At 43.7% G+C, this 129,828-nt stretch overlaps 2 protein-coding genes and 1 long non-coding RNA gene across 4 annotated transcripts; 2 read left to right on the top strand and 1 right to left on the bottom strand.

Moving 5' to 3' along the window:
* Positions 1–9,077: 9,077 nt before the first annotated feature.
* Positions 9,078–10,034, bottom strand: LOC128095039 (olfactory receptor 226-like). Its single transcript, XM_052713701.1, has one exon. It carries the CDS (start codon positions 10,032–10,034, stop codon positions 9,078–9,080), a length of 957 nt encoding a protein of 318 aa, XP_052569661.1.
* Positions 10,035–21,130: 11,096 nt separating this feature from the next.
* Positions 21,131–32,403, top strand: LOC128094954 (uncharacterized). Its single transcript, XR_008213118.1, has 3 exons — positions 21,131–21,498; positions 28,212–28,301; positions 30,154–32,403. It is a non-coding gene; the product is annotated as an uncharacterized LOC128094954 (long non-coding RNA).
* A 6,958-nt stretch (positions 32,404–39,361) lies between these two features.
* Positions 39,362–104,522, top strand: Scart1 (scavenger receptor family member expressed on T cells 1). Of its 2 annotated transcripts, XM_052713577.1 has the most exons (14): positions 39,362–39,489; positions 40,002–40,328; positions 40,817–41,125; positions 96,433–96,747; positions 99,732–100,037; positions 100,179–100,496; positions 100,591–100,905; positions 100,982–101,296; positions 102,023–102,088; positions 102,166–102,480; positions 102,742–102,765; positions 103,358–103,495; positions 104,003–104,193; positions 104,323–104,522. In XM_052713577.1, the coding sequence occupies exons 1-13, from the start codon at positions 39,426–39,428 to the stop codon at positions 104,182–104,184; spliced, it is 2,994 nt and encodes a 997-aa protein (XP_052569537.1). In that variant the 5' UTR covers positions 39,362–39,425; the 3' UTR covers positions 104,185–104,193; positions 104,323–104,522. The 2 variants fall into 2 exon arrangements, with proteins under 2 accessions (XP_052569537.1, XP_052569536.1); XM_052713576.1 differs by having other exon boundaries at positions 104,003–104,522.
* The last annotated feature ends 25,306 nt before the right edge of the window (positions 104,523–129,828 follow it).

The following is a 129,828-nucleotide window of genomic DNA, read 5'->3' as shown; positions in this document are numbered from 1 at the left end:
TGAAGCCCATGTTTTGAAACCTGGGTATTTGTTGATTTTTTTTTTCCAGCATAATTTGCTGGAAAAAGAAGTTCCTTTCTGTACCGAATGCCCTTGAACCTCTGTCCCAGCCTTTTGGTCTTGTTGGTGTGGTCTGTTTGTGCAGCCTCTGCACGGCCTTGGCTCATTTGTCTCCTTTACACCTCACTGCCTTGGCCATCACCTTCCCCAAAAGTCTGAGAACAATCCTAAAAGTTGTCTGACTTTGTTGATGCTTTTGAGGTTGTTTTCAACATTCCAGGTCCTCTGCTAAGGGTTTCTGAGAGAAGTCTGATGAGATTTTGTGCTGTGGATATCACTCTATATAAATAAAGCACTGATTGGCCAATGACCAGGCAGGAAGTATAGGCGGGATAAGGAGAGAGGAGAATTGAGGAAGGAGGAAGGAAGGAGAGACCGCTGGAGCCACCGCCAAGACAAGGAAGATGTAAAGTACCGGTAAGCCACAAGCCACATGGCAAAGTATAGATTAATAGAAATGGGCTGAATATAAGAGTGAGAGCTAGACTATGATAGGCCTGAGCTAATGGCCAAGCAGTTTAAATAATGTAAGAGTCTGTGTGTTTATTTTATAAGTGGGCTCCAGGACTGGCGGGACTTGATGGTGGGAGCTGGAGAAAAATTCTCCAGCTACAATTTTGATTGGTGTTGTGATTATGCCAGAGACTAATGTGGCATCGTGATAATATGAGGCTTTTGATCATGAGTAGGCTTACTGCTCTACTCCTGTAGGTCTTCTGTAACTTTCTCTGCAAAGTTAAAGAATCACGTGAAATTAAATTTAATAAAGCAATTAAAAATAAAATCATAAATTAATTATTATATGAAATAGGTTTCATTATAGTTTTTGAATGTCTTTGTGAGATTTATACTTAGCTATTCTATGATTTTGGTTCTACCAACAATGTTTAAAAATTTCCTGTTGCTTGTTGGTGATATGTAGACACATTTGAATCATGAGCATCTGCCTTGTAGCCTGCAAACTTGCTGAGCAATCTGTCATCTCTACCAGCTTTAGATTTTATTTTAGATTCTGTTAGAGCCTCTGCATGGCTGATCATGTCAGCCATGACAAGGGATCGTGCCTCTTTCTTTCCTACCAGAATGCCTTTTCTTGCCTTTCTGGACTGTCAGGAGCCTTCGGTTTAGTGTTGGAGTGGTGGGGTACACAACACTGCTTTGCTCTTGACATTGGGTGAAAGTGTTTGGACTTGACTCTCAAGTGTGGAGTCAGTCGGGCTTCCTGTAGGAAGAGCACCTCTCAAGGTCTTATTTTGCAGAGAGCTGTTTGTTTGTTTGTTTTTGTTTTTTTTTCAGGGGCACAGATGTTACATTTTCTCTGTTTTTATGCATCGAATGAGACATCAAAGTATTTGTCTTTTAAAATTTGTTGCTTTGATGAATTATGCTGATTATTTCTGAGATTTAAACGATGTGTCTGTGTGTGGGTATGTGTGAACACAGATGTCTCTGGAAGTCAGAAGAGGACGCTGACTCTGGAATTCCTGGAGCTGTGAGCCACCCATTGTGGGTGAGGGGAGCTAAACTGTGGTCCTTTGCAAGAGCAATAAGTGCTCTTAACCAATGAGCCATCTCTCTAGCCCCCAAGCCATGGTTGATTGATTTATTGACTTCTTTCTCTCTTTTTTTCTTTCTTTCTTTCTTTCTTTCTTTCTTTCTTTCTTTCTTTCTTTCTTTCTTTCTGTCTGTCTGTCTTTCTTTCTGTCTGTCTTTCTTTCTGTCTTTCTTTCTGTCTGTCTTTCTGTCTGTCTTTCTTTCTTTCTTTCTTTTTCTTTCTTTCTTTCTTTCTTTTTGACAGGAAGTCACTATTTAGCTCAGGCTGGCCTGGAACTCACCAGGTAGAACTTGAACTCACAGAGATCTGCCTGCCTCTGCCTCCTAAGTGCTGGGCTCAAAGGGCCACAGCACAATGTACTGATTGATTTTCAAATGTTAGTCTAACCTGACATCCTAGTACAAACTTTACTTGATCATGTGTATTATGCTTTCTACCCATGGAGTTTACAGACTAAAATTTACCTAGAAATCTTGCACCTATAGTCACGAGAAATATGGCTTATAGTTTACTTTGCAATTCTTTTTCTTTTGAATCAAATCAATGCTTCCTCAGGATGACTGGGGAAGTATTTTCTTCAATTATCTCAAGAGGTTTGTGTGTTATTATTTCTTGGGTGCTTTGTAGGATTAACTAACAAAGCTACCTTTCCAGAAGTATTTTCTTAGGGGGAAATTTATTTGCTTACAAATTTAAGATATTTAGATTTCATATTTTTGTCTTCAAGCAGTTTGGTACTTAATCTAAGTTGTCAGTTTATTGGCATAAAGTCATCTATGATATTTCCTTAAAATCTCTCTAAAGTCCATGGGTCTGTGGTGATGTCACTCTTAACCTCATCCCCAGTCATTCATGTGTGATCTCATTTTAATTTTTCCTCATCAGCTTGGCTAGAGATTTATTGGTGTCTCTAACATTATCAATGAACATGTTGTTGGTCTTAACTAATTTGGTATATTGTCATTTCTGTTTTATATTTAATTGCTTTCTGCTCTGACTGTTAGTACTTAATTTTTCTTGTCTTCTGCTTATTAGTTTATTTCTTACAGTGGAGGCTGAGCTTACTGATTTAAGCCCTTTTTGCTTTCTATAGGTCTGTGGTGTTATGAATCTTCCTTTAGGTACTGCTTTTGTAGTATCTCATTAATTAAATTTTTTTTAAAGATTTATTGATTTTTACTTTATCTGTATGAGTGCTTTGCCTGTCTGTTTGTATGTCTGCACTGTATGCATGCATTGCTCATGGAGGCCAGAAGAGGGTGTCAGATTCCCCTGGAATTAGAGTTACAGATGGTTGTGAGCTGCAATGTGTGTGCTAGGAATTGAACCTGGGTCCTCTGGAAGAGCAGCCAGTGCTCCTAACTGCTGAGCCTTCTCTCCAGCCCCACATCTCATATCATTTACTTATTGTTTGTTTGTTTGAACTTTTACTGATTCTTTGTGGTTTTCATATCATGCATTCCAATCCCACTTATCTCCCCATTTCCTCGCATCTGCCCTCTGTCTTGCAACGCCCCCCCCCCAAATCAAAACCAAATGTAAAAGAAAACCCAAAACCAAAGAAAACAAAGAAATAAACAAGACAAACAGAAAAAGAAGAATCTCATCGTGGAAGCTGTGGCGTGGCCTGGTGAGTCCTGGGGCTCCTCTTGGACATCCTGTCGTTGACCTGTGTCATGGAGATCCTGCTGTTTGAGATCTGTAGGTTCATCCCCTTCACATACTCCAATTTTCTTTACTGTAATCTCAAATCATGTTCTAATTTTTCTTTTTAATTTTTGTTTGCTTAAAAATGTGTTGTTTCTGAATATTTGGAAAATTTCTAGAAAGATTTCTTTTTCATTGTTTTTTGTTTGTTTATTTTGATTATGTGGTAGTCAGAAAACACACGATGGACTACTTCTAATTATTTTAGATTTGGGATTTATTTCACAGCCTAGAATGTGGGTTTGTTTTGGTAAATGCCCCATGGACACCACAAAAGAATATGTAATTACATTAGGATGGAAGATGGACAACACAGGATCCAACACTTGTGGACCTAGACCCTGCCAGCCAGAGACCCTAGCCTAGACATCGACCCTGCGTGTGGCAAAAGTCCAGTCATGTGACTCCATGTTTAATTGTGTACCTCAGTGTTCTAACTTGTGATCCTAAGTTGTCCTGCATCCTGGCTCACTGCTTTTGGGGTTTACTTGGGTCAGGGTTGGGCTTTGCCAGGTTTTAGGATGGAGAAGGAACTGATTCGATGTCTCCAGGCATCAGACCGGTCCCTCCATTCTCTGAGAAGCTTCCAGGACAGCCAGCTACCCCTGTTATTCACCTCCTGTAGCCGGAAGTTTCTCCGGTCCTGCCAGGCCCTGCGGTTGGGAGGAATCTCTCCCACCTGTGTCCCTCAGCTGCTTGGTCCCAAGTAAACACACAGAGGCTTATATTATTTACAAACTGTATGGCCTAATGGCTCAGGCTTCTCGCTAGCTAGCTCTTACAACTTAACTTGGCCCATTTCTATTAATCTGTGCAGTGCCACATGGCTTTGTGGCTGACCTGTACTTTCACATCTTGCTTCTCCTGGCAGCAGCTCACAGTGTCTGCCCCACTCTCCTTTCCTTCTCCTCTCTCCAGTTCGAATGTAACACCTAACCTTATTCTGCCTCACCATTGGCCAAACAGCTTTATTTATCAACCAATCCGAGCAACACATATTCACAGCATACAGAAAGACATTCCACAGCAACCTCCATTCTTGGAGAAAATTCTGGGATAGACAGCTATCATTCACCAGTCTCGGTTCTCCTTCTATACCATGGGCTCCCACCATCCATTTCCCCATCCTCACAGGGCTCTGCTTTCTATTGGGCATATCCATCCTGGACAGCAGGTGAACAGCATGTGTGTTGCCAGAGAAGCTCATGGGCTCTGACAGTTTGGGAGACCTGATACTCACTGGAGTCAGGCTGATTTATGGGATACATCTTTTTGTTGTTGTTGTTTTTGGTTTTTGGTTTTTTTGAGACAGGGTTTCTCTGTGTAGTTTTGGTGCCTGTCCTGGATCTCGCTCTGTAGACCAGGCTGGCCTTGAACTCACAGAGATCTGCCTGGCTCTGCCTCCCGAGTGCTGAGATTAAAGGCGTGTGCCACCACTGCCCAGCTATGGGATACATCTTGTCATGCCACTTGGAAACAAGTTGGTGGGAAGGGATCCAAGTGAAGGATACTCAGATGTAGGTAACTGGGGACAACAGAAACAGATGGGCCAAACTGATACCCAGTGAGTGATTTATGCCATATGGGGAACCCAAGGGGAGGGATGGGGTAACTGGTGTGGATAAGAATTGTAGGGTTCATCCTATGCACAATTGGAGGCCTAATAGTTCATGGTGGGTTATGTTGTAGGGGTGAGCAGGCAGTTGAGGAGCAGGACTTTCAACTCAGTGGTGGTTTGGGGCAGAGAAGAGGGCCTCTCACTGGGGTCCAGGCTACAGAGTGTCATCAATTGAAGAAGAGCAGAGTCTGTGCACACCAGAAAAGGTTCCAGTGTGGTGGATGGTGATCATCATTTGGGGTTCTGTAGCTGATGAATTGTAGGACGGGACAGAGTCAGAGAAAGCCCAGGGTCTGGCTCCAGGGTGGGTCTGGGTCAGGAATGAGGTTGTTTTCGGGAGCCCTTAGCTTCTTCCCAGGGACTACCTTGACCCTGTCCTTACATCTTCAGCTGCTTCCTGAATCACCAGGGAATGAGCTAGTGTCACCCTGAGCAGGGCTCCCTACCATCCTTTGCTGAATTGATTCTTGGCGTGTCATTTATAGAACTGAATTTTCTTTTCTTTTTTTTTTTTTTTGGTGAGACAAGGTCTTATTGAGTAGCCTCACCTAGTCTGGAACTCGCTTTGTAGACCAGGCTGGCTTTGAACTCATAGAGATCCACCTGCCTCTGCCTCCTGAGGGTTGGGATTAAAGGCATTCATTACTATGCCTGGTTCATAGATTTTAATTTTTACTCCCTCTCAACAGTCAACCAGTGCCAGATGGTGCTGCCTCTGCATCTTTCTCTTTGACTGTCTCTGATTTTGTCTTCCTTTGGTCCTCTCTCCAGATCTTATCTCTTGCTTCCTTCCCTCCTCTCCCCTTCACTCCCCTCCCCTCCCCTCTCCTCTCCTCCCTTCTCCTCCCCTCCCCTCTCCTCTCCTCACAGGTGTTTTTCTAGAAAGAAAACTTGACCATGTCCCTGCTCTGTTCAGCATGACTTGGTGACTCTATATTCAGTGAGAGACTAGGTCAGCTCTGGAGAATTCAAAGACTTTGGTCAGCTTGAGCCCAAAGTCTTTTGGCTCTGGGATTGGCACTGTCCCCTCTATGGGCCTGTGGGCCTCTATGTTCAGTTGTACTGCTGTACAAACACCTGTCCATCCCCAAGAACACATGTCCCAACCAGGGTCGTGGCACCCAAAAGAGCCTGCTGGAGGCAGGCACCAGGCTCTGGCTTTCAGAGTTGGAGCCAGGCTGTGGGCTGACTGATTCTCTGCTCTCCATGGGGTTGGGCAGCACCTAGACAGGATTGACACTTCACATACTTTACTAATGAAATGATGCATCAGCAAGCCAGTCTCCACTCTGCACGTTTGGAAGACTAGTTTACAGGTATTTGGAAGAGGGTGTGCTTGTGAATTGTGATCTAGAGGTGTTCATTGATCAGTCTGTAGGGCAAGCTGTCTGTGCCTGGACATGTGGAGGCAGGGCCCTTGACCTCCCTATTGCAAGTACAGAGATGAGTCTTTCACCAGCCAGGTGCTGACCAGCAGAAGACTTTGGGACAGTGTCTGCCTAGAGCTCCTAATTTGCTTGGCTTTGCTCCCCCCTTCCTTTTCTCTTGCTCAAATTTCCTATCAAAAGCCCTTCGGGTGCCTGCCCTGAAAAACTTTCTCCCAGAGTCCAGAGAAGGTGCTACAAGTGGCGGAAATCTACTCTGGTGGATATCAAATGAATCTACTTATCTGAGGGCATATCAATAAATATACACACACCATGCTCTTTCAGTCCGTCACTTCGTTGTTCTAAGGGAGCTTCAACTCTGCCTCTGATCTCTCTGCTGTTCTCTTTTTTTCTACTGCTTCTCTAAGTCTACAGCCTCTCTTGCCTGACTCCTTACATTTCTCACAGGAGACTCCTTGCAATCCTGAGAGAAGTTTCAAAACCCTCAAGGTCATAGCACATTCCTAGAATAGAGGATAAGGAGCACAGCCATTACCATGGTAACACAAGGTTCCAAGGTCTCGGGACCAGAAGGAGGGGGTGCGGTGCCCAGTGCGACAAACTCTGAGACATAGCTTTTTATCAGCAGACTTGGCAAGTGAAGAATTGGCAGGTTTTTTTTGCATTTTTTTTGTGTGTGTTAGTAGACTTGGTGAGATACCTGTGACTCTGACCTTGTGTATAACTGTAAAGTTTTAAACTTATGATCTATTTACAAAGGCCTTTAGTCTAGTTTGAACTTGCTCTGAGGTAAAAACGAGCTAAATGTGTGCAGTTTGTGTTAGACTGGGGAAAGATAATTATTTTCTGTGTTAGTCTGAGCAAAAGCTTCAAAGCAGGCTTTAAGTGTCTACAGTCTCGTGGGACAATGGACCTGGCTATGAAGCACATACTAATATATTTTCTATATACCAAAATTATACAGCTAAATGAAAAGCCATCTTCCTGACCACCCACAGATATATGTGCCCATAAGACTGAGATGTAATTGTGAGATTACATATATACGTTTTATGAAAATGCATGGTAAATGGGGGAGGTCATAGCTGTACTTGCATAAGAAGTTTGCAACAAGAAACAGCCAAGTCATTCAAAAGACAATAACTCCAACACGTCTCGAGTGATGGCTTAGTCCTCTACCAGAAGCCTTGGTTCTGATAGGTTGACCTCTTGAACACTAGTTGTCACCTGCTGTATACTCCCATGGCCTTTTGCTACAAGCTCTCAATAATCTCCCTTATAGACAAACAGCACCCCAGACCCTCAGACCATGTGTCACCTTCAGAGCAGTTGAGACCATCTCCCAGGACTTGGAAGACTGTCTTCATATGCCCACACTCCATGTACATGTGACTCTGTGAGTCCCCTGATCCAGAAGCTGGCTGTCATTTAGCATACCTGTTTTACAGAGCTGAGCACAGTATCTTGGTGCCAACTGAAGCTTTGATATGTCTTGTGTGCATCATGATGGTCTTGAGAATGACACACAGGGCTTTCGAGTGTCTGTAGTTCAGGGGACCTTCTAGGTTTCTGTGGCTTTGCCAGCACTGCCTGTAATCATTGTCAGAAAAAAAAACACTGAATGCCACACAACTTCTGACCCACATACAGCTGGTCTCAGGGCTGGAGTTAGGGTGACATGAGTCCTCAGAACCTCCAATCCCTGTAGAAACATGGTGGCATTAAAAGATACATATTGCCTGAAGTCCTTTGCACATTTGGTGGGAATTAGGAGCCATGTGACAGATGAAGTCTGGAGACCCCACTGTCCTTAGCCCTCAAGAGGAGAAGACCAAAGTCTCCTCCAACAGAGATTGAGGTTTTGGGATCCCTGGTCAGCCCCTTGAGCCAAGTCTGTAACCAGCATGGTCATTAGTGGCTGGGCCCTGGCTGGGGTCAGGGTCTTCTGAAGACACTTGCCCTGTAGCAGGCAGCCTAGCTCTTTCAGGGCAATAGGTGCTGTGGTCTGTTGGGTGGTGGGCTTCAGGAATGGTCTGAAGGTCAGGACACTGAGTTTGAATCTCTGTTGGGAAGGTCATTCCCCAGCTCCTGCTTTTTGTCAGTGTCCAGAGGTGTGTGTCCCGGGTCCCCTTTCTGCCCTGGCTTCATTTTGACTCCATAGGCTCCAGGCAGAGCTGGAGGCCGGCTGGTGCTCGTCAGGTGGCTGGCAGGCTGCTTCTGCTTAGCAGGATGCTCAGTCTCTCCAGGTGTACCTGCTTTATCCTCTTTCCCCAGCCGTTTGTTCTCCTCTCCTATTACCCTCTGCATCCATGAGGCCCCTTCCGCTGGAGGACAGACCTCCCAGCAGAAGCCACGGGAACTCGGTTATGTGGTCGGGGGGGGGGGGGGGAGGTCAAGGCTGCTGCTGGTTGTTGCAACCCCTGTATGGTATGCAGAGCCAGAAGATCTGTGTGTGCTGGCATCTTCATCTGGAATCCAGTGTGCCATGGTCTGTTCTGCTCTCCTCAGGTGAGAGAGGCTGCAGCTACAGGTTGACCCTGGTTGGTTGGAAAGAATTCTCACATGAACGCAGACTTTGCATCCTGAAAGGGTCCTGGCCTGGGACCTGAGAGCCGTGTTGTGGCAGCTGGCTGTGCTGTTCTAAGCGGGATTCAGGGACTGGTGGGAGGGCGTGCCAACCGGCCTGCTCATCCGCCTCGGTTCTGGTGAACTGGTTAGCAGGTTCGGGTCTGGGGAGGTGTGGTTCCTCCTAGGAGGAGGCTCTCAGAGCCTGGGCTGTTCTCTGCAGCACCTTGTGCAGCGCCTGCTTGACCTCCTGGTTCCGCAGGCAGTAGATGATGGGGTTGATGAGGGGTGTGAGCACTGTGTAGATGACCGACACAAGCTTGTTGTAGTCAAAGGAGTAAATGGCACGTGGCCGGGCATAGATGAAGAGGGATGCCGAGTAGAAGATGACCACCACCGCCAGGTGCGAGGCGCAGGTGGAGAAGGCCTTCTGCCTGCCACCGGCGGATGGCATGCGGAGCACCGTGCTGAGGATGGCTGTGTAGGAGAAGACAGTTAACACCAGCGGCCCCAACAGGATGATCAGTGCCAGGAGGAAGTCGACGAGTTCCGCAACTGACATGTCAGAGCAGGCGAGGTTCAGTAGAGGGGACACATCGCAGAAGAAGTGGTTCATGATGTTGGGGCCACAGTAACCCAGGCGAGAAATAAAGAAGACCTTCCCCAGGGAAATGGTGAAGCCCGAGAACCAGGAGCCACCAGCCAGTAGGCTGCAGAGACCAGGGCTCATGATGACCGGGTAGCGAAGTGGGTTGCAGACGGCCACATAGCGGTCATAGGCCATGACACCCAAGAGCGCGCACTCGGTGCAGGCCAGCGCCAAGAAGAAGTACAGTTGTGCCATGCAGCCTGTGAAGGAGATGCGCTGGAACTTGGGTGATACCAAGCTGAACAGCATCTTGGGCACTGTGACAGAGATGTACCATACCTCTAGGAAGGACAGGTTGCTGAGGAAGAGGTACATAGGTTTGTGCAGTGAGGGACTGGTGCGGATCACTGTGATGATGACCAGGTTTTCTGTGATGGTCAGCATGTAAGCCAGCAGGAACAGCCCTAGAAGGCTTAGGTGGAGCCCCAGGGAGCCTGGAAATCCTACCAGGATGAACTCAGTCACATCTGAGCTGTTGCTTCTGGAAGACATGGTGGCCACGACTCCACCTGAGGGAGCAGAGGGAGAAGAATTAGGTATGGGAGAGGCCAGCAGCCCTTTGAGCTGAGTTCCCTTGGAGACAGAAGAGACCTCATCCTCATATGCCGGTTCCCCCCCCGCCCCCACTACTGCCCAGAGCTTGGCCCACACTGGTTGTAGCATCTTGACTTGCTTCTTGGGACTGACAGTTCAGCTCAGCACATATCAGACAAATACCATCCACCCTGGAGGACATATCTTGGCATTGTGAGGCTATCTCTGAGGCCTGGCTATAGGAAGTAGCAAATAACAACCGGAATGGTGGCCTGGGACACTCTCCAACTCCAGGCTGGTATTTCCAGGCTCAGGCCACATGCCCCAAATTAGGGACAGGCTGTGGCTGGGGTCACTTTAGGCTCAGGAATGAGTGAACAGGGGCCATCAGTATCAGGAGAAGGGGCTCGGGACGTCTTAGGGCAAGTGGCCAGGCTTGAGGGAAGTCTGGGGTCACCAGAGGGGATATGTGGTCAGTAGGAAGAGCAAGGCCTTGCAAGAGTGATGGTGGCCCAGCAGGATTTGCCCCATGGATTCAGCTCGCCTTGCAGCACTGCCGGCACTCAGAGACCCCGCTGAGGGTGGAATTGCTAGAAAGACCCGTCACACAGAAGGTAGAAGTCAGCTTCCTTTTCTGCCCGGCTGAGGAGAAGGATAGTCCCTCTTTGCTGGCTCAGGGGCTTCCCAGGCTAGCCCAGGCCTTCTGAAATGTGGCTACATTCAATCAAGGCCTTTGCACTTATGGAAAAATACACGTATTGGGGGTTGGGGAGATGGTTTATTGAGTAAAGTGCTTGTTGAACGAGCATGAGAATCTGAGTTTGGATCCCCAGAACTCATGTAAAACTGGATACAGTAGCATGTACCTGCAATCCCAGCGTTCTTGTGGAGAGATGGGAGGCAGAGATAGGAGACTCCCTGGAAGCTCACAGATTGGCTACCCTGGTATGTGCAGTTGTGAAAAGGAACTCTGTCTCAAACAAGGTGGAAGGAGAAGACTGGCATCTGAGGCTGTCCTCTGATGTTTATCTATGCGCCACAGCATGTATGTGCCTGCACTCACACACATGGACACGCACACACAGGGATTAAGATACAAATACATAGATAAACCTATTCACTTGGAGTGGCTGGAAAAATTTCTGCTTGTTTCCATAGCTAGTGTCGTGGCTGTCCTTGCTGTATCCTCACATGACTGCACAGGAAAGTGTGGCTCGTTTGCTGACCACACTGGTTTATTTCTCAGAGAACACATTAGACCAGTGTAGCTGGGGATCAACCTCCAGACTTTTCTCCATTTTCATTCTCTCTCTAGAGTGCTGTTAATAAAGACAGCCAGTGACGAGCACAGAACCCAGCCTCTCCCCACTCTGCAGTCCCCAGGTGTCCTGAGAAGGTGTTCTCAGACTAGGGCCCAAGCTAAGCCTCGGGACTGAGCCTAGGGTAGAGAGGATGCTGCTGTAGGGGCCTCTGGTGCTAGTCAATAAAAAGATCCTCCCAGGGCATCTTCTCTGTTCTACAACCCATGAAGTGGCTTTTGGAGTAATAATGCATGAAGGGCTCCCGAGACGGTGGCTTTTCAGCCTTGCCTAGGGCTTCCTAAATACCCTCTCTACTGCACCAAGAATTTTGTGCCTCCAACATATCTCAGCATGTTGCTCAGTGCCTGAGCAAGGAGGATAATTGATGTTTAGTTTTTCTCCTGGAGATCACAGATGTAGCAGAATTCTAGGACAGAAGCTGGGCTCACATCCCCTTTTCTTGGACAGGACACCTCCTCCCCACAAGCCCCAGATTTTTCTGTCAATCAGGGTTATGGTGGGACTCCCACTGGGCTACCTGGACATCCATAGCAGACACCATCCCTGCCACATCTGCTCACAGAACGGGTGGAAGGCATGCTTTAAGAATAGGGAACCATGTAGCTTTCCTGCCCTGCTGGCTCCATACAGCAGGGAAGGTCAGGACGCTACTGACCTGGCTGAACAGGACAAGTTCACTGCCAGCATGGGTACAAAAGGTCAGTCTAAGTAAGGTTAGGCATGGTTGTCTGGGAAGATCTTAGACGGTCAGATGTGGTGGTCTGAGTTGGTACAGAGACCATTCTCTTGCACAGCTGGACCACTGATGCTGCTATCTCTAAGTGGCCTGTCTGGGAGCTGAGCTAGGAAAAGCCAGCCATTTCCCTGATGCAACATCTTTAACCCACAACAATTGCTTTCTGCTTAGATCTGTTGCCTATCAGCTGTGGGCATGGGACAAATACCTCCCTCTTCCAGCTGTTTCTTTCTCTGAAAGAAGCAGCAGCTGTCATTTTATGTGACGGGAAGCACTGCTGGATTCACGGCAGCAAGCCTAAGTTTCTGCCACGTGGACAGGTGGAAACGAACTGGAAGCTGCTGGGACCCAGGGATGCTGAGCCCAGAGCAGTTGAGACACCATGGACAGGTACCCAGGAAGTTTGCATGTAACATACATGTTCCCCCAAACCTAAGACCTAATCACAAACCCTATAGTTAAACTTAGGTTCACATACAGGACATCTAGTCTTACCTTCATGCCACATGTACACATACCAAGCACAGGACCTCACAAGGGTAGCAGACTCCTGCCGCATAAACAGACATGCCCCCAGGCAAATCTCTGGCACACACAGATAGCCCGGGACAAACACCAAGCTCTCAGACTCAATACCACCACTACCACTTCCCACAGAAACCAGTGGACAAACACAGCTTTGAAACTGTGATGATCTTAAAAACACAGATATGTTGCCCCTTCACATGGACTTCTGCTCAGGAGGAGCATGGTCACCAGAAGTCAGCCCCAGGCTTACTGCTCAGCTAAGCTACAGCTCAGACTCCTACTGACATGTATGATACACACACACACACACACACACACACACACACACACACACACACACGCATACAGGTATACAGCCAGGGTGAGGCATACACAAATGCATGAGCCATCTGTACCAGCTCATGCAGATGCACACACAGACACATACAGGTGCACATGCAGGTGTATACACAGACAGATGCACAGAGGCACACAGACACATGAAGACACAAATACAGGTGTACACTCAGGCACATATATAAACACAGGTAGATACACACAACCATATGCAGGCACACACAGATTCTCATGTGCATACACGGGTGTACACACTCATGAACACACACACTTGTACACCGGCCTCCCAGCTCTCACCTGCATGGGTGGGGTTAGGTGGCAGATCTGGGGGTTTGAGTCTGTTCTGACTGCCAGCTCACCTAGAAGGTGCCAAGGGCTTCATGGCTTTGTTCAGGATTTCCTGAAGAGCCAGTGTTGCTTCTGGGACCTTACCCTTGAAGATGCAGAGGGGCTCAGTGTGAGAGATGGTGGCTCATGGTTCTGGAAGGAGATGGAGACTAAGACTGGTAGAGATGACTGGGTGTCTGAGTGTAGGCTCCCGGGACCCCCTGAATCTCAGATGAAACCAGCCCCAGCACTGCACTCCAGGAGAGGGAGCGGGGGTTTTGTCCTTGGATGGCGCTCAGCTTCTCCGTGTCTGTCTAGGTCTGTCGCAACAAGATCAGAACACAGAAGATACAAACCCAGAGTTTGGCTGCACATGTGACCCCACTCAATAAAAGAGACCCCTCACATCAGAGACAAGTATCAAAGGCCAGAGACGAAACAGGAGCTCCTGTCACTCCACACGGGTGGGAATTGAGACCCTGTGATCTCAGGTCCCACCCCACCCTACACCCTCAGCATGGGGAAGGCAGCTGAGAGCTGGGAAGCTGCAGCCACTGCCCCATCATGCCTCAGCCAAGCGTGCTTCTAGGGAAGAGACAGGGCATGTGTGTGGGAAGCCCTTCTGGCTCCTGGCAGAGCAACTAACAGGAGAGGTCCTGCCTAGCTGGCACTTTGCAGAGGGCTGGAGCTAGGAGGAAGAAGCAGAGGCCACTCCCTATGCCTGTCCCTGGGTGGTTTCTGGTAGGTTGCTCTCACCTTATCCTCATGTGTTCCCCTGAGACCATGCTTGTCAGCCAGACTGGCTGTACCAGGAGAAGATGGACACTTACTCCAGCCAAAGACCTCAGGGGGCAGGGCCGGCATGGGAGGCATGACATGAGCAGACAGACCATTTAATACCCAGTATGGAGCCTAAAGGGCAAATCACCTGGGGGTCCCTGGGCCCCTTGCCCCTCTGCTCCACTTCAGGATCAGGGTCATGGGTATGGGCCCCTCTCAAAGCCATTATGTCCCATCCCCACTTTTCTGATCCCTCGGCAGTCTGTTTTGAGGATTATAGCACTGGATGAGCTATTAAAGGAGACACAGGACCCTCTGCCTTAGCACCGGGGCCCTGGGAGGACCACATTCGTGGCTCTGCCCTTGCTGGGGGCTGAGGTGCACTATCTCTGTCCCTAGACCATGACAAGCATAGCAGGTATCTTTTCAAGTGTGCCCCATGGGTAGGTCTGGCTTGAAGCTCCATGGTGATATTGTATATAAGCTAAGAGGCCAGAGGGCTGTGGGTAGTGAGGGGAAGGCGTCTGGGTCTGACAAGGAGGCTTCCGACCCAGCATGTACAGGCAGAAGAGAGGCCATTCCAGTTGCAGAAGGCAGTGGACCAGCTTCCTGTAGCTAGGGTTCCTGCCACTTATCTCATGGTCCTGGGTCTGATTGCTGATGCAGTCCAAACCCTGGGGACTGCCTAGGGCCGGCATCCTTGGTTCCATAATGCCTGCTTCAAAATCATTTTACAAATGTTAGTTGCTCATTTGTTCCTCAGACATGTCTGTGGGGCTCCAGATCCCAGATCCAGCACATTCTTGGTTTCTTCAGGGGTTTCGGGTATGAGGATGAGGTGTCCTAGGTTTTGATAAAGGGCAGCTTTACGGTGGGGGAGGGGTGGTACAAGTAGGGGCTGTTTGGTGCTGGGCCTGAATGTGTAGAGACTGGGTTACTGCCTAATTCTCAGCCCATTCTCCCCATTCGAACCCCCTTCCGCTGAGAACTCAAGACTGGGAGTACAGCCTCCAGCGCCCTATTGCCCCTTTCCCACCATTGTCCCAATCTCCAGGACTACACCAACATGCTCTCTCACTCTTAGCCAATCCCATTTCTCAGAAGGAAGCCACAAGGTGGGGAGCAACTTCCTGATTCCAGTGACCTTATCTTTGCCAACAGGCCCCCTGAAACTTGGCACGGTGTCCTGGTCCTTCCCAGTTCTCTCTAGAGCCCAAACCCTTCCTCTGCTCTCCTTGTCCACCATTCTCTCTTGGTTTCTAAGATCAGCACTGAAACAGCTCCACCCTTCTATCCGAGGAGCAGAAATGCTGAAGCCCCAGCTCCAAGACCTGCCTTCTCTCCGTCTTTGTCTCTTTCTAGAATCTACACTTGAACGTTCTTCTTCATGCCCACGTTAGGGGAATACCCAGGAAGGCAAGAAGAGGCCCACCCCAATCTGTTCTCTGCTCACTACCCTCTCTACTCCTGGGAAGACCCCAGTGAACATACCAAGAATCAAACATGCTTCCACATCTAGCTCCTTAGGCAGAGGCTATTCCTGCACATGCAAATTCTCATAATTCCACATCTTTGTAAGTTTGTAAGATTGAGACTTCCAGCCCATCACCTTTCCACATTTATTTACACTTCCTTTAGTGTCTCTCAGCTTTCTGAATAAAGATGTCTCACATATTTGGGGCCAATTCTCACATACTGGCTATTTTTGTGGACCTGTTGGAACTCATTTTCTGTGTGGCTCATGCAAAGACACATGGCTGGCTCTCTGGTCTTCTGCAGGCTGAACTCTGTGGTGCCATCTAGCTTTCATGCATATTCTCCTGACATTTCTACTTCAGTGACATTATCTGTTTGTGACTCACTGCCTAACCCTCTGGTATGCGTTTTGCTCATCTTTCTGGGCAGGTTTTCAGCTCTTGGTGCAGAGTTGGTCAGATCTGGAAGAGCAAGAAGCATGTTCGTGTGGGTGGGTGTGAGGATGAGTGAGGAGCTTCCTTCCCTCTGCCCTCTGGTTTGCAAGCACCTGGTTGTGTTTGCTTATGATCATAAATGGTCATTGAATTTTATTTATTTATTTTTGCACCTCTTAAGATGGTAACACGATTTTCCTGTGTTGGTTTTTCCAATGTTGCAAATTACCAGTGACTGGTTACTAGGGTCAGCTCTGCCCAAATGCTGGTCAGAGGAAGCAGTTAGGGTGTTGCTGCTTTGTGGTTCGGGGTCTGGAGTTTCCTTGGGGTGGCCTTTTCTTTCTTTAAAACAGTTTTAAGCAGTTTTGGTTGATGTTTGATAACCACACACAGTTAGAGTACACAGTTTAGTGTACTCTAGAACACACCCACGGACTCCTCACTGCCGTCCACATAGTGAGTATCTCAGGGCTGCACACTTGCCTCCTTTCTCCCCCAGGAGACCACTGGTGCTTCCTGGTACTAAAGCCTAATTTGCATTTCCTAGAACTGCAAAAAGTGCAGTGTGAGTGAAATCAGGCATTCTGAGCCTTTGATTATCCATGTCGAACACACCTGCAGCACACTGGAAAAATTAGTGACAATTTTCCATCATAATCTGTGGGTGATTAATTCTCATGCTAGTGGGTAGACATGGAGATGTCTCAGTTATTGGCAGTTATGAGCAATTAGGTCATGAACACTCATGTACAGTTTTTTTTCATATTCCCAGTGTTTTAATTTCAAAGCTCAACGTTTCAATTTATTTTATGTAAACACCTAAAAGTAAAATAATGTGGCAGGTGGTAGGTGTATGTTTAGCTTATGAAGCTCCCAGGCTGTCTTCCCTCAAGGCACTCAAAGTGAATGATGATGAAGGTGAAATATATTAATCTGGGGAATGTAGATAGTGTAATGTCTGGAGGGAAAGCCATAGCTTTGGGGTGTTCATTTGAATAGAAGGCAAGCTTAAGAACCAGAGAAGTCTTAAGAAACTAGAAAGAGCAGAACAGATCAAATTTAAATCATAGGAAGAAAGAAATAATAAACAAATGTTAGCAAAATATGGATTACCAATAAGCCTGGAGGTCAACTGGATAAAATGTTAATAAAACAAAATCTGTTTTATTCAGACTAGTTAAGATAGAGAACAAGTCCACAAACTATCAGCAGCAGTTGAGAGATTAAGAGGGGTTTCATGTGAATTTCACTAATGATTAAAAGTAATACAAGGAATTTACAAATAGTTTTATTACAATAAATTCATTAATGAGGCTTAAATTTACACTTTCAGGAGCACTGATATAATCACAAATACATTATTTGAACATTCCAGTATTTATCAAAGAAATTAAATTTATAATAAACCTTACTACTCTGGCAGTTGCTCAGAAAAACCAAAAAGAGAACTTCCATGTGACTCAGCTGTACCACTCCTGAGTACTCACACAAGGGCCTCCGAGTCAACGTTCCACAGAAATTCTTGCACATCAGTTTTATGCAGCAGTGTTCACAATAGCCAAGCTATGGGTCAGCCTAGGGACAAAGATATGAAACATACACAAAATAGAGTTTTATCCAGCTATAAAGAAGAGCAAAATTCTATTCTTCATAGGGAAATGGTTGTAGCTGGAGACCATCACATTACATGAAATAAGTCAGAGTCAGCCAAACATATTTCCTTTCCCTTGTGGATTCTAGACTGCACATGACAAATTATTCATGAATATATGACATTAAAGCAGAAGTGAGACTGGGGAATGACGATGACTAGCAAGCAGGGGATGGAGAAAATGGAGAGAGTGAGGGTGAATATGGCCAAAGTACGTGTTTTACCTATATGAAAGTATCTTCATTAAACCAGGTACTATGTGCAATGAGTATGTCAATAAGCTATTTAAAATACTTCCCACATGTGTCTCACATGAAAACATCAAACATGGAAATGGAGGGAGGTTACTTGGATAGAAGAGTCTAAATAGGGAGGGGATGAGAGGGTAGAGGAGAGCGAGGTGCGGTAGGGGGAGGAGTATCGGAACTAAGGATGCTGGGATGGAGGGATGGCTCAACTTTTAAAAACAGTTGCTGTTGCTTTTCCAGAGGACCTGAGTTTGGTTCCCAACACTCACGTTTGAGTGGGACACTCTCTATGGATAGATAATGCTTTTCCCAGAAGCCATGCATTAGTAAATGAAAATCCCTGTACCACCAAGGAGGTTCCAGAGACCCCCAAAACACTACAAGTGATTGTCATTACTCTTAGTTGTCCACTAGAACTTGATGATAAGGTCCTATATCTGGAGATACCACTTGCTCATAAAACATAGGCAAATCAAGCTGTAGCAGAGCCAGAAGCTTCCTCCCCAGTGGCTAGCTTCCATATTACCAGAAGGTGCTAGTCAGGCTCCCGGGGGAGAAAAGTCATCAGTAGTTTTACCTAGCTGAGAACCATGTGAACTACAATAATGACCTGCCAGACAAAGTACTCTCTGTGGTAGAATAGTAGCATGATTGTTTTGGGGCTAACCAACCATTTTCTGATTGGATCTGAGGTCTACTCCAGAGACAAGAGTCTGTGGCTAGGGAGACCATAGGCCCTTGGAGGAGCCTACTACTATTATTTTGCTATATGATCACATTGTCTAACTGCCTTCTAAACACTCGTGTGTATGCCCGCAGGTTAGTGCTGCATCCAGTCTTCATCAGAGAAGCTTCTTACTGTAGAAGGTTATGGTTAATTCACAGACCCATAACTATCCAAAGCGCCAAAAATAAGCAATGGTACAGTGTTGGGGGGCAGGAAGAGGACTGCTGGATTACCCTCTCTAGTGCTCTGGGAGTATCACGGAAGAGGGGGTAGAAACAATGAAGGAGCAGGGGGATAAGGAGGCATGCAGCAAAAAGATGTCTTCTGGATAGCACACAACCATTGCATTCGTGAAGTCACTGCAGATGTAGTTATCTACAGACCTGTACAAGATTTAGTCCCTCAACATGTCATCACAGATGGTGGAGAGCCTGTGGGGCCCATTCCTCCACAGGGGACTATTGACAATTAATGATTGTTGGTGTGTATGCGTGCGTGCGTGCATGTGTGTGTGATTTCCTTCAATGTGGGCACTGATAGTTTGCCCTTGCTCCAGTAGATAACCTCCCACTCATGAAACTCTAACTAAACTCTGTGGTCACACACAAAAAGAAGACGGGAAAGTGTAAGGGAGATTTGCTGAGAAGGGCTTCGGAGGGAGAGGGAAGGGAAGAGAGGGGATATAGGAGTGTGTGTGTGTGTGTGTGTGTGTGTGTGTGTGTGTGTGTGTGTGTGTGAAAATGACTAGAATTCATTATATAAATGTATAAAACTGTCAAACAATAAAAATTAAAAAAAACTTTGCACAAAGAAAAATTCAAGTTCAAAGAATTTTTACTAGTGAAATGTATCAAACATCCAAGGACACATGATGTGAAATGAGAGAGAGAGAGAGAGAGAGAGAGAGAGAGAGAGAGAGAGAGAGAGAGAGAGAGAGAGAGGTGTTTTGGATCTTTCATGATCAGCACAATCCTGATATCAAAATCTGTCAAGAAAATAGATTTACAGAACAATATCCCCTATGAACAGAGAATTTCTTTGTTTTTATTTAAAATTTTTTCATTCATTTTACATACCAACCACAGACCCCCCTCTCACCCCTCCTCCCGCTCCCCCCTCGCCTTACCTCCCCAACCCATCCCCTTCCCCAAATGAGTAAGTCTTCCCATGGGGGGGACAGCAAAGCCTGGTACATTCAGTTGAGACAGGACTAAGCCCCTCCCCCTGAACAGAGAATTTCTAACAAAATCTTAGCAACCTATAAAAGGATAACATATTGTAAGTATCATTTCTCCCAGGAATGAGATAAGTTTAATATTAAAACATCATTTCAGCTGATAAAAACACTTAGCCTGATGTCCTGCTGGGCTAATTACCTGGAGCCTATGGTATAAGGAGAAAACAGATTCCTAAAGGTTGTCCTCTGACCTCTAGGCACTATATGATTGTGTGTGTGTGTGTGTGTGTGTGTGTGTGTGTGTGTGTGTGTGTGTGTGTGTTTTATGTAATATTTTCAAAAATTAGATAAAATAAAAAAACCTGTCAACAGAATTCATCATTACTTGATGGATACGTGTTTCTGTGACTGATGTAGAAGGTGGATGATGGGAAGGTGCTTCAGGATCATCGTCACAGCCTGGGTTCCACAGGCACTGACAGTTTTCAAAACTATTCTGCCTGGACTCTGCATTCCTCATCCCTAGCCTCGATGCTATAAAGTGCTACAAAGCGTAGCTCGGCCCACTCAGAGACATCAGCTTGTGTTTAGGGAAGTCCCGTAGAGAGTTCAGCTGTAGGGACCTGCTGGCTGAGTTCTGGGGACCCGGACAAGCCCTGTCCCAGTTCTGAATTCAATGGGCAATGAGGCAGGGGAGGCAAACAGGATTCAACTGAGATATTGTATGATGAAATACACATATCCATTTACAAAGTATAGTAATTATTTTGTATTTAGTTTTTCAGTATTGAGGCTTAAACCTAGGGCCTCATATATGGAAGAAACATGCTGTACTACTGAGCCCCAGCCCCAGCAATCCAGTACTTAATTATGCAGAATGTCTACGGTTTTTACAGACAGAGAAAGGACCTAGATGAGCCACAGAAGAATGATGAAAAAGAACAAAATGCCAAAATGTAGATTTGTTTTTGTTTTTTAAGACATAAGGGTTTATCTGTGTATCCCAGGCTGTCCTGGAACTCACTCTGTAAACCGCACTGGCCTCAAACTCACAGAGATCCATCTACTTCTGCCTCCCAAGTGCTGGGATTAAGGCTTGCACCATCACTGCCCAGCTAAGATGTAGACTATTTTATCTTAATACTTAGAGTTGCAATAAGAATAGTAGTGAGGCATGGGTATAAAGATAGAAAAGCAGATGAATAGAACACATGGGGACTCCAGAAATACTCCTACACACTCAGCTGATGGAGCCAAAGGGCAAAAATATCCTAACCAGGCATGGGAAAGACAGCAGTGTTAATATCCACTTGGGAGGATCAAAAGCCCCACTCTCTACCTTACTCCATCTGCAGAATGAGTTTGAGATGGAGCTGGGACCTCAACAGACAAGTAGAAGCTACAGAGCATCCTGAAAAAACATAAGCAAAACCCTGGAGACATTTTTACAACCAGAGCAGGGATGTTCTGAAAGAAACAAGGAAGCAAGAACAGCGTGAACCCTGCGGTGTGTTCAGACGCATTCCTCCGATTCTGCATTGCCGGAGTTACACATTTCCAAGCAGGAACACTTCTTATATTCTTGTTCTTCCTGCCTCCCTGTATCTCACTGCTCTCAGAGTGATTGATTTCAAGGCTTAAGATTGGTTTGAGGCCATGGGCCTGCAGGACTCTGATGTGGTGAGTGTGTGAATGTTGCCTAGTCAAGGGCAGATGTGTTTGTGGCTGCCAGATGCAGTGACCACAATGTCTTTTTGCAATGTTGTTCGTCTGTTAGTCTTGTTGTTCAAATGTTTCGATCTCTTCAGTGATTTTTTTCTGTGATTGCGGTATAACTTGCTGACAGATATGTTAAAATCTACCATCTACATTTCCGTCAGTTTTGAGCACCCACAAAAATTTTTAGGTCATTTCCTTGTGCACTTGCAAAATTAAAATTCTTGGAGAATTAGACATTTTTATGATGATAGAATGATTTATTTTGGTCTCCAGTAAAGCTTTTTAAATGATTTTTGCAAGATATTAATATCTGTACAGAGTAACAGTCACACAAGTTGTATGAGTCAGAGCATCTACTAGATCAATTTCACCGTTACCCCTGGCAGGCTGGCTGGCATCTCCGCCTGCTCTGTGTTAATCCTGCTCTGCGGTGACAGTCCACTCACCACCCATTCCTGATGGATGATCTATTTTCTGCGTTTTAAAATCACACACTTCAATTCTCTAGGTATTTTAAACCCATGATACACAAGATAATTTTCTTGTCATTTTTCACTATGATTTACTTACGTATAATCTACAGAAAAAAGGGAAAGCTGAATATAAAAGGTAACTGCCTTAAACAGGACATCTTTGAGTCATGAGAGCAGGTGCCTACAGCAAGCTTGGAAGCAGTGGTCTTGGTCTTCCTGTGGCCTTGGTGTTCCTGCTCCCATATCTGCTCCTAAGGCCTGGAACACTCTGTTCCTGGGCTACCATCCTGGGCCTCTGTGTCTGTGCCTTATCTTTATTTACAGAAATGTGTTCTTTATAGAGCTGAAGTTTTTAATTTTGTTAATTTTTTTGAGGGGTAACTGTATTGACTTTTTTTACTTGAAGAAACAATTTTGTGAATAAAACTGCAATGAATGTGGTTGAACAAGTGTCCTTGTGGTAGGAAGGAGCATCCTTTGGGTATATACCCAAGGATGGTAGAGCTGGGTCTTGAGGTAGATTGATACCGAATTTTCTGAGGAACTGACATATTGATTTCTATAGTTGCTGTACAAGATTGCACTCCTATCAGCAATGGAGGAGTGTTCCCCTTACTCCACATCATGGCTAGCATGAGCTGTCACTTGTATTTTTGATCTTAGCCATTCTGACAGATGTAAGATGGAATCTCAAAATAGTTTTGATTTGCATTTCCCTGGTGGCTAAGGATGTTGAACATTTCTTTTAGTGCTTCTCAGCCATTTGAGTTTCCTCTATTGGGAAACCTCTGTTTAGATCTGTACTCCATTTTTAATTGGCTTATTTGGTTTTTTGATAGTTTCTTGAGTTCTTTATACATTTTGGATGGGGGGAGGGAAGGTAGGGAGAAACTGGGAGGAGTAGAGGGAGGGGAAACTATAATCAGGACATATTGTATGAGAAAAAAATCTATTTTCAGAAAAAGGAAAAACATAAAATGCACCAACATTATTAATCAACAGCAAAAAGAAACAATTTTGTAAAGTTTGCATTACTGAGGAAACAACACACATATTAGAAAAAAATTCCTTTCAAATGCTTCTCTAAATAGAATTATTGCATGCCCATGTAACGTGATGGTGCTAAACATATTGCTACCAACAAGCAAATTAAATCGTTCAATATTTTTCTGACTTGTTCTAGACACTGAATTTATATTAAATCATTTCAGTTTCCAAACACCATCATAGCTCCAAAAATGTCTCAATTACCTGCTTATGCTTTGAAGGACTCAGCTATTAACTTTTTAAACCTAGTGTAGCTTTAAATTAAATCATATGTTCCTTGCATGAACTTACTGTAGTTTTTTTTCTTAAAGTTTTCTTATATTAATGAATATCCATTACAAAAGTGATAGATTTCTTTATGATAGCTTTGTGCAAGTGTATAATCTACTTTGGTCTTGTTTCCACTCCATCGCTCTCTCATGTTCCCCCCCCCCCCTCAACCCAGTGATCCCCTTCTTCCGAGTGATTCCGTTCTACTTTCATGTGACAGATATATATTTTCATGTATATGCATATTCAAATATGTGTGTGCACCTATATGTGTGTGTGCACATAGATGTGTGTGTGCAAGCATGTGGAGGCTCAAGGTCAAGGCGAGGCATTTTCTTGATCCAGCTCCACTCTATGCCTTGAGGTGAGGCTTCTCAGTTGGACCCAGATATGGTCTCTCTAGCCAGACTGCCTCAGGACCCTTCATCTCCATCATCTGAGGGCTGGGGTTACTCAGGGTTACAGGTAGGCCCTACGTCCACCCGACATTTATGTGGATTCCGGAGATCTGAACTCTGACCTTCATGCTTGTGCAGCGGGCACTTTATCCACTGAACCACGCTCCCAGCTCCTTAAACACGGATATTTTAAAATGTAGATGCCGCACATGAAAGAAGACATGATACTTGTCTTCCCACGGTGGGCTGGTTTTGCTCACATGTTGTCTCAATTTCCATCCATATTTCTGAAGATGACATGGCTTTGTTCTTCTTTACGGAATAATACTCAACTGTCTTTGTATACATCTCATTTATGCATGCATCATTGACAGCAGTCTAGACTGGTTCCTTACCTTGGTTATTATGAACAGTACAGCAATAAGCAAGGGTGTGCAAGTCTGTCTGTGATATGTGGCTCACATTCATTCAGATGTACTCACAGGTGTGATCGCGCTAGGTCAGATGGCAGTTCTGTTTTTCAGTTTTCTGAGAAACCTCCATGCTGATTTCGACAGAGGCCGCACTAGTTTATACTCCTGCCAGCAGCACATACTAATCCTTGCCCGCATTGTTGCTTTTTGCTGACAGGCATTCTGACTGGGAAGAGACTGGAATCTCAGCATAGTTTTGATGTGTATTTCTCCAAAGGCTTAGGATGCTGAACTGTTTTCCCCACATAAACAAAGCATGACAAGCAGAACTCAAAGCCTTCTCTTCTAGTGTGCTTTCTTTCCTGTGAAGGGAAAACTGGCTCCTCCCCTTGCTCATCACTGCTAGGGCAAGTTAGCCAGGGCAACGCTGGAGAGCTCCCCCTGGTGGTGAAGGCAGGAGAGAACTGGTGGGCTGACCAACCTTGCAACTACCCAGGCCCAGAATTAGGTTTATGTGTTGGCCCACCAAAACACTCACCCCATCTGTGATCTGCTGGAGCATGGGGTGGGATGGAGGTGCGGTCCTGTGGACCCAGGGCTGCACACACACAGGGTAGCAACAGGATGTCCAGGAATACTCCTCAATGGTGTAGTAGAGACCAGGGACCTCAGACCAGATCAATGATTCTTTGCGATGAACATCTGCATGTAAGCAGGGAGGAGGGGCTTGGACCTGCCTCAACTGAGTAGACCAGGCTCTGTTGACTCCCCGTGGGAGACCTTGCCTTGGAGGAGGTGGGAATGACGGTTGGGTTGGGGAGGAGGGATGTGGAGTGGGAGGAGGGAGGACAGGGGAATCTGTGGTTGGTATGTAAAATGAATAGAAAATCTCTTTTTTTTTTTTTTTTTTTTTTTTTTTTGGTTTTTCGAGACAGGGTTTCTCTGTGTAGCTTTGCGCCTTTCCTGGAACTCACTTGGTAGCCCAGGCTGGCCTCGAACTCACAGAGATCCGCCTGGCTCTGCCTCCCAAGTGCTGGGATTAAAGGCATGCGCCACCACCGCCTGGCGAAAATCTCTTAATAAAAAAATAAAGATAAAAATAGAAGAACAAAAAAATGTATGGATAAAGGGGTTTACTGTGTGACTCACTGTGTCACACTGCAGCTTCCGTAACAAGATTTTACCTTTTTTACTTTCCCCCCACTTTTCTCTTAAATTTTATTTTTTGGGGCAAGGGAGATGGGTGGGATCAGAAGGCATGATGTGAAAGACACAGATAATAAACAAAAAGAAAATCAGAGAGAGAGAGAGAGAGAGAGAGAGAGAGAGAGAGAGAGAGAGAGAGAGAGAGCAAGCTTCCTCCAGCATGGGCAGGGCTGCTGGGCTTTTCCTCTGAGTTTCTTCACCCAGCATCTCTCACCCAGCAGGGCACTTTTTATCAGATGCAGGCTTTGAGTTTGCTGATGGCTGTCAGATGAGAGCTTCCCTATCATTCAGTTCCTTTACAACAACAGTTCTCAACCTGTAGGTCACGACCCTTTCACAGGGGTCACATATCAGATATTTATATTACAATTCATAGCAGTAGCAAAATTACAGTTATGAAGTAGCAATGAAAATAATTTTATGGTTGGGGGTCACCACAACATGAGGAACTGTGTTAAAGGGTCACAGAACTAGGAAGGTTGAGAACCACTGCTTTACGGGCAACATAGCCTTTTTGTGTAGCTATCTTAATGAAGTTTTCCCAGAGTCCCATTGTAATGTAAAATTACAGTATATCTTGGTGTTTTTGGATTTATTCCATTTAGGATTTGCTCTTGAATCTGTAGGCTTGCGCCTTTCACCACATTTGGGGAGTTTTCAGCCGTTATCTCTGAAACGGGTTTTTCAGACCTGTGATCTATCCTTTCCTTTCTGAACAAACATTCAAAGATGAACAGTAGGTCTCTTGCTCCATTTTCTCTCTGTTGTTTAAACTGAGCAAATTTTGGTGATCTTCAGCTTCACTGATGCCATCCTGTTGATCCACTTTGATTTTGGTTACTTTGTTTTTATTTCTATAATATCTATCTGTTGTCTTAAGTAATAGCTTTACTATACTTTATATATAACTCACATATAGCAAATATTCTCTTCACAATGGACAATGCAGTAGACTTCAGTGTGTTCAGAATTATGCCACCATCACCAGCATTAATTTTAGCACATTGTCACCTCCTCAGAATGGAACCTTGCACCTTTCGTGGTCATTTTCCACTTTATCCTCTTGTGGCCCATTGACAACCACCAGTCTGCTTGCTGGGTGGGTGGATTTGCCCATCTGGATGTTTCAGATAAAGGAATCACACACGGTATGTGGCCATTTGTGTCTCTCAAGATCCATCCACACTGCTTTGTGTTGTGTCTTAGCATTTATTGAGGATGGTATTTCATGCATGGACATGCACTCCTTGTCATCTGCTCCCTGACACACACTTGGCTTGTATCGGCTTTTTTTTTGTGAACAACTACTGTGAACATTTATTTGTGGATTGTCTGATGGGCACATCTCCTGGACAAACACACAGGAGTAGAATTCCTGGGCACCTTTTTGTTTAACTTTTTGAAGAACTGATTCATAGGATGAGTGGTTCTGAGAAACCATTACAGTAGTTGCATTAATTTCCACACCAATAAAGGATGATCATCCAGATTTTACCATGTCCTCACATTCATCCCAAGGTTGTAATTATTTTGCTGAAATTTTTTAAAATAAAATTATTCTTTTATTTATCCTGGTCAAGATTTCCCCTCCCTCCTCTCCTCCCAGTCTCTCCCCACAGCTCCCCACTGCTCCCCCACTCCTCCACCATTTCTATTCAGAAAAGGGCAGGCCTCCCATGGGTATCAACAAAACATGACATATCAAGTTGCAGTAAGACTAAGGATCTACTCTAGTATTAAGGCTGAGTAAGGCAACCCAGTATGAGGAATAGGGTTCCAAAAGCCAGTAAAAGAGTCAGAGACAACCCCTGCTCTTACTGTTAGGAGTCCCACAAAAAGACCAAGCTACACAACTATAACATATATGCAGAGTGCCTAGGTCAGTCCCATGCAGGCTCCCTGGTTGTCGGTTCAGTCTCTGTGAGTCCCTATGAGCCCAGGTTAGTTGGTTCTGTAAGTTTTCTTTTGGTGCTCTTGACCTTCTGGTTCCTACAATCCTTTCTCCTCCTCTTCTATGAACTGGCCATCTCCTGTGACCAGATTGGTGCCTAGCCCAGTTGTCATCAGAGAGACTTCACCCACCAACTGATGGAGACAGATGCAGACCCACAGCCAAGCATCAGGAGGAGTTTGGAGATTTTTCTATTTGTTTTTATTTGTTTTGAGAGAGTTGGCAATTATAGAAACATTTTCAAAGTGTCTGTTTTCAGATCCTTGCAGATAGCCCTAAGATTTATCATTCAGTCATGAGTTTCCTGGTTTTTCACAGGATGGGTGGTTCTCTGCAGATCTCAGCTATTTTGGTTTTGTGTTATGAGACTCTTGGATCCCCTACATCCAAGCAGGTAAGCAGGTGAGCACCTGTCGGGCTTGGTGTGAGGTGTTGCCCTTCGTGTGGACTTTATTTATCAATGACAGCTTTCTTTCCAGAGCTCTGACAGAGTTATCTGGTCTGTCTGAGTTTTCTGTTTCAGTTGGGACTCCCTGAGTCCCCAAGGATGCCACCTGCATGACAGAGATGCTTCCCTTGGGTGCATTTTCTATGCTGGTGATGGGATCTGGTGGGGACACAGACATAGGCCTTCATTCCACTATGCTGAAGTCACATGAGCCACCTGTCTGGTGGTAGGGTCCGGGTGAGGCTCTCCCTCAGCAGTTATTGGTTTGGGAGGAAACTACCCCAGTCCCTTGCTCATATCTGGTGGTACTCAGGGCCGTCAAGGTCATTGGTTGCTTTGCTACAGACTGAGATGCAGAACTGCTGATGTGCTGTGAAGAGGCCCTTGCTGTACCCATTGGACGTGGGCTGGCAGTTCTCTTACATCTGTACAATTAACTCTGACACAAGATCTCTTTTATTGTCACAGCTGAAGCTCTGGCCACTGTGGAGGCATGAGGACACCTCTTCGAACTGCTGAGTTTGGGGCCCCACCTCACTCTGAAGGCCACTCTCTTTGGTAAGTTTTTTTTTTTTCATATTTATACACATAACACCAAGAAGGCAGCAGCTCTTGGGTGTCCAAGTCCTGCAGCATGAGATTCTCTAGCGATGACCAGCTGTTCCACTCAGTTTGAGGAAGGTTGGCCTTCCCAGGGCTGGAGAGCTTCGAGGTGCAAAGATCTTGACCCTTGAAGATGCTTCCTCTAATATCAAAAGTGCATGCCTAGTCCAAGCCTAGACATGGGGAATGAAACCCAGTTTCTGATTCCTGTGACCCAAATGGACACTAAATACCATGGATCTATGGGTCCTGCAATGTCTTCTGGGCTGTGCTGGGGCCACAGAATAGTGGGAGAGCCTGGTCATTGAGCAGTGTAGAGTCTTAGGGAGCTGCCACTCTAGGGTAGGGATGTGGAGGGGCTGATAGAAGGGACAGCATAGGAGGTAGCAGTGAGCTCAGGCTGAGTGTGTGTGTGTGTGTGTGTGTGTGTGTGTGTGTGTGTGTGTGTGTGTGTGTGTGTGTGTGTGTGTATGTGTACCTGAAAATATGGCAGTGTTTGTGGCAAGTGGGGATAGCAGATTGTGGGTCCTTGAAACTGTGTGAGAAAACAGCTTCTCTCCCTAGTCCAGGAGCCAAGGAAGGAGGTGACCATGGTGCTGAAGTGAAGTCACCCAGTAGTAATGGCACAGTTGCAGAGTGAGACAAGCTGGAACCTGAAGATGATAGTAGTGTGGGGCTGTGCACGGGGTTACAGGTCCTAATGACTTGCTTTTATATTAAAGAAGCAAGACCAGAGATTCTGCTTAAGGAGGAGCAGTGTAGCTAGAGTTTTCCTGCCTGGCCCACAGTCAGGACAAATCTCTCTCACCTGCCAGTCCCACAGCCGCTTAAACCCGACCAAGTAAACACAGAGACTTATATTGGTTACAAACTGTATGGCCGTGGCAGGCTTCTTGCTAACTGTTCTTACAGCTTAAATTAATCCATTTCCATTAATCTATACCTTGCCACATGACTCGTGGCTTACCGGCATCTTCACATGCTGTTTCTCATCATGGCGGCTGGCAGTGTCTCTCTCTCTCAGCCTTCCACTTCCCAGCTTTATTCTCCTCCTTGTCCCGCCTACACTTCCTGCCTAGCCAATGGCCAATCAGTGTTTTATTTATTGACTAATTAGCAACACATTTGCCATACAGAACATCCCACAGTAGAGCAGTCTAAGGGGGATGAGGAGGCCTGGGAAGGGGAGCTATAATGATGGACAACCCCGAGGGAGGCCCAAGCTTCCCTCATGTGGCAGAGAAATAAATGTAAGGGGTCCTGTCTTTCTTCTCCCACTGCCATATATGACCCTTTATCAGTGGCTCTGGAGGTATCTCTTTTATCCAGGCTGCGACCACGTAGTCACACTTCCTCCTGGGGAGGTACCTCTTATGCACTAACAGGGGTTAGGGTGGGTGAAAAGAACGGGGCTATGCAGAGGCCTGGAAGCAGTGTTGGGGTGGTAGACCCCGGTGGATAGTGGCATGTTGGCTGACCCAGGCAGTCAGAGCTGCACAGTGGAGATGGAAGTGGCTGTGGGTGGGGTGGAACTGAAGGGACACTGGACACACTGCAATTGCTGATCACGTGGGTGTGGGGGTGAGTAAGGAAGACTGGTAGGGAGCTGGGAGGACAGGGTCTCCAGTGGAAGTGGGGCTGACATTTGGGAGCAGTGTTGGGCATGAGCCATTCCAGCGGGACCAAGAGATTTCATCTTTCATCATCACAATATTTAGGATCCAGAGTTGGAGGCCATAAGAAGTATGTGGGGAGGTGTGGATCAGTGGTCTGGCCTTTGTGTAACCCTTGTCTGTTGCCTTTCCAGAAAGGGCTGCTTTGCGGTTGAGGAATTAAAGCAAGACTTTAGAAGGAACCCAAGATGAATACAGTTTGTGGTTGCTGTCTCCCAGATCCTGGTTGGTTCTGTTCTTTTCAGCATGAATGTCCCCTGAAGGTAGTCAAGGTGATCTGAGGTGGAGGCCTCTGTGGTGTGTAGGCGTCTGGGCTGTGGCTCTGCAGTGGGTGCACCCAGGTATGTACCCCTGCCTGGAGAGATGATCCAGCCCTGGCTGCACAATGTATCCTGTTGGGGTAATGAGTCCTCCCTCTGGGAGTGCAGCCTCGGGGCATTGAGTCAGAGTGCTTGCCCCCATGAGTGGATGGTGGTGGCTCTCTGTGCATGTAAGTGGTTCTGGGGGCTGGAGAAGCTGCTGAGAGGAAGGGAATGAGGAACAAGGAATGAGGAATGAGGCTTTCTGGCCTTGGTTCCAGATGGGAACACTCTGTTAGATTCTGCCATCTCTCCTCTCTGGATTCCTCTAATTCTTTCAACAAATGTTTAGATGACAAGCACTGTTCCAGGAGCTGATGACTTAGCCTTGATCAAACCTGACAAATCCTGCTGGGTGGAGCTTATGCTTCCAGGAGAGGCAGAGGGAACAAAAAGCAGAGTGAAGCCCATGGGTGGGTCCCACTGACCTTGCAGACGGCTCCAGGAGCTACAGTATGCATGTACTGAATGTTTCCAATCAAATGGTTGCCAGGCAAATGCTTTCCCTTGGAAGCTGACTTCTAGTGCTATCGGCTGCCTCTGTGAGCTCATTTGGGCCTCCCTAGGTGTCCTGTGGCTGAAGTAGGACCCCCTCCCCATATGATCTTGGGGTTAGTACCAAGCAAGGTTGTAGGCCTTGTTAAGACATGCTTCAGGGGCTTTAGAGATGGCTCAGCAGTTAAGAGCGAGTACTGCTTTTTCAGAGGACCTGCATTTGAATCTCAGCATCCATGCAGAGCAAGTAACAACTGCCTGTAAATCCATTTATTTATGTCCATATATATATATGTTTTTTTTGTTTTGAGAAAGGGTCTCACTAATAGTCCCTGCTGGTCTGGAGCTTTCTATGTAGCTCAGGCTAGTTTAGAACCATTTGATTCTTCTGCTTCCACTTTCCAAATCTGGGATCACTGGTGTGCAACACCATATCCAGCTCAAGTTCTACCTTTAACTTGGGAAAGTTAACGCATTACATTTAAGGTCATTATTAATAAATAAGCATATACACACTCCTGCTGTTTCTTTGATCTTTTATGGTTGTTAAGTCTGTTCCTTTTTCCTTCTTGCTTCTCTTTTTCATCTCTCTGCTCTGCTGGTTTTCTCTAACATTAGGTTGAAATCCCTTCCTCTTTTGTGTGTTGGCTGTGCTGTGATGTTTTGTCTTTTTGTGTGTGTTAGTCCCATTTCTCAACTTTTAGATCTGTTGTAAATTTCCTTGAGCCTTTCTTATAGGGCTGGTCTAGTGTTGATGAAGTCTTCAGTGTTTCTTTGTGTTGGAAAAAATATTTATTCTTTTCTGAAGGAACTCAGTGGGTCTGGTATTCTGAAGGAACTTAGTTGCTTATTTATTTTCCTCAGAACTTTGAATATACCTACTTTCTCCTGGTCTATGATTCAGAGCATAGGTCTGCTGGCAGCCCAGTTTATGACTTGACATTCTTGATGAATTTGATTTTTCTCCCAAGTGTGCATCTTTGACAGATCAACTCTAGTAAGTCTGAAGAGGATATTTTTGGGTTAAATTCTCAAGTATCTAGAGCTTGCATGAACTGGATGTCCTTACTTCTCTAAGGATTGGAGAAAAGGCAGCAGTTCTGCAGCTGTATATGTTTTTTATGTCTTTATCTTCTTGAATATCTATGAGTAAAAATTTCCTTGTGTCAGGGTTTCCTTTAAGCCTCAGCATTCTTTCTGTCTTATCTCTCTGGATAATTTTAATAGACTTATTTTCAAGTCTGAAAGTCATCAACTCTACCAACTCCACTGTTTAGATTCTCAATAATACTTTTAAAATTAAAAAATTATTCGACTATTTCCACAGTGTTTTAAAAAATTCAATTGGTTTTCAAATACTAAATGGTCAACCCTCAAAACATATATACAAGTAACATTATACAGACTGGGCATGTTGTACTTCTGTACTTAGGAACATATGCATATGTATACACATATATTCCTATGTATGTAACAATAATTAATGAAAAAAGAGGCCATGGATTTTAAAAAGAACAAGAAGCAGGTACATGGGAGGATATGGAGGGAGAAGGGGGAAGAGGGAAATGATGTAATTATATGATAATCTCAAAAATAAAAGAAATGCTTTTAAAAACAAACAAATTTGCTTTTATATGATCTTGATTTTTTTGCTGTTATGTGTATATCCTGAATTGCTTTCCTAATTTCCATTTTATATGCTTGTTTTCTGTAGATGAATTTCTAAACAGTCTTATTAAATAAGAAACACAGAGCCAAATACAGGGGTAATAGCTGAAGAGATCAGAGAATTAGCAAAGAGCCATGACTACCTTATCTTACTACCTTGCTGCCATCTCTTCCCCACAGAGAGAGCTTCTTCCTGTCTGATTTGTGTTTTTATTGCCTTTCTGTTCTGCTTTCTCATTGGCTCTAAGTCCAGCCACATGACTTCCTCATCACTGCCTGTCTATACAGACCTCCAGGTCTCTATGGTTGTTACTGGGATTAAAGGCTCGTGTCACCATGCTTGACTGTGTCCTTGACCACACCGAGACTCTGCCTGTCATGTGATCAGATTAAGGGCATGTGCTACCACTGCCTGACTTCTATTTATGGCTCACTGACCTCTGATCTCCAGGCAAACTTTATTTATTGACATACAAATAAAATCACATTTCAGCACAATTAAAATATCACCACAGCTTTCTCCTATGTCTCTGTATACTTCCTTTAGGTTATTCTCTCAGAATTCTTTCATTCATGTATATATTTTTGTTGTACTTGAAATTGAACCTATAGCCTTATGCTTGCTAGGTAAGTACTGCCTTACTTACCTCTATCCCCAGCCCCTTTTAAAATTTTTCTTTTTTTCCTTTTTTATTTTTGGAATTTTTGAGACAGAGGCTGTTCTTGAACTCAATCTGTAGCCCAGGCAGACCTTGAATTAGAACACCCCTGCCTTAGCTTCCTGAGTAGCCAGGATTACAGTCCTGTGCCACCAGGCCTGGATTAGTCTGTCAAATTCTTTTCAGGTAATTCACCATTTCCATTTTGGGTGTTGAGTTGCTAGAGACTTATTTTGGAAGATGAGCAGGGAGAAATAGTCCAAGATTACAAATTCAGAGCTCTGCAGGATGAATGAGTCCAGAGATCTAACATGAAGTATAGGACTGTAGTCAGTAACATTGCATTGAAAATATGGCTAGAGTAGAAGACACAGGTAGACACAACACAGTTAACAGTGTGGATGACAGCTATCTTAGTGAGCTTGTCTATAGAAAGCAAGCGTGTGCGTTTGCGTGTGCGTGTGCGTGTGCGTGTGCGTACGTGCGTGCGTGCGTGTGCGTGTGTGTGTGTGTGTGTGTGTGTGTGTGTGTATCAAAGCATCACACGGACTCTCCATACATGCAATGAAGAAGGAAGGTGATACTGAGAATATGGCTGACGAGGCACCCGAGCAAGGAAAGACCAGCAGTTGTCACTGGGGTGTTTGCTCAGAGCCTTAGAGAGCAGAGGGACTGAGAAGAGACATTCAAATCACCAAGGCCAATGATGTTCTTATGAAGAAGGGAAACAAGCACACAGGACTGACTGTCCTGTCTCTTGAGATTACCCACAGAGGGGGACTGTGCTCAACACCGCCTACACAGAGCATGAGGAAAATGATAGACCCTTATACTTGCTGGTGGCTGCACCACTCCCAGAGCTGACACAGAACCTACCCTGCTGAAGAGAGCTCCATCTCAGCTGGCAGGGCAGTGCACCGTGCCTGCAGTCTGAGCGGAGACATGACAGACATCAATAGTAACTGCAGCCAGGAAAGCAGAAAAGACTTTTCACCAAAGCATCTACCCAGAACCAAACCCAAGATAAAACATTCAACTGAGACATATTGTCAAGAGACACTTGTTTTGCAATGATATCCATCTATAAAATTTGTGGCAGCATGGCATGCATCTCCATCCCCTGACCATTATTCTATTTTGTTTCTATGTACTGGACTTAAAAAGTCACACATGTGAGAGAGATTATGTAGCACTCTTGTGCTTAGCTTATTTCAATTAACATCATGTCCTTTGGGTTCATCTGTGATGTTATGAATGGCAGGATTTCCTTTTTCTTTTATGTGTATGTGTATTGTGAGTGTGAGTGTCTGCATGCATGCATGTGCATCATGTATGCACCTTGGTGCCTGAGGAAGCCAGAACTGGAATTATGGGTGGTTGTGAGCCATGAGATGAATCCTGGGAACTGAACATTGGTTCAGTAGCAACATTTTTAACCTCTGGGCCATCTCTCCAGCCCCTAGTTTCCCTTTCAAAAGGCTAGGTAATATTCCTTTCTATCCCTGTCTCTGTTCCTGTTGTGCACATTTGTATTTGTACCCATACCTGAATCCACACAAAACATCCACATTCCTCCGTCACTGGACACACCTGTCATTTCCATGTTCTGACTACTGTCAATCATGTTATAATGAAGGGCATAGAACTCTCGACTCACAGACTTGATTTTCCTTGGTGCTGTGTAAGTCATATTCTTTATCAGTGTGATAAAATACTTATTGAAAGGAAGACAGGGTGATGTGTGTTCATGGCTTCAGAGATCTCAGTAAATGATTGGTTTCTGGGAAATGTTTAGGCAGAGAGAAAGTAAAGTCCACTCACCCCACAGTTGCCAAGAAGCAGACAGACAGGGACAAGGGCTCGTCCTTGTTATCTGCTTCCTCTATCTGGGTCCCACCTCTTAAGGTTTCTAGAGTCTCCCCCAATACTGCCACTATCTGGGAACAAAGCCTTTGATAATCCTGTTGGGGGTACTTAATATTCAAACCGTAAGAGAACCCAGGAGTGGGACAGCTGAACTGTATGGTCCTACTTTAAGACCTTTGAGTAACCTCTGTTCTACTTTCCATAGTTGCTGGGAACTAGAAAAATCCATGTGCAGGTGATGCCAGGGCCTGAGTTAAATGTCTTTGTGCATCTGTGACCTTCTTGGATTGGCCTGTTCCTTCTGAGAATGTCAAAGGAGCCTGAAGGAAGGTCTCCCTGTGCTTGTCCTACAGAATCTGTGGCCCTGAGACTGTGAGGTGGCACCCACAGCTGTGCTGGATGGCTGGACATGCTCTACAATGGGTCACGGGGTGCTGTGTGCAGCAACGTACTCAGAGAAATGTCCTTGAACAATCATCTGCAGACAGCTGGGGTATGGGGACCATGGTTGGCTGGAGAAAGGGCCTCTGCTGTGGCTGGCTTGGGAATCTCCTCGGTGGACAATATCAAGTGTTGAAAGCTACACAATTCTACCCTGTGGCAGTGCCCTTCTGCCCCATGGAAGCCACACTCCTGTACACAGGAGGAGGAGGTCTGGATTACCTGTGAAGGTGGGTGCTGATAGCCCAAGAGTGAGTCTCAGTAAAGGCTTCTACTGTTCTGACAAGCCACTAAAAGGAGCTGCCATTGAACTGCAGGGCTGGAGACTGTGTTCATCCACATTTCCATTTCAAGCATCACAGGGCATTTAACGCCAATGGCTGTGTTTATTTTGTAGGATTGCCACAGATAGCCCCACAGGACCCTGCACATACCCCCCAACTGTTCATCTCCACTTAGCTGTTTAGGTATGCATCCTGGCCCACCTGCCCATTCAAATGGGCAACAGTGACCCCTGCCTCCTTTCCAGAGGACAGTGTACTTGGGGGTGAGGATGACTGTTCCGGGCATGTAGAGCTCTGGCATGCAGGCTCCTGGGGCATGGTGTATGACAACTCCTGGGACCTGTGGATGCTGAGGTTGTGTGCCGGCAGCTGGACTGTGACCAGGCCTTTGTTGCTCTGGGAGGGGCCACGTTTGGTCCTGGCTTGGAGCCTATGTGGCTGGATGAGGTGGAGTGCCTTGGCAGTGAGGTGACCCTGGAGGCCTGTCAGGCTGAGCTTTGGGGACATGGAGACTGCACACACAAAGAAGATGCAGGTGTTCATTGTGTGGGTGAGTTGGCAACAGATAGTAGCAGGGACAGGGATGCTAGATTGATTTCTTTAGCTGTCCTTTATGCTCAGATTCATCACTAGGCACTGGGCCCTGAGATGTAGGGTTCCATTGGGAGCTCCCTGCAATCTTATGTGACTCTTGTTAAGCTGGTAGCTGGTAGAGGCTACCTGCTGGGTATGGGCACATCTGTTCGAGGCTTCCCCATCTCATATTTCTCTTACAGGTGTCCCCACAACCACTGGATTGTGTAAGTATCTCTCACACAGCTTTTTCCCTCCCATCACCCACAGGGCTTACAGTAGAGCTCAGTTCTGACTGGCCCGCTTTGGAAACCCATGCTACAGCCATGCCACCAGTATCAGATTAGGCTATATCATCATCATTCTGTGATGGAAACTTCTGCCCTCCCCTGTGCCTGTTGGATGGCATATGGGCTTGAGTGCAGCATGGTGGATTCCTGCTGCTGTACAGAGGTGTCTGTAAGCCACACAGCATGGTGTGTGATGAATATAGCTTTTGCTAGTACAGACAAAAAAAAAAAGGTTGCTGGGCTACATGCTTGTTGATAGAGGCATAAACCCACTGCTTCTGAGAGTTGGTGGTACACATGGTTCTCCCAGAGCTGATGGTAATGTAGTTCTGCCATGTTGGGAAGCTGAGATGGGTGGAGCCAGCAGCCAAAGCTGCCATTTCAGTTCTAGTTATACTGCAGTTTAAAGCAATAGATTCACAATACAGATTTGGATAAAATAAATCCTAAACAGTTTACAATGTGTGTAAAAATCTACATAGGCTTGGAAGACAGAGAAAAATGAATGTAAGACAGTTATATAAAAAAATAGTTTTAAAAAATAAAGTCTTTTAAAGAGACAGTAAAAGTAATATAAAAAATAAGCCACATAAAGACAGAAATCACACAGAGTCTGGATTATATTATCTTTGGGATTTTTAACTGCAGAGAGACATTTAACTGTAAAAGCTGCTGAGACATGTAGATGCTTCAGGCAGGCTGGACCATGAGGACCCAGGCTACCCTGTGGGTGTCTTTTGCCCTCCTGAGCTGCATGACATCAAGGGGCTTGTGGATGTTCAGGCAGCCCAAACCATTCACATCTTTCTTTTTAAAGAATAGATTTATTGGGCTTAATATAGTTGTATGCACCTATGATCCCAACACTTAGGAAGTATAGACAGGAGGGTCAGGAGTGCAAAGTCATCCTCAGCTACATAGCAAATTTGAAGTCAGCCTGAGTTTTGAGACCTTGTCTCCACAAACCAAAAGAAAAAAAGAATTACTGATTTTTATTAGTAATCACAAAGGTGATACATAGTATAACAATATAACTTAGGATATTTTATATTCAAGCATATATATATTTATACAATCCACATCTATAGTATGTGTATCCATGTATAACATACACAACACAGTATGAAATTTGGGGATTTTAGAAGAACACAGAAATAGCCACCATTAATTATTCTATATGCAACAATCCTGAAATATATGGGCATATGTGCATCTTTTGAGCTCATACTATGCACAGTTGTGTGGTCAGCTGCTTTTCATTCAACATTATGGTGTGGATGTTGTGACATTTGTTTTTGAAAACATGTCATTTAATTTATGCACACTGTCATTCTTTCTTAAAAACAAATTATTCTTTGAGAAGTTCATATATGTTTGTATATATGTATGTGTACATAGATACATAATGTATTTTTATCGTATCTACTTCCTGCCCCTCTAACAACTTCTAGACTCCCTCCCCCAGTGTCTCTCCCTCCCAACTTCACGATCTTTTTCATTTTACTCTAACTCCTTGGGTCCTGTTAGTGCTGCCACTACATCTGTGGATATGAGGTCATTCACTGGAGTGTGAGCAACTTACCAGTGGCCAAACCTACAAAGAGAAAAGTTACTCCCTCTCTCAGCCGCCATCAACCACCATTACTTCCCCAGGTAGGGGATGTGGCCTGGTGGGCCCCTCCTCCACTTTGTCATTAATAATTTTACATTAAAGATCCTTGAGTTTTTATTTTCTTCTGGACCCTGTACATTTTATTGTGGGTGTATGTTTTTATTTATTGAGACTATTTTGTTAATACAACTGATGTTCATTTTAGAATCTGGCCTGCTCTTTTCTTAAGGGAGATGGAGGAGTGGATCTGGTGGAGAGCAGATGTGGCAGGGGGACTGGGAGGAGTGTAGGGAGGGGAAACTGTGGCTGGGATGTAATATATGAAAGAAGAATTTAAAAAAAAAAGAATCTATGTCTGTAGACAATGCATGAAAAGAAAATGAAAATCATCCTACACTTTACCTCTTATAAATGAATTCCTGAAATCGTGTGGTGTAGATTCATTGAGAACTTTCTGTTCAGTAATGCAGACTTGAACCCAATGAGCAAAGTTCATCAGTATGCGTTGCCTGTTTTCCCTTTGACAATCAGCTACTTACAGAGGCTTAACAATAAGTAGACATTTGAACCATGATGACATCATGTCCTCTTGTCTACACACTCTTTAGTTTGTCTACTGCCCTCGTAAAGTGGACTTGCTTGTGTGGCCATTTATTAGGTATCCCATCCCCTCAGAGAGACATGCACTCTTCTTAAGGCTGGGCCCAGGGCAAACATGTTGAAAGCACCATGATTAAATTGCCAAGTCTGTCTATTGACAACAAACTGCTCTTGGAAGGAATCTGGTCTTCAGTCAGATCTTCCGTCTGAGGCAGAAGGCCTTTGATGTCTTTTCTGATACTGGCCTTGGCAGCTACAGACATGCAAGCCTTTCTGGGAGGAGACTCCTTGCTCTCCACACACCTAGGACTGCTCTGGGCTCCAGCTGCAGGAAGCTCCGCACTGCTGGCACTGTCTGGGCTCCGGCACGGTGGGTGAGTGTTTGCTTTGGGTGAGAGATGAGAGCTCTAATATGGGGGAGGAGCCTATGGTACTGAAAGGGCTCTGGCTCCAGAATATTGTCACCCTGAGTTGGAGTTCACCTTCTTCCTGAAGGCAGAGACAGGAACCTGTTCTGAGGTCGTCAGCCTGGGGAACTGTACTTACAAGGAGACCTGGCATGGAACGGTCTTCTCTTGGGCTGTGGTCTCTGATGCTGCTGGCCTGCTGGCCTCTTCCTACTGGTGAGTGTGTGCTGCTGTGTGAAGGCCTGGGTGTCAGGGACACAGGTCTATAGAACATTAGTGACTGTGCTCAGGGATGGCACAGTGCTGGTGGTGTCTGATGCCTTACTTTGTGTGTGTGTGTTTATTTTAACTAACTTTGATTTCACCAAAGCAACCATTTGGATTCTGTAACAGTGCAGAGTATTTATGGGACTGGGATGTGCAGTGAAGATAAGCCAGCTTCTTCTTCTTCTTCTTCTTCTTCTTCTTCTTCTTCTTCTTCTTCTTCTTCTTCTTCTTCTTCTTCTTCTTCTTCTTCTCATGGTTTCTCTGTGTAGGCCTGGCTGTCCTGGAACTTGCCCTATAGACCAGGCTGGCCGTGAACTCAGAGATCCACCTGCTTCTACTTTCTGGTGCTGGGATTAAAGGTGTGCGTCACTACGCCCAACTGAAGATGAGCTTTCTAATCATGAAGCATTCTAAATGAAACCCAGAATGTTCTCTCTGTGTTTTTGTTCTTATTCCTGAAGGTCTGGCTGGTGAGAACTTGGTGAATTTCCTGGGTGGTGATAATAAATGTGAAGGCCAAATACAATTGCTGTATGATGGACAGTGGGGCCTTATGTGTGGGGACGGCTTGGGCATGCAGGAGGCCTCAGTGATCTGCAGGCAGCTCGGCTGTGGCTCTGTGCATTCTATTTCCCAGTATATTTTGACACCTGAAGAGATGAAGCAACCTTGGCTGTATGGTGCCCAGTGCCGTGGTGAGGAAGCCACCCTCTGGGAGTGCCTCCTGGGGCCTTGGGGGCCCCTCAGCGGCTGCAAATGCCAATGTGTGGCTGTGATTATCTGCTCAGGTAGGTTAGATGGAGATCCCGAGATCCTTACTCCCTGGGACTTCTCTATCTGTCTTGGCCATGGAAACATGGAGGCAAATATGTAGGGGAGGATCTGACCAGGTATGAACACATCCTAAGCTTGGAGTCTTAATCCTACTGGGTTCTCACCTTTTGTAGACACTTTCCCAGTAACTTTAAATAAGATCTCCAAGTTTTTAAAGTTAGCTACTTCCCTTGTTAATGTTGGCCACTAGAGAATGTTCCCATTCTGACTATGCATAAGGCAAAGCTCCAACCAAGGAGTTAGCCACATGGTGTAGAAGGCAGAAGCCCTGGCCCACTTTCCCTGGAAGGATGGGGTTTGTTACCTTAGGGAAACAGCAATGGGTGGGAACACCTCCAGGGGTACTATGGACAATGACTCAACATGGGGCAGTCAGTACTCATCCCTTGTGTTTGCCCTAGGGACACAATACCAAGACTCGGTTTCTCTTCTATGCCACCAGGTGGTACCACGCGACAAATCAGGCTAGCTGATGGTAGCAGCCCTTGTGCTGGGATTCCAGAGGCCACTGGCCTTTCAGGCCTTGCCCTGAGATGTGACTTGCAGAAGGAGGAGGCTGGCGTTCTGTGCAGACAGCTGGAATGTGGCACTGCTCTACAGTGGTCCAGAGCCCATCATGGAGCAGATAGGAAGCAAGAAGAGAAGTACATTAAATGCCAGGGAACAGAGCCTGACATTTTACATTGCCAGATCAATGTGAACTTCCTAGAGCAATGTGACCTTCTGACCTACACCCAGGTCATGTGCACAGGTAGGAGCACCCACACAGGATTTCACTCTTCATGTTGTATATACATACACGAAGAAAGTAGACCCAGATATTTGCTCCACGGTAATGTCAATGGACTCCTTACCCTAGATACATAGCTGAAAATAATCCACTCTGCCACCGAGATGTAGTTGTGGGAGACCCCAAGGTGTCCCCTGAAATCAGTGCTCACTGCCCTTTCCAGGACACAGATGGCCATGATTCTGTAGAAGCCGAGTAGTCAGAAGGAGTGTTTGTGCTCAGGGTCTGTGTGGAGTCCAAGGTTCAAGGGAGGACAGAACAGGGATCAGAGTATTTGGTCTGCAGTCCCCAGTGTTGTGGTCCTCTGTGTCAGGGCTAATGAAGGTGGTCCTGTATCCTCCTCCCACACCATTCATTTCTGGGGACCCGAAAGCAGCTATCGGGTCACGTCACCTAGTGCCTGTCCCAAGGACACCTGGAAGTCTGGCTGGTGGGTGGTGAGCACCTCTGTGAGAACTCCCTGGAGGTTCAGTGAGAACTGACCTGGACTTGCTCATAGATCACATGTTTTGCTGGGAGCTGGTACGGTGTGGCTGTATCCACATCTGGAAGTTTGGCTGGGGCTCAGTGCCTGGATAGAAGCAGGCCTTCCACTGTGTGGGCAATGTGTCACTGATGTTCCGTTGTCCACTAGAGCCTGGACACTGCTGTGGCCATGACCAAGATGCTTCACTGACTTTTTCAGGGGAAATGAGTGAGGTTATGGCCTGGTAGGATGTGATGTGATGTGATGTGGTCAGACTCTGGGGTTTGGGGTCTGGGCTGTGATGACCATGGATAGCTAGGCAGGTAAGTCAGGGCCTGTGTTCTCTGATGCAGAGGTTCCTTGGCCTCCTTCTTACCTTCTCTAGCCTTTCAGGTTTGTTCACCTTTGTCAACCTTTGGACAAATGTCTCCTCAGCTCTGTTACGGATTTCAGAAATAGCTGGTCTGTCTTTTTTGAGTGGAATTGATGGTTTTGCATATTTTTATGGCAGACTTTAAAACTTGACATTGCAAGTCCAAAGTCCTGCTGCGTCACCTCTAGCTTTCCATGTCCTTTAGCACTATGTCCAGGGCTTTGATGGGCCTTGAGTCACCTTTTTTCTGGTGTGTGTGTGGGGGGGACCTGGTTCACATGTTCCACATGGATATTCAGTTTCTCCAGAACCTTGTTTGAGACATTCTTTTTCCTATGTGAATGGCCATAGTCCCTTTAAGAAATGTGATGACTGTAAGTGTGTGTGATGATTTTTGTACTATTATTTCTGTTCCACTGGTCTCTGTGTCTAGCCCATGCCATACCACAGTGCTTTGGTCCACGTAGGTTTGCTATAAGTTATGAAATAAGGAAGTGAGTATCTAGCTGCTTGTATGGTTATGGGTCTTTGGGAATTCTCATCTCTACAAGAATACTAGAATTAACTTTCTAACTTTCTGAGAACCTACTTGGGTTTTGATAGGCATTGTACTGCATCTGCCAACTGCTTTGGGTGAGGTCGTCATCTTCCTAGACTATGTCCTCAGCCCTTCATATAAAGCCTGCTCCCATCTATGTAGATCTTGTGCAATTATTTTTTTCCTTGATAAATTTAACTTATTAGAAATGAAACAGATGGTATCATTTGTCTAGCCAGAGGCTCTTGGTCTGATAATGGTAGCTGGTATGTATTTTGTCTTGTACAGTTGGCCTTAGAGCCAACCAGAAAGTGGGTGGTTACTCCCATAACATTCATGCCATTGTTGTGCTGATGGTCATGTCTTGACAGGCCAGTCATTTTTATAGCTCTCAGGGCTCATGGCTTGGTAAGACTGAGGATTACTTTTTTTCTCTCGCAGTATGCATCACACCTTTCAGCATTATGAAAGCTGGATGGTAGGGACGAAATTTCCAGATCAGTACCCACTTGATTTCTTCATGTTCTATGACTCAAGTATGTGGTGTCTTCAGCAACAGGGCCTTACTGTCAAATTCTGGAGACTAACCAAGAGCATTGGCAATAACAGGTACTGTTTAGGGGTCTTTGTAACCTCAGTGATCAACAACTCTGAAAGAAGTAGCCCATTCCTGACACTGGACTTTTTTTATTTGTTAGCCTGTGGTATCTCATATGTGTCCTGGTTAGTCTTTTGTCAACTTGACATAGCTAGAGTCATTTGCAAAGAGGCACCTCAATGGAGAAAATCCCTCCATCAGATTTCCTGTAGGTAAATCTATGGGGGCATTCTTGATTAATGATGGATGTGGGAGGGTGTAGCCCACTGTGGGTAGTACTTCTCCTGGTCAGGTGGTCCTTGGGTGTATAAGAAAGCAGGCTGAGCAAGCTATGAAGAGTAAGACAGTAAGCAGCATTCCTTCATAACCTATGCTTCAGTTCCTGCCTCCAGGTTCCTGCTTGAGCTCCTGCCCTCATTTCCCTTCATGATGGACTGTAATCTGTAAGCTGATCACTGCCCACATCTCCCATTTTCTTTTGTTCATAGTATTTTATCACAGCAACAGAAACCAAATTAGAACAAAGAATTGGTACCAAGGAGTGGGACAGATCTGCGGGGACAGACCTGGCCATGTTGTTTTTGGGATGCTTGCAGAAGGATTTTGAAATTTTGGGCTAGAAAAGTCACTGAGTACTCAGAGCTTAATAGGCTGTTGTAGGAGCTTGGAAGCCAGGGATGCTGAAAGAGATGCAGACAATGGAGGCCTGGCTTGGAAAGTTCCAAAGGAAGCAAAGACTCTGTCTGGGCTGTTTATGTAATATTTTGAATTAAGAATTTGTGGTCAGCTGGGATTAAAGAATCAGCTATGATCAACAGGCAGATCAGAACCATTGAAGATAAACCTTGCTTTATTGGGACAATTGATTCTGGTTAGCTGGGACTTAGAAATCAGCTGCAATAAAAAGAGACCAGCATCCTTGAGGCAGAATCTTCTGGGCAGTATTTTTTCAGGGTCAGCACACAGAAGCTGTGGTCTGGGAGTAGGGTAGGGGGTAAGGCTGCATTCCATGCTGTCTTCTAGACTAGGTAATGTGTAAAAATCTCCCCAGGTGGTACTGGTTTTGGCAGTGTGAGAACCCTAGGATTTAAAGGGTCATGGAAAGAAGTTGAGGCCTGGCACCATGTGGCAGGGTCAGAGCTTCTGAAGAGAGCTCAGGACAGGCTACTGGTGAAGATCAGTCTAGTTGCAGTGGTGACCCCAGAAATTTGGAGATCCCAGTACCAAGGGATGACCACCAAGGACAACAGCAGCTGTGGTGTGGAGCTGGCTTAAGCCTATGAGGTAAGCTTTGTGTACTGTGGAGTGCAGATCTTGACAAGTGGACTGTCCCGAGCCCACTGGAGCCAGAAGATCATGAGTGAACCCCAGCTGTCTTACCCCACTCAGAATGGCTAAGGTCAGCAAGAAAATGACAGAAATTCCTGGTGAGGTGGGAAAGAGGAACCCTCAGTCACTGTTGGTGGGAATGCAAATGGATGTGGCTGCTATGGAAATCAGTATGGGGAATCCTCAAAAAAGCTAAAAGGAAATCTATGATATGACCTAGCCATACTACTCCTTGGCATATGCCCAAAGGACTTGACAATGTACTCTATAGACCCAAAAATACAAATGTGATATGTTCTCTCTCACCTGGGGTTCCTAGCTCCAAACCCTCAGATGTGAGTAAACAATGAGTAATCATAGAAACCAGGAAAGTATAAAGGACCGTAGGTGGTGGTAAGGGGTGGTACTATTGAGGGGAATAACAGGATACAGGCAATATGAATCTGGAAATAGAAAAACTAGAAGGAGGCTCCAGCTGGACATGCGAGAGAGAGATCAGTACAGAAAGACGTTGAAGGATGCAGGATAATTAACATTAAAGTCATTTGATAAAGCCTCAAAGAATCATATTATATTTACCTAATATTATACTAGATCTATATCTTCAGGGAAGTTACACCACTTGGGTTGACAATGCTCCCCACAAGGACCATAGACTAACAAATACCAGAAACCTCCTTTTCAGTGGTTGTTCAGGGTACTTCAAGTGATTCCCCAAACAATATATATAGGCCACTGCCATTGTCTGCTGTGGGATGGTCTGTATGACAAGTGTGTTGCTGATTGGTCAATAAATAAATCACTGATTGGCCAGTGGCCAGGCAGGAAGTGTAGGCGGGACAAGGAGGAGAATAAAGCTGGGAAGTGGAAGGCTGAGGCAGAGACACTGCCAGCCGCCACAATGTCAAACAGCATGTGAAGATGCCGGTAAGCCACGAGCCACGTGGCAACTTATAGACTAATAGAAATGGATTAATTTAAGTTGTAAGAACAGTTAGCAAGAAGCCTGCCACGGCCATACAGTTTGTAACCAATATGAGTCTCTGTGTTTACTTGGTCGGGTCTGAGCGGCTGTGGGACTGGCAGGTGAGAGAGATTTGTCCTGACTGTGGGCCAGGCAGGAAAACTCTAGCTACAATTGTCTTTGGTTGCCTCTTAGAAGTTGAAGGTAAACCTCTATTGCTGAAGACACAGCACATTTGGGATACAGGGCTAGATTATTTGAGTTGCATATAACCTGAAAACCTCTTTTCTGAATTCTAGCCTCCATGCTACCAGAGAATACTATACAAGCTGCCAATTAATAGTCCACTGAGCAGTGACATCCATGAACCACAACCATGACCAGTGTGATAAGCTATCTGTAAAGGTTCAAAAAGTGGCATTCAAATGTAGCTTGTAACCAACAGCTGTCTAGCTGAACTTAAGGCCCACCAAGAGGAGGGAACTCAGTCTAGTCAATTGCCTGGGGCTAGTGAGGTCATGGATCTTAGAAGCGAATCTACTGAAGGGGTGTTCCCTTCTGGACCCCAGATTAGGCACAGACCATCACCCAAACACCAGTTTTCAACACAAAGAGATCTTTTATTAAGCAAGATAGAGAGACAGGGTGGCTGAATCTCAATAGGGCAGAAAAAGCAGCAAGTGCTCTGCAGGAGCAGTTTTTAAGGAGAAAAAAGGGAAGTCCGCCGGGCGGTGGTGGCGCACGCCTTTAATCCCAGCACTTGGGAGGCAGAGGCAGGCGGATCTTTGTGAGTTCAAGGCCAGCCTGGTCTAGATGAGCGAGATCCAGGAAAGGCGCAAAGCTGCACAGAGAAACCCTGTCTCGAAAAACCTAAAAAAAAAAAAAAAAAAAAGGGAAGTCCATGCTGGGATGAGTTGGTTAAGTTCTGACTGGACATATTAGTCAGTGTAGCCAAATAAGGGATTTCGATAGCTGGACCTTGGTGGCCAGCCTCAGGGATGAGTCAGACACAAGGAAATGGTCAAATAAGGAGTCTAGTGGTTTAGCAAAAGAGAAGCAGGGTGGGGTGATGGGGAGTAGGGGGAGGGGGAGGCCAGGACCTGTCCCCACCAGCACCGTGTTTACCATTTTGGGCCTGTTAGAGCCCTTCATTTACTACTGCTACTTGCTAGACCATACTGCCTCAAGTACATTCTAAATCTTATCCTTCTGCACACAGATAAGTGCAGGTACCACCCCTTATCAAAAGCCTCTTTTTATAGGAAATGGAGACCATCATAGAAAACTACGATAGGACACAGTGCAGAGATCGGTGGGTAGTGGGAGCTCAGCCCCACTGAATTCACCTACATCTCAGCTCCAGCATCTATGGCTCAGAGAACTGTAGTAGAGGGGAGTGGGAAGACTGTAAACTAGAATAGCAGAAGTCTGCTAAGAGACTGTCTCTCCTAGAAATGGATAACGTTTGCATAAACAAGACTGGGACAAGGCCAACATCAACAGACATGTTAATGCGGAAGAAGGAAATTTTCACAGTGCTCCACCTCTAGACAAAGAACCACTGGCAACTAATGACTGCAGGTAGGGAGAATTAGACTCTCCCAGGTATAAGTCTCCTAATTAGTTATCCAATACAACTGGTCGGCACTGAAACCATGTATACACCACCAACCAAAAATACACTCATCAGGTGATGTATGTATGTATGTGTGGATGTATGTACACACACATATATGTATGTAACAGTAATAAAGAAAAAGAGGCCATCAGTTTTAAAGTGGGGGGCATGGGAGGAGTTGGAGGAAGGAAAGGGAAAGTGATAAGTGATGTAATTCTATGTTAACTAAAAAAGATAGAAAAAAGATTAACCATCATAATAGTTATTCACTTTCAGGGATTTCCTAGATTTTAGAGTTTCTGTTTAGAAATTTAGTATTATCAGGTGCATTTGTTTCATTGCTTGAGTTGGCATTTCCCCTTTATATATGTATAATATATTATATAGTCCCCTTTTAGTATTGTTCCTTTGTTTTATGTCTTTGACATCATGACTCTAATGTGGTTTGGAAAGGCTCTTCTGGTCATATCTATTGCGCTTATAAAAGTCCCGTCCTTCCCCTAGATGAGGGAAATTTTCTGCTATAATTTAACAGATATTCTGTCTTTATTTAATTCAATTTATTTTAAATCTCAATTCCTTCTATCCCATGAATTCAGAGGTTAATTTCTTGGCCGTATCACTTCAGAAACTGTGACCCTGTTCATTTATTTTTTCTTTATTGAAGTATGAATGTGTCCTTCGACTTGGGGTTTTCAGGGTTCTTTCTTCTGCTTGGCCGAAACTGTTGGGACCCTTTTCACTGTTTCTATATTTACTTCTCTCAGATTCTCATTTCCAGTGTTTCTATTGTTTTTTTCAAAATACCAGTCTTCCTTTTGAGTTCGAGTTTCCCATTGATGTTGTGACTTTCCATCATTGCTGCTCAATTTCTCACCCACTGAGTTGGATTTCTTATCTGTTTCTGTCTTTCTTCTCCAGGTCTGCCTTCCTTTCCTTACCCCATTACTCTGTTTGTTCATATTTCACCCATTTCATAGCTTTCACCTCAGTAGTTGAGAATCATGATTTTTGGGTTATGTTGCCTTTTGTATATGATTTTTGGTGTTTGTGTGTTCCAATCTGTGCATCTACTGGTTTGGATTCCCCTTCCGGTTTTATTGGGGTTCTTCTTAGTGAGCAGACTACTGCTATGGACTCAAACCCCACTACCCATCAAGAAGGAGAAAAAAACTTAACATAGCAGAAACCACATCAAACTGAACAAGATACAGAAATACGCTGAGACAAACTAAAACACATGAACTCACCAAGAATCACCAACAATCAGAACATGGCAAATGCTATAAAATTAAAAGGAAGTTATTTAGGGAAAATGTTTTTTCTTTCTCTTTATTCTTCTCTCATAGAATACATTCCAATTGCAGTCTTCCCTCCTTCCCCTCCCCCTCCCCCTCCCAGTCTCCCCCTCTCCCCTCTCCCCCAGATCCACTGCTCCTCTGTTTTCCTTCAGAAAAGATCAAGCTTCTCAGTGATAACAACCGAACATGGCATAACAAGATGTGATAAGACCAGGCACAAACCCTCACATCAAGGGTGGATGAGGCAACCCAGATGAAATGTGAATGAATGGGGTCTAAGAAGGAAACAAGGGAAGGACAAACAGAAAGGTTAGCTGAGAAGAAGGTTAAATGAAAGAATGTAAAAGAAATTTGAGAACAGTGTTATAAAGAGGAAGAGATTAAGTGTTTTGTTTTGTTTTTTTGAGGCAAAGTCACACACTGTAGCCTTGGCTGATCTATAGCTCAATATACAGAGCAGGCTGGCCCCCAACTCATAGAGATCTACCTGCCTCTGCCTCTGCCTCCTGAATGCTGGAAGTAAAGGCATGAGCCACCATGCCCAGCTAAAAGCTTTTATGGAAAAAAAAAAGGATGAGAGCTGGAGAGATGGCTCAGCAGCTAAGTGTTAGCAGTGCTCTTGCAGAGGACTCGTGTCTAGCAGCCCACACACTTCTCAGCTCCAGCTCCAGGAGAGCTGATACCCTCCTCGGGTTTCCATGGGCACTGGTGCTGCTGTGAACATTCCTAAACATAGTCACGTAGACATGTACATAATAAAAAGTAGAAACAAGTTTTCTCAAGATGAAGTAAACAACCTACTACAAATACAGTAAAATGAAGTAAATATAAATTTAAAGACAAGAATATAAAATAACAGACAGCTTTTAAAAATAAGTAAAAATATACTAATATATGGTAAAAAGAAAGCAACGGGGCATGCTGATTAGTTTTATATCAGCCCAACAAAAACTAGAGTCATTTGGGAAGCTCAGTTGAGAAAACGACCCCATCAGATTCACCTGTGGAAAAGCTTTTGGTGAGTTTTCTTGGCTGATAGTGATATGGGAGGGCCCAGATCACTATGGATGGTGCCACCTTTGGGCTGGTGGGCCTGGATCCTATAAGAAAGCAGACTGACTAAACCGTTGGGAATAAGTCAGTAAGCAACACTTCTCTATGGCCTCTGCATCAGCTCCTTCTTCCAGGTTCCTGCCCTGTTTTGAGTTCTTGCCTTGACTTCTCTCAGTGATGGCCTGATATAGAATTGTAAGCTGAACTAAACACTTCCTCTCCATGCTGCCTTTGCTCATGGTGTTTTATCATATCGATAGGAACCCCAAGCAAGACATCTCCCCAGTGCTGGGTTATTAGCATGCACCACTACATGCAGCAGTTTTTAAGCCAGGCTCTGGGGGATTCAGAATCTGGTCCTCATGGTAGTGTTGCAGGCCTTTGTAGACTAACTAAGTCATCTCCTTTGCCTAGAATTACTGTTTGTCAGTTTTTTCTTACACTAATTTGAATATGTTTTCCCATTTCCGGCTTTTGATGAGAAGTTGACAGCTCATCTTTTATTCCTGACTATGTCAATAGCCACGTCCTTGTTGCTGCTTTGAACACTCTGTCTTTTGAAGACTGATCACAGTGCAGTCTTTTTTAAAATTAAAATATAATTACATCACTTTCTCCCCTTTTCTTCTTCCCTTACTTCAACCCCTCCCATGTGCCCACTTCAGGCCCCATGATACTTCAACAATGTGGCTCCCCACACAAGACCTAAACAACAACAGTATCGATAGGTATGTGCTCTCCTTTTGAACTTCTCATGTTAGCATTTTCAATTTAGTACATTTTGTTACTATTTCTCCAAATGACCAATAAAACATACGTATTTAAGGTATACAACATGCTTTGATATATACATATTGTGCAATGTCTAATCAATGTAATCAATATATTAAGCCACATAATTATCATTTATTTATGGTGAGAACACTTAAAATCTACTTTCTGGTGTAATGATAGTAATTATGTTGCACAATCGTTACCTTTGTAACTAATTACTGTGCTCTTTAACCAATACCCCTTCAATCCATGCCAATGACCTCCCTTGAGGAGACAAGAACTAAAGTCTTTCAGCTGAGTAAAGCTTTTCAGGCTGAGAAGTCCCAGTGGTAAGAGGTGGTTTGTTCCTTTGTCTTTCTGATCTTCAGGCAAATTTATTAGGGTACACAATATATTACCACACTTCCTAACCCCAAGGCCTCTGGTAACCACAGTGCTACTCAGCTCCTATGAGTACACAGAAGTATGGTCATGTGGTAACAGCCTTATGTCCCTGGCCTCTTAATGTAACACGGTCCTTCCGACTCATCTATGTTCAAGATGACAGGAGGACCTTCTTCTTAAAGGGTAGAACACCACAGTGTGCTGTCGCGTCCACCTCGACCAGCAAGGAAGACACAACACCGAGCTCTTCTTCTAAACTGTTTTATTTCAGGTCCTTTTAAAATCTGTCTCCTTTGTTCTTCTCTCCTAGGGAGAGCCCGCCCCAGCCTTATATAGGTCTCAGACCACCAGCCATCATGCGCCACATGGGATTTCTGGATAGGTACACATATGCCTTAGCAAGCCGAAATCTAAAGCCAAGCCAAATAAGGAGTTGTTTAACATAGAAAGCACTCGCCATCGGGAGGGCGGAAGCCAGAGCCATCTCAAGAATGCAGCTTCACGCAGCTCTCTACAGTGTGCACATAGACCAGTTTCCTTATTATTCATTCTTGAAACACAGGCAGGTTGTCTATTGTGAACAACAGAGGAATTACTGTTGGAATACAGATGTTCTAAACACATCAGTCATCTTCCATTAGGGTATTCACACTGACTACACTGTGTTTCCTGTACATCTCTGTGCTCTTCCCCTGCCTCTCTCACTCCTTTTCTGCCCTTTCTCTCTCTTTTTTTCATTAAAATTTTTTCTTGCAGTATATTTTGATCATATGTCCCCTCCCCTCATAATTCCTTTCAGACCCTCCCTACCTCCCCACCTCCCCAACTTTATGTTCTGTCTTAAAAAAAAACCACAAAATACAAAACCAAAACACCCAAAACAAGACAAAAAAAGCCCTCCAAAACAAAATGGGACAAAAAACCTGCCCTTCCCCCAAAAATTTATAGAGTTCTTTTCGTGTTGGCTCCTGAGCATGGGTCCTGCCTGGACTGTACTTGATACACTCAGTGAATCTCCACTGGAGAAAGCCTATGTTTCCTCTCTCAGCACTAGATTGTTTCATGGTTGGGGTGGGACCCTGTAACCACTTCCTCTTCAGCTGGAACCCCTCAGGTTTGAACCTATGCAGGTCTTGTGTATTCTGCCACAATGTCTGAGTTAATATATGCATCAGTCCTGTTATATCTGGAGGACACTATTTCCTTGGAGTCATACATTACTAGTAGCTCTTGTATAGATCTCATTAGCCTGGGGGTGAGGGCTTTGATGAAGGCATCCCGTTTAGGACTGGGTGCTCCAAAGTCTCACTTTCTTTGCTTTTTCTAGTTCTGGGTCTCTATGTTAATTACCATTTACCACAAAAGAAGCTTCTCTGATAAGGGTTGAGCAATGCACTGATTGATGGGTATAACAAATGCATTATGAATCATTTTATTGCTACATTTCTTCAGCATAACAATAGCAGTAAAATTTCCCCTAGGTTCATGACTTATTTAGTCTCAGGTTCTTGGTATAGAATATCAGGTATAGATTACATCTCATTCAAATATATATATATATATATATATATATATATATATATATATATGATATTGTGAATGGTATTGTTGTCCTGATTTCTTTCTCTGCCTGTTATTTGTACATAGGAAGGATATTGATTTTTATATGTTTCTTTTACATCCTGCTATTATGCTGAAAGTGTTTATCAGCTGTAGATCTATCCCACTTGAGTCTCTAGTGTCTTTTATATGTAAAATCATATCATCTCAAAGATTTTCAAATTCTTCCCTTCCTGTTTGTGCTCCCTCGCTCTCCTTCCATTGTCTTGTTGCTCTACTTAACACTTCAAGTACTCTACTGAATAGATATCAAGACAGTGGACATCCTTGTCTTTCTTACTGAATTTAGTGGAAATTCTTTGAGTTTGATCTCTGCTTAGGTTAATATTGGTTGTGAGCTTTCTGCAAATTGCCTTTATGATGTTGTGCTTTGTATTTCTGCTTTCCTCAGGATTTTTATCATGAAGGGATGTTGGATTTTGTCAACAACCATTTTTTTTTGCATCTAATAAGGTGATCATGTAGTTTGTCTTTAAGTCTGTTTATATGGTGGATTATGTTTACTGATTTGTGTATGTTGAACCATCCTTACATCTCTGGAATGAAGCCAACTTGACTTGGTGGATAATCTTGTTGATGTATTTTTTAATTTGCTTTGCAAGTATTTTATTGAGAAATTTAATTTTGCATCTATGTTCATAAGGAATATTGTTGTATAATTTATTCTTTTTTTGTTAGGTCCTTGTATGGTGTTGGTATCAGGGAATAGTGGCTTTGTATAAAGAACTGGGAAGTGTTCCTACAATTTATATTTTGTGGAATCATTTGAGGAGTATTGGTATTAGCTCTCCTTTGAAGGTCTGGTAGAATTCTGAGCTGAGCACATCTGGCCATGGGCTTTTTATTTTCCTTCCTTCCTTCCTTCCTTCCTTCCTTCCTTCCTTCCTTCCTTCCTTTCTGTAGGGATATTTTTAATTACAGCATCTATTTCACTAGAGGCTATGGGCTTGTTATTTTCATTATGATTTAACATCAATAGATCATACAGATTTAGAAATTCATGTGTTTCTTCTAGGTTTTCCAGTTTGGTAGAGCACAGAATTTTTAAAGTATGCCTTTATGACTCTGAATTCATCAGTGTTTGTTGTGATGCCCTCCTTCATCTCTAATTTTATTAATTTGGACCCTCTTCTGAGTCTTTTTGTTAATTTGGATAAGGGTTTGTCAATCTTGTTGATTTTCTCCAAGAATCAACACTGTTTCATGGATTCTTCATGGTTTGTTTGTTTGTTTTGGTTGTTGTTTATGTGTCTTTATTTCATTGATTTCAGCCCCGAGTTGGAGCATTTTCTGCACCTCGTCTTTTTGGGTCATGTATCTTTTTGTTCTAGAACTTTCAGTTGCACGGTTTAGTTACCAATATGACATCTCTCCAACTTTTTAATGTAGGCATTCAGTGCTATGAACTTGCCCTTTGGAACTGCCTGCACTGTGCACCATAGCCTTGAGTGTCTTGTGTTTTCATTTGCATTCAATTCTAAAAAAATGTTTTAATTTCCTTCTTGATTTCTGTCTTCAGCCAGTTGTGAGAAGACTGTGGAATTCCCACGCCTTGCTCCTACAGTTCTTTTGAGAGGTGGTTTTCTCCTCAAGAAACATGGTGTGAACCCTCATGTCAGCTGCAGGCTCAGCTGTCCCACCTCTGTGGAAACTCAACACATCTAACATTGTTGCTCTCATACCCGTCCTGTCTTGAGCATAGCACATACTGGAAGTTTGATGGTGTGACCAAAATTTTGTGACTATGCCTTCACAAAATAAAACTTACCATATTCACTCAGGATCACACCTTCCATGTCTAGACAATTCTGGGCTTCCTTTCTCACTAAATTAGCTCACGTCATTCTCATGTTGTTCTTCATCATTGTCCCACTGATGACTCTGTGCATGATCTTCCCCATCAAAAGAAACCCTGTGAACACATGCATCCAGATCACTGTGATCACATGATTCCTGGGACATGTGTTTCCTCCAGTCTTGCTCCTTGTTCCTCATGGAGCAAGTTGTACATGTGTGTTAGCATTCATGGTCGGATCCAAATAGGCCTTCATGGGGTTCTGATGAACATTGGATTCACCTAGTATTTTGTTTTATTATTGACCTTTGAGGTGTCACTGTGGAGAGTAGAACCTCCTGGTCTGTCTGGAGTATGGGCGTTCCTCCTGGTGCCTATAGGACCTCCTAGCCTTCTGGTGAAAAGAGGCTGCTCTAATCTTGATGAATGATGGAACCTTCTTTTATCTCTGAATACCAGACTGCCCTTGAGGCAATTCAGCCTTCCATCCATGTAACACACACTGTTGTTTGACTTTTCCTGGGCAGATGTGAGCAAAAATTTATTCATCACAAATAGGGAACAGAAACAACAGATCAAAGAAATGGTTCAACAAGAGTCAAGTTCAGTGAACCAGTGAATTCACTGAGGTCACTCACAAGAGCATGGATGAAGAGTTACTTTCAGGAGCATCTGTGACACTAGGCAGATGCATCACCAAAAAGCTCACTCAAGCATGGAGTCAACCCATGAAAACTATATCCCTGGAACTCCCTGAGCAACCTGCAAGGCAGCTTAACAGGCAGGAGATATCCCAGCATTGTTAGTGCTTAATAACCTTACAAGGGAGCTGGTTACCAGCAGAGGGCAGCTTAGCCGAAAGCCTCAGATCCAGTGGGGATTCCTAGGCAGTGTAGTAGGCTATAATATTCTTGGTTAAGGGCTCCAGGCCTTCTTTTCTACCACCCTTCTCTGTCCCCATTCTGACTAGTTCTTGTCCTCTCTGGAAGCTCCATAATCATCCCAAGCACTTTGCATGGTTAAGCTAGGTAAGGATCTAACTCCCATCAATAAAGTTGGAAAATATGCAAATTTGTTTTATTTGTAGGAAATCATCTGGACACTTTGTGCTGGCCTCATAAGATAGGACTTTTGGGTCCTAGGCACCAGCCTTAGCAAGTTAGGGCATGGTCATGAGGTGGAAAAGGCAGCATAAAAGTCCAAAGTCCTGCAGCATCACCTCCTGCTTTCTGTTAAGACATCATAGCCCTGGACACAGGGTCTTGAGTTCACGTTTGCTCTGGTGTGTAGAGGACCAGCTTTACCCACCTTGTGTGTGTTTAGTTTCTCCAGTACTTGGCTCAGGACATTGTTGTCCCTGAACAAATATGACCATGGCTACTTTCAGGAACTTGATGAGTGTGAGTGAGATGATTATTGCACTTCAGTTTTGGTCCACTGATTTCTGAGTCTCTCCTTAATCTGTAGCTTTACAGTAAGTTTTGAAATAAGGGGGTGTATATCTAGCTGTTTTTATGGCCTAGGTCTTTGGGAATCTTTCATGAATACTAAGATTTGTAACACGAATCTCTGAAAGGTCTTATTAATAAAAAACATGGAGCCAGGTATTGGGGTGAACACTGAAAGATCAGAGAAACAGAACAAACCACATGCAACCTCACCTTGCCAATTCCTCAGCTGATCTTGTTTCCTCAGACTGAAAGCCTCTGACTTCTCATCTGAATGGATCTCAGCTGAACTGCTGCTCAAAGCCTAAAAGCTTAACCAGCTCTAGTTCTTGGTCCTCAAGCCTTATATACCTTTCTGCTTCCTGCCATCACTTTCTGGGATTAAAGGCGTGTGTCACCATGCCTGACTGTTTCCAGTGTGGCTTTGAACTCACAGAGATCTGGATGGATCTCTGCCTCCAGAAGGCTAGGATTAAAGGAGTGTGTGCCACCATTTTCTGGCCTCTATGTCTATCTAGTGGCTGATCTGTCCTCTGACCCCAGACAAGTTTATTAGAATGCACGATATATTGGGGGACACAATATATCACCACAAAGATTAACTTTCTAAATTTCCAAAGTGCCATGTGGATCTTTCATTGGTTTAAAATTGTGTGTTTGTGTGTGTGTGTGTGTGTGTGTGTGTGTGTGTGTGTGTGTGTGTGTGTGTGTTATGAACTATTAATGTAGGTACACACGGCCACAGCCTGTGTGGGAACATCAGAGCACAGCTTTTCAGTAGTTAGTTGTTTTTTTCCACTTTGTTTTGAGGCAATGTCTCTCCTACCGTGTCTGCACTTGTGCTGTGTGCTCCAGGCTAGCTCCAGGCTAGCTCCAGGCTAGCTCCTAGAGAGATGGCTGCACATGCATGTTCTTTGCTGCTCTATTCATAACAGCCAGGAAATAGAAACTGTCTAAATGTCTTTCCATAGATGAATGGATAATGAAAATGTGGTTCATATATACAATGAAACATTATTCAGTTGCAAAGAAAAAAGATGAAATTTACAGGTGATGGATGGAACTAGAAGCAATCATTTTAAGAGTTAATTCAGGACCAAGGACGACAAACCCCACATGTTCTCTCTCACATATAGATGATAGTGTTGAGTTTGTAGATATGTTTAAATTGGAATACTCATGGAAAACAATAAACTAGTAAGGGGCCACGGGGTGAGGTTTCAAATAAGGGATATAGAGTGCAGATGGTAATCAGTGGAAAGGGGACCAATGGAACAGGAAGTGATAGCAGGTTGATGGATGGGAGGTCATGGTAGAAGATATATATCTTTATATAAGAGAAAATACACACACCCATCTAAAAGGTGTTTAAATGGAATTATGTTGTTGGTTATTTTTACTCTTTGCTCTTTGGGGGTCCACCACCCAGCTCCCAAATAAACACATGGAAACTTATTCTTACTTGTGAATGCCCAGCCTTAGCTTGGCTTGCTTCTAGCCAGCTTTTCTTAACTTAAATTATCCCATCTACCCTTTGCCTCTTGGCTTTTACCTTTCTCTATTTCTGTATATCTTTTCTCTCCTTCTTGTTCTGTGTCTGGCTGGGTGGCTGGCCCCCAGCCTCCTCCTCCCCTCTTCTCTCTTCTATTTATTCTCTCTACCTGGCAGCCCTGCCTATCCCTCCCCTGTTTAGTTATTGGCCGTTCAGTTCCTTATTAGAACAATCAGGTGTTTTAGACAGACAAAGTAACACAGCTTCACAGAGTTAACCAAATGCGGCATAAAAGAATGCAACACATCTTTGCATCATTAAACAAATATTCCACAGCATAAATAAATGCAACATAATCTTAAAATAATATTCTACAACAGAATTACCCTTCAACAGGGACATAATGCCTCACCCAGACATCATTCCTATCAGAGAAAAATCCTTGTCCCAGGTATAGGATACTTCTTTCTAATTATTGATCACTGGGGTCTCATAAGCTCGTCCAAACATTATGGTCTATCGCTATTGCTCTTGGTTACCGTCTAGAACTTGAGGGTATGATAGTATTGCTGAAGGCACCACATACTTGGGTCATAGAACATGGAAAAATCAAGCTGGTATTAACCTGGAAGTTTTCTCCTGGTTAGCTTTCATAGACCTTAAATGTTTTTTTTTTAACATTTAAAATGCCAGTTTTTTTCCTAATGGTCACAGCATATAGTATTCATTCCATTTATTTGTGTTTTGCCCTTTATTATTTCTTTCCTTCTACTAATTGGAGGTTTGGCTTATTGCTTTTTTAGATCGTTGAGTTACATGCTTATGTTGTTTGGGATTTCTTGCTGTAGGCTTTCTTGATAGACTGTTTCCATGGTATCCATTGGTGCTGGTATTTCTTTTTCTGTTTTAAAGAGTTATTTATTTTACTTTATGTGTATGAGTGTTTTGCCTGTATGAATGTATATGCACCACATATGTGTCTGGTGCCCATGAGGACAGAAGAGGATGCTGGGTCCCATGGAGTGGATGTGCGTGAACCACCATGTGGGTGCTGCAACAGAACCAGTGTCTTCTGCAAGAGCAAGAAGTGATCTTTACTGCTAAGCTTTTTTTTTTTTTTTCTGATCCCAGTTTTGTTTGCCCCTGTTTTTAAACACATAACCTAACACTGAGCTGGATCCCTGCCCACCACAGGCTGTTTATAATGTTTTTCATGTAGTTTTGGGATTTGTAAAGCATATCATGCCGCCGATTCCTAGCTTTATGCCATTGATTCCATTGAAAATATTAGTAAGGGTTTTCACCATTAGAACTTGTGATCTCATCCCTGGTGGCTTTTCCTGTGGTCTATCCTGGACTACATCCAATGTATGACAAGAAGTGTTCTGTGAATCTGTTGAGTACATTTTCCGTAAATGCATGACGTGACCATTGGTCTATCTTTTATGTTTATCTGTAGGCTTCCTGTGATGTCTGATCATTCAGAATGACATCCACATTATGATTGTATTGCTGTTAGTTTCTGCCATTAGAATTTGTAATGGCCCTATGAGTTAGGTCATCTGGTATTGGATGTATACACATTTTAATTGTTATAACGTGTTTTCAGGCATTTATTAATTATCTTTGTTTCATTTTCATGCTTTTGGCCTAAAGCCTACTTAATCCAGTATAATTTCTGTGATGACTGCTCACTTTTGTTAAGTTTCTTTAAAATCAATCCTCTGAATTCTCTGTCGGGAAGTTTACAGGCTTCTTCATATTAGGGTACTTGTGTTCCCTTGGTGGGTGTCATGTTAACCTTATGTGCTCCTCTGATATTTCTGCATCTGGTGGTTTATTTATCTCTATCCACTTTATTGGGTGTTTTCACAGTGAGTAAGATGTTGTCCTGGCAGAGTTTCTGTTATAGTTGTTTGGGGTGTACTGGCTTTGCTACAGGTGAGTACTTTTAACTCAGCATTCATGTCCAATGTTGGCAATTTCTTCAAATGTCTGATTGATGTGTAAGATGGCCGTGTTTGGGAATTACATCACTGCCAGCGTGTGACTCCTTCAGGTGGGGCTGGTCTGGGGAAACTCTGGATGTGGTGCATCTGCCTATGGCTATTGAATCTTCAGTCTTTCTGAAGGTCTTTGAGGACATGGAAATCTCTCTGAGCTAGCGGGTTTTGGCATAACACATCCAGTAGTGGAGGGAGGTCTCTGTCAATGTTTGACAATCTGGGTTTTAGACTTCACTGATTGGTTCTAAGTCAGCACCTGTTAGAGTTGGAGGCCTGCACCTGCCCATCACTGCTGAGTGTGAAGTGGCCCCTGCGAATACTAAACACCCAACCAGTGGTGCTGTTGTAGATTATTTAGAAGGTGGAGCCTGGCTGGATAAAATGTCTTACTAGAGGAAGGTGGATCTTGAGGTTTTATAGCCCAGGCCCACTCCCTGTCTCCTCTTGGCCTACGTTAGGATGCAGTGAGATTGCCTTTATGACTTTCCTGCTGCCATGCCTTCCCCTCTATGGTAGACTTTATCTCCCTGACTTATGCACAAATAAATCCTTTCTCCCTTTACCTTCATATCAGATACTTGGTCACAGCAACAAGTGAAACGACAAATAGTCATGGAACTTCCTAAATGGTTCCCGGTGCTGAATGTTGGGTGGGTGTTTCTGAATGTTTATTTCTCGGGCTCTGTATGAAAGGGTTCTGAAAACGGAGCCTCAACTGCTTGTTACCGCAAGCCCTCTTCCCAGGAACCTGTGGGCCAAGACACCTTGAAAGGCTGCTGTGTATCTCCAGTGTCACAGGTGGCTCGTGGTTTGCCCCTTTCTCTCTCCCTTGAGTCTCTTGGGCAGGGCTTCTTCAGCTAAATTTCCTGACTAGGCTCTAGATTTATTTAATTTTGTAAAGCAAAGCTTGACTTTTTTTTAATAACTCCTCCATATTTGGGGTTAAACGTATTGCTAGAATTTTTTTATATGTAATAAAGTTCTTTTCTTTTTGACTGTTTAGTGCTAGCATACAAAATAATTGTTATCTAAATAATTTGCATGCCTGTGTTGATATGTATCCTGCAACTTGGTGGGGTAGTGTGTTATGTCTGTTACTTTCTTTGTGAAGACCTCAGAATTTTCTATATATGAGATCCACTGAACAGAGCTTTGCTCTGTCTAGCCTGGGCAATGCTTCTTCTCCCTCTCCCTTTTTTTTTTTACTGTGACAATTGTGTGTGTGTGTGTGTGTGTGTGTGTGTGTGTGTGTGTGTGTATGAAAATATATGTAGATAGTATGAATGCATATATATATATATATATATATATATATATATATATATATATATATATAAAGAGAGAGAGAGAGAGAGAGAGAGAGCATATGATTCATGCTGGGAAGTCTCCTGTGTGTCAATCACCTCAAATGGTTGTGAGGGTTGCTACAATTCTCTCCTTCCTGACTATATATATATATATATATATATACACACACACACACACATATATACACACACATATATATATATATATACATACACACACACACACACACACACACATATATATATATATATATATATATATATATATATATACCCACTTTTGATTTTGATAATGTGGTTCTTTGCTCTCCATTTTTTATTGGTCTATCCAAAGTATTATGCAAACACTTTTGATGTAAAAAATACTATTTGTTGCCGGGCGGTGGTGGCGCATGCCTTTAATCCCAGCACTCGGGAGGCAGAGGCAGGCGGATCTCTGTGAGTTCGAGGCCAGCCTGGTCTACAGCGTGAGATCCAGGAAAGGCGCAAAGCTACACAGAGAAACCCTGTCTCGAAAAACCAAAAAAAAAAAAAAAAAAAAATACTATTTGTTGATTTCACTAGTTCTGTAATTTTTCTGGTCTCTATATTATTTATTTCAACCATAATTCATATAGTTCCTTGTTCTTAGTAGCTTTGCATTTTTCTTTATTCTAGTATCTTTAAAGACACTAGTATAAAGTTTTGCCATTAATTTGAACTCATTTTTGTTTTAAAATGTAGGTGTTCACAGATGAAAATATCCCTCTAAGCACTGCATATTTGTTATTTTTTAATATGGTATGTTGTGTTTTTACTTTCCAGTGTGTTTTCATTTTCTTTTTGACTTGTTTGCTTCTTAAATATTTACTTTATTTTAAAATTTTGTGCATGTGTGTATGGGTGCCCATGGAGGCCAGAAGAAGGGATCAGATCCCCTGGAGATGGAGTTCCAGGTGGTTATGAGCTGCCTGATGTGGGTGCTGGGAACTGAACTCAGGTCTCTGCAAGAACAGTAAGTGCTTTAACCACTGAGTTATCCCTCAGGTTCTATGATTTGATTTTTTTTAAATCTCGTTAGTTGTCTGAGTTATTTTGAAAAATGTATATATTTCTTCTCATGTATTTTTCTGTTATCAATGAATTTTTCATTATATTTAAAATGAGTGTTTTCATTTAAACCAGCTTTTAACTTTATTCAGATTTGTTATGTGGTCTAGCATATGATTCATGCTGGGAAGTCTCCTGTGTGTTAATCAGCCTCAAATGGTTGTGAGGGTTGCTACAATTCTCTCCTTCCTGACCACATTCCCTATGGTTGTTTTGTCTACTGGGATAGCAGCTTTCTCTCTCTCTCTCTCTCTCTCTCTCTCTCTCTCTCTCTCTCTCTCTCTCTCTCTTCTTCTTTCTTTCTTTCTATCTTGGTTTTTTTCATTTTTCTTTATTAAGAAATTTTCTACTCACTCTACATACCACCCACAGATCCCACCTCCTCCCTCCTCCGACCCCCCAGCCCTTCCTCCTGAGCCACCCCACATCCCCACATCTCCCAAATCAAGGTCTCCCATGGGGAGTCAGCAGAGCCTGGCACACTGAGCCTAGGCAGGTCCAAGCCCCTCCCCACTGCACCAAGGCTGCGTCACACCACAGGCACCGGGCTCCCAAAAGCCTGCCCGTGCACCAGGGACAGATCCCGGGGATATCAGCTTCCTAAGTCTCCAATCACTGTTGCAGAACTGCACACACTTCCCAGTTCCCTCAACAAAGTCTGTCTCTATTTCCCAAGGTTCTGCTGTTTATGTCCTGAGCATTGTCATTTATGATTGGTGAAATGACACTTTGATCAATTTATAATGGTCCTTTTGTTCTCATGTCACAATTTTTCCTTACAGTCTTTCTGATCTGGTGTCAATTCATTACTCAATGTATAAGCACACCTCTCTGACCCTTGTCTGTCAACCTATTCATGTGTTAAAGTGAATCTATTGTAGATAATATATGATTTTTTTAATATTCTGGGATTCTTTTCCTTTGATAACAGATTTAATTCATGTTCATTCAAAGTAATTACTCACTAGGCATTGATACTTCTGCCATTTTGTTGTATATTTCTGTGTGTTTTACGAGGTTTAATTTTTTTTATTTCTTCCAGATTGCATTTTGTGTTTACTGATTTTTTTTGCATGCTGCTTAGTTTTAGAAATTTACTTTTCAGCATATTACATTTTTATTTTTTATTATTTAAAAGCTATTCCAGTGATGTTTAGCATTGTATATATTTTGTGGCCTACTCTGTGGCCTTTTAATACATATATATGTGGTATAATGTTCAATTTTGATAATCATATGTACTTAGTCAGAAATGTATCATTTTCTTTGAATGCATTCGAAAATTGTTCCTATGGCTTCTTTGGAAATATACAATACATTATATATCTTCTCTTTATTGTCCAGTAGAATAGCAGAACTTTTATCTTTCCTTCTTTTTTTTTCCGAGACAGGGTTTCTCTGTGTAGTTTTGGTGCCCATCCTGGATCTCACTCTGTAGACCAGGCTGGCCTCAAACTCACAGAGATCTGCCTGGCTCTGCCTCCTGAGTGCTGGGATTAAAGGTATGCACCACCACTGCCTGGCTTATCTTTCCTTCTTAAATGTAACTTAGTGTCTATTGATCAACTTTCCCCCATCCCTCTGTCTCCCGTGCCTTTTCCAGTCTTTGGTACACACCATGTTAACATAAAATTCCATGAGATAACCTCTCAGATTCTATGCATGAATTATACCATGAATGTTTGTCTTTCTCTGCATTTTTTTCATTTTTTAAAGTAATGATCACTTTAAAAAAAAGTCGGATCACAGTTTCTGACTTGTTGAAAATGACAGGATTTCATGATTTTATGGCCGAGTAGTATGTATATATATTTTAACCTATTTATCAGATGATAGATGATTATGTTGGTTAACTAGCTTGGATCTTATGAATAACATTGTAATAAACATTGTGAGGGTGGATTCAATATATTTCAAAATTGTTTTCCTAGAGCTACCTTTGGTACTACAATTTATGCCTTTTATTTATAATGATATGCTTTGAGTTAACATCAACTTGACTTCCATAATTACATATATATAAATTATATAATTATATAAATTCTGTTCCTATATTATTTGTTTCCTCCTTTGAGCCATTTTCACAAATTATTACATCTTTTTTTGGTACACTGGTGTTTTGCCTGCAGGAGGGTGGCAGGTACTTGGAACTGGAATTATAGACAGCTGTAATCTGTCATGTGGGTGCTGGGAATTGAACCTGGGTCCTCTGGAAGAACAACCAGTACTCTGAGTCATCTCTCCAGCCTCCATATTTTACATCTTTTAATTAGGGTTTATCTTTTCTATCATGTAGGAGAAGAAGAAGAAGAAGTTGCATTTCAAAATCACAGCATCATAGCATCCATGCTTCCTTATGTATATGCAAGTGTTCTTTTTTCTTCATGCAACTTCAGGATGCTCCCCAGGACCCTGTGGTGTCACCATGGAGGATGTGATGCTCCCCAGGACCCTGTGGTGTCATCCTGGAGGATGTGATGCTCCCCAGGACCCTGTGGTGTCATCCTGGAGGATGTGATGCTCCCTAGGACCCTGTGGTGTCACCATGGAGGATGTGATGCTCCCCAGGACCCTGTGGTGTCATCATGGAGGATGTGATGCTCCCCAAGACCCTGTGGTGTTATCATGGAGGATTCCTTTCAGGGTTGACTGTAAGCAGTGGACTAACAAGGAGCTCGCCCAGCCTTCATTTGCCCCAGAAAGTCTCAATTTCTCCTTTACTTGGAAGATGAGTATTGCCAGAGATAAGAATCATTGTTTGACTATTTTTTTCCCACTGCTTTGAATATATTTCCCTACTTCTGGTTTCTACTGTTAAGATTTTGATGAGACATTGACTCTCAGTCCTTTGAATCTGGAGTAGATAACAATGACTTCTTTGTTGCTGCTTTAGGACTTGCTGATTTTTGACAGTTTAATTAAAAATATATTGCCTTTGTGTTCTTAAAGCTTCCTTACATGTTATTGTTTCGATTTAACAGTGTTAAATTTTATTTTTTTTCTCCAATAGATCAACAAAATTATATACAGTTAAGATGTCTAACACGATTTTTTTCTTGTTCTTTTGAGACAAGGTCTCATGTAGCCCAGGTTAGACCTGAACTTTATTGAATATCCTGCCACCACATTCCAAGTGATGCTGCAGGCATGTACCACCACTCCTATCAAAACCATGATGTTTTAATATGTATATACATTGTGGACATAATATATGTGCTATCTCATAAGCCTATCATTTGCTTGTGGTGAGAACAGTTTAAATCTACTGTTTTGTTAATGTGCAAGGACAGAATATGTTGGTGTAAACTAAAGTCATCATGCTGTAACACAAAGCTCATGAATTTTCACCTCTCACCCAATCTTACTGACAAACCCTCTCTAGGCCCTTGCAGTCCCACTTGCAAAACCAAAGTTCCTGGTGACCACGGTCCACGCAGCTTCTGTGAGCTTGATGCTGCAGATGTTGCTTACATCTGTGGTCACGTGGCACTTATGCTCTCAGTGTCTGATCCCTACATGTTGGGTCTCAGCATGCATGGGAAGCTGCAGGTGCTAGAAAGAGTGGCTGAGTTTACAGCAGTGTCTGTCCTGTAAGTCCTGATGTGGAGCTCTGCAGGTTGTAGAATGTCAGGGCAACATCCCTCAGAGGGTGTCTATGAGCACATTGAAGTTGTCCTCATGGAAGAGAAAGGAAGGGCCTCCAGAATCCAAGAGCCTGGTGCATAAAGAAGACAATGGGAATGTAGAAGAGCATAAAGACAGACTGGAAAGGATGTGAAAAAGGCTGGATACTCCTCATTCTGGAAAGTGTGTCTCTGTTTTCCTGGGTCCATTCACTATTCCTGCTTTATTGCTTTCAGTAGGGCCTTCGTGATGACCAGTGTCTACGTTTTACAGACCCAAATGCCACTCCCCTGTGTCCCTGACCAGTACTTACGTATCTAGGCTGGTATACTGGTATCTCATTTCTTTCAAGGCTGGTCCTTAGACTGGGTCCTTTATTAAGCAGGTAAAGCCTCAGAGTAAGTGGTTCTTGCTCTTCCGCGGGGTTCTTCTGAGGTGTGCACACAACCCCTTTAGCACCTGATTCCTTATGGCTATCCTTGTTAGTCCTTTCCAGAAACTGTTTTGATTCCACCATGGCTCTTGTTCTGGGCCTCTCTTCTCTTCCTAACCTGGAACATGTGTTCTCATTTGTGACCAAGGATTTTGGGTTTTCTACTCATCCTTCTTTTCACAGTTCTTTCGAGGAGAGGCTGACTCCTGATGAGGCATGGTGTTGACCTTCTTGTCACCTCCAGGCATGACTTTTCCAAGGTCAGCAGCCTGTTGATGTACTGGAGGCTTTAGCATTTATGTCCACCTTGTCTTTTGTCCAGCACCCACTGGAAGATTAATGGTGGCCAATGTGATAAAACTTTCTCAGATCAATTGTGATCATATTTATTCAGGACCACATTCTGCATGTCCAGAATATTCTTGGACCACAGTTCTCATGAGACCAACCCATGGTCACACCCTGTCTTCATCTCTCCATAGACTTCCTACTAATGACTACTGTATGTGATCTCACTGAATGAGAATTCCATGAAAAATACATCTACCTTCCTCCCCAACACAACCATATCCTGTCTGGGAAGTATATTTCCTGGAGTCCTCTCGATGTGCCATGTGGGCCAAGTTGCACATTGGTGTTAGTACTTGTTGTCTTATAAGCATGGGCCTGCATGAAGTTGTGGTGAAGTTCAGATTCTCCTGGCATTCAGCTGCAACATTGACCCTCATGGTGCGTCACGGTAGAAAACAGAACCTTTTTGTGGTTTGGGATAATAAACTGTCATGGGGCCTGGTTCATACAGGTTCTTTCAAGAGTCTTGGTCCTAATTTTCATGGAGCGTTAAGCACTGTTAAACATCACGTTAGGACAATGGCAAGTAATGTGAGAGTTGGTGACCAGGATATGGAAGCTCAGTCAAAGGCCTGAGGGTACGCTGAGGATTCCCAGGCAGAAGAGGGCCTGCCTCTTGTCTATCTCCACCATGGCTGGATGCTGTCTCCTTCCTGGGAGTGGATATCAGCCTTCACTTTCCTTGCTTGTTTCCCTTCCCATGCTTCTCATTCTTTCCCACCCAGAAGCTCCATGTCCCCACTCGGCACCTTGTTGGGAGCGGCTCCAGCTCCTTTCATAGAGTTGGAAAATTTACAAATATCTTCCATTTGTTAGCTGTATTTGTGGGAATTTCTGTGGACCTCTGGTCGAGTAAACGGGTAGGGGCCCTATGAGAAGCTCCCAGAGAGGAAGAGAAATGTGAAATGAAAAATTTTAAGTCTATTTACTAATGACTAACACATCTTGGAAAGATCCTGGACCTTGTCCAGATCTTGTGTTTGAGGGAGAGAAAGATACTCACTCTTCTGCTTGACCCCGATTTCACGAGGCGCAGACACCGAGAGCTTTCTGGGAGGCTTCTTGTCCTCCTCACACCTGGGGTTGCGCTGGGTACCAGCTGCAGGAAACTCCACACTGCTGGTGCTTTCTGGGCCCTGACACAGCAAGTGGCAGCCTTCTTTGGGTTACAGATGACAGTTCTGATGTAGGGGAGGCTCCCAGCGTGCTTCTAGGCTCTGACCCTAGAACAGCATCACTGTAAATTAGAGCCCACCTTTTGCCCGGAGGCAGAACAAGTACCTAAACTGAGACTATCCGTTTGGGGAGCTGATGCTGCAGTGGGATCCAGAATGGCAGTATCTTCTCTGGGTCTGTGGCCCCTACTGCTGACCTGCTGGACCCTCCCTTCTGGTGAGTGTACACTGCTATTTACTGTGTGTGAGGGAGATAGGTGTGCAAAATATTGGCAACCAAGGTCAGTAGTAGCGTAGTGCTGGTGATGTCTGATGCCTCGTTTCTTTGTGCTAGTTTCTGCTAACTTAGGTTTCACTAAAGCAAACATTTTGACTCTGTTATAAGTCAGACTATTCATTGTGAGGGAATCTAGGAAAAGGAGTAACTGATAGACAGCGATGATGAGTTTTGTAATCAAGGAGCATTTTGAATGAAATTCCCAGTATCTTCTCCATCTAACTCATGTCTTATCCCAGAAGGACTGACTGGGGAGGATTCCCTGAATCTCATAGATGGTTCAAACCGGTGTGATGGCCGTCTGGAAGTGGAGCACAGTGGGCAGCGAGGCCTTGTGTGTAGTGACCACTGGGGCATGCAGGAAGCTTCAGTGGTCTGCAGACAGCTTGGCTGTAGCCATGCACGTTCTACCTTCCAGTACATTTTGAGGCCTGAAGAGATGACAGCACCCTGGCTGTATGGTGCCAAGTGTAGTGGTGAGGAGGCCACCCTCTGGGAGTGTTCTCTAGGGGCCTGGGGGCCTCTCAGTGACTGCAAGTGCCAGTGTGTGGTGTCAATTTTGTGCTCAGGTGAGTCAGATGGGGGCTGCTCAAATCCCTAGTCTCCCCTAGTCTTCTTTCCTACCTTGGAACTAGAGGCATTGAGACAAGTGTCCAGGGGAGGAGGGGTGTGGTCAGGTGAGAGCACCTTGCCCTTATAGAGTACCGTGGTGAGAGACCATGGCAGAAGCTTACCTTCTCTGCTCTAAAGAATATCAGTTCTCCCTCTCCTTGTTTCTCTCATCAATAATTTTTGTCCTATATTTTTTTTAAAGTCAGCCATCAGCTCTGAATATCATTGCTGTACTTCGTTCATCTCGGGGAACACCTTGGGGTCCTTATACACTGTCACTGTGCACCAGGCACAGCTCAAGTCAGGGAGAGTCGACAGATTGGTTTGTGAGGAATGAGGCCCGTCCCAAGCTCTCCTGTGAGCTGCTGTCTCTCCTGTGCACACCCAGTCCGTGATGGCATTCTGGGAGGATGGGCTCTGTTTGCCTGTTATTCCAGGGTAGTAGTAAAGGTTGGCGACACCACCAGGGATCCTGTGCGCATTGCTTCAGACTAAAACGGTCAGTCCGCAGACCCTGATCATGTACTCTTGGCAGTGGCTTCTAGGAGTGGGTTTTTCTTCTGTGCCACCAGGTAGTAACTTTCAGCAAGTCAGGCTGGCCAGAGGTGCCAGTCCGTGTGCCGGGTCTCCGGAGTTGTTGAGCGGGTCTTTCCCAATCCTGAAGTGCGACCTGCAGAAGAAAGAGGCAAGTGTCCTGTGCCGATACCTGGAGTGTGGCACCGCGCTGCAGTGGTCCAGAGCTCATCACGGAGCAGGGACTGGAAGTCAAGAACAGAAATTCTTGTCTTGCCAAGGAACAGAGCCTGACACTTTCCACTGCAAGGTCAATGTGAACTTTGCAGAGCAGTGTGACGTTCTATCCCCCACCGAGGTGGTGTGCACAGGTACGAATGCCCTATGAAGAGCACGTTTGTGTGGATAGTGGGTGTCTGTATATGAAGAAAGGGGATCAGGCATCTGCTCCACAGTACAAAGTCCATAGAATCTTTGCTACATCATGGTTGACACCATTCCGCATTGCTACGGGGAGCCACTGGGATATCCCTGGTAGGCAAATGTGTAGCTGGTACTGTTCTGGCCAGGAAATTCTTTCCAGTCTGAACCTTGGAGTTAAGGGGCTGTTAGATCAGTGCCCATCTACCCTGCCTACTGAAAAGCAGGTGTCCATTTCTTCCTTGAAGTAAAAGGAGAATGTTTATGGTCAGAATCTGTGTGGAGTCCATCCATGATTTGAAGGAAGGCAAGAGGAGGGGTTCTTGTCTGGAGACCCCAGTACTTGTCCTGTTGGTCTCTATGTCAGGACTGGCTAGATTGCCGCATGTCCTTCTACATCATTCCCATTCGGGAACTGGATTATCAGCCAGCAGGTCACTTCATCTCAGTGGCCTGCATGGAGCCTGCCTGACTTCAGTTCCCCTGTTCAGTGTCAAGAGTATATGAAGGCCAACTAATGGGGTGTGAGCGCTCCATCTGTCATGCTGAACTCAATCCTCACATGGCTTGACTACTTTTCTGGGAACTGGGCTATGGGGTGGCCATGTTCACATCCAGAAGTTCCTACCTTGGCCTGTGTAGAGAGGCCCCTCCACTGTTTTGTCATTGAGCTGCTGTTGTTCCACTGTCTGAGGGAGCATGGGACTATTGTGGCCATTACCAGAATGTTCTACTCACCTCCTCCAAGAAAAGTGAGTCAGATTACAGCCTGGTGAGATAGGTATAGCGTTGGTTAATTCTGGGGTCTGGTTGATGGACTGCGGTCATCATGGACAACTGAACAGCCATCTAAGGGTGAGCATTTTCTGTCCTAGAGGGTTTCTGACCTCCCAGTCATCTCCTCAAACCTTTCATGTTTGTTCACCTTTGGACACCTTAGGGAAATTACTGTTCAGCTCTGTCACAGATTTCAGAACGGGAGTAGATTTTTGCAGGATAGTATTGATGGTTTGGCATATTTTGTATGGCAGACCTTGGTAACACATGCCTCACAGACCTACCATGTACATTGTTTCCCCTGGTGATGTGGTCCTTTTGTATATATAGTTCATTCCAACCAGTTTTCTGCCTTGTGCTTGTGCTTTGGTGTCACATCTAAATTGTGGCTTTGTAGGTCCAGAGTACTGCTGCATCACCTCCTGCTATATGTTAAGACAGTTGTCCTTCAGCACCGTGTCCAGGACTATGTTGGGTCTTGAGTTCACATTGGTTTCTGATGTGTGGAGCACTGGTTCCATGTAACCCATGGGGATGTGCTGTTTCTCCAGCACTTTGAGTCATTATTCTTCCTACAAGGGTAGCCACCGCCCCCTTTCCAGAAACTTAGAGACCATATACCTGTGAGATGATATCTGCACCTTTAGTTTGATTCCATTGATCTCAGTGTCTGGCCTCATGCCACAACACAGTGTTTTGGTTCATATAGCTTTGCTCTGCTGTAAGTTTTGAAATGAGGATGTGAGTGTCTAGCTGCTTATATGGTTGTGGGTCTTTGGGAATCCTCATCTCTACAAGAATGCTAGGATTGACTTTCTAACTTTCCAAGCACTTGCTTGGGGTTTAGTAGGGATTGCATTACATATGCAGGCTGCTTTGGGTGGGGTTGTCATCTTCCTAGACCATGTCCTCAGAGGCCGAATTTAGGCCTGCTTCCCTCTATGTGGGTTTAGTGTGATTTCTTCTTTTAAGAGGTGTATTCTGTAAAGTACTTGTGTGTTTAATTAACATGTGCTTAGTATCTATATTTAATTGCCAGTCTGACGTGGCAATTCATGTTATAATGAGCGTTGGTCAGTTATAATGGGTAACTGGCATATCTGTCAGCTCAAATACACCTTCTTCGTTGAGAACATTTGACATCTTATCCCCTGGGTATTTTGAAGTCTTCCACTGGTTGTGGTCAACTATGTCTGTCCTACCGTTGTAGTGAATATTAAAAGTCATTCCTCTGTATAGCGATTCCCTGCATCTTTAACCATTCATTCTCATTTCCCCAGTCCTCCCTTCTTGGCATTGTAGCTGCTCTACGATTCTATCCTGCTGTTTGATCTACTATTCATCTTTCTCATGTAGATCAGCTTATATTCTTTCTCTTTCAGTGGCTGACTTATTTTACTGTCCTTAGTTCTGTGCATGTAGCATCAAATGGCAGAATTTCAGTCTTTTCAGTGAGTGGCTGAGCCACCTATCATAAAGAAAATATATTTTATATATAATATACACATATATAATACAACATATTATATATATACATATATATGTATATATATATTGTACATTTTCTTTATGCAGCCATTCTTCAAGGAATTCCTAGGTTGGCTATATGTTGGCTACTGTAAATTTTGCTGAGATAAACATGTGATATCTCTTCTACATGCCAATTTTTGTTCCTACAAATTGACAAACCATAGTGATGCCACTGAGTATTTATCTTCTTCGGAAGTTCCTCTCTGTTTTCTGTGCGGCTCTACTAATTTTAATTCCCATCATCATCTGAGAGTTCTCCACATTCACATCCTAACCAGTCCCTATATTTTTAATGTTTTTGATAATAGTCACTCTATGTGAGTTTAATGATATAATATTGTTTTGGCTTGTATTTCCATGATGATTCATGTTTTTCCATTTATATGTTGTTCATCTGTGGGTTCTTTGTGGCAGGTGACAGAAAGTCTATGCTCGTTTTAAATAGTAGATTATTTCATTTACTAGGAGAATAGATTGGATATTGCTTTGTTCTGTGTCTTGTCTTTTCATTCTGCTGACTGTTCCCTGGCTATGGGGAGATTCTTAGCTGCATACAATTCCATTCCACCTGTTGTTTTAATTGAGTTTTGTGGGATTATTTCTATTGTCTGTTCCGTTTTTCCATGAGTATTTAACAGTTTTATCATGGTGATCATTGATATCCTTGATTTAATTTATTGTTAGGTATTTTATTTCCTAACTATTGTAATTGACTTGCTTGATTCATGCCGTTCTTGGGGTCTTCGTTATAGCTGTATAAACAGATATTAATTTCTGAATATTGATTTTGTATCCTGCTACTTTACTGAATTGTTGTCTTAGTTCTGAAGGTGCTTTGGTGGGGTGTTTAGAAACTTTATCATAGGAAACCATGTCTGTACCTGAGCTCTGTGGCCTCCTCCTTTTTGACCTTAATGTCTTTTTTTGTTTTTTTTTTTACTTTTGCTTTGCCTTAATACTCAGTCATACATCTGGAAGAGGTGGAAGTCGCCAGCCCTGACCTATTCCTGCTGTTGGAAATGATTTCATCCTTGCTCTGTTCAGGATGCTGGAGGCTGTGCGACTGTCATTCAGACCCTTACTGTGCTGTGGTACACGCCCTATATATTTAATTTTTTAATTTTCCCCCAATGAAGACATTGCATTTGTTTATTTTAGAAAAACTGAGAAAAACTGGCTTTAAATTCTGTTTAAAAGAATTATTTTAAAAGAATTGTTCAGTAAAATTAGGAAAACAACCAGCTCTGGGCTTTGTTGCCTGACATTTTATTGTCATTCAGTCTCAGCACCTGTTATTAGTCTGTCCACTTTTAGTGGATTTTATGTATGCATAGATCATCTGTAATGTAGCTGTAGAAATATTTCATAATGCTCTCCTGTTTTTATGTGGTAGAAGTTATGTTCTTTATTCTTCTCTGATTTTATATGTTTGGAATTTTTTTCATATTTTTCTTGGTTAAGTAAGTTATAGACTAATAGTTTTTTTAACTTAAAATGTCAGTATATTTCACTGATAACTACTTTTAGTCTTCATTTTATTTATTTCTGTTTGATTCTTTATTACATCTTTCTTTCTACTAGTTGAACATCTGGTTTATTCTTTTATTTTCTAGTTCCTTGAGTTATACCATTAGGTTGTTTGGGATTGCTTGCTGTGAGCTCTCTTGTCAATATTGTCTTCACACTGTTCTACAGGTGTTAGAAGTTTTGTTTGTTTGTTTGTTTTGAATGAGAGTCTTCATTTTTGGCACATCTTATGATCTACTCTGTCTTAGGTGTGATGAGAAGTGCTTTGTGAAGCTATTAGTTGAAACAGTCTATAAATCATGTCAAAACCATTGGTCTCTCCCCCGCCCCCAGTTTATCTGTAGGTTTCCTGTGTTGATTTCTTGTCTGGATCTCTATTCTCTGATGAAAATGGCATCCCCTACTATGATTGAACCTGTCTCAGTGTCTTAGTCTCATTGACAATTGCTCTGATAAAATACTTGACAAAAGCCACATGGGGGAAAGGGTTTATTTTAGTTCACAATTCTGGTTATAGTTTGTCATTATAGGGAAGTCGAGGCAGGGACTTCTAACAGCTGATTATATCACATCCACAGTCAGGGCAGAGAGAGGAACGATGATCACCTAGTGCTCAGACTGGTTCCCCCTTTGTATATAGTTCAGGATCCAGTCCATGAAACGGTGCCACCCACATTCATGGTGGTTTCCCGCCCCTATTAACCAACTAAGAAAATCCCTTACCAGGGTAACCATCAGCCAACCATTCCTGGTCCCCATTGAGACTCTTCCTAGGTGGTTCTAGATTGTGCCAAGTTGGCAAAAGTGACCACCACAGTCTGGCTTTAAAATTTGTTTCTCTCATAAAATTGGGTTATCTGGTTTGCTGCATACACAAGTATAATTGCTATATATATCCTTTAATTTATTAATTAATTAGGTTTTTGAGACAGGGTTTCTCTGTGTAGCTTTGCGCCTACTCACTCTATAACCCAGGCTTGTCTTGAACACACAGAGATTTGCCCTGACCCTGTCTCCCAAGTGCTGGAATAAAGGCATGTGCCACCACTGCCTGGCAATTCTTTTAAATTTTTAAGTATATTTTAAATTTTTGTGTGTATGGGTATTTGGCCACACGTATGTCTGTTGCCTGTGGAGGACAGAAGAGGGGGTCTCTGCAAAAGTAACAAGTACTTTTAACACTGAGGCAACTCTCTAGATCCTGCTATACCTTCTTGTTTAACTCTCTGCCCATTCGTTATTTAGGGTAGGGACTTACACTTCATTCTTTTGACCTAAGATCTACTTTATTCAGTGTAAGTCCAGTAGTTTTGGTTTCTGTCTAGTTAACATGTTTTTCTCTTCCTTCATTCTTAGTCTACCTGTTAATTTTCTGATAAAGGGGGTGTCTTGCAGGCAACATATTGGTATGCCTTGATTTTAACTCATTTAGCCATGATACAGCTTTTAAATTTTATTATTTATTTATTTTTTCATTTTATTTTTTACTAGTTAAAACACTTTTAATTTTAAAAATATTTTGAGCATTTTCCTCTCTTCCCCAAGTTCTTCCATATCATCTCTCACTCCATACCCATCTAACTTTAAGTTCTTTCTCAAAAAACAAACAAAAATCCAATACAACAAACAAACAACCCCCCCGAAACCAAGAAAACAAAATAAAATTCCACCCCCCAAAAACCCAAACACCAAACCATAACCAAATAAAAGCATACACAAAAAACTGCAGAGTCCATTATATGACCATGCGGTGGTTGATATATCCAGTGTCACTTCTTTGGAGAAAACTGATTTCCTCTCCTAGCAGATACAACTGAATGACAGTTCAGCTGTTAACCTTTACCCTAGTGGCTAGGTTTTCATGCATTCATTAAAAAATATCAAAATACAATATAATAAGATAAAACAAAAACTATCACATTGAAGTGTGACAAGATAAACCAACAGAAGGAAAAGAACCCAAGAGAAGGCATATGAATCAGAGGCCCACTTATTCTCACACTCAGGAATGCCACAAAAACACTAATCTGGAATTCATAACATCTCCACAGAGGACCTGCTGGAGACCCATGCAGGTGCTCTGCATGCTGCTTCAGTCTCTGTGAGTGCCTATGAGCTTTGCTCATGTTGATTTAGATGGCTTTGTTTTATTGATGTCCTCTATCCCCTCTGGCTCTTACACTCTTTCTGCCTCCTCATCTGTGGGATTCCCTGAGCTCTGAGGGGAAGAATTTGATACATTTTAAAATAAAATATAATTATATCATTCTCCCTTCCCTTTCTTTCCTCAAATCCCTCCATATATCCTTATTCTAATCCTTTCCATACACTCCCACTCTCAAATTAATAACCTCTTTTTATTTGATTATTATTGTTACATATATAAATGGACAAATGTACAAGTAAAACCCACTGAGTACATTTTTTTTTTTTTTTGGTCTGTGTGTATGTAGTTTCAGGGCTGACCCATTTAGTTTGCATTGGATAACTAATCAGGGGCTCATCCCTGGGAGTGGTCAATTCTCCCTCCCTTCTGCAGTAATTTGTTGCCTGTCATTCTTTGTCTAGGGCTGGGACCCTGTGAAAATGTACTCCTCCAGAGTTAGAATGTCAGTTGATATTGCCATTGTTCAGGTATTGTTTATGTAGACCTTTTCAAGAGAGGCAGTCATACAGCAGACTTCCAGGAATTCTAGCTTTGTACCATTGCCCATCCCCTCAATGTTTCCTGAGCCGTAGACATAGGATCTATGTCTGCTGTGGTTAGACTCTTCACAATCCATTAGTCTTTGCATTGTGTCCAGTTGTGATTTTCTATAATGGCCTTTATTTACTATAGAGTGTAGTTTTTTTTGATGACTAGTGGTAACTACACTTGTCTGTGGGTATAAGGATAAGATTTATAATGAAGTTGAGGAATTATGTTAGTCTAACAAAGCAGATTCTCTTCTAAGATACATGACATCACTAGCCCTGAGTAGTTGGCTAGGTTTTTAGTATTATGTATGAATTTCCTCTTGTTGAGTTGGTCATAAGTCCAATTAGATAACTATTATTTACTACTAACATATGAGTGCCCTCTCTCATACCTTTATAGATATCTTGCCCTGCTAGTCATTGTTATGGTCACGTGTGTCACATATGGGTAGGACTTTTTTTTGTTTTTATATCTTTTAGTGATTTTTAAATGGTTTGACTATCAAGTACAGAAAGAAACATCAGCAGAGAGCGCTTTCACAAAAAACATCCAGAGTCCACATTGCAACCATTCATGCATTCTTGGCTGAGGATGTGGTATCCATGTGCAGGATGGCAATACCTTTGGACGTTCTTTTATTATACAGGATTATTTTAGCTATCTTGGGTTTTATGTTTTTCCATATGAAATAGAATATTGTCCTTTCAAGGCCTGTAAAGAATTGTGTTGGAATTTTTATGTGAATTGCCTTGAATCTGTAGATTGCTTTTGACTTGATAGCCATTTTTATTATGTTCATCCTACTGATTCATTAGCATGGGAAATCTTTCCATCTTTTGATATTTTCTTCAGTTTCTTTCTTCAAACACTTGAAGTTTTTGTCATACAGGTCTTTCACTTGCTTGTTTAGGGTTACCCCAAGATATTTTCTATTGTTTGTGGCTATTGTGGAGGGTGTTGTTCCCCTGGTTTTTTCTAAGCCAATTTGTCATTTGTATATATGAGAGCTACTGATTTTTTTTTAAAGTTAATCTCATATCCAGCCACTTTACTGAAGGCATTTATTAGCTATAGGAGTTAAGAATTTAAATGGACCTGTAACCCTTATGGAAATAGAAGCAGTCATGAAAAGTACCCCCCCCCAAAAAAAAGTCCAGGACCAGACGGTTTTAGTGCAGAATTCTACCAGAATTTCAAAGAAGAGCTAATACCAATACTCCTCAAATAGTTCCAAACAATAGAAACAGAAGGAACATTGCCAAACTCTTTCTATGAGGCTACAGTTATGCTGATACCCAAACCACACAACAATGCACAAAGAGAATTACAGACCAATCTCCCTCATGAACATTGATGTAAAAACACTCAATAAGATACTGGCAAACTGTCTGCAAACCTCATGATGCCATTGTTTTTCTCTGCTGAGTAGTATTCCATTGTGTATATGTACCACATTTTGTTTATCCATTCTTCAGTTGAAGGGCATCTGGGTTGTTTCCATGTTCTGGCTATTACAAACAATGCTGATATGAACATAGCTGAACAAGTGCTCTTATGGTGTGGTTGAGCATTTCTTGGGTATATACCCAAGAGTGGTATAGCTGGATCTTGGGGGAGATTGATTCCCAATTTTCTAAGAAAGTGCCATATTGATTTCCAAAGTGGTTGTACAAGCTTGCATGCCCACCAGCAGTGGAGGAGAGTTCCCCTAGCTCCACATCCTCTCCAGCATAAGGTGTCTTCAGTGTTTTTGATCTTAGCCATTCTGAGAGGCGTAAGGTGGTATCTCAGAGTTGTTTTGATTTGCATTTCCCTGATGATTAGGGATGTTGAGCAGTTCCTTAAATGTCTTTCGGCCATTTGAGTTTCCTCTGTTGAGAATTCTCTGTTTAGTTCTATAGCCCATTTCTTAATTGGACTGTTGGGCATTTTGATGTCTAATTTTTTGAATTCCTTATATATTCTGGATATCAGTCCTCTGTCAGATGTGGGGTTGGTGAAGATCTTTTCCCATTCTGTAGGCTGTCGCTTTGCCTTGTTGACCATATCCTTTGCTCTACAAAAGCTTCTCAGTTTCAAGAGGTCCCATTGATTGATTGTTTCTCTCAGAGTCTGTGCTACTGGTGTTCTATTTAGGAAGTGATCTCCTATGCCAATGCATTCAAGACTACTTCCTACTTTCTCTTCTAGCAGGTTCAGAGTAGCTGGATTTATGTTGAGGTCCTTGATCCACTTGGACTTAAGTTTTGTGCACGGTGATAGATATGGATCTATTTGCAGCCTTCTACATGTTGATATCCAGTTTTGCCAGCACCATTTGTTGAAGATGCTTTCTTTTTTCCATTGTGCACTTTTGACTTCTTTGTCAAAAATTATATGTTCATAGGTGTGCGGATTAATGTCAGGGTCTTCAATTCGATTCCATTGGTCCACATGTCGGTTTTTATGCCAGTACCAAGCTGTTTTTATTACTGTAGCTCTATAGTAGAGCTTGAAGTCAGGGATTGTGATGCCTCCAGAAGTTGTATTATTGTACAGGATTCCTTTGGCTATCCTGGGTTTTTTGTTTTTCCATATGAAGTTGAATGGCATCATGAGGTTTGCAGACAAATGGATGGATCTAGAAAAAATCATCCTGAGTGAGGTAACCCAGACTCAGAAAGACAAACATGGTATGTACTCACTCATAGCAGGATACTAGACATGAAACAAGGATGACTTGTCTGCTACTCACATCACCAGGGAGGCTACCTGGAAAACAGGACCCCAAGAAAGACACAGGGATCACCCAATGACAGAGAAATGGAATGAGATCTACATGAACAGCCTGGACATGAGTGGGGGTAATGAAAGGCGAGGGTTGAGGGAAAGAGAGCTTGGGGGAGCGGGAGATCCCAGCTGGATCAACAACAGAGAGGGAGAACAAGGAATAGGAGACCATGGTAAATGAAGACCACATGAGAATAGGAAGAAGCAAAGTGCTAGAGAGGCCCACAGAAATCCACAAAGATACCCACACAACAGATTGCTGGCAATGGTCGAGAGACAGCCCGAACTGACCTACTCTGGTGATGGGATGGCCAAACACCCTAATTGTTGTGCTAGAAACCTCATCCAACTACTGAGGAATCTGGATGCAGAGATCCATGACTAGGCCCCGGGTGGATCTCTGGGAGTCCAATTAGCGAGAATGAGGAGGGTTTATATGAGCGAGAATTGTTGAGACCAAGGTTGGATAAAGCACAGGGACAAATAGCCAAATGAATGGAAACACATGAACTATGAACCAATGGCTGAGGGGTCCCCACTGGATCAGGCCCTCTGAATGGGTGAGACAGTTGATTGGCTTGATCTGTTTGGGAGGCATCCAGGCAGTGGGACCAGATCTTGTGCTCATTGCATGAGTTGGCTGTTTGAAACCTGGGGCCTATACAGGATTGTTTGGCTCGGCCTGGGAGGAGGGGACTAGACTTACCTGGACTGAGTCTACCAGGCTGACCTCAGTCTGTGGGGAAGGCTTTGCCCTGGAGGAGATGGGAATGGGGGGGGGGGGTTGGGGGGAAGGTGAGAGGGACGGGAGGGGGGAGAACAAGGGAATCCGTGGCTGATGTGTAGAACTGAATTGTATTGCAAAATAAATTAAAAAAAAAAAAAGATACTGGCAAACTAAATCCAAGAACACATCAAAAAAATCATCCACCATGATCAAGTAGTCTTCATCCCAGAGATGCAGGGGTGGTTCGACATATGAAAATCTATCAATGTAATCCATCATATGAACAAACTGAAAGAAAAAAACCACATGATCATCAGGAACAAGACAAGCTGTGTTCTCTCTCCACATCTATTCAAAATAGCACTCGAAGTTCTAGCTAGAGCAATAAGACACCAAAACGAGACCAAGAGGATACAAATTGGAAAGGAAGAAGTCAGACTTTCGCTATTTGCAGACGATATGATAGTATACATAAGTGACCCCAAAAATTCTACCAGGGAACTTCTACAACTGATAAACACCTTCAGTAATGTGGCAGGATACAAAATTAACTAAAATAATCAGTAGCCCTCCTACATATATAAGTGATAAATGGGCTGAGAAAGAAATCAGAGAAACATCACTCTTTCTGATTTTACTGTAAGTACTTAGGCTAGAGCCTTCCCTCTTAGGAATGCTGTACCCCAGAGGTTTTGTTGTTGTGTTTTCACGTTTACATAGTTCCAAGAATATTTTCCTTTTCTTTTTGGCCCATTCATCATCCAGTAATGAATTGTCCAATCTACATGTATTTGTGCGCTTACTAGAGTTTTGTTTGCTGTCAATTTATGTTTTATTACGTAATGGTCAGATACCATGCCTGAAATTATTTTAAGCTTTTTGCATTTCTTAACCTTTGTTTGTTTCCCAGCATGTGGGACACTTCTCTATTTTAGAGAATCTTCCATGTGTTGCTTAGTAGAATGTATTTTCCTTGGTGTTTGGGTAGAATATTTTGTAGACTTTTGTTACATCCATTTGGTGTAGGATTCCATTTAATTCTGAAGTTTCTCTATTTTTCTTTTGTTCAAATGACCTATCTACTGGAAAATGTGATGGGTGGAAATCACTTATTATTCTGTTTGTGTTCATCTGTGTCTTTAATTCCATTAGTGCGTTTTGTATGAAATTGGATGCCCCAGATTTTGGTATATATATGTTTAGTATGTAATATCTTCTTGATCGGTTGACCCCTTGATTAGAATGAAGTGTCCTTTGTCTCTTCTGAATAGTTTAGTTTAACATCTGTTTTGTCAGATATTAGGATGGGAACAAGAAGATTTAAAAAATGCATGGGGACACCTGCTTCTTCTTGATCTCATTTACTTTGAATTTTTTCTCATTCTTTCACTTTAAAGTGGTGCTTATCTGAAAGCTAAGATGGGTTTCTTGTACACACTAAAAAGATGGATTTTGTTTCTTAGTCATTTAGCTAGCCTGTGTCTTTTGATTGGAGACTGAGGCTATTAATATTCAAAGTTATTATTGAATGCTGTGTGTTGATTGCAGTCTCTCTGGTTTTTTAGCTGTTCGTATTCTTAACTTCCTACATATGCTTTGTATTTCATAAATTATAGCTTCAATTGTTTTCTTTCTAGAGTCTCCTGGTTGTGCCTATAACTCTTTTCATTCTGAAGAATTACTTCCAGTATTTTGTTTAGCTTCTTTTTTTTTTTTGGTTGGTATGAATTTTTAAGGACTTTTGTATAGTGGAATGTTTTTCTTTCTCCTTCAACTCTAGCAGATACATATATTTGGCTTCTGTTTTAATTTAATTTTTTATTTTTTCTAAATAAAATTTGTTTTATATTTATTTATTTATTTATTTTGGATTTTTTGAGACAGGGTTTCTCTGTGTAGCTTTGCGCCTTTTCCTGGAACTCACTTTGTAGACCAGACTGGCCTCAAACTCACAGAGATCCACCTGCCTCTGCCTCCTGAGTGCTGGGATTAAAGGCATGCGCCACCACCACCCGGCAAAATTTGTTTTTATTAAGAGATTTTCTATTCATTTTACACACCAACCACAGATTCCCCTGTCCTCCCTCCTTCTGCCCCCCAGTCTCCCCCCCCCTGCAACTCACCCCCCATTCCCACCTCCTCCAAGGCAAGGTCTCCCATGGGGAGTCAGCAGAGCTTGGTACGTTCAGTTGAGGCAGGTCCAAGCCCCTTCTTCCTTCTAGCAGATATTTTTGCTGGATACAGTTGTCTAGGTTAGCAGTCATGGTCTTTTATAAGCCAGTGTGCCTTGCTCCAGGCTCTTCCAGCTTTCAGATTCCACTGAGAAATCAGCTGTTATTCTAATGGGTTTTCTACTTATTTGACTTTTTTTCTCTTATAGCTTTCACTATTTTTCCTAACTCTTTATGATGACTGTTTTAGCTATGATATATCTTAGCAAATTTCTTTTCTGGTTTTGTCTAGTTGGGCTTCTCTGTGCTTCTTGTATTTGTATGGGTATAGTTTTTCTTAGTTTGGGGAAGTTTTCTTCTATGATCTTGTTAAAGATCTGGTTTACGCCCTTGTCCTGAGATGCTTCTCCTTCGTCAATGCTTATGATTCAAAGAGTTACTCTTTTGATGGTATCCTGCATTTCTTGCATGTTCTTTGCCAGTGCTTTAATTTTTCCACATTCTTCTCATATCAGGTCTAGATTCTCTGATTCATCTTCGAATCCTGATGTTCTGTCTGCTTTAGTCATTCTCTTTGTAAGCCATTTCCATAAGTGTTCATATTTAGTTTAGGTTTGTTTTTTTTTGAAAAGCAAACAACATTTATTATGGACTTGGTACAGCAAGAGTTACCATCATGATGAGCAGTTTGGCAGATACTCAAAGGTGGGAAAGAATGGGAAGCCTCTTAGAGAGGCTGGTCCCAGTGGGAAGCCTTCTAGAGAGGCTGGTCCCAGTGGGGAGCCTTCTAGAGAGGCGGGTCCCAGTGGGAAGCCTTCTAGAGAGGCTGGTCCCAGTGGGAAGCCTTCTAGAGAGGCGGGTCCCAGTGGGAAGCCTTCCAGAGAGGCGGGTCCCAGTGGGAAGCCTTCTAGAGAGGCGGGTCCCAGTGGGAAGCCTTCTAGAGAGGCGGGTCCCAGTGGGAAGCCTTCTAGAGAGGCGGGTCCCAGTGGGAAGCCTTCTAGAGAGGCGGGTCCCAGTGGGAAGCCTTCTAGAGAGGCGGGTCCCAGTGGGAAGCCTTCTAGAGAGGCGGGTCCCAGTGGGAAGCCTTCTAGAGAGGCGGGTCCCAGTGGGAAGCCTTCTAGAGAGGCGGGTCCCAGTGGGAAGCCTTCTAGAGAGGCTGGTCCCAATGGGAAGCCTTCTAGAGAGGCGGGTCCCAGTGGGAAGCCTTCTAGAGAGGCTGGTCCCAGTGGGAAGCCTTCTAGAGAGGCGGGTCCCAGTGGGAAGCCTTCTAGAGAGGCGGGTCCCAGTGGGAAGCCTTCTAGAGAGGTGGGTCCCAGTGGGAAGCCTTCTAGAGAGGTGGGTCCCAGTGGGAAGCCTTCTAGAGAGGTGGGTCCCAGTGGGAAGCCTTCTAGAGAGGTGGGTCCCAGTGGGAAGCTGTTGGTGTGGCAAAGCAGCAGCTGGAACAATTAGAAGTGGGGTATCATATGTGATTGGTTAGGGTGCATATTTATCTTTCTCTGGTTGGCGCCAAATTGGAAGCAGGAACAAAAAGAGAACCTGTCAATTATTAATCGTGTCCTGGCCACTTGAGGCCAGTTGCAGAAGTTATTGTTTATCTTCCTGGATTACTACAAGAGAACAATCTAACTTTCTGATCTATGTCAAGCTATCTATGTATATGTGTGCGTATATGTATGTATGTATGTATCTATCTATGTATCTGTCATCTATGTATCTATGTGTCTATCTACCTACCTACCTACCTGTTACCTATTTATATTTATTTATTTCCTGTTATTGAAAATAGATTCTTTTCTCATACAGTGTATCCTGATTATAGTTTCCCTTCCCTCTATTCTTCCTAGTTCCTATTTCCCCTTCCCTAACCTCCAGATCTACTTCCTTTCTGTCTCTCCTTAGAAAAGAACAGGCTTCTAAGAGATAGTCTTCAATTCCATCTTCATTTCAGAGTTTGTTCTCTTTATTATTTCTATCTCTTTATTGAAATTGTTTTTCATATCCTGAACTATCTGAATCATTTTATTTGGTTGTATATTTGTACTTTCTTGGGCATCATTCAGGCACTTATCAATGAAGTGTTCAGTGAAGTGGTTTCTTAAACTCCTTGAATTATTTGATAAAGTTTATGATTTTTCTTTTAAATTCTGTGCTTTGGGGTTCATCTAGGTAATTCTTGTTAAGAGAACAACCTCTCTAGAACAAATGGACTTGATAGGAGACATGCTATCTTGTCCATTCATGTTGTTTTTGTGTTTGTGATTTGATGTGTGATGTGGGCTTCTTTCTTTGGTTGTGTATTAGTTGTGAGACTATATTATGCCCTAGAAAGGGCCAGTGTAGGATTTATGTGACTGGAGCTAGGTCAGGTAAAGCTGGTGAATGAGCTGTTTAATTGGACCAGGCAAAGATGACTCCCAAACCATGGGTCTGGAGCTTGGTCTGTGGGTGTGGAGACAATAGCTGGTGGAGGGAAGGATAGCAGAGAAAGGAGCATCTTATCAGTCAAAGGTAGTTCACAAGGTAGGTCAGAAGGTCACAGATCAGGGAGCTAGCTTCATGGTTGTGCATATGGTAGTGGGCAATGGGGGAACTTCAGCTGCAGAATCTTTAGGATGTGGATTCTTGCTGCAGGAAGTATGTCAGTGGGGGTGGGTTTTGAGACTTTGTACCCTGGACCCACTTCTTAGTCTCTCCCCACTTCTAGACCACTACCCCCCGCCAATACAGTGTGACAGGCAAGTCACGCTCCTGCTACCATGCCTTCTTTGCTATTGCAGTATTTGAGAACCACCTCCAAGACCACACCCAGAGTATGCAAAAAAAAGAATCCATGATATCAGTGAGAACTAAACTTTTCTCTATGAGGAGTAGGAAAGGAGCACACATGTTCTGATGGTAACTTTCTTTATTACTACATCTTGAAACCTCTTCTTTGTTTGTCTTTCATAGTATATATATATTCCTAATAGAAAGCTCTAGATAATATATGAGTTACATTTGAGGGTCACATTGTATTTCTTGAATAAATAATAAGAAGCAGAGTCTTTCTGATAACACACATGAAATCACATGATTTCTCTCACACTTGGAATGTTGCCCTGACCTGGCAGCTGGCACAGCTGGGAATGAGTAACCATGGAAACACTTGGCTATCAGCCAAGCTCCCTGGCTGAGCAGGTTGCAAAGCCAAGCCAGGAGGCACATAGCCCCAAGTGCTTCAACACCTCCCAATGGAGAGTAACACTGAAGGTGTCCCAAGCCTAAAAATACATTCTCCTATCCTGCATGCAACCCCAGATCACAAGGAAGGAAATTTGTAACTCTTTATTCAAGGATACAAGGTTAGATTGTCCTCTGCAGCCTGGCTAATTGTGAATGCTTTTCCTGTGGTTTAGCTGGATGTAAAGCTGTTCTCTCTGGACTTGGTTAATTGATTAATTGCTATTATATCACCCACATAAATTTCAGGACCTAAACAATGAGCAGTTAGTTGACTGAACCTTGAGTCTTGTATCACAAAACTGAGCTTAGGAGTTCATGCAGAGAGTCCATTGCTGACAGAATTTGTGCAGGGAGTTATTTCTTTAACATTATCAGCCAGACTTTTGCAAACAAAGAACTGGCACTAAAGTTGCTTTATACCTGACCTTGGTGAAACAATTAGATACCTGGGAATTTGTCCTTGTGCATTTTCTGTGAAGATTTATCTTATGAATTCATTTGCAGGGGCAACTAGTCTACTTTGAATTTGCTCTCAGGTCTTAAATCAGTTAATTGTATGAAATTGTCTAGAACTAGGGAGATACTGTTGCTTTTCTTATGTCAGCCTGAGCTAATGATATGAAAGATATTTCTAAGTTTCTCACAGTTTCCATGAGACAAAGGCCTGGCTATGAAAGATATACTAATATATTTTCTATTTATCAAAATTATACAGCTTAAGGAGAAATCATCTTCCTGACAATCCACAGATAAATGTACCCAGTATGTTCATGGAGAGAACACACTACCAATCCAGGCTGTGGGAAGAATCCCCTAGCTGTTTTAAGGGAGAATTGTGGTAGGACATAAGAAAATTATGGACAGAAGCAAATAGCATTCATAGTCTATGGCCCTGTAAACCTTTCTTGATGAGGTTTCTCCATCAAAGACTTATTCATTTGGTGGGTTGTCCTTATGAATATCAGTTGTCATCTGCTGCATATTCTTACAGTCTCTGGCACTTTGCCTTGGTGGACTGTATTTCCTCTGGAAATTGTAAGTCAACCCTTTTCTCCACTACATTGCTTTTGTCAAGGTATTTTGTCATAGGACCAGAAGGAAACTAAGATGCTCATTGATGGTGCTTTGTATGCACCCTCTTTGTCTACAGCTTTAAACTTTCATATGTTTCTATCCTCATGAAATGGAACGTTTTTTGTATCTTTTTTCTCTTTCTCTTTTTTGATCTGAATAATAGCAGTGGGAAATAAATAATGCCACAGTTTGCATGCTATGCTGTCTTGAAATTTCTTCCACCAAAGAAATCATTCTGTTGAATTCAGCCTCTCTCAAGATCTCAGAATGAAGCTGATTCTTTACCCAAATAGAAGAAAAGTAGCCAGGATCTCAGTTCCTAGAATAGTCTCTGTTTGCCTCTGGAACTTCTTGACCAGGACTTCCTCCACTATCTGTATTTCTTTAGTCATTCTGGTCTACTGAATTCCCACCAGAATGAACATTTATGTTCTGTCTAAAGAAACCTAAAGCTTCAAATGATCTCACATTCCTTCCACAAGCCAATACCTAATGACCTCAATCTCCCAATGATGGAGTGGTGTACCTCAGGAGATGTTAGCTTCTATGCTACCTGGGTAGGCAGCTATTCCTGGAGGATATATTAAATTATAAAGGACAAAACTTCTCAAATATGGAACTTCAAGTGTTTTCACATTCCTCCCACAAACCAATTCCCAATGACCTCAATCTCCCAGGAACAGGGTGGTGTACCACCAGGAGATGCTGGCTTCAGTGCTACTGATGGTAGGCAGCTACTTTTGGAGGATGACTTAAAATTTAAAGGGAAAAACTTCCAGGAAATCCAAGGTGCTCAGGTTGAGGAATAGAATAAAGATCATGTGGGAGGCCACAGGGTAGCACAGACTGTAAAGTGCAGGCAATAATATCCAGGAGAGGACCAAGGCAGGCAGAAAAGGAGAAAAGATACAGGTCTGGCATCAGAGTAATCATGGCTTTGTCCTCAGCACTGCTTTGAATACAAGCGGCACTATCAGAGAGGATATGACAAAGGCAAATCCTAAAGCCCTGTTCAAAGGCCTTGAGTAGTAGCTGTTAGGACCTAGGGCTTCTTTCCCTCATAGTTTAACAACCAGGAGGCACAGATAGAGGAGCCACTTCCACCTCCGAATGGGCCATCCATCCATAGCCCTGTTCTTTGTACAAAGGATATGACTGTAGTTCTGAGTTCCGAGGAGCTGAAGGGCAGGCCCCAACATAGATCAGACATGATCATTTCCTTGGGTCTTCTTGGTGATGATGCACAGGAAGTGAGCTTGGCTGAAAAAGATCCATCTACCTGATGCCATGGGTTTGAGGTCACCCTTCAAGAAAAATGTTGCGTGGGGAAGTGTCAGACATGCATAGCAGCAGAAAATGTGGCAGCACCTCGCAGGTGTCAACTTGACCGGATTTAGGGTTGCCATGGAAACACATTGTTGGGCTTTTCTATGAGAGTGTTTCCAAAAACTTTTCACTAAAGAGGAAGAAATAGCCTGAATACAGGTAAAACTTTCAATGAAGTAGCCTCCTGAACTAAATAACAAGGAGAATGCGAGCTGAGCACCAGCATTCATCTTTCTGTGCTTCATGACTGCGGGGTCACTGTGCAGTTGTCTCACACCCCTGACATTACTCTTTGCCCACTACAATGGACTGTATTCCTTATTAAACTGCAAGCCACCATCAACACTTTCTTAAGTTGTTTTTGCTAGGTATTTTTATTTTATTTTATTCATTTATTTAAAAACCTTTTCATACAATATATTTTGATCATATTTTTCTTCTTCCCAAAGATTCACTTATCCCAGATCCTTCTCACCTCCCTCCACCTAACTTCATGTTCTTTCTCTCTCTGAATCTCTTTCCAACAAAACCACAAAAAAATCAAAATAAAAAAAAAAAACAGTAAGACAAAAACTACCCAAACAAAACAAAATGAAACAAAAAGGCCACAAAAATCTCCATGGAATCAATTTTGTATTGAACAACTACTCCTGGGCATGGGACCTGCCCTAGAATATGGTAAACATATCCAGTGACACTCTAATAGAAAAAAACCTGATTTTTTTCCTTTCCCCAGCAGATTACAAATAGCTTCTTGGTTAATGTGGGACACTGTGTGCGCTTCCCCTTTTCAGTGCTGGGATTTTGCATGGTTTGAACCTATGTACATCCTGTGCATGCTGTCAGAGTCTCTGCTCATGTGTCTATCAGTAAGCTGTCCAGAAGATACTGTGTCTTTGGAGTCAACTACCACCTCTGGCTTCTACATTCTTTTTCTTCCTCATCCACACAGACCCTTGAGCCTTAAGGAGAAGGGTCTGCTGAAGACATGACACTTAAGACTGAGTGCTCCAAAGTCTCTTACTCCCTACATTTTCCAGTTGTAGGTCTCTGTGTTAATTACCATCTACTGTGAGAAGAAGATTCTCTGATGAGGGTTGAGCAATGCACTGATCTGTAGGTACAGCAATATGTCATTTAGAGTCATTTTATTGACATGTTCCTTTAGCAGAATAACAGTAATAGGTTTTCTCCTAGGCCCAGGTCTTGTCTAGTATCTACTTCCTAGCCACTTTGGCAGTGTGAGGCATGGATTCCATCTCACAGTGGTTCTTCAATCCAATCAAAAGATGGTTGGCTAATCCTATAACATTTATGTCATTATTGTACCAGTATATCTTATAGGCAGGCTGCTGTTGTAGGTCACAAGGTTGGTAGCTAGTGGTACTGATGATTACTTTTGTCCTCTGGTAGCATGCAGAGTACCTCCCAGCACCATGAATGCTCGTCAGTGAGAGTGAAGCTTCTAGTTGGGCACCAGCTCTATTTCTCTATGTTTGAAGATATAAGCAAGCAGTGTCTTTAGCAATACATCCTTATTGTCAGGTTGTGGAAAGTAGTCAATATCCTTGGCAATAGCCCTGTGATGTTTGAGGGTGTCTATGGGATCCTTTTGGTCAAGTGCTTAACATGATGTCAACCATTCCTGGTACTGGAAGTTTTACTTGGTAGCATAAGATATCTAGTTGAGGCATTGTCACACTCATTTTATGGTGACTCCATTTAGATTCTTTTTATATGTGCATATATTTTGGAAAGATTTTATAGTAGTGAGCTTCTATATGGCTGTTCAAAAGGCCTTTCGTTTTCTCTCCCCGTATTCCCCCCTCTAGCATGTTCTCTCCCAACCCCCACTTAATCCTCCTATTGTAGTTTCCTCTTTATCTCTTTATAACACTGTATTCTGTTTCCCCTCCCTCGGAAGAGTCTCCTCTTCCCCCATTGTGTCTTACTAGGCACCTAACATCTATGCTTATTTGGATTGTAGCACACACATTGAAAGCTTAAAAGGTAGAATCAACACATAAGAGAAAATATGTAGTATTTATCTTTTGGTGTTTGTGTTAGATTACTCAAGATGATTGTCCTAGCTCCATCCATTTACCTGAAAATTTCACAATTTCATTTTTTCTACCAGCTGAATAATATTCCATTATGTACATGTCCAACATTTTTATTATCCATCCATTAGTTGATGGACATCTAGGCTGTTTCCAATTTCTGGCCTTTATAAATAGAACAGCAATGAACATGGATGAGTAAGAATATTTACAGTAAGATGTAGAGTCCTTTGGCATATACACAAGAGAGGAATAGCTGTATCCTGAACTAGACTAATTTTCAGATTTTTGGGGAACTGCCACATTGATTTTTACAGTAGCTATTCCAGTGTACACTCCTACTAGCAATGAAGAAGTGTTTCCGTTTCTCTACATGTGCTATCATTTGTTTTTCTTTTTTATCTTGGCTATTCTGACTGGGGTAAGATTGACTTAATTAGGGTTTTATTACCATAGCCATGGTAACTCTTATAAAGAAAACATTTATTTGGGGATGGCCTACAGTTCAGAGGTTTAGCCCATTATGATCGTTGTAGGAAGTTTCATCATTGCAGAAGTATGGTGGCATGCAGGCAGACATGGTGCTTAAGAGGTAGCTGAGAGTTCTACATCTGGATCCTCAGGCATCTGGAAGAGACAGTGAGCCATTAGATCTGGCTTGAGCTTCTAAAAACTCAAAGCCCACCCTCCAGTGACAAACTTCCTCCAACAAGGCCATATCTCTTAGTAGAGTGACTCCCTGGTGACCAACCATTCAAACACACAAGTCCATGGGGCCTATTCCTATTCAAACTACTACAGAGATGCAATCTCAAAGTAGGTAGTTTTTATTTGCTTTTCTCTGATGGCTAAGGATATTAAACTTTTCAGTAAGTGTTTCTCAGCCATTTGTGGTTCATCTTTCGAGAACTCGGGTTCTATACACCCTATTATTTTTTTTTTATTTGAGTTGTTTTCTTGATGTTCAGTTTTTAAAATTCCATATATATTTTAGATACTATCTCTCTATCTGAAGTAGAATTGGCAATGATTTCCCCCCATTCTGTAAGTTTCTGCTTTACTCAAATGATGGTGTCTTTTGCTATACAGACACCTTTTAGTTTCATGAGGTCCCATTTATTAATTGTTGTTCTTAGTGCCTGCACTATTGATGTCCTGGTCAGAAAGTCATTTCCTGTACCAATACGTTCAAGCCTTTTTTCCAGGTTCTCTTCTGTCAGATTCATGGTATCTTGTCTGGTTGACATCTTTGATCTATTTGGAGTTGATTTTGTGGTGCAGGGTGATCAATATGGATCTATTTGCGCTCTTCTATATGCAGCCATCCAGTTTAACCAGCTTCATTTGCTGAAGATACTGTCTTGTCTTTGGCTTCACTGTATAAAGATCAGGTGTCCATAGGTCTGTGGAATTATGTCTAGGTCTTCAACTCACTTCCATTGAGCAATGTGTCTGATTTATGCCAATACCGTGCTGTTTTTATTACCACTGAATTACAACTTGAAATTGGGAATGGTGATACCTCCAGCAGTTCTCTTATTATTCAGGATTGTTTTAGCTTTTCTGCTTACTTTATTTTATTTTACTCATCTATTTATTTTACATCCTGGCCACAGCCTCTCTTCCCCATCTTCCCCTCCCGGTCCCTCTCCCCAATTCCTCTTCTTACCCCTAATCCCTTCCTCTTCCATCTCTATTCAAGATATTATTTAGTGTGTGTGTGTGTGTGTGTGTGTGTGTGTGTGTGTGTGTGTGTGTGTGTGTGTGTTTCCATATGAATTTGAAGATTGTTTTTCTATTTCTGTAAAGAATTTTGTTGGAATTTTGATGGGGGTTGCATTGAATTGCTTTTGGTAGAATGCCTATTATCATAATATTAATCCTTCTTATCCATGATCTGATTCTGCTGTCTTCTTTGATGTATTAAAGTTTTTATTTTACAAGTCTTTTACTCACTTAGTTGGAGTTATCCCAAAACATTTCATTTTCTTGAAGTCATTGTGAAAGGTCCTGTTTTCTTGATTTATTTCTCAGTGTTTGTCATTTGTATATAGGAGGGATATTGATTTTTGTGTGTTAGTTTTGTATCTTACTACTTTGCTGAAAATGTTTATGAGCTGTAGAAGTTTCCTGGTGAAGTTTTTAGGGTCTTCTATGTGTAAAATCATATCATCTGCAAATAGAATACTTTCACTTCTTCCTTTCCTATGTATAGTCTCCTTGATCACCTTCAGTTGTCTAATTACTCAGTTTATGCAGATGTCTATTAGGTCCATTTGATTATGATGTTGTTTTACTCCAGCATTTCTGTTTAGGTTTTGTCTGGATGACCTGTCTATTGGTGATAGTAGGGTATTGAAAGTACCCAGTATCAACATGTGAGGACCAACATATGATTTTAGCTGTAGTACTGTTTTTTGTTTTTGTTTGTAAATTTGGATTCCTTTGTTTTTGGTGCATAAATATATAGAGTTAAAATATCCTCTGTGTGGATTTTTTTCTTTAATGAGTATTTCATGTCCTTCCCTATCTCTTCTGTTTAGTTTTTCCTTTTTCTTCCTTCCTTTGTTCCTTCCTTCCTTCTCTCTCTCTCTCTCTCTCTCTCTCTCTCTCTCTCTCTCTCTCTGTCTCTGTCTCTCTGTCTCTCTGTCTCTGTCTCTCTCTCTCTTTCTCCTTCCCTCCCTCCCTTATTTCTTTAAAGATTTAACACTTTCTTTGAATGAGGTATCCTTGTCTTCTATTTATCTTCAAGACCTGAAATTCTCTTTCCACATCTTATATTCTATTGGTGAGACTTAACTCTGAAGTTTTTGTTTAGTTTCCTGCATTTTCCAATTCCAATTTTATCTCACTTTGGGGTTTCCTTAGTGGTTTTATTTCTATTTTCATGTCTTGAACTCTTTTCATTATTTCATTCAACTATTTCTTTGTGTTTTCATGGTCTACATTTAGGAATTTATTTATATTCTCTTTAAGGTCCTTGAACATATTCATAATTGCTACTTGAAGTCCTTGTCATATGCTTCAGCTATATTGCATTTCTATTGGCCCACTGTAGTGGGGTTACTGGGTTCTTGTGGAAGCATATTGTCTTGGCTGCTCACGTTTGAGTTCCCGTGCTGGGGTCAGGCATCTGGAGTTGATGACTGAGCTGATTCTAGGGGTTGATATCTGGACTTGTCTTCACTGGGTGTGTGCTCCATTCTTTGGTTTTTGTTGCTCTTTCTGGATCTTAGGAAAGTGTAGTAACTTCAGGCTCCTTGATAGAGAGTGCTTCTGCAGGTCAGGTGGCAGCTGAGGGGAATAGAGATGAGCTAGAAGAAAAGGCTGAGAGGGGCTTTGGGAAAGAGCTAGGGGGATCCTGCCCACACCAAGCTGTGAGGTCCCCAGGGAGTTGGTGGTGTGGTTGAAGGAGTGGATCCTGCAGGTAGGCTGCAGTAAGACAATGGATACATCTGGAAAGGCAGTGACCATAAGACAAGGAGGACCCAAGGTCTGTACCGTGAGTTGGAGTTTCTAGTGAATGGAGTTCAGCTGGGAGGATGGCAACCTGTGAGCCAGCTGCTAAAGTGCCTTGGTTAGGGTTACTATTGCTGTGATAAAACAACATGATCAAAAGCAAATTGGAGAGGAAAGACTTCATTTCACTCCCAGTTCCATATAACAGGTCATCATCAAAAGCAATGAGAGCAGTTCCTATTCAAGCACGTCAGGAACCTGGAGGCAGGAGCTGGTACAGAGGCCATGGAGGGGTGCTGCTTACCGGCTTGCTCAGCCTGCTTTTTTATAGACCCCAGGACCACCAGCCCAGGGGTGGCCCCACTCACAATGCTCTGGGCCCTCCCACATCAATCACTAACTAAGAAAGTGCCCTACAGGCTTCCATAGCCAGATCTTATGGAGACATTTTTTTCAATTGAGACGCCTTCCTCTCTGATGACTCTGGCTTGTGTCAAGTTGATGTCACAGTGAGAATGAAGAGATAGTAATGGAGAACAAGAAGGATGGCGGGAATTGCCTACCTGACACTATGGCTAATTATTTTGTTGGCACACATCCTAGTATTCTTTGTAATTTTTTTGAGAAGAATTTCATGTGTGAGTACTGTATTCATATCATTCTTCCCCTCCCTTTCTATTCATCATGTCCCTTACACTTCCTCTCAGATTCATGGTTTCCTATTCCTTAATTATAATTGTTACATATATGTATAGACATTTATAAATACAACCTGCTGAGATTATTAGTGTTACTTATATGTGTCTAGGGCTGACTTCTTGGGACTGACTAACTTATCAGGGAGCTTGTCCCTATAGAGAACTGATTCTCCTTCTCCAAGCAACCAACAATTGCCTGTAATTCTTATTCTAGGGGTGAAACCCAAGAGAATTCCCCCATACAACGCTGTCATGTCATATACCTTTTTAATTGGTTGAGACTTCTGTCAGCACAACTGAAGTTCACTATCTATTCCTTGTACATGAAACAACCAATTCAAAAGAAGCAAATGAAAATCATTGCATACTCCACCTCTTAGAAACAAATGCTTGAAATCATATGGTGTAGATTTATTGCCAACTTTCTTTGCAGAAAAACAGACACAAACTTACAGGGTAAAGTTCATCAATGTGTATTGTGTTTCCCCCCGATATTCAATTGTTCATAATGGCTCACCAGTAAGTAGACATACAGGCCATGTTTGACATGATGACATCATATCTACTTACTCAGTCGTCTTTTAGTTTTTATACCAACCTCCTAGTATGGACTTTCTTGTGTGACTGCTTTGTAGACAGGCATGTTTCCATAGGGAGTTACGCATCCCTGATGGCTATGCACAGGACAAGTATTCCAATAAAATTGTTAAATCTGTCTATTCATGATGTACTGATCTTAGAAGAACTCAGGTGTTCAGACAGAGTTTCTGTTTGAGTCAGAGAAAGGTTCTTGCTGTCCTGCCTTAGTTCTAGACTTAGTAGCTGCAGCCACTGTGACCTTGTTAGGTAGAGGATCCTTGACCTCCTCATATCTGGAACTACATTGGGCCCTGGCTGCTGGAAGCCTCAGGCTGCTGGTGCTGTCTGGGCCCTGGCAAAGTGGGTGAGTTCCTGCTATGAAAAACAGATGGCAGTAACAGATGAGTAACTGATGTAGGGGAGACACTCAGGGTGCTTATGGTCTCATGTCCCAGAGCACTATCACTCTAAATTAGAGTTCAGCTTCTGCCAGGAGGCAGAGACAGGTGTCTGCTCTAACACTATAATGCTGGGGAGCTATAGCTACAATGGGACCTGGCATAGCACTACCCTCTCTTGGGCTGTGGCTGTGGCCCCTAGTGCTGCCCCATTGAACCTACCATCTGGTGAGTGCACACAACTGTCTCCAGGTCCTGAGTGTCAGAGACACAGGTGTAGAGAACATTGGAACTGTGTTCAGGGATGGCACAGTGCTGGTGGTGCCTGATAACTCGTTTTTTGCTAACTATCATTTCATCAACACACTGTACTATTTTGCGTGCGTGTGTGTGTGTGTGTGTGTGTGTGTGTGTGTGTGTGTGCATGGTACACATTCATGTATATGTGCACGCTTGTAGGTGCATGAGTACATGCATGGGAGGTGGGGCTAGAAGTCAAATTTGGTGTCGTCCTCAGTTGCTCTCCACCTTGCTTCGGTGGCATGGTCTCTCACTGAACTTAGAGCTGAGTGATTGGCTAGGCAAGTTAGCTAGCAGGTCCCAGGGAATGTTTCTGACTTCATTTCCCCAGCACTGAGATTACAGGCATGCATGACCGTGACTGACATTTTATGTGGGTGCTGGGGATCTAATCTTGGGTCCTTGTACTCATTCAACAAACACTTTACTCATTAAACTATCTCCCTGTCCAACACAACCATTTTAATGCCATCACGATGTACAGTATTAATCGTAGAGAAAGTTGTGAAAATGGGGACTTGGACTTTTCAGTGAGGACAAGATTTCTAATCATTGAGCATTCTGAATGAAATTCTCAGTATCTTCTCCCCCCATCCTGTGTCTTGGCCCCGAAGGACCAGCTGGGAATGATTCCCTGAGTTCCCTATATGTTACAAACCAGTATGAGTACCACCTTCAAGTGAAGTATGATGGGCTGTCGGATTTGGTATGTGGAGACAAATGGAGCGTGCAGGAGGCCTCAGTGACTTGTAGACAACTTGGCTGTGGCCCTTGCATTATGCCTTCCAGAACATTCCAAGTCCTGATAAAATGTAGATATCTCAGCTGTATGATACCCAGTGCCATAGTCAAGCAGCCACTCTCTGGGAGTACTTCCTGGGGGCCTAGGGGCCTGACAATAGATGTGTGGTAGTGGTGGTCTGTTAGGTGGATCAAATGGACAGCATGAGCTCCTTACTCCCTAGAACTCCCTTCTTTGTTTGGCTCCAAGGTCACTGAGGCAGATGCCCATGTGTTGGGAGGAGTTCTGGCCAGGAGTGAGCATCTTATTCCCTTGGAAGCCCTTGGTGAGAGACCTGGTCAGGGATTTCCTTCACTGTCTGAAAGCAGCTCCGTTCTCACTCTTGTCCTCACTGGACCCATCCTTGGTAACTTCTCCTAGTGTCCCTGGTTTCTAAAGTCGACCACCAAGCTCTGCATCTTCTTGTTGTTCTCAGATCATCTCAGGGAACACCTTGGGATTTCCATGCTGTCACTCTTCACAGTGCTTTTCAGTGGTTCAGGAGAATTAACCAAATGAGTATTTGAACCAGTATCCTGACACAGGCTCCCCTGGCCATTTCTCTCCCTGTTCAGACCCAGACATACCCAGTCCTAGGAGGATGACTCTATTTCCTTTAGTGCTCAGGGACACAGAGAGGGCCGTGATGATACCAAGGGCCCTGTGCATGGTCCACCAGGCTGGGGAAGTTAGTAGTCAACCCTGGGCATGTGCCTGAGGCAGAGGCAGTCAGGATTTGCTTTTCCTTCTCTGTCATCAGATGGCACCTGTCTGGGTGGCTGGAAGGGTCAGTCCCTGGGTTGGGTCCCCAGATACAAGAGTCACCCATGGCTCAGTTCTGAAGGGTCCCTTGCATAAGGAGGAGGCGAATGCTCTGTGCAAGCAGCTGGAATTTGAACTGCTCTGCAGCAGTCTGGGGTCCACTATGGCACTGGCACTGAAGGCAGGAACAGAAATTCATGTGCTGCTGGGGATCAAAATCTGATACCATGCAGTGCAAGTTCAACATGAACTTCCAAAATCAGTGTTTCCTTCCAACCAGTACAGCAGGGAGTGTGCAGAGGTGGGGATGCCCCACCCCGAGCACTTTAGTCCAGATGTTGGATACGTGAGATGAACAAAGGAGACTTATCTATCTGCCTTCAAACGTGGAGTCAATAGAATTCTCTCCCTTGCAGTGCTTGTCACCATTGCTACTGAGTGGTGATTCAGGGTGGCCCTGGGGTATCTTTGGATGGTCACTGCACTGGGTGCTCTGTCCACAGCTCATGTCTAGTCTATACTCTGGGTTTGAGGAGCTGTTGGGGTAGTGCCCATTTGCCTTGCCTGTGATGACATGAGGGCCCATGTCCCAAATACTAGGAGAGTATTTATGGTCAGAATTTCTGTGGGTTCCAATTCCCAAGTGAGATATAAGGAGGAGCTTCAACATCCTTCATCTGTAGATCTCAGAACTTGTGGGCCACTTTGCCAGGATCAAGGCAGGTTGTCCCCATCCTCCTATACCATTCCTCACTGGGGGACTGGGTGGCAGTCATCAGGTCACATCACTCCAGTGACCTGCAAGAAGCCTGCCTTGACCTCAGTTGCTTCACCCAGTGTCTGTCTTCAGGTCACGTGGAGGCCCGGCTGCTGGGTGGTACACACCCCTGTGAAGGACGCCTGGAGGTTCTTCGAGGACTTACCTGGGGCACTGTCTGCTATGATGACCTGGACCTGCCCATGGCCAACGTGGTTTGTCGGGAGCTAGGGTGTGGCACCGCTGTATCCACACTCGGGAGTTCCCACTTTGGCCACGGATCAGGGCCTGTGTGGACAGAAGCCTTTCGCTGTGTGGGCAATGAGTCACTGCTGTTCCACTGTCCGAAGGAGCCTGGACACCAGTGTGGCCATGATCAGGATGCTGCACTAACCTGCTCAGAGGAAAGTGAGTCAAGTCACAACCTAGAAGGGTGTTAGCATGAGCAATGATCTGAGAGATGGGTTGTGATGACCATGGATGGACAGCTTGGGGTGGGTGCTCAGGACCTGTGTTCTCCTCTGTCCCAGAAGTTAGTTCCTTGATCTTGTTCTCATATTTTTCTCCTCTCATGTGTTTGCTTTCCTTTTCCAACTTTGGGGAAATGATTGCTCAGCTCTACCAAAGATTTCAGAACAGGGGGTGGTATGGACGGTTTGGAATATTATGTACGGCAGACTTTGTTGACACATGCCTCACAGCCCCACCATGTATGTTGTTTCCCCTGGTGACAAGGACCTTTTGTACATGTAGTTCAACTTCACTTCATTCAACCAGTTTTCTTGTGCTTGTGCTTTGGTGTCACATGTAAAGCTTGACTTTACAAGTCCAGAGTCCTGCAGCATCACCTCCTGCTATATGTTAAGACAGTTGTCCTTCAGCACCGTGTCCAGGACTATGCTGGGTCTTGAGTTCACATTGGTTTCTGATGTGTGGAGCACTGGTTCCATGTAACCCACAGGGATGTGCTGTTTCTCCAGCACTTTGAGTCATTATTCTTCCTACAAGGGTAGCCACCGCCCCCTTTCCAGAAACTTAGAGACCATATACCTGTGAGATGATATCTGCACCTTTAGTTTGATTCCATTGATCTCAGTGTCTAGCCTCATGCCACAACACAGTGTTTTGGTTCATATAGTTTTGCTCTGCTGTAAGTTTTGAAATGAGGATGTGAGTGTCTAGCTGCTTATATGGTTGTGGGTCTTTGGGAATCCTCATCTCTACAAGAATGCTAGGATTGACTTTCTAACTTTCCAAACACCTGCTTGGGTTTTGATAGGCATTGCAGTTGCATCTACCAACTGCTTTGGGTGGGGTCATCATCTTCCAAGACCATGTCCTCAGCCCTGGAATGAGGCCTGCTTCTCTCTATGGAGGTTTAGTGTGATTTCTTCTTTTAAGAAGTTTATTCTGTATTTAAGGGGTACAGTCTGACATGGCAATTCATGTTATAATGAGCACTGGTTAGGTCTGGGTAGCTGGCATATCTGTCCCCTCAGACATGATTTTCTTGTTGTTGTTGAGAATATTCAGCACCTTATCCACTAGCTATTTTGAAGTCTTGCAGAAGTTGTAGTCAACCATGTTAGAGAACGTTCTAAGTCCAGTCATTCCCTGGCACCTTTGACCATTCACTCTCCTTCCCCCACCCCTCCCTTCTTGGCTCTGGTAACCAGTCTGCAGTTCTATCCTGTTCTATCAACTATTCACATCTTCCTCATGAGGATGAGAACTTATGTTTTGTGTCACCTGGTGGCTGACTTATTTTGCTTAGTGTCTTCTTTTCCATGTATATTGCTTCAAATGGCAGAATTCAGTCTTTCCAGTGGCTGAGATACCTATCATCTTGTTCACACACACACTGTCTTAGTTAGAGTTTCTATTGCTGTGAAGAGACACCATGACCATGGCAACTCCTATAAAGGAAAAATATTTAATTGAGGGTGGCTTACATTTTCAGAGATTCAGTCCATTATCATCATGGTGGGACATGGCAGCATGCTGGCAAACATGATGCTGAAGAAGGAGCTGAGAGTCCTACACCTTGATCCCCAAGAAAAGGAAGTAGACTGTGTCACTGGGAGTAGCTTGAGCATAGGAGACCTCAAAGCCCACCCCCACAGTGACACACTTCTTCTAATAAGGCCACTGCTACTCCAACAAGGCCACACCTCCTAATAGTGCCACTCCCTATGGTCAAACATTCAAACACATGAGTCTACAGTGGCCATACCTATTCAAACCATCACACACACCGTGCTTCCTTTATCAAGTCATTCTTTAAGAGATTCCTAAGTTGACTCCATGTCCCACTGTGGATAGTGCTGAAATAAACATGTAAGGGCCTTTGTCTCTTCCACATGCTCTTTTGAGGGTCTTTGGCTAGATGCCGAGCAGTGGGGTTGTTGACCTGTGTGGCCAGTCTATTCCTGGTTTTCTTGGGAAACCCCACATTGCATGTATAGCTTTAGATACTGAACGAAATTCAGGATTTATTTTATGTATTTTTTATTTTTTATTTTTATTTTTTTACTGTGATTGGTTCTATCCCTTTTTTTCAGGACATTCTTCATAGACATGCTTATCTGTTTAGGGGTAACCTGGAGGTCTCCAGGGCACTGCTCATTTGGGATAACATCGATGTGTCTATCATTACATTCCTTGAACCCCTGCAATCATCACTTTAGATTTAGATGCTGTATACTTGGGCTCCACAGTTTCTTAATGGTTCATTTCATCATTCCTGTCAGTTTTCTGAGATTCAGTTTACAGAGACATTGTCCATCATCCTCACATTCCTTAGTTTTTCTCATGGTTCCCTATAGCTCTGAACAGACTGAAGACCTCGTGCTTAGGACTGTGTAGTGTACCTTTCTGTGTGGTATGTTGCTTTTGGAATTTCTTTTCATGGGTAAAATGATTATTGAGGTAACACAGAGAGATTTCCTTTAGTGACCAGGAAAAGAAGAGATTCTTCTCTTAGCCCATAGATGATTTCTATATTGTATTCCATTGACTGGTATCCAGGCCACTTAATTATCTAGTGCTCATACCTGCTTGTGTATGGCCAGCGTTGAAGGCATGTATCTCACTAGAGACCCCCCCTATTTGGTTCCAAGAAATTTGATGTTTCTAGTTTTCCCAGCATGATCCTTGAGTTAGGCAGGGTAGAGGTGTTGGGGGTGTGAGGGTTTGGGGAGAAAGGGATGGAGTTATGTAGTCAGAACACTGGGCTGCCTAGTCTAGCTTTCAGTATTAACACTCTGCAAAGACATTCTCCCATTTAGTGTGTGCGTGCCCAGTTTGCGTGTGTCCTGTAAGGAACCAACACTGTGCGTGGGTGTCCACAGCTCTGGGATGTGGAGGTGGCACTGACTCCAACTCTCCCTTAGAGTTCCGACTGGTCAATGGCAGCAGCAGCTGTGAGGGCCGTGTGGAGCTTCGGGTAAAGGAGGACTGGCAGCCCCTCTGTGCTGCCCACTGGGACTTAGCAGATGCCATGGTGCTCTGTCACCAGCTCAACTGTGGTTATGCAGTTGCTATACCCCAAGAAGGACACTTTGGAAATGTGAGCGACCTTATCTGGACAGATGTGTTTCACTGTGTGGGGACAGAGCCCCACTTGCTGAGCTGCCCAGCAAGTACCCTAGGGGCCCAGGCATGCACCCTGGAAAATTCAGCCTCGGTTATCTGCTCAGGTGAGTGCATGAAGCCATGAGACTGTGAAGGAGAAGGTAAGTGGGACTGATGGACAGAGTTGTGAAAGGGTTGGTAGGGTGAGAATAGGTGGGGCTGTTTAGTGCAATGGTCCTCTGCTCTTCAGAGTTTCTCTCTGTCAGGTCTCCAGGATGCCCTACGGCTGAGGGATGGACAGAGCCACTGCGATGGGCGAGTAGAAGTCTTCCTGGATGGTGTGTGGGGACGAGTGCTGGACAATGCCTGGGACCTGCATGATGCTGCTGTGGTGTGCAGGCAGCTCGGGTGCGGAGAGGCACAGCGAGCCTATGGCGCACCAGCACCAGACCACAAGACAGTCCCTGTGGGCTTGAGTCTGGTGCGCTGCTCGGGCTCTGAGACCCATCTGTCCCAGTGCAATGTGTCAGTGTCCCAGGTGGTGCCTGCAGGGACTTTGCAGGATGCAGGCGTGGTATGCTCAGGTGAGTGTGGGGTGTCCTCTGCTCCGCGCCCCGCCCTGGCCCCACCTTACTCTTGTAGTCCAGTGTGCCTTGACTGGGTCTCTCCTCTCTGCAGGGAGCTTGCGCATACGGTTGGCAGAGGGTAAGGGCCGCTGTGCTGGGCGTGTCGAAGTGTTCTATCAGGGCACATGGGGCACTGTGTGTGATGATGCCTGGGACCTGCGGGATGCCCACGTGGTCTGCAGGCAGCTGGGCTGTGGCTATGCCCTAAGTGCTCCTGGGGCTGCCCATTTTGGAGCAGGAACTGGGCGCATTTGGATGGATGAACTAGGCTGCCTGGGCGAGGAGGCTGCTCTCTGGGAGTGCCAGTCAGGAGGCTGGGGCCAACAAGACTGTGGGCACAAGGAGGACGCAGGTGTGGTCTGTTCAGGTGGGTACCACAGGTCCAGCTTAGTGAGTCCAGTCCTCCCCAACTGCACCTGACTGACTGGGCCCTCTGTCTGTAGAATTCACTGATGTAAGGCTTCAGGAACACAGCCAGCCATGCACAGGCCGCCTGGAAGTTTTCTACAATGGAACTTGGGGTGGCGTCTGCCAGTCCTTGAGTGCTGCCTCTCTGAGGGTTCTGTGTGGACAACTGGGCTGTGGGTCCCAAGGGCAGCTGCTGGCCAGGCCAAGGAGCTCATCTACACTGGAGACTCTCTGGTTGAAGTCCATTCAGTGCAGGGACAAGCATGACAGGTCCTTGTGGCAATGCCCCTCAGAACCCTGGAACAGGCATTCTTGCCTCAGTGGAGAGGAAGCTTGGCTGGTGTGTACAGGTGAGCTGTGTTGTGGGCTTTTGAGGGGTGTCACTGTGGCTCTGGGTGGGGTGTGGATCATATGGGCTCATCTCAGGCTCCTGTTGCTTCCTGCTTCTCCTAAAGACAGTTCATGGGGGAATAGTGTATGGAATTCCCAGGTTTTGTGGATATCCTTTGAAACCTAGAGATTTTCTCCCTCTGGTTATGGGGAGACAGCACTGAAAGGATAAACAGCGCTCGTGGGGGCACTGGTTACCTGCAGAAAAGTCACGAGTCATGGCCACGACTACCAGAGTTAGAGAGAGCTTTATTGTAAGGAGAGAGGGGATAGGAGGGAGGACAGCCAGGCCTGGAAAGAAAGAGATGTCGGGAGCAGAGCAGAGAGCAGAGAGGGAACAGAGAGAGAGCATGGGGTCTCCATCTGGCTTTTTAAGGTGGATACGTAGTCGCCAGTGCCTCTTGATGACCCCGAGCTGTGCATGTACAGGATCCTAATAAGCACAAGGGAAAGAAAGTATTTCTTAGATTTTTTTGTTGTTTTTTGAGACAGGGTTTCTCTGTATAGTTTTGGTACCTGTCCTGGGTCTCACTCTGTAGACCAGGCTGGCCTCGAACTCACAGAGATCTGCCTAGCTCTGCCTCCCGAGTGCTGGGATTAAAGGTGTGCGGCACCACTGCCTGGCATTTTTTAGATTTTTTATTTCTGAGCTTCTGACATTGGTGTGATTCTTAATTTCCACACAGAAATGACAGAAGTTTCTCAGGATATGGAGCAGATTCCCAACTGCTCATCAACACTTAGCTGCCCAGGTAACTCTCCCTCCACGAGTCTCCTAAGAACCTGTCACCCAGAAAGCATCACGCATTGATTGTTGACCCCTTTTCAGAGGAAGGTGCACTTCGAGTGTTTGGGGGTGACAACGGCTGCTCTGGACGAGTGGAGTTCTGGCACAGAGGATCATGGGGCACAGTATGCGATGACTCCTGGGACCTGGCAGATGCAGAAGTTGCGTGCCGGCAACTGGGCTGTGGCCCAGCCATAGCTGCCTTGCGTCATGCTGCCTTTGGCCCTGGTTCAGGGCCGATATGGCTAGATGAAGTGGGGTGCCGAGGCAGTGAGACGTCTCTGGGAGCCTGCCAGGCAGAACCGTGGGGATATGGAGACTGCTCCCACAAGGAGGATGCTGGTGTACACTGCCTAGGTGAGTGAGGCAGCAACGGTGGTGGAAAGAGGAATGCCACGTTGGTATTTTCCGCTATTTGCCACCCTTGCTCTGCTCAGACAAATCCTAGAGCACAGGACCCCAATGTTTAGGGTCCCATCGGTGTTCCAGGGACAGAATGCCACTCTCAGTCCTGTGTAGCTCTTGCTGACCCAGTGGCTGCCACCCACAAAGTATGGACCCATCTGTGTGTGCTCTTGAGGGTGCTTGATAATTCCCCAACCTGCATGTCTTTTGCAGATATCTCCACGACCGAGGCATCAGGTAAGTGGCTCTTCGTTAATCCTTCCTCCCTCTCATCCATCGTCACCTGGACAGGCTGCAGTGGCACTCTTTTCTGATCTTCCTTGAGAACCTCTGAGACCACATGCCATGGGTGCACCCTTTGCATCAGGTATAAGCCTGTGGGGATGGACTCCCAGTCTGTGATGGAAACTACTCATCTCTACTGTGCCTGCTAGATAGGAAAACATGGGAACCAAACTCCCAGGTCACAAGCAGCCCCTTCTAGGGACCTTTAACTTGCAGACTATATGATTTTGTCTGAGTATGCCGTATCCTATTGGCTAGCATGTCCATAACAGAGCAGAGGGAAAGACAATGAGAATCCCCCACACGGACTTTCTCCCTCCTTCAACCTGGGCCTGGGCAGTTGGGTCCTCTTTCCTAGGGCATCTTGCCCTGTTAACACAGAGGATCTTACATGAGCAACTACCTGCCTAGTTACACTGATCCCACACTGTACTGGACTGCTCACGGGGAGGGTGATGTCATCCAGGCCCAGCATCCACCTGTCCCAGGCAGCCCAGGTACCTAGTACACACATTCATTTGCTACCGGATTCTGTGCTCCACAGGCAGTTCTCTGGCTCCTCCCTCTGCTCCTGAGGTCTGGACCCTGCCTGAGATTGCCTGCTTGGTCCTTGGCTGCCTCCTGGGCATCGTTTTCCTGGTTCTGGCTTCTAAGTGGTACCGCAGCAGAGCCATCAGCATGGGTAAGGAATGAACTGGTTGTGGCTCACAAAGGTAGTGGAACAGAAGTCTGGGGGAAGCTTTGTGAGAGTCTAGCCACCGCAGGCCCTCTCTGCTTTAATTATTGTCTTGAATGCTGGCAAGTCTCCATGATAGCCAGTGCTGAGTTAGTGTCTGGCGATTCCTGAGTTATTCTGGTCCCGGGGATTCTGGGTTTGTCCACTGTGCTGAGGATATTCTGCATCTGCACAGTGGGCTCCATTGCATCTCCCACCATCACTTGTACTGTCCTGAGTGAGCTCTCTCACAGATGAGATGCCAGCGTAAGACCCACAAGCCCTATACCAGACCTTTGAGCATTGTGTATCATGGGCAGGGGGCGGTCCCTTTGAGGGCATCTGCAGTCAAGGGCTTTTCCCTGTATGTGGGTTCTCAGCATGCACGCACGAGAGCCACGGGAACCAGCGAGGGTGGCTGAGGCTTTAGCTGTGCTTGTTTTTGCAAAGCTCTGTCTGGTGTGGTCTCTGCAGGTTCCGGCGTGACGGGGCAGCTGCCCTCAGATGCTATCTATGAATACATTGAAACAGTCCCTATGGAGGAAAGGGCAGAGGGGCCAGCAGCAACCCAGAGTCTGGTGCAGGATGAGGATTATGATGATGCAGAAGAGCCTGAGGACAGCCCTGGGGAAGATATGGAGGCTGGGCGCTGTTGAGCCTGACTGGTGTGCACCTCTGTTTCCTGAGTTCCAGCACATCCTTTCTGCTGTTAGGCTCGCATAAAGTGATTCTGCTGTGGTCTGGTACTTAGAATCCCTGAGGACCAAATGAGTGTCTCTCTCTTTTAAATATAGATGGGGCTGTTTGCCGCCCGAATGCTGATGTTGATGCTGAAATAGAAAACTGTGGTGACCCCTACCATCAACAGATGACCTTGTACTGGCCTTGAGGTTATAAAACTGTCCAAAGTGTGATATAGTCCTCAGAGACTGCAGTCTTCCCTGTCCCCATTTAACCAAACTGATGTCATTAAACTTCTTTCAACTTAGAATTAACTGTCCACCCTTCCTAGAACTGTTATCACATTCAACCATGAAACTTGTTCTTTTCTGAGCCTCAGTCACTGCCTGACCTTGGACTTAACTCTCGTGGGTAGGTTTTGTAGGTTTCCCACAATGTCTTAGTCAGTCAGTGTTCTATTGCTGTGAAAAGACACCATGACCACAGCTCCCATAAAAGAAAGATTTAATTGGGACTTGCTTACAGTTGCAGAGGTTTAGTCTATTATTATCATGGTGGAAATCATGGTGGCAAGCAGGCAGACAGGGTGCTGGAGAAGTAGCGGAGAGCTCTACATCTGGTAGGCAGTAGGGAGAGGGAGACGCGGGCTTGGAATGGGCCTTTTGAAACCTGAAAGCCCACCCTTCCTCCAACAAGGCCACACCTCTTAATCCTTTCAAACACTGGTGACCAAGTGTTCAAATCGATGAGCCTATGGGGGCCATTCTTGTTCAAACCACCACAGACAAACACTGACTACCTTCATCTAGCCACCACCTCATGCCCAGACCAACCTCAGGCCACTCTTCCCACCAAACCTATCACAACCAGTGACCTGCCAGTGACCATTGCCAAGGAATTGGCGTTGAATTTTAGACTGAAGAGAACCAGGGAACCCAAGGCAGTGCAGCCTGGGAATGCTTTGACTGGTGTTTTGTGCAGCTTTTATTCCAGAGTGCTCAGAGTGAATTCAAAGCAGGGACAGGGTGATGACGAAGGGGGAAACTTGAATTAGTAAAACTGAAGCTCTAGAGAGAGGATTTGCTGCTATCTTGCTTAGGAAACACTAAGTTACATGAAGTAGAGTTTAGCTAAAGGAGCGCCTCCTCCATTACGAGTGGAAGCTAGTAGTACACTGACCAGGCTTGTTAGAAACCGTAGGAAAGAACATTCGTGCCATAATTGAAGTTTAGGGTTGCTGAGAAAGTTTCTGCTAATATTCCAAGACTGACCTACAATTAGGCCCCGTCCCCATAAGGAGAGGAGGCAGCCCTGACTTACAACCAGCCATTAGGCCCATCCCCTTATGTAAGAACACGCCTCCAAGGGGCAGCTCAAGGGGGTAGGCTGGATCACAACCATCATTTAAGTCCTGGTCTGCCATTAAGTCCCCTGAGCCATTATCAGGAAATCATAATTCTGCCAAGTGGGCAAGATGGCCCTGGGTAACAACTACTGGAAAAGAACAACCCAGGTGTACTTAAGAAATAATCCTGGCCACCTTTGCTGTGAAAATCTCCCATCTGCCCAAGTGTCCAGACTTGCAGTCTCCTGCCTGTTTTCCTGAAATCACCCTTAATCCTCCAGGGACCTACTTTAACCCTCCGCTAAGATCATGTGCCTCAGGCAAGGGCACCTAGTTCCCAGTCAATCTGGACAGCCTGTGTCAGCTCCGATCCCTACTCTACTGACCATCACAGGTAATCTGCTTACTTTTCTGCCGTTTTTCCTTCTCTCAGCCCTGCTCCTCTCGTTCCCCCACCCCTGCCATAGCCTTGGCAGGTTTTTTTCCAACAACTCTTTCTTTCCACCCAGTCTAATTTGGTAGTGTCTCTGTACCACGCCTGTGATCTCTAAGTGTGCAGGATGATTTCTCACTGGGAATGCGTACTCATTCTATAACAACAGAAACAAGGAAAACATACAGAGTATTTCTCATTAGTTTTACCGGTTGTGTTCTGGACACAGGGGGTCTCGTGGGTGAATGGGGACTGTTCATACAATGCCCTTGAGGACTGAGTCTGACTGGGCCTCTGGCCCACTGAAGATCCTATGTAGCTCCTTCTCTACGGCCTCATTTTCTCCTGGGCAGAGGATCAGGGCAGCAGATTTAGACTAGTCTTGGCTGTGGTCTGAACCCTTCTGTAGTCCCAGAGATGTCCCCACCTTAGCCCTCTGTCCTGAGCCTTGCCTCATGATGCCTGGCAAGACCCTACTGTGGTTTCTCTAATCCTGTGCCTCCCTGATCTGGATCCAGCATGTATAAGGACAATTTCCTCCTGCATACTCCACAGACAAACAATAGCACACATACACACCCCGCAAACATGCTTATCTCCAACAGTACCCTCACTGCACCACATACATCTTCCTCCCATGTTTCTGATGAGGTCCCCCCATTACTAGAGCAATGCCAGAATTTGTTCATATATAGTTTCACAAGTAACTGAGATGGGATGGAGAGTGCCCACTGACTATACTCCACAAAGCCAAGTGTCTTTGTGACAGTCAGATGAAGCTTTCACTGGTAATGTGTGCCTAGGTGTGCAGAGCCTGGATCAGGGAGGAGTGTGGCCCTGGAAAGGGCAGGAGGAAGCTGTAGTGTTGAGGAATAACCAGGGATATGCATCCCCAGCTGAGTCCTCCCTATTTTAGGCCTTGGCAGGTGGGAGAGCAGGGAAGGGAGCATGAGAGAATGTTGGCATGTTGGTGTCTTGGTGGGTTTATTTCTTTTATGATTTGCCCTGCAGATTCCCTATTCTGCTCAGATGGGTTCTAGGTCAAGGTGGTCCAGAGGTTTCAGGGAAATATGCATATATGGGTCAGGGCTGCTCTTAGAACCAGACAATGAAGTAGGTTTTGCCCTTTGTTGCCTTCAGTCGGACCCTCTATATGGTGCCCTCCCAATCTAGGGTATAATAGAGACCCCTTCACTTGGTGTGAGGACTTCGTAGGTTTTATTGATACCTTTGTTTTCTGTAAATTCATTAGCAAGCCCTTTTGTTCTGTGATAGTAAATCAACAAAGTCAATTAGTGATGCCAGTCAGACCTGCCTTGAGTGCTGAAGTCACTTAACACCACCTGGAAGCACCTCCTACTGGGAGCCTAAGATTGTCCCCTGTGCCTCCCATGGTATTTTCTTCTCATTCTAATCCTGTTCTAACATCCCTGACATTGGCTGGATCACCACTTGGCCATGCTCTGACCCTCCAGCTCACTTCCCTACAGCCTGTGATTATTTCCTCCCTTGGGTTCCTCCCCACTGCCTCAGAGCCACTCACATGGATACAGTTGCCTGGCTGGGTGAATTGGGCCAAATAATCTCACTCCACGGTTTTTGATGAGGTGCTAGACATTGCTGTCTTTTTAATACATCACTTGATTTGGGATCTTCTAATACTATGAAGAGATTGTGTACCCATATTCATGCCTGGAATCATATTCTCATGTTTGCTTTTGTTTTCAAGGTTATGATGTGTACATTATGTAATGAACTGGGGAGGATTTTGCCATTGTTTTTTTGGGGGGGGTTGTTTTGTTTTGTTTTTGTATGGAAGATTAGTTTGCTTTCTGTTGCTGTGATTAACACCAAGACCAACAGCTACTTAGAGGAGGAATGGGTTTATTTGATTTACACTTCTAGGTCACAAGTCAGGGCAGGAACTCAAGCAGGAATGAAAGCAGAAACCACAGAGGAATGCTGCTCACAGTCTTGCTCTCTGGCTTGATCAGCTACCTTTCTCATATAGCCCACCCCCATTTGCCCAGGGATGGTGCACCCACAGTGGGCTGGAACCTCTAACATCAATAGTCAATCAAGGCAGTCTCTCAAAGACACAGGTCCGTCTGATACCTTCAATTTTTCAACTGAGGCTCCCTTTTCCCAGAGACTCTAGGTTGTGTAAAATTGTCAATAAAAACTAACCTGCACAGCTTAGCTCTTTCCTGCTGACCATTCCATTGTGTCAGCCACCAAAATCCACACATTTTTTACCAGGGATCCTAGTGACAGGTGAGTGATTCTCACTATTCTTCTGTCCTCCATCACTGTGTCCAGACTTACTCTTAGTGCTGTAGCAGTCTGCTTGTAGGAACCTGTCCTCCCACCAAACTTCGTTCTCTGGGTGAGGCCCAGGGTTCCCTTAACCCTTTCATTTTCATCTCTCCAGACTTAGTCTTTGTCCTACTGCAGCCAGTTTGCCCAAGCCCTTACTAAAACCACACGTCTACTCCCTGGGGATCCACCTCTTGGCACAGACCCAGAGTTCCCCTCATTATTTCCTACAGCCTTCCTTCCCAGCCCATCCCCATTCCTTTCTGCCATCCACTGCCTGTTGAAGCACTCTCTATGAGGAACCGAACAGTCATGACTCTTGTATTGGATCCAGAAAGGGCAAAAAGAACCAAAAGATGGAATATCACCTAACAAAAGATATCAATAACAAGAAACACCTCAAAACATAATAACTCCACATGCCTTGACAACATCACAAAACACAAACCTGAATAGCCAAGACAATATGCCTCTACCAGAAACCCAGTAACCCTCTTCCAGTAGGCCATGAGAAATGTGATTTAGCTGGAGCACAAGATAAAGACTTCAAAACAGCAATTATGAATATGTTTAGGGACCCTGAATAGGATATTAATAAATTCTTGAATGAAGTCTGTAAAAAATATTTTTTAAAAATGGAATGAAATAAAAAATTTCAAGACGTAAAAGTAGAAATAGAATTACTAATAACCCAAACTTAGATAGAATTGGAAATGAAAAATTTAGGAAGCCAAACAAAACCTTCAGAAGTAAGCCTTGCCAACAGAGTACAAGACATGGAAAGAGAATTTCAGGTCTTGAAGACAGGTAGAAGAAATGGATATCTCACTCAAAGAAAATGTTAAATCTAAAAAAAGAATCCAGGAACAAAACATCCAGGCAATCTGGGACAATATGAAAAAATAAAACATACAAATAACAGGTATAGAGGAGGGAGAAGAAACACAGAGCAGAGGCACAGAAAATATTTTAAACAAAATTATAGAAGAAAATTGCTTCAACCTAAAGAAGGAGGTGACTATCAAGGTACAAGAAACATGCAGAACTCAAAATAGGGCCAGAAAGGAAATTCCTCACAACACATAGTAATCAAAATACTAAATGTACAGAAGAGAGAAAGAACATTAAAAGTTGCAAAATGAAAAGATCAAGTCACATATGAAAGTAGACCCATTAGAATAACACCTGACTTCTCAATAGAGAATCTGAAAGCCTGAAGAGCCTGTGTGGATGTTCTATAAACTCTGAGAAGCCACAGATACCAGCTTAGACTACTCTACTCAGCAAAATAGCCAGTCACAATCTACTGAGAAAGAAAAACATTCCATGATAAAACCAAATTTAAACACTCTCTTTATCAATCCAGCTCTACGGAAGGCACTAGAAAAAAAATTAAGTGTGAGGAAGTTAACCACACCTAGTAATCCCAGAGCAGTAAGTCAAAAGGGAGTGGGGCACACCATAACAACAAAATGACAAAAATCAATAGTATCTATTGCTCATTGATAACTTTCAATATCTTTGTTCTCAATTCCCCCAAAAAGACACATGCTAACAGACTGAATAAGAAAATAGATCTAGGGGATGGGGGTTTAGCTCAGTGGTAGAGCACTTGCCTAGCAAGCACAAGGCCCTGGGTTTGGTTCTCAGCTCCAGAAAATAAAATAATTAAAAAAAAGAAAGAAAGAAAAAAGAAAATAGATCTAGCTTTCTGTTGCATCCAAAAAGTATACCTCAACATCAAGGAAAGACATCATCTCTGGTGAAAAGGATGGAAAAAGTTGTTCCAAACAAATGATCCAGGAAGGAAAGAAGTATAGCCATTTTAATACTTGGAATAATAAATTTCAAACAAAAACTAGTAGAAGAGACACTATATACTCATCAAAGGAAAAATTCACCAAAAGGGTATTTCACTTCTAAACATTTATGCACCAAACACAAGGACAACAAAGCCCATAGAATAACCTATGGTGATATTTTATTTGTGCTGAAATGTGATTTTATTTGTATGTTAATAAATAAAGTTGCCTGGGGATCAGAGGTCATAGCCATTAAGCAGAAGTCTGACAGTGGTAGCACACGCCCTTAATCCAATCACATAGCAGGCAGAGTCTGTGTGTTCAAGGACACAGCCAGCATGGTGATACACACCTTTAATCCAAGTACCAACCATAGAGACCTGGAGGTCTGCATAGATAGGCAGTGACAAGAAAGTCATGTGGTTGGGTTTAGAGCCAATGAGAAGGCAGAACAGAAAGGCAATAAAAATACAGACACACAGGAAGTAGGTCTTTTTCTCAGGGGAAGGATGGCAGAGGTATCGGGTGGTAAGAAGGCAGTCTTAGCTCTTAGCTACTGCTCTCTGATCTCTGGACTTTTAACTCTGCATTTGGCTCTGTGTTTCTTATTTAATAAGACCGTTTAGAATTACATCTACAAGAACCACTACTAATACAGCTAAAATTACATTTGGTCCTCACACAGTGATAGTGGGTGACTTCAATACCCAATACTATCACCAATAGACAGATTATCCAGACAAAAACTAAACAGATAAATGCTAGAGTTAAACAATGTCATAATCAAATGGACCTAGTCGACATCTGGAGAACATTTCATCCTAAGACAAAAGAATGTACTTTCTTCTCAGGAGCTCATAGGACTTTCTCCAAAATGGATCACATACTTGGACACAATGCAAGTCTCAACATATACAAGAAAACTGAAATAATACCTTTCTGACCTTTCTGACTACCATGGATTAAAGCTGGATATCAACAACAACACAAACAACAGAAAGCTTAACAAACTCATGGAAACTGAGTAACTCACTACTGAATGAAAAGTGAGTCAAGACAGAAATCAAGAAAGAACTGAAAAACTTTTTAGAATTTGATGAAAATGAAAACAACATACCCAAACCTAGAGGACATAGTTAAGACAGTTCTAAGAGGCAAGTTCACAGTACTAATTGCCTACAATAAATAAATAAATAAAGAAAGAAATAAAGAAATAAAGAAATAAATAAAGAAATAAATAAGTTGGGGAGATCTCTTATTAGTAACTTAGTAGCACATCTGAAAGCTCTAGAGCCACAAGAAGATACAATACCCCAAAAGAGTAGATGGCAGGAAATAATCAAATCCAGGGCTGAAATAAGTGAAAAGTAAACAAACAAGCAAACAAACAAACAAAAAATACGAAGAATCAATGAAATGAAGAGTTGGTTCTTTGAGAAAATAAAAAACTGACAAACCCTTAGACAAATTAACTAGAAGACACAGAGAAGATCCAAGTCAATAAGATTAGAGGTGAAAAGGGGAGCATTACAACAGATACAGAGGAAATCTGGTACTCCATCAGACTGGATGAACTTCTTGATATATACAACCTACCAAAGTTAAATTAAGTTCAAATAGGCAATTTAAATAGAACCATAACCAGTCGCGAAATAAAAGCAGTAATTTAAAGTCTCTCAACCAAAAAAAAAAAAAAAAAAAAGTCCAGGGCCTGATGGAGTCAGGGCAGAATTCTACCAGAACTTTAAAGAAAAGTTGATGCCAATACACCTAAAATTATGCTGCAAAATAGACACTGAAGAAACATTTCCTAATTCTTTTTACAAAGACATACTTACTATAGATCAAAACCACAGAAAGACCTAACCAAAAAAAAAAAGAATTTTATAGGCCAATTTTCCTTATGAACATAGATACAAAATTCTCTTTAAAATATTTGCAAACTAAATTCAAGAATACATCAAAAAGATTATCTACCATGATCAAGTTGGCTTCATCTAAGAGATGCATGGACGGTTTAACATATATAAATCAATAAAATAATCCACCACATAAACAGACTGAAAGACAAAAGCCAAATGATCATCTCTTTGGATGCAGAAAAGGCCTTTGACACAATCCAACACCCCTTCATGATAAGAGTCCTGGAGAGATAGGGATACCAGGGTCATACCTTAATATAATAATAGTGATTTACAGCAAGAACACAGTCAATGTTAACCTAAGAAACTCAAAGCAGTTTTACTAAAATCAGGAATAAGACAATGATGGCTACTCTCTCCAATAAAGTATTGAAGTCTTAGTTAGAGCAATAAGACAGCTGAAGGAGATCAAGGGAATACAAACAGGAAAGGCAGAAGTAAAAGCATCTTTATTTGCCAATGATATAATTATATACATAAAAGACCCCCAAAGACTCCAACACCAAACTTGTACATCTGATAAACACTTTCAGCAAAGTATCAGGATATAAAATTAACACACAAAAATCGGTAGCCTTCCTATATACAAATCACAAATGTGCTGAGAAAGAAGTCAGGGAAACAGCATGTGGTATTTTGAAGAAGAATGGCCTCCATAGGCTCATATATTTGAATGCTTAGTTATCAGGAAGTGGCACTATTTGAGAAGATTGGAAGGATTAGGAGGTGTAGCCTTGTTGGGGATTTGTGTCACTGGGGATGGGCTTAAAGCTTTCAAAAGTCCATGTCAAGAGTCATTCTCGATGCCTACAGATCAGGATATAACTCTCAGCCACTACTCCAGCACCTGCCTGCATGCCACCATGCTCCTCTGCCCCAAGATGATAATGCACTAAACCTCTGAAACTGTAAGCAAGTGCCCAATTCAATGCTTCCTTTCATAAGAGTTGCCTTGGAATTGTATGAACCAGGGGATCAAAGATATCACAAGAAAACCCACAGAAACAACTAACCTGGGCTCATAGGAGCTCACAGAATCTGAACTGACAACCAGGGAGCCTGCAAGCGACTGACCTAGGCCCTCTACATATATGTGACAGTTTGTGTAGCTTGGTCTACTTGTGGGACTCCTAACAGTGGGAGCAGGGCCTGTCCCTAATGCTTTGGCTGGCTTTTGGGAACATATTCTTCATATCGGGTTGCCTTGCCCCCCAGCCTAAATACAAGGGGAGGTACTTAGTCCATAGTCAACTTGATATGCCATGCTTTGTTGATACCCATGGGAGGCCTGTCCCTTTTTGAACAGAAACAGAGGAAGAGTAGTTGGGGGGGTGCAGAGGGGAGGTTGAGGGAGGTAATGGGAGGAGAAGAGGGAGGGGAAACTGCAGTCAGAATGTAAAATAAATAATAAATTTAATTAAAAATATTTTTAAACTAGAAATAAATCCAAATAATTTTTATTTAAAAAAAAAGAGTTCCCTTAGTCATGAGATGTCTCTTCACAGCAATAGAGCAGTGACTAAGACACAGTACCTTTCAAAATTGCCTCAAGAAAGAAAAAAAGAAAGGAAATATCTTTGAATAACTCCAAGTAAGTGAAAGACTTGTATAATAAAAGACACTGAAGAAAGAAATTGAAGATTCCTCATGCTTATCCTTGTGAAAATGGCCATCCTATCAAAAGCAATCTACAGATTGAATGAACTCTCCATCAAAATTTCAATGCAGTTCTTCACGGAAATTGGAAGAACCTGAGACGAGATAGGCCAGAAGACTAGGGGAAAACCAATGCTATTGTTCTGCTAAAGGAAGCTGTTGTGGAATATTAAAATGCGTTCCATTCTTTTATGCTGTGGAATATTTGTTTAATGATGCAAAGATGTGCTGCATTCTTTTATGTTGCATTTGTTTAACTCTGTGAAGCTGTGTTACTGTGCCTGTCTAAAACACCTGATTGGTCTAATGAAGAGCTGAACAGTCAATAGCTAGGCAGGAAAAAGGATAGGTGGGGCTGGTAGGCAGAGGGAATAAATAAGAGGAGAGAAGAAGAGGGAGGAGTGTGACAAGGAGAAGGCAAGGAGGACGCCAGGGGCCACCCAGCCAGCCACCCAGCCAGCCATACAACCAGTCATGGAGTAAGAAGGAAAAAATACATAGACTAGAGAAAGGAAAAGGCCCAGAGGCAAAAGGCAGATGGGATAATTCAAGTTAAAAAAAGATGGCTAGAAACAAGCCAAGCTAAGGCCAGTCATTCATAAGCAAGAATAAGTCTCTGTGTATTTATTTGGGAGCTGGGTGGCGGGCCCCCAAAGAGTGAAAAAGAAGAACCAACTACAGGAACCTAACACTAAAATGACTCCTAAGGACGTATACTCATTGATGAGTGCCTTGCACAGCCATCATGAACAAAGCATCCTCTTGCCATAGATGGGAATTAACACAGAGACCCACCACTGGGTTGTGCAGAATGAGAGACTTGGAACACCCAGTCCTACATGGGATGTCATCATCAAACGCCTCTCCTCAGGGCACATGGAGCTAGGCTGAAGAGGAGGTGGAAAGTTTTGTTTTGAGGCTCCCAACAGAGAAGACTACTCAGACACAGTCCAAGAGCCAATTAGAAGACTTTATTACAGCCAGCTAGTGACTACACCTGTGTGTTTGGGGTCCAAGTGTATCCCAGTGCCTTTCTCAGGGTCCATATTTAAGTGAGAAAACTGTATCCTGGCTGGAGACCCCCAGGGGTCTTTTCTCAAGCTAAGCAGATAGTTATAAAAGCCATATGTGGTTAGTAAAAAAGAGGCCAGGCCTATCTTGGCCAAGAGCCCACATCCTTGAGCTGTTTTTCTTCCTGGAACTGTTTTTCTTAAGTTTCCTCTTACAGTTACTGACACTTTTCTCAGCAAGACAAAATTTATCTGAGGTACCAAAATGTAGTTACCAAAGTCAACTTACAGTCAAGGTTTGTAAGAGCCAGAGGTGACTGATGGGTGACTTCAAGGAAACATTGCTTTCCAGACATAGCAGGACGGAAGCACAAATGAGCTCAGAGACTGTGACAGCACACACAGGTTCCAGCCAGATGAGTCCCAGTGCCGAGACAGGGAAGTGGACAAGGACTCCCACTCCTAATCAAAAAGCTAGCTGCAGAGAGAAAAGCTAGAGAGAACTCTCTGGAGTTCTCTACAGTGGAGTCTCACTGGGTATATTAATCACACTTTACGGTAGGCCACCACACCTAGGAGTTGTTAGTCAACACAAAATGAACTCAGTGGTATGAGTATAGACTTTTTGTCTCACATTGCCTTGTTTGGGTGTTTTTTTTGTCTTATTGGTCTTTCGCTTGTATATTTTGGTTACTATTTTTGTGGGTTTTTTTTTTTTGGAGGGGAGTGTTTCTGGTGTTTTGCTTATTTTTTTTAAAGAAAGAGAGAGAGAAAGGGTATAGAGTTGGGTCACTGGGAAGCAGGGAAGTGTGATCAGAATATACTGTCTAAAAAAGACTGTTTCAATAAAAAAATTAACCATCTCATGAGAAATTTTAAAATTTGGAATGACCACCTGCAAAATAGTGTGAGACTGCTGCTAATTTTGAAGTCAAAATTGAGACAAAGCTTTATCTTCCTTGGTGAGTGCAGGGCCACTCAGGCTTACATATATCTAGAAGTTGAATCATTCGGTGTCAGCTTGAAGTGACTCAAGCACTCTGTCCTGTGCCATGTCTGCACTCTCCCTTATCACACGCAGTGCTATTTGTTTCCCTTGACCTGTCTTGCTAAGGACTGTGTTGTGATTCCTCCAAACCAGACGTTTATACTTTTATATTTTTGACTTAATTAGATTCTTCTCTTTTCTATCACTCATCTTTTGCATGGTTTATTGTAGTTCCCTTTTCATTCAAACTCCAGTTCATTCACTTACCTTCAGCAGCTACTTATCAAAACAGTTTTAACGCAATGGGCTGCACTCTGAACTGTTTTCCTGGAATCCTGCACACTCTGATACACAGAATTATGTTATCATTCAATTCTGCATATTTTTAAAATCCCACTAAAATTATTTCCCTGACTCTTGGGTTGTTGATCTGTATGCACTTTAAGCTTTTCAAATATATTAAAATTTGTGTTGATTTTTTCCCCTCTAATTTTGATTGTGGAAATTCAAACATCTAACAGTGTTGAAGCATTTTACAGTGACCATCCTCATGTACACTGCCCACATATCACCTTTAGCATCTATGTGCTGGCTTAGCATGTACATTCACTTATCTATTGGTAAATTTACCTGTGAATTTATTTATTGTTTTTAAATGTTTTTAAATGAAATGGATCTACATCACTTCCATCCCTCTTTGTATCCCTGCCCACCAGCTACCCTTGCTCAAACCCCTCCCATGCTCCCCATTCTCAAGTTGATAACTACTTTTAATTTGATTATATTTGTTACATATGTGCAAATTATATATATATATATATATATATATATATATATATATATATATATATATATATATATATATATATTCCATCTCTTTGATGTGTATGGTTTCAAGGCTGACCACTCTGCATCAGATGATCAGTAAGGGGACATAATATCTCTGGGTTAGGCTAATTCTCCTCCCAGCAGTCAATAGTTGCCTGTAGTTCTTTGTCTAGGGATAGAATCCTTGAAAATGTTCCCTTCCATATTAACATATCCATTGGTACTGCCATTGTTTTGGTCTTCTTTGTACAGCCATCTCTAGGAGAGATTGTTCACAGAAGACTTCTGTAGCAGGTGGGATAAATACAGAGACCTACAGCCGGACAATATACAGAGAGTAAGAGCCTTGGAACACTCAGCCCTAAAAGGATGTCTCCATCAAATCCCTCTCCTCAGGGCTCAGGGAACTGTGGAGGGGAGGTGACAAGAGTGTAAGAGCCAGAGGGGATGGAGGACACTAGCCACAACAGGGCTGGCACACATAGGAACTCACAGAGACTGAGGGAGCATGCTCAGGGCCTGCATGGGTCTGCACCAAATGGAGTCTTAGAACTGAAAGGAGAAGTGGACACATGCCCCGCCATTAACACAGAAGCCATCTCCGTTGATAGCAACTTTCAAATGAAAAATCAGTTTTCTCCAAGGGAGTCTCACTAGGGAAACAAGCCACGTGGGGAGGTCTCGTGACCAGCAGTAGATGGCCAACATAAAACGAACTCAATGGCATCTTTGGAGGTTCTGTGTCTCATAATGTTAAGCTAGGGTATTTTCGTTTGTTTGGGTTTTGTTGTTGTTGTTTGTTTTAACCTTACAGATCATCTATGTATATATCATGGCTTCCAGTTTAAGGATTTTATGGGATTTGTGTGTGTGTGTGTGTGTGTGTGTGTGTGTGTGTGTGTGTGTGAGCGAGAGAGAGAGAGAGAGAGAGAGAGAGAGAGAGAGAGAGAGAGAGAGAGAGAGAGAGAGAACATCTGTGCCTCTATGTCTATATGAGTTTCTTGTACTTTTTCTTGGGGTCTTTTTCTTACTTGTTTTGTCATTGTTGTATGCTATGCATGTTGTGTACTTTTTGTATGCTGTAAAGATGTGTCTTTGCCAAGACACCTTCTGATTGCTTTAACAAAGAGCTAAATGAGGAATAGCTAGGCAGGAAGAGGTTAGGCAGGACTTCCGGGCAGAGAGAGAGGAAGAGGAGACAAATTTAGGCTCGATAGAGTCACAAGCCAGATGGAGAGGAAGCAAGATGTGCAATACAGAGTCAAGGTAACCAAGCCACATAAAACAATGTTGATTATTAAAAAGATATGGTTTTAAGAACTTTTAAGAAGTTTTAAGAACTAGTTAGGAACAAGCCTAAGAAAGCTGAACTTTCATAATAAGTCTCCATGTCATTTTTTGTGAGCTGGCGGCCCAAAGAAAAATCCATTTGCATGTCATAGTCTCATTTGTTCGTTTTTTATTTATCTTATTTTATTGCATTTTATTATTCTCTAAGATGACTTTTTTACTTAAGAAATTTTTTATTCATTTTACATACACAGATCCCTCATTCATCCCTCTTCCCTGAACCCCTTCCCCTATCCCTTCCTCCAAAAGAACAAGGGCTCCCATGGGGAGTAAGCAAAGCCTGGTACATTCAGTTGAGGTAGGGCCAAGCCCCTCCCTGCTGCATCAAGGCCTAAAAAGGTGTCCCACCATAGGAACTGGGCTCCTGAAAACCAGGATGTGGGGCAAAGGGAACATTCCTCTGCTATTGGTGGGAGTGCAAACTTGTACAGCCACTTTGGAAATCAGTATGGTGACTTCTCAAGAAATTGGGAATCAACCTACCTCAAGACCCAATGATGCCAGTCTTGGGCATATACCCAAGGTATGCTCAATCATATCACAGGATGATTGTTTTCTAATGAAAGACAGAAAGGGTATGGATCCAGATGGAGGGGAGGGGAAGAGGAACTGGGATGAGTAGGGGGAGGGGAAACCATAATCAGAATATATTGTGTGAAAAAAAATTGTTTGCAATAAAAGAGAAAAAAAACTGTGGAGGAAAAGGAAGAATGTCGAGGGTCAGAGCCACAGGTCTGAAATAGGCTTGTGGCTTTTCAGATGGTGATGAGCTGGGGGAAGGGAAAGCAAAGGGAAGAAATGAGTGGCCAGAAAAAGCTTGCTCATGCACAAAGGGGCTCCAGCCTCAGGTCTCCAGCTAGGCTGGTGGGTTTGCAGACGAAAGAGGGGATTTATTTTTGTATGCCTTTCAAAGTCTTTTTGGCATGAGTGTGCTTCCTCCTACAGTCTTCAGAGGTTACTTACTATAATTCAAAGTTGCTTATGTTTTTTTCTTTAGAGGTGGGATTTACATACATTAACCTCTTATGCATATGTTCCCGGAATTTGACAAGAGCGTGCAGCTTTGTAATGCAAATCGCCACACAACTGAGAACATTGCAACCACCCCAGAAGGGTTCCTTCTGTCCCTTCCTACCCTTCCCCTGCATCTGCAGTTTTAACTCTGGTTACATAGATCAGGGATAATATGTATATATACTCTGTGTAAGGCTTCACTCACTGAAGTGTGGTTTTGTGGAGACTCACTGGTGTGCCCATCATCTGCTTATTTACATTGCTGGGCTCTGTTCTGTGCCACCTTTTGCTTTTCTGCTCTTTTTTTTTTAATTTCCTTTGGGTGTGGATGCTGTGGGCGACAGCACTTGGCTTCATAAGGAATGCTGTGTCACACTCCTCAGTGACAGCACCTCCTCTGTGTCCAGCAATGACTGCCTGCTTCCTTGCCTCACATCCTTGTCAGTCTTCCCCGAGGCAGCTGTTCTCATGCATGTATACTGATTTCTCGCTAGTTTTAGTTTTCCCTGGAACAGAGTGAGAAAGTGTTGGGGGAACTCTTTGAGGGGGACTCTTTGACAGCCAGCTTACTCTGTCATCGAATCTGTCATCAGATGTTACCTTTTTCAGTGGTGTTCTCATTTCTTGCATTAATGCTTTTTTAAAATATGTTTTTACTGTCTATCATCTATCTACCTATCTTTCTATCTATCTATCTATCTATCTATCTACTATTTATCATCTACTTATCTATCAATCATATGTCTATAGCAATCATCTATCATACGCATATCATATTTTAAAATAGACTTTATTTTTAGATCAATCTTAGGTTCAAAGTAAAATTGAGAAGACAGGACACACGCTGTCCCCATTCTTCACATCTTCTTCTAAAGTAGGTCATTTGTGACTACTGCATGTTGGGTCACAGAGTTTCCCTCCTTCTTTTCTATTTAAGGTCAGTGCTAAGGGGTGCCTTCTATCACTTTTACCACCTCTCATTCATCTAACTCACTTGCCAGATCAGAGGCTAACGTGGAGGATGCTCACAGAGTGAAACTGAGAGATTACCCGAGGAGGAGGGAGGGAGGACTAGAGGTGGGAGAGATGGAGTGAGCTGGTGAGAGGAGGTGGATGTCTATAGACAGGAGCTCCCATGTAGGGTGGAGGGAAGGACTGGTATCTATTTGGCAGGGGTGAGTCGGGTCAGAATGGGAAAGATGCCAGTAGAGTTGATAAGCTGGAGGAGAGCAACAGCTCAGTATTCAGGATTGTGGAAAGAGGAGGGGGATGGTGGGAGCAAGAAAACTTTTCTCCTAGGTCTAGTTGTTCAGGGTGACAATAACTAGCCCCACTGCTAGGAGAGCTGCATCAAAGTAAGCTAGCAGCAGCAGTAGATGCAGAGCATTGAAGGAAAGGAACAAGAGGACTAATGTAAAGAGTTGTATCTGGCCTGAGGTGAAAGGCATGAAGGTTTCTCTAGAGCATCTAAAAGATCTCTTTACAGATGTATTGGTAACAAATGGAGTTGTTATAGGGTGAGAGCCATTGGGAAAACTTATGTGGAACACTTTGTTTGGGCATAAGCGAAAGTTCAGTAAGTAAAGCATTTAAAAGACAGGCTGAAAACTTAAGTATGGGGACAATAAGGAGGAAAGAAGTGACCGAGAGGAGGAGCCAGAGTGGGTGGGAACCAAAAGCCCATTCATAGAAAGAGGCTTGTGGTTGAGTTTTTGTCTGGTCCATGTGTCTTTGGGCCCCATCTCAACCCAGTTAGGATTTGTTGGTGTGAAGGCATCATCATTCATGGAGGAGGACTCATATCCCATTCTTAGCAACAGTCAGATCTCATCTCCTTTCATTTTTGCAGCCAAAGAAGCAAGCTTATCCTGAAGGATGTTAGGATGATCTGAAATTTCTTTAAGGTTTTTTGAGAGCTGGTGGGACAGAGAAGCTAACTGATGCAAAGAAGCCTTCAGTCCCGCTGCTTTGGTTCTGAGTCTTATAAACAAACAAACACACACCATGGCCAGAAGGATGAGGTGGATGACCCAGGACCCATACCCTCTTCCGAGGTCAGCTGAACTGCTTTCAGGGCTTTGGGGATGCATGCCTCTTAATTTTTTAGAATTGACAAAAGGGGCTGTGTAGAAAGGGCAGCAGTTAGAGCGCCTCACAGGACGGTCCATCCAAGGGGTCAGATAAAACTTAGCAGATGGCAAAGATCCATAACACAGTCACGAGGCAGTAACTGTACAACTTGTGGAGAACGTTAAGAGACAAAGTTAATGAGAATAGCTTTTACATCAAGATTAACAAATTTGGTTTAGTGTCCTAGTTCTGGTTACTACTGCTATGATGAAACATCATGACCAAAATTAACTTGAGGAAGCAAAGGTTTATTTCACTCACGGTTCCATATAAGAGTTCATTATTAAAAGCAGCAAGGGCAGGAACCTGGAGGCAGGAGCTGAGGCAGGGGCCATGGAAAAGTGCGGCTTATTGGCTTGCTCCTTCTGGTTTGTTCAACCTACTTCCTTACAGAAGCCAGGACTACCTGCCCATGGACGGCACCACCCAATAATGGGCTTGGTCTTCCTCCATGGATTACTAATTAAGAAAATACCCTACAGTCTTGCCTACAGTCTGATATTATGGAGACATTTTTTTTTTTAAAATTGAGGTTCCCTCCTCTCAGATGACTTTAGCTTGTTGTCAAGTTGACATAAAACTATCCAGCACATAGTAAGGTTAAATTCCATTGTACAGCTGGCTGGGCCATATACTAGAGTTCTGTAGAAAGATAAGGCAGCTGTAATTATCTATGGTTTATATCAGGCTTCTGCATGAGGAACAAGCACCTGGAAGCTTTGTAGAAGAAGTCATTTAAATCTTACCATCTAACTGACAATTTAAAAGGACACCAGGAAAACACGGCCTTCTGAGTCAACTAAGCAAGGCCCCTATGAACTTCCAGAGACTGAAGCAGCAAGCACGGGGCCTACATGGGTCTGCATCAGGGCCTCTGCTTATATATGATTGCTTTCAACTTAGTATGTGAACAAGTGAGTCTCTGATTCGTATGCCTGTTCTTGGGCCTCTTTTCCTTCTAGTAGGTTGCCTTGTCGAGCCTCGATGTGATTTTTTTTTTTATTGTATTTTGTGGGAGCCCGTTCTTGGGTTCCTCGTGGCTTTACCCAGCAGGTCCACATAGAGGATGATTGGGACCACGGGCCTGAGTGCAGGTGTCTGAGATGGTCTGCACTTGGCTGTGCTGGGGGAGGAGGTCTTTTGCTCCACCCCTTGGCATCTCTATAAAAACCCTGGCCCAGAGACAGTCAGGCCGTTGGAATAGGTTCCAGGACCTCTCGAGGCTATCCTTTATTTTCTATCTGTTTATCTCCGCGATGTTCTCCGCAATAAATCCTTCTATCTAATATTTCCTGCTGCTCGCACTCAAGAAAACTCTGGGGAACTGTGGGGGTGGTTGGGTAAACACCCCACAGTATTTTATTTTGCCAAAATAGAAATAATAAATAATATGTTTTTTAAAAAAAGAGTGAAATAGAATTCTATTGAGTAATTTTTATAGAACTGTCCAGCAGTTTCTAATGACACCACTTGGATAGTCTGAATAATTACTCAAAACTGTGATTCTAATGACAGAATATCTGGCAGCCTCCTTTATCAGAGAACATGGATGGTTAGGGTATTGTCTTAGAGTTTCTATTGCTGTGAAGAGACACCATGACCATGGCAACTCTTATAAAGGAAAAGCATTTAACTGGAGTGACCTACATTTTCAGAGGTTCAGTCCATTATCATCATGGTGGGACATGGTGGCATTCAGACAGACATGGTGCTGGAGCAGGAGCTGAGAGTTCTTACATATTGATCTGAAGGCAACAGGAAGTGAACTGTCTCACTGGACATGGCTTGAGCATGTATGAGGCCTCAAAGCCCATTTCCACAGTGGCACATTTCCTCTAACAAGACCTCACGCACTCCAACAAGGCCATACCTCCTAATAGTGTCACTCTCTTTGCGGACCATTTTCTTTCAAACCACGAGTATGGACCCTGGAATGAACTTTTGCTAAGAGGTAGAACTGAAAGCCAGAGAAAAGGACATAACCAATTGAACTAGCATGCAGGTCTCCTACTTTTGGGGTGGTAGACTTAGGTACAAGGTTGCCCTGTTCACAGCATCCTCATATGTCAGTTTGGGAGAAATTGAGGGCAGAGTAATTGCTCTTTGCCTCTCTGTTGTTTAGACATTTAGGATGTGGGTGCAGACTCTAAGATGCTCCACTGGACAAGAGAATCCACTTCTCTCCACCCTGCCCTCTCATGAGACATGAGGAGTAATTCATTTTCCTTATAAATGAGAAAGAGATTTTTCTGGTCTGGCCTACACAGCTAGAGACAGGAGAAGCAGACTTCTGGTGGGTCTTATTTCCCCAATTTTCTTATCCTATAATGAGGCTAGCATGCAACTTACTCTGATGGAGTTTTGTCCCATCCAAGGGAAAAGGTACTACTTGATCCTAGGGATGTCCTGCCATGCAAATGTATTGAGAATCTAAACTATTTTTCTCAAGCACTCTTTTTTTATAACCAGCTTTTCAATATTCTTGATTTTAAGTTAAATAAACTAAGTTTACTTTAAACTTGACTTATTTGCTTTAGGCTTAACTTTGACAACATATACAGAAGACTATATAATGGGAGATAGAAATTGGTCTCTCCCTCCAAGCTTGTCCCTGTACTTAGCATGACTACAAACAATTCAGAGCATATTAAAGAACTTGACTATTTATAAGGTGACATCATAAACTCCTCTCCTTCCTGAAATTGTTTGCCCAATGTGAGGCAGACTATCCTAGAAATCAGATTGTCTCAACAGACATTCCTTTCTGGGTTGACCAAGGTCAGTTGTGATCTCATAGGAATTCGGTTTTTACAACCAAGGTTTTTACAACCAAGGCACTCATCAGGGAGCCTATGATAGACCAAAGCACGGATATCACCCAAGTCCAACTTAGTGGAGGCAATGGGTTTTATCGGGGTTACTTACAGGAGTGTGGGAGAGGGGTTACTTAGAGGAGTAGAACTTTTTCAAAGACAGCAAAGCCCACCCCAGTACGTGTGACAGCTCACAGAGTTGGGAACCTGGAGCACACTGCACAGCCTGCAGGCAGCCCAGCAGGTTGGAGAGTGTGCTTTCCATATGCCCTCTTCCAGGCAGCTAGCTGAGTTGGTTTCTGCTTCTTCCAGGCAGCTGGGCTGGCCTCAGAGTCTTCTTTGCAGCTTGCCTTGTCTCAGTGTGACTCTCATTAGCCTTTGCTTATTCTTGGATGGGAGGGACATAGTGAATCTGGTTAGCTTCAGGGATTTACTGAAGCTATTTTAATTTTTTTTTTAACCTCCGGCTTAAACAGTTTTCTGCAAGATGAAATGTTCCAACCTAGGATGAGACTGCTACATGACATCAGCCCACTAAGTAAAAATTGCTTGTGTTAATGTAGGGAGTGGACTCTGAGAACACTCCTTCATGGTTAGGGTCAGTGATGCTCCTGGAATGTCAGGATGAGTTTCCTACATTGTGGGGGAAAATATTTGCTGATATGACAGACGGGAAAAGTCACAGTGAACAGGGTTCCATGGGTCAGGCTGAGCCATGGGGAGAATTGCTGGGGTCTGGTTTTCTACCAAGTGGTGTCTAGGCTGCTGCTGTTCCATTCTCCAGAGGTGAGGGTTCCCCCATCTGAATTAGTTACTTTTCGGTTGTTGTGATAAAATGCCATGACCAAGGCGGTTTATAGAAGGGTCTATTTGGGGCTTACCATTCCAGAAGGATAAGAATCCATCATGGTGGGGAAGCATACCAGCAAGGAGCGGGAATGCTGGCAAGTGGCCAGAGCAGAACGCTGAGAGCTTACATCTTTAGCCAGGAGCACAAAGCAAAAAGAGCACACTGGAGGTACGTATGGCAAGGCTATAAAGCTCTCAAAGCTTGCCTTCAGTGATGTACACCCACCAGCAAGGCCACACATCTAAACCTCTCCAAACAGTGGCATCTGCTAGCAACCAAGTGTTCAAATACCTAAGCTTATGGAGTCATTAGTCATTCAAATCAATTCACCATCTGCCCCTAGCAACCAAATGTTCAAATACCTAAGCTTATGGAGTCATTTGTCATTCAAATCAATACACCATCTGCCCCTGCCTGATCCCCAGGAAACACCTGCTTCCTCTAGGTTCTGAGATTGCAATCAACAACCCTAGCCTTTAGGTAGCTTTCTTAAAGTGGCATTTGGATTTTTTTCCCCCCAGAGTGCTCTATCAAAAACTGTTCACCTCAGTGATGCACACGAAGGAGGGAAGGCTAGTTTTATTCTGATATAGGCTGAGTGCTCTTGCTGGCTTCTCAGGACACAGAGGGCAGGATGCTGAGGCTAGCACAGTTCACAGATGGGAAGCCAGAACAGGAATGAAGTACTTAGGGATAGATGATCGTGTGAACTAGACAAATGCTTGCACTGCAGCTTGTGATTTTGTAACACACTTAACTCTTGTGATGACTTTGTTAATGTTTTCCTTAGCTTCCAGCAAACACAAATGTATGGATAAGTCAGGTACAGTGGAACACACCTATAATCCCAGCACTTCAGAGGCTAAGGAAAGAGGATCTGGAGTTAAAGACCAACCTGAACTACACAGTATGACTCTGTCTCAAGGAAAGAACAAACAAACAACCCAAGACAAAACAAACAAACAAAGAAACAAGAAAAACATAAAAACAAGTTTATAACTAGAATCACAGAGAGCATCTGGGGCTAAGTAGAGGCTGAGTAGACCCAGAGGAAGAAACATGGACTTCGCTGGAGAGGGATCTTGTAGGAGGACCAGCCTCCCAGCCCAGTGCAATGAGACAGATAGACAAGCTGTTGGAGTGGCACACAGGTGTATCCCTACAAAGGATTCCAAGCTTTGGAAATTCCAGTAAAGCTGTAAAATACGATGGACTCTGAAGACAGCTATGCATGGATGTGGGGTTAGGTTTCTACTTTTCATGAGTGATTGTGGTCAAGATCTGATGCCTCCTTTTCTGGAGCTGTGGAGTGAGCTTTGTACATGTAACTGGATTTATTATTTATTATAGATGTGTTAAAATATTAATACAATTGTCTTCAGAGATCATAACTAAGTGGGGTCCCAGGAGTTCTGTATGTCCAGACTGCTGGATGGGAAGGAATCAAATATAAAAGGAACAAATTGGTCTCCAGTGACTGAAACCTGGCACTGAAGATCCCCATGAGCACCAGCCCCTAGGCAGCTCCAGGACATCGACAAGTAGAACTCCTGTGTACCACAAGCAAAGGGAAGAGCCAAGACTTGACTGTCCTATCCTACTGAACAAGGAGGGTCCAAGGTCATCTTCACATCAGTTCCCATTTAATTGATGTGAGAAGGCAGTCACCAAAATATTCCAAGTATGGTTCTCCTTAGATGTAGCCCAGACAGGCATATCTGACTCTGTGATGAATGTTCATACTCCCAAGACCCAGAGGGGTGACCAGCACACATGTCAGTCTTTTTAATGTACTGGATGCATTGTGGATAAGGACATATTGCCATGTGTTCTACAGGAGCCCATCAAATGTCTTCAAAACTTGCTTGCATAGAGCTTCTGTGACCAGCTTTCCCTCGGTCTTCTTCTGAGCTCTCTTTTCTGTTTGGGGTGGAATAGTAGACATCCCTGCAGTTGCCTCTGAAATAAAAATAAAAAATTGACCCATTGTGCCTTCTGATCTTCAGGAATCAAAGCCTCCCGTATTCTTGGCTGTCATACCTGAGAAGGAGTGGGTAGGCCAGCTTCAAGGGGCAGAGGACGGGCCAGATGCAGGGCTGTCCACCCCACTCATTATTGACCCTCTAGCCCTTGCTCTTATCTTTTGCCTGTTAGTGACCTCCACTGAGTGTGACCATTATGCCAGCCCAACCACCAAGCATTTTTCCACAGACAGACCAGAGTCCCCACCAGTTCCATGGGCAGTTGCTAGGTCCATGGCCGCACTGTCACACCTAATTGCTGGGCTGCCTTGGTGCCCTGCTCTGAGGATGATTGCTGCTCCAGGTCAGTGAGGGCAGATGAGCATCGGTTTTGAGGCTTATATGCTACAAATATGGTCACTTGTTTTGGACCATGAGATTTCCTTATGCCAGTGTTGCAGGAGCTTTTGATTACTTATTAGTTTTATAACTCAGTATTGTTCCTTTATGGAAAATTGCCTAGAAAGATCAGATATAGTTGAAGCACATATCATATCTTTAAAAAATATTTATATTTCATTTTATTTTCTTACTTTTTTTTAATACATCCCAACTGCAATTTCCCCTCCCTTCACTTCTCCCAATACCTCCCTCCCCTCTCCCCCAGATCCACTCCTCCATTTCCCTTTAGAAAAGAGCATGCTTCCCAGGGATATCAGCCAAACATGGCTAACAAGATACAATAACACATGGCACAAATCCTCATATCAAAGCTAGGCCAGGCAATCCAGTAGGAGTAAAAGGTTCTCAAGGGCAGGCAAAAGAGTCAGAGACAGCCCCCCTCCTGCTGTTAGGTGTCTCACAGAACACCAAGCTAACAACTGTAACATATATGCAGAGGACCTAGTGCAGACCCATGCAGGCCCCATGATTACTGCTTCAGTCTCTATGAGCCCCCATGAGTCCAGCTTAGTTGATTCTGTGGGCTGTGTTCTCCCGGTGTTCTTGACCCCTCTTGTTCCTACAATTCTTCCTCTCCCGCTTCTTTGGGCTTCCCTGAGCTTCAAAGGGAGGAACCTGATGGAGATCTCCAATTGGGGCTCTCTCTGTCTAATGTTTGGCTGTGGATCTTTGCGTCTGTTCCTACCAACTGCCAATGGAGGCCTCTCTAATGACATCACATCACATCGTGATGTATTCTAGTAATTGCTCAAATCTTGAGTTGTGCTGAGACTGTTGCATTTGCTGTTATGTTAAGTGGGTGAAATTTTGTGAGAGATTGAGAACGTGTATACTGACAGAATTTGAGGACTTTGGAGGATTTGAAACTCACGGCGGCCAGTAGCCATTTTGTTTGTGAAGTGTGGATCATTTTAGCTCCATTGGTTTTTTTGTAATGACTGATTCTGATGGGTTACTTTCTGCACTGTTCTATGGCTGCAAGAGGTGATTCACCAACCTGCTGTGGGCATTCTGGCTCTGTAGGAAAGCCAATCCGCTGCCAAGAGCTCATGTGTCTTGTCTTCTATACCCAGTGCCAAGAACATGGTAGAACTGAAGTCTTGTTTACAGGTACTAACCTTCATCTCCATAGACTTCACACACTCTGTCCTCATGGGAGGATTTGAAAACTGCACCGAAAAGTTGCATACACTCATGGCCAGCCTCAACTGTGAGGTCCCACATTGACTGTACTTCCCATTCAATGCAGGGAGAGTGGCCCATGGTCATTCTCCCCATACAATGATGGACCAATCAGTGTTGATAGGTCCAGTTTATTGACAGGACTACATCACACCAAGATGATATAGTGAGGTGAGGTAAAGTCATAGACTATGCTGAGGAATTGTTCATTAATGAGAAATACATCTTCCTACAGGGATCAAGTGTACATGACTCTCAGCCAAGCTGTCTTGAAGGCGTCCCCAGGGTAGAAATCATCATAGGGGTCAGTGTCCTAGAGCTGTGTGTATGACCTCAGGTGCCTGCTTTCTCCATGCCTTAGGGTCCTGGTGTTTCAGCTTGGGGACTATGGCCCCCCACAGGGACTCCTGTTTACCTCAAAGTGTGTAATTGCTCTCTGAGGGCCACTCCCTATCAATCTCAGTGTCCACCCCAAGGGGCAGACCCCACTTTAAGGTCAACAGCAAACAAAAGAGACACAGGGCTCTAACCTGTGGCCTCACTGCATGTTCTCCATGACATGTAGACATCTTGGACTTAGATGGACACTCAGGGACAACTTCTTTTTCCATGTGAGATGATCCTTTCTCTGCTCACTTCTTCCTTTTGGGCATCTGCCTTCCCTGCTTTTTCCTTTGTGTGTGTGTGTGGGGGGGGGGGGCGCGGGGCAGTGATTCTCAAAAGATACTTGGTTTTGCCCTGACCTATTTCAATATTAAAAAAACAGTTACCAGAATCACTTTGCTTCACAGTTTCAGTTTGAAGCTAAGTGCTGGGCTTCTGTAGGTCTGCTTTGTGACCTATCTGGGCTGTTGATCAGTGCTGAACAGAAATCTTGCCCTGTGGCTTGGCTCTGAGGCAGATCTGGATCTCTGAGAGAGGCATGGTGGTTTCCTGTGAGTCTGGCGCAGACTTCAGGGCTCAGAGCCACCTGTGGCCCAGAGCTGCAGGCGGACAGGTACTGGGGGCTGAGATGCAGACAATAGGGATTTGGGGGCTCAACTGAGAAGCCCTGTGTGCTGTATGAGGCCATCGGGTATCTGCAGGGAATACTGACAGACCAACCTTTGCTTTTGCAGGGACAAGTATCAGTCCTGGAGACTCTATGGGTTTTTCTTGATTCTTCAGTGGGAGGAGGTACTGGTGGGGTATCAAAAGCTCGGGTCCTGCTCTCAAGCTCACCTTGTTGGAGAAAGGCCTTGATCTGTGCATTCGCAGGGGATAGGATATACTTCCTGGTTCAGGACATACCCTGGTGTGAGTTCTTCATTTCCATGTAGCCAACAGCCCACTCATGAATCTCCAGGAAGGGTCTGGGTCCACCCAGTCCCATGGAGACACAAGGGAGGAGCAGAGATTTTTTTTTTTTTTTTTACCACATGCTGATCAGTCTACCTGCTGAGAGGCCCATATGCTTGAAGAGACCTGGGTGATTAGAGATTGATTGATAGGTGTATGAGGTGTAGGGAAGACAGGCTTGAAGCTGAGTAGGGGTGTTAGCCTAGAAATTTGGGGCCT

The sequence above is a fragment of the Peromyscus californicus genome, unplaced genomic scaffold, assembly GCF_007827085.1.
Source record: "Peromyscus californicus insignis strain IS unplaced genomic scaffold, ASM782708v3 Scaffold_4__1_contigs__length_199733344, whole genome shotgun sequence".
NCBI lineage: Eukaryota > Metazoa > Chordata > Mammalia > Rodentia > Cricetidae > Peromyscus > Peromyscus californicus.
This window is presented reverse-complemented; position numbering and strand designations above follow the sequence as displayed.

What these genes read in the sequence shown, in the direction of transcription:
- Scart1 (XM_052713577.1), top strand. Translation starts at nt 39,426, where the DNA reads ATGGAACGGTCTTCTCTTGGGCTGTGGTCTCTGATGCTGCTGGCCTGC. An exon ending in AGCCTCGGTTATCTGCTCAG is followed by an intron (nt 100,038 to 100,178) that starts GTGAGTGCATGA and finishes TCTCTCTGTCAG; the next exon opens with GTCTCCAGGATGCCCTACGG. An exon ending in ATCAACACTTAGCTGCCCAG is followed by an intron (nt 102,089 to 102,165) that starts GTAACTCTCCCT and finishes ACCCCTTTTCAG; the next exon opens with AGGAAGGTGCACTTCGAGTG.
- LOC128095039 (XM_052713701.1), bottom strand. Translation starts at nt 10,034, where the DNA reads ATGTCTTCCAGAAGCAACAGCTCAGATGTGACTGAGTTCATCCTGGTA.